The sequence below is a fragment of the Manduca sexta genome, chromosome 26, assembly GCF_014839805.1.
Source record: "Manduca sexta isolate Smith_Timp_Sample1 chromosome 26, JHU_Msex_v1.0, whole genome shotgun sequence".
Taxonomy (NCBI): domain Eukaryota; kingdom Metazoa; phylum Arthropoda; class Insecta; order Lepidoptera; family Sphingidae; genus Manduca; species Manduca sexta.
Window position 1 is genome coordinate 4449519 of NC_051140.1, and position 144179 is coordinate 4593697.

General features: G+C 36.2%; 6 protein-coding genes across 10 annotated transcripts; 3 read left to right on the forward strand and 3 right to left on the reverse strand.

The window, feature by feature from the left end:
* Positions 1 to 5645: 5645 nt before the first annotated feature.
* On the forward strand, positions 5646 to 21895 carry LOC115454235 (insulin-degrading enzyme). 3 transcript variants are annotated; one of them, XM_037443414.1, is made up of 26 exons: positions 5646 to 5836; positions 7434 to 7607; positions 7793 to 7881; positions 8329 to 8414; positions 8832 to 8953; positions 9478 to 9647; positions 9913 to 10035; positions 10661 to 10863; positions 11121 to 11206; positions 11661 to 11775; positions 12230 to 12367; positions 13226 to 13347; positions 13784 to 13868; positions 13949 to 14077; positions 14354 to 14436; positions 14719 to 14863; positions 15215 to 15370; positions 15698 to 15773; positions 17295 to 17421; positions 17636 to 17706; positions 17946 to 18103; positions 18399 to 18533; positions 18760 to 18888; positions 19197 to 19277; positions 19445 to 19576; positions 19796 to 21895. In XM_037443414.1, exons 2-26 carry the CDS (start codon positions 7468 to 7470, stop codon positions 19901 to 19903), a joined length of 3009 nt encoding a protein of 1002 aa, XP_037299311.1. In that variant the 5' UTR covers positions 5646 to 5836; positions 7434 to 7467; the 3' UTR covers positions 19904 to 21895. The 3 variants fall into 3 exon arrangements, with proteins under 3 accessions (XP_037299311.1, XP_037299309.1, XP_037299310.1); XM_037443412.1 differs by having other exon boundaries at positions 5647 to 5889; XM_037443413.1 differs by lacking the exon at positions 5646 to 5836 and adding an exon at positions 5971 to 5993.
* Positions 21896 to 22275: 380 nt separating this feature from the next.
* Positions 22276 to 26671, reverse strand: LOC115450997 (venom protease). Its single transcript, XM_030179181.2, has 10 exons — positions 26530 to 26671; positions 25825 to 25922; positions 25525 to 25592; positions 25271 to 25332; positions 24847 to 25019; positions 24442 to 24554; positions 24103 to 24255; positions 23639 to 23771; positions 23009 to 23143; positions 22276 to 22503 (listed from the first exon to the last, which is right to left on the reverse strand). Exons 1-10 carry the CDS (start codon positions 26624 to 26626, stop codon positions 22336 to 22338), a joined length of 1200 nt encoding a protein of 399 aa, XP_030035041.1. The 5' UTR covers positions 26627 to 26671; the 3' UTR covers positions 22276 to 22335.
* Positions 26672 to 30372: 3701 nt separating this feature from the next.
* On the reverse strand, positions 30373 to 36500 carry LOC115450998 (granzyme B(G,H)). Of its 2 annotated transcripts, XM_030179183.2 has the most exons (10): positions 36403 to 36500; positions 35052 to 35149; positions 34554 to 34627; positions 34217 to 34278; positions 33880 to 34043; positions 32402 to 32514; positions 31936 to 32088; positions 31329 to 31458; positions 30929 to 31061; positions 30373 to 30687 (listed from the first exon to the last, which is right to left on the reverse strand). In XM_030179183.2, exons 1-9 carry the CDS (start codon positions 36479 to 36481, stop codon positions 30954 to 30956), a joined length of 981 nt encoding a protein of 326 aa, XP_030035043.1. In that variant the 5' UTR covers positions 36482 to 36500; the 3' UTR covers positions 30373 to 30687; positions 30929 to 30953. The 2 variants fall into 2 exon arrangements, 1 of the variants encoding a protein (XP_030035043.1); XR_005113110.1 differs by lacking the exon at positions 31329 to 31458.
* A 5212-nt stretch (positions 36501 to 41712) lies between these two features.
* Positions 41713 to 117772, forward strand: LOC115450985 (protein slit). 2 transcript variants are annotated; one of them, XM_030179166.2, is made up of 38 exons: positions 41713 to 41860; positions 69112 to 69362; positions 82632 to 82703; positions 82888 to 82959; positions 83114 to 83185; positions 97246 to 97389; positions 97654 to 97815; positions 98160 to 98230; positions 98589 to 98733; positions 99139 to 99282; positions 99382 to 99453; positions 99534 to 99605; positions 99895 to 99966; positions 100076 to 100239; positions 100472 to 100637; positions 100997 to 101088; positions 101338 to 101464; positions 102065 to 102136; positions 102447 to 102607; positions 103212 to 103341; positions 103608 to 103785; positions 104002 to 104111; positions 104320 to 104489; positions 104882 to 105095; positions 105372 to 105511; positions 105687 to 105856; positions 106363 to 106530; positions 106860 to 106935; positions 107054 to 107155; positions 107531 to 107663; positions 108085 to 108194; positions 108504 to 108617; positions 112196 to 112350; positions 113192 to 113321; positions 113538 to 113612; positions 113823 to 113896; positions 114135 to 114299; positions 114577 to 117772. In XM_030179166.2, exons 2-38 carry the CDS (start codon positions 69187 to 69189, stop codon positions 114679 to 114681), a joined length of 4575 nt encoding a protein of 1524 aa, XP_030035026.1. In that variant the 5' UTR covers positions 41713 to 41860; positions 69112 to 69186; the 3' UTR covers positions 114682 to 117772. The 2 variants fall into 2 exon arrangements, with proteins under 2 accessions (XP_030035026.1, XP_030035027.1); XM_030179167.2 differs by lacking the exon at positions 83114 to 83185.
* A 1399-nt stretch (positions 117773 to 119171) lies between these two features.
* LOC115450984 (suppressor of cytokine signaling 1) lies at positions 119172 to 133826 on the reverse strand. The gene is made up of 12 exons (XM_030179165.2): positions 133532 to 133826; positions 126017 to 126098; positions 125634 to 125733; positions 125297 to 125398; positions 124689 to 124759; positions 124331 to 124400; positions 124035 to 124122; positions 123403 to 123498; positions 122939 to 123053; positions 122502 to 122680; positions 122226 to 122343; positions 119172 to 121344 (listed from the first exon to the last, which is right to left on the reverse strand). The coding sequence occupies exons 2-12, from the start codon at positions 126039 to 126041 to the stop codon at positions 121223 to 121225; spliced, it is 1086 nt and encodes a 361-aa protein (XP_030035025.1). The 5' UTR covers positions 126042 to 126098; positions 133532 to 133826; the 3' UTR covers positions 119172 to 121222.
* Positions 133827 to 134574: 748 nt separating this feature from the next.
* On the forward strand, positions 134575 to 141940 carry LOC115450994 (putative pre-mRNA-splicing factor ATP-dependent RNA helicase PRP1). The gene is made up of 10 exons (XM_030179179.2): positions 134575 to 134763; positions 136622 to 136749; positions 136820 to 137972; positions 138639 to 138775; positions 139063 to 139200; positions 139477 to 139599; positions 139814 to 139913; positions 140139 to 140229; positions 141413 to 141575; positions 141775 to 141940. Exons 1-10 carry the CDS (start codon positions 134714 to 134716, stop codon positions 141900 to 141902), a joined length of 2211 nt encoding a protein of 736 aa, XP_030035039.1. The 5' UTR covers positions 134575 to 134713; the 3' UTR covers positions 141903 to 141940.
* Positions 141941 to 144179: the final 2239 nt, after the last annotated feature.

Here is a 144179-nt window from a genome sequence, read left to right on the forward strand (position 1 = left end):
TACTTAGAGCATGTAATGGAAGCTCTCAAAAATAATTATTTTGCGTTTTTGAATATTTTTTCATTGATGCGCTACTCCTTCTTGTCTTAGTCTAGTCTAGTCTTCGGATTCTCTGTCATTAGTTAGCTTAATCATTTTATGTGCATTATAATTGCCATTTACACCATACAATTTAAAGGAATATGTTAAGAGTTATCGTAAAATTAAACCATGTCCCGGATACCTACTGTTACTAAAAAGCCGAGCGATGACTCGCGCTAAGACGGACACAACGACAAAAAATATACTAAATAATATTAAGTATAATATACTATATATATACTATAATTATCTACATCGTTTTCACAATAAACACAATTATGTTTAAAAGAAACTTACCGAAAATTAAACAATAAAAAACAAGCTCATAACATAAATTTACTAACTTTTCCTTCGTAGAAATAACTTCTTCTTCTTTTATATTATTATGGCGTAGAAATAACAAATAGCCACTACGTTAAATTATCAACAACTTGCCGCCTGATCAGCTGTCATTTGTCACAGTGTTTTTTTTTTGGTTTGATTTACTCCTTAAGGAGAAGGCAAAGGCTCTTAGCCATACAGCCTAGATTTTGTCACAGTGTTTGTCACAATGATAAAGAGTATAGAGGATGAGTGATATGGTCACGTGACATGCGGCACATTTAATGCATAAAATGGCGTCGACTCCGCCCTTTACAATAGTGATATACTAGTACCGAAAATTTTGTATCGACATCGAAGAATTAAAAGAGAGACATAAAAGATCAAATACGAAAGAGGTTGGGTTCTACCATAATATAAATATAACAAAGCATAATATAAACAAACAAACTGAAACTGATTTATAAGTAACAATTGTTAAAGAAAGCAGTACCTGCTGTGACAAACATCCAGTTGTGTTTGATCTATATATGTATGTTGCACTATTCCTTGCTAAAATTTAAGTTACAGATTAACATATTTACTTAATACATGATAAATGGAATAAGATAGCGTAGCCAGCAATTATTTGGTTGGTTTTATTTTATTTTATTATTATGCTCTTTGATCGAGAAACATAACTACGTTTCAGCAAACTAAAATCAATGAGCGTAAAGATGGTGGTTAAGATAATCAATTATAATAATAATTATTTGCAATAACAACAATATGATTATGTATCTATTTCCGTGCATGCAAGGTTGCTCGAAACATAAGACCGCCAACTGTAAAATATATCTTACATTTCATCTTTATGTTGTTTCTTTTATGTTTATCTTTTATGTTTATCTATTCTTTTATGTAACAATTTAATTGTATTCATAGCAATATATTAAAAAGTAATATTACTATTAGGTGAGTATAATAATCATTACTATTTTACTTATCGGGAATATTGTTGGAAAACAGTTATCTTTTACTCGCGTTAATTAAACGTGTGGTTTATGCATTTCTTCTCAAAATGTAAAAAACGAATATATGTATTTGGTGTAGGATTCCAATCACGTCGCCCAATATTCTCAATTCATTTTGCCTTAGATTTTAATTTTTTTGGTAATCAAAAAAAATATTCTAATTTCACTTAGTTTGTCGTTAAAAATAAAAAAAATAAAAAATAAAATACTTTATTTATCACGTAGGCGAACAAAGTTGCACTTATGATACGTCAAAACAAAGAATAAGAATAATTATTATTTCTAAACAACTATTAAAATCACTTATATAACTATGGAGATTTTAAATTAGGGATAAAGTTTATACAAAAGACTAGGTACAAACCGAAGTAACCAGCTCGGGCTGGCAAGTAGGGGGAAATAGAAGGTAACGCGTCGGGATCCTCACCGGCGAGGACATGAGCCTAACCTAGCTAACCTACCAGCCTTTTTAGCTACCTAAGTGATGACTACCCGAAGAAGAAAGGCAGAAAGAAACTCCGGGCTTTTCTTTTTTTGTCATCCAATTGTTCGATACTTCTTTTGTATTTTTTCCAAGTCTTTCTTGTACATAGTCACAATAGTTATATAAGCTAATGCACGCACATCACCGTTAACATGGGATAAGATGAAATCCAATCGACTAAACCTGGAGCGGCATAAAATAAAATTAGCGATAGCAAATAAAAGAGAACATAGATTCATACTTAAATAACGGCGTACAGCGTGCATTCGCCTACATTTACAATCATAGTTTTCAATCATGAGAAAAGAAAAAAAATAGTGATATTGAACAGGCAAACACAACATGATCGGGTGGTCGTCTTTCAAAAATTACATTTCATTAAGATATGATATGATTATGTCAAATTAGAACTATAGAAATGTCATTATTATAAAAAAATAGCATGTGAGACATGTAACAAAGACATTTTAGGCAGTTAATTAATTACTAATGTGTGCTAACATGGTGGGTCATTGTGTGCAGGACAAACTTTCCAAACCGTCTTATCATTAAGGTAATCAGATACAGTATAGTATCCTTTACACATTAATTCACGCTTAACATAACACTTGAATTTTTGTTCGGTCAAATTGGTAATTTCGAAGGGAAGTTTATTATAGAACTTAATGCTATTAACTAAGAAAGATTTATTGGTTTTACAGAGCCTATGATTAGGGACAACCAATTTATTTTTATTTCTGGTATTTAGACTATGCAAGTCACTGTTTTTAATAAAAGTACTAAGTTTTTACGTACGTACATTATATTCTGAAAAATATACTCGGCCGGCAAAGTCAGTATATTCACCTCCTTAAACATTTGCCTAAGGGAATCATGAGAGCGAAGGTTGTAAATAGCTCTAATCGCTCGTTTCTGCAAGATAAAAATGGTCTGCAGATCTGCAGCAGACCCCCACAGAAGAATACAATAGGACATAATGCTGTGGAAGTATGCAAAATACACTAGCCTTGCCGTAGCCACGTCAGTTAATTGTCTAATCTTCCTAATAGCAAACACGGCAGAGCTCAGTTTACTAGAAATTTTTAGAATATGGGGCCCCATTGCAATTTACTATCGATTGAAACCCCGAGGAAGACCGTTAAGGGAACTAATTCTAATTTATCCCCAACTAAATCAATATTTAGTTCCTTTTTATTCAGTAACGAAAATCTGACACATTTCGTTTTTGCGGCATTTAAAAGTAAATTATTAGAAGAGAGACACCAGTCAGAAATCAAACTAAGTACTTTATGTGGCTCACCGAGATTCTCATCCCTTCTATTTAACTTAAAAATAATCGAAGTGTCGTCAGCGAACAATACTACATCTGCCATATTATCAACCATGTAAGGCAGGTCATTTATGTAAACTAAGAATAGGAATGGACCCAATATGGAACCCTGGGGAACCCCAATTCTAACTGCGGACCCGGCAGAGGAGACGTTGTCGATAAATACTTTTTGATTTCGACCTGATAAATATGAAGATATTAGTTTAAGTCCAATTCCTCTAATACCATAATAATGAAGCTTTAAAATGAGGGTTTTGTGATCGACGCAATCGAATGCCTTGGAAAGATCACAAAAGACCCCCAGTGCATCCTGGGATCCCTCCCAAGCATCTAACACAGCTTTGACTAAAGCACGTCCAGCATCTTGCGTGGATCTGCCTTTGTAAAGCCGAATTGTCTATTATGTAAGATCCCATTTTTATTAAAAACACCAGCATTTGGTTAAGCATTAGTTTTTCAAATACCTTACTTAAGGCTGGTAAAATAGAAATAGGTCTGAAATGAGAGGGGGTGTTAGAACAACCTGCTTTAAAAATTGGTACTACTTTACTAACCTTCATAAGATCAGGAAATATGCCGTCTCTGACGCAGCAGTTAAAGATTTCCGCAAGAATTGGGGCAATGTTGTCTATTACTGACTGCAACGCTTTAACAGATAAACCCCATAGGTCTTCAGTGCTTTTATGTTTAAGCTCTTAAATACTTTTTATTATATCAGAGTGCGTGACAAACTCAAATTCGAAATTTGGAATCGACAGATCAACATTTTGTTTTAAGAACGACTCAGCTGCCCCTGGTGAGGATGGCAGACATTTTGTCGTTTCAAAAGGTATGTTAGTAAAAAAATGTTCAAAGTAATTAGCTATTCTATATTTATCTGAAACTAGCTCGTCATTAATGTTCAATAAAATCTTGTCATTAGTTTTATTTTTGCCAGTTTCAGTATTAATAATTTTCCAAGTAGTTTGAATTCTATTATCTGAGTTTTTAATATGACTACTGATATAGGCAGCTTTAGCATACCTACATACACGTTTAAAAATTTGAGAGTATGTTCTCACATAATTATTAAATTCGACATTGGGTGTAAAGGACCTTCTGTCATATAATTCATGGAGAACATCTCTACTACGTCTAATACCGTTTGTTGCCCAAGCACTGAATGATATTTTATTTTTTAGTGGCACTCATTTTACAATACGTTCTGGATAATACAATATTGATGTGTGCTCTAACATTCTTTCAAAGACAAAATCCGTAACTGATAAACGGGCGTCTGTTAAAATATCGATATCAATAATTTCTAAACAAATCCACCCATCCCTAAGCTCGTGTGTAAACAAACATAATGATTTTAATGGATATAAATCACGCCTAAAAGGGTTCTAAGCTTATCAATCAAGATCCACATATAATTTTAATTGATAAAAACACATCCTAAAAGTAAATATACAAAGATATTTACTAATTTTCGGTAAAAACAGTTACTAACCTATGAAAAGATATTTCTGGGTCTTTCTTGCGTGAATTCGATTTGCATCCTTTCATACAACACTGAGTCACTTTCGAAATTTAACAAATACACTAATAAACAAACCAAACAATTGAGAATATGATTATATTACTTTAAATTCAATATTTATGAAGATTTGTTTACATCGACTGACACTACATGTACTAGCTGACTGGGCTGCAATAAATGGCGTTTCTGCCGCAAGGCGATCCCAGTGTGTTGAAGTAAACGAAATAGTGCCATATTCGAAGAAAGCAATTATTTTTGTCTTTGTTTCTTGCGTTCCAAATAAGCTTTGAGTAAAAGAGATAGACATATATATTGACAATTCTGCGTCGATTTCCCTAACATAAATATAACTTATTCATATAGCTTACTTTTGAGGCCTGTCCTCTTTATATTTAGTCATTGGTTTGTCACCTTTGCAGTATTGCCAGTATTACAGTAAATCCAAAGAAGTACATAATATGAGTCACATGCTATTATTATTACCTATGTATTTTTCTCAGAACAATGACAAGCTTGTTCTTGTTCTGAGGTATTTTTGTTGAGTAGATATTTTTAATGTATTTTTTTATTTGTCCCAAAACTACCTCTTTGCGAAGGTATACCAAGGAAATTTGCAGAAGTTATTTTTCGCAAGCGATTTTTACCGTTTTATACCGTCACGGCAAACTGACATGCAGCTAGTCGTATGTGTACAATATTATCAAAATATTATCGTAACTGTAAACGCATTTGGAAATTCCTGCGCAATAAATTGCTGAAAGATCTAAACATAGCTTTAGGCAGCTGCCTCTTTATCCTCTACCTACTTCGTACTGTCATGTTGCTGCATACCTACCTACTTTGAATTTCAGAACGAGAATGTATAACTCAAATAAAATACGAAGTCTTGTATTCACTTGGGGTTTCATACCGATCAATAACTTTTTAATACAATCGGTATTTTGTGATGTCAACGTCAACGTCAAGAGTACGAGGAAAAATTTTAATAAAATATCTAAATTTGACACTATCACGCACTTGTTGTAACAATTAATTACAATAAATTTATTTGTTCTTTCAAGCTGGCATCAAAGAGGATTTTACTCGTGGGTTTCCACAATTTTTCACCTACTCTATCATATCGGGCCAGTTTCAATAGGTTAGGATTTTATTGTATTGTAACTATTACTTTGTTATTTATTAATAGGTACTAAGTATTTGAATAATTCGGGCAATTTGTTCAGTGTTTTTGGGATATCAAAGGTTTGAATATAAATATATGTAACAAATAAGTAATACGTATTTTTCGCTACAGTTTAACGAATATTGATGGAAAGTATTCAATAATAATTTTATACCTTGGTATGTTCATATTTCCCCATCCTTGAGTGATAGTGTTCTGTGATATATCCTTACACTACAGTATGCGCAGTGTACTCATGTTAATTGCTTTGTATAAGTGTTTGGATCTGAATTTCTATTTTATTATCATATTCCCAATAATTAATGCATATTTCTAGCACCATTAAATATCTCTTCATTTAATAGCTAACAGATATAAAAAATAATATTCCAAATTCCTTTAATATTGTTTTATTTTTGTTGTGTTACCAACAATGTCATTGTAAATACAAAGTTAAAACTGAATAATTTCATTCTTACTAAAATTATTAACCAACCACAACCGAAAATTATATTGTACAGAGCATTAGTGCACAGTCACCTAAAATTTGCAACTGCAGTTTGGAGCCCCTTTTACAATGTGCACTTACAATGCTTAGAGAATATATAGAGAGTGTTTACACAACACCTGGCTTTTGTCACTCCTGGTTTTTCACATAGATGTTCATATAATCTATGGTTGACTAAATTTAAAATGTCTCTCACTAGTCGCCGTAAACTCCAGAACATGTGTCAGCTTCATAAGATTTTAAACAGTAAACTAATTGTAACCATATACTCAAATGTTTTAGCTTTGCAATTCGGTGAAATCACCCATAAACTCCAGTTTGCAACATTCTTTATACAAGCTTTTCTAAAACTAACTTGGGTCTTCAATCACCCTGTATTAGAATCTACAACCAGTATAATCAGTTTTTAAAAACTTGTAAAGAATGAGGTGTGTTCCATGACTCTTATCCAATCTTTAAACACAAGATTTACAAATTACTTTCATAACCCTCACAATTACAAGGTTTATTTCAGCTTATTCATGTTTTTGTTGTCATAGAAGTTAAGTTGTTGTTTTTTAAATTGTATCTGCCATCAAAAAATTGTTCATTATTATTAATATAATGTGTACCGTCTTGAGGTCCCATAAAAATGTGCTACTCGCTGAGTGATGTTATGTACGCCGTACTTGTTGTACATATCAGTGACTATAATAATTGTTGAACTGTTATATGTACAATATGGCAGTGCTAATAAATAAATAAATAAATTCTTCTTTATCCAATAATATCAACAAAAAATATGTATGTTTGTATGTTGAAACATAAATGTAATGTTAATTAAGGGGTATTAATCATTTTTTCTTTATTTAATATTTTATAATAATTTTAACAACATTATATAAAAAAAACATTTGTTTCAAACTTCTTTTTAAAAGCTTGCATAGTTAGCTAGCGCACACTAGAAAAGGAATTTAGGATCTAGAAAATTTACAGGCTTAGGTATTAAATAATTTTGAATTCATTATTTCAGTTACATTTACTGTCAACGTCGCAGTCATTCAGGAATGACTTCCCCACAATTTTCACCACGGCATGCTCCGCCACGTGTCGATCACGCCGGGCCTGGCGGGACAGTCACCGCTGGCGGTGTCACCAAACGCTACGATGACATTATCAAGTCACAGGAGGATAAAAGAAATTACAGGTACACAAGTTTTCTATAACAAATAACAATTTGGAAAGCTAAGAACTCTATGGAATAGATGATCTGTTAATAACAAAAGCTATTATTCCTCTTATTTTATGGTATTTTCATAGAGGTGGTCACATTATCATGTGGACTTCTTGTTGCCTCATTTAGTTGAATACTTCTATTGTGAATGTTTCCAGGGGTCTGGTGTTGTCAAATCGGCTCAAGGTATTACTTGTGAGTGATCCTACGACAGATAAATCGGCAGCTGCGCTCGATGTGAATGTTGGTGAGTTTATTAATTCATTTTGTTTAAGACATGATTTTGGTGTCGTAAGTTAGAAAAAAAAAAATTCTTTGCCTAGATGAGACTCGAGTTCCTTGTATACTAGCAAAATTTTACTATACATTTCCAAATGACTGGTTGTTTTATCGATGTAGAAATTGTTTCCTACAATACAAAAACTTGGTATAGAGAACAAAAAAATGCAGTCTTGATATTATGTTAATCTAGGACACTCCGTATCTGTGTACCAAATTCTTTAGATGTCTGTTCTACATTTTATGCTTATTTCTTTACAAAGTCTAAACACATTTACAAAATTGCACATTTTAAATAATTCAAACTGGATCAACTTTTGGATCTTAAATGTCTCTTAATTAAATAAAGAAAAAAAAAACTTCAATGTTACCCTTATTTGTTTTCTAAGCACCTTATCATTGCATATGATTTTAGGGTACCTGAGTGATCCCGAGGAACTGCCTGGCTTGGCACACTTCTGTGAACATATGTTATTTTTGGGCACTGAGAAATATCCAGAGGTATATAAACTTATATAAAATAATTGTTTTTACGGTTTGTAAAACTTTTTGTTCAAATCTCATGGCTTATTTGATTTTATACAAATAAAATTCAGAATATAAAAATATTGTTTATGATCAGGGGTCTGTAGTAAAATATATTATGCATCTCTACTGCTACATCATCAGTCTGCCTTTCATAAATAATAATAATAAACAGGTCTATCTTATGAACCACAAATAACCCATTAGGTTAAATTTATACCCAATATATGCTATTCAGCAGATATTGTAACAAATAATAATAATGTAAAAAAAATCTTATCCTTTGTTTGTTAGGTTTTCACTGGAAGGGAAAGAGAAGTTGGGGGATACCTTACTTATGCTTTGTGGGAATAATATATTACTATCTAAAATGTTCATTGTGTAATTTGGCAGGAGAATGAGTACAACAAGTTCCTGTCAGAGCATGGCGGGTCTTCGAATGCCTCCACTTCCTCTGACCACACTACATTCTATTTCGATGTGTTACCTGCACATCTGGCGAAGTCTCTCGACATGTGAGTCTAAACGCTTTTATCACTTTTATTTAAACACCAGTTATGAATATAGCTTGATTACTTGTATCTTGCTAGGGCTTTAATTAATGCAATATTTTGTTTTCAAAATAACTACTGATCCTTTCTTATTCTTTACTTTGACTATTTCTATGATCGTCCTCCTCCTTGCGTCGATGTCCTCAACGCTGAGAGTCGTGGCCCCCTCCATGGATCACTTTATTCTGGTCACTATACTGCGCCAATGGTGCCGGTTCTCTGCAACGTGGATAGCTCTGCCATATCATGATAGATGATAGTAGATTATAATTAAGCCATAGGTGGTAAACTTGATAACTCATTTTCTGCCACTGAGCAGCGGCTTGCTGTGTGCAAGTACTAAGCATTATCAGGATTGTCGTTTAACATTTCAAAGGGCAGTGCGGTGTCTCAGTCAACCTAATTTAAAGTCTTGGTGCATATCGCCATGGGAGGTGTACTCGTATATTAGATACGTCATTCCGTTGTTTGATTGTGTGTTGGTTTAGTTTCGCGCAGTTCTTCATAAGTCCGCTGTTCACGGAGTCGGCGACGGGGCGCGAGCTGAGCGCCGTCAACTCGGAGCACGAGAAGAACGCGTCGTCGGACACCTGGCGGCTCGACCAGCTGTACAAGAGCACCGCCGAGCCCACGCACCCTTTCCACAAGTTCGGCACCGGTAAGCAACGTGTCAAACAAGCAGTCTAAAGCCGCGTCTCCATTACATAACTAGCTCTTAAAGCTTAGTGCAGTTTGCGGAGTGAGTAGAGCGTACATTAGCACTGTCTAATATACATATAAAACTTATAGGTCATGTTTTTATTTCATTTATTAATGTATTAACTTCAGTTTAATGATTTTATTTTTAATATTTGAAGGGTTTGACAGCCTTGTTGAAACAATCTAAGGCAAATTAAATTTATCAAATGTGTTTTCTGTTACAGGAAATAAGGAGACCTTAGAGACAATACCTAAAGCAAAGGGCATAGACGTAAGGAAAGAGCTGCTTAGCTTCCATAACAAATGGTACTCTGCCAACATCATGACCCTGGTTGTAATGGGGAAAGGTACAAAAGTTCTTTACAAATACTTATTAATTATGTTAATATTATAATCATTATTTAACTCTGGCGGAGATACAATTCATTTTATTCGCTTTTAACCCGTGAGGTAGCTGAATGTTTGCCGGCAAACATTGACAGCTACGCGTGTGACGGAAAAATAACCTTATTATGTAGTATATATGTAGTATATAAGGTTATAATCCCGTGACACACGCAAATGTCATGTAGCTGTCTTGGCTCGCCGGCGATTCACGAGAGACCAAGAGTTAAGGATGTGCAGTGAACGCGATGCAGTTGATACTGTGTTCTCTTACATATAAATGTGCGTGTTGACAATGCGCAGATAGCCTGCGTACCTAAAACGCGTTTTTGCTCGTTTAAAAGACGTCCTTTGCATAAGTCTTTTTACGGCCAGGTTGCCAGCCGCCAATTTTTGTAATTATTCTATAATAAATATAAAATATTAGTATAAATTGCCCGAAGTTTGGGGAAAAGCCATTCCAATATCCGTTCATGAATCGTGATCCTGCGCTATATGCAACTAAAATAAGGTTCTAATTTCTATTAACCAACTTTTAAAAAAAGAGGTGGTCCTCAATGCGAATTCCGTATGTTTGTATTTTTGTAGAATCTTTAGACGAGTTGGAGGCGATGGTGGTGCCGCTGTTCTCGGCGGTGGAGGACCGGTCGGTGACGGCGCCGTGGTGGGCGGAGCACCCCGTGCCGCCGGCGCTGCGCCGCAAGCGGTTCTACTGCTTGCCCGTCAAGGACCTCCGCTCTCTCTCCATAGACTTCCCCATACCGGACACACGGAAACACTACAAGAGTGGGGTGAGAACTATATACTACAATATAACCTGATCAATATGGTTTATTTTTAGTACAATATGAGATTTTTTTTTATTTCATTTAATTTTTTTGTTCATTGTAATGTACAGGGTGTTCAATAGCTTTATTGTATACATATAAGAAAAAAAAATATATTATAAAAAATATAGTCAACATATTTATTTATATCAACGAAATAATCGGAAGCTTCATATTAGCAGTGTATATAAGTAGTGTAAGTAACGTGTGTTTGTTTATAGCCAGGCCACTACCTGTCGCATCTGCTCGGACATGAGGGCCCCGGCAGTCTGCTGTCGGCTCTGAAAGCCAGGGGCTGGTGTAACAGGTACTTATTATGATTTCTTATGTTTACGCGAATGTTAGACATTGAAATTAAACTAATTTTCGGATTCTATCGCGGTGTTAGTATTTTACCCCGTGACCATGAAGGCTGCAAAGTCTTCGAAACGTCGGGAGAAAATAAAATACTAACACCGCGATAGAATCCGAAAATTAGTTTAATTTCAAGGTACTTATTATCTAAACGGAATAATATATCTATGGTACATTAGAACGCTATACATAATTTGTGTTAATCTATATTAATATATAAAGTTGATGAGTTTGTTTGAACGAGCAAATCTCAGGACTTAATAAACCGATATTGAAAAAAATGACACTAATACGAAACTGTATTAGTCCTGTGTGCAGTTAGGCTATTTTTTATCCAAGAAAAACTAATGCACGCCGGTGGAGGCGCAGGTAAAAGCTATGTATAAATTACTTGTTCTGTGTTACAGCTTGGTTGGCGGCACGCAGATCGGGGCGCGCGGTTTTGGGTTCTTCGGTGTGCAGGTGGACTTGACGGAAGACGGCTTGAAGCATATTGACGATATCATTTCATTAGTTTTCCAGGTACTGTATTGATACTTTAATCTTTATTCCACTTATTATTAAGCTGTATTCTGCAATACCTATTCAAACAATTATTAATAATGTTAATAAACTACACATTTCTAGAAACTTAAGAATTATTTTCCAGTATTTTTATGTGATTTTTGGTGTAGAATACAGCACCCCTATCCCTGGATACAATGTGCCTGCACGTTTTTGTTTATATCCATAAATATATATATGTATTATGTAGTAGATCTGGCGTTCCGAACACTCACTGTGCTCAACTGCAATCCAGTATTAGTTGCCATTTTACTTATATTCTATTTAACGATTAAGCACTGCATTTTTAAAAAGTTTGGTTAGACGACGATTGATGTTTAAGCGCTGCAGCGAACTTTAGTCCTAAGTCTATATTTTGACGGACGTTCGTGTCTATAGAATACTGTAAATGTTTATACGTGTATGTATGCAGTACATCTCGATGGTGCGCGCGGAGGGCCCGCAGCGCTGGGTGTGGGAGGAGCAGCGCGACCTCATGGCGCTGGAGTTCCGCTTCAAGGACACGCAGGAGCCGCGCACGCTCGTCGCCGGACACGTGCATCTGCTGCAGGTCAGATAGCGTACCTTCGGTACAAGTACAATTGGATGTTTTGTAAATTTTCATTTGAGACAATTCAAGCTTTTTGTTGATATCGTGTTATTCTGCCTGTATAAATTTTAAATAAATATTTTACATAAAATACGCCTTACAAATCCAAAGGTTAAAAGAATGCTTTTGAGGCGCATTGGTATACTTAACTCTTTAAGAACAAGGGGACAAGGGCACAATTGTTAAAAATAACAATTGTGCCCTTGTCCCACCGAAGGTACTATATAATATCTGTTATTCATTTAGCATCCTTTAGACCATCATCGCTACGATCTTATGTCAATTATATGCGATATCACTGATACAGAGCTACAGATCACAACCCCCCTTTTTACTAAAGGTGTTTAACTCTTTCTTACATTAAACTGATCTAATACGGCTTTGCACACTTCATAAATGATCGAATCACATACGTAGCAGAAAAGTTTGATGTCCAAGAACCAAAATAATGAGTATCTACAGTTAGTTTCGTTGCACATTTATCATCGCTGCCTGATATCACTCACATTATGTTAAAGAAATTTGCAAGTAGATGTTGGCTACTAAAATAGCTGAATAATTTCAAAATTTTAAAACTATTCTACACATTTACTTCTATCAAAATATTTGTTTTTCTTTGTCTGTATTTTAGATTCTAAAATAAAGTAAAATCTTTGGAGATTGTCTTTGTGAAGGAGAATCGATGGTTGACATAAAATTAAAAGCAATTTGTAATTTTAAATTTGATCTGATTTGAATAATTTTGAGGCTGACTCTATACATAGATATCGTCACAGGTTCAAAAATGCTTTTATTAATGTCATATTCGTATATGCGCAGGAGTTCCCAATGGAGGATGTGCTGAGCGCGTACCACCTGGTGACGGAGTGGCGACCCGACCTCATCGAGGAGTTGCTCGCGATGCTCACGCCGGAGAACGTACGCGTCGGCGTCGTCGCCAAGTTAGTTACAACCGTTACCATCTGCTTGAACTACCTTTCTTAAACACCTTCACCAGCAGCACCAACTGCCGTGACATTACAGTTTTAGTGTCCTCGGTCTACTCGCTCGCTAATCACTAGTGTGGTAGCAGCCTTACGTCCATCTCATTTTGCCTTCCTTACCTATAAAGTTTAAAGCCTTATCAACCAATACACCACTATGACCATCTTCGACGCATTAAGGACGGCTCTGAGTGCTGGCAAGTGACTAGTTAATCAACGCCATCTTTTCTGCCTGCCGTCATTGTCAACGGGAATATGAAGTCTTCCTGGCCATACCTGATTTCGTTTATACTAATTGTTAAATAAAAGCTTCACGGAATCTTGCAAACCTATACGCATAACCTCTTTAGTATGCTGTTTATTCTGAAATGTTATAAAAATGCAAACTATACAGATGTTTCGAAGAGAAATGCACGCAGACGGAAGCTTGGTACGGGACTAAGTACCTCCAAGAAGACATTGATGAAGCTAAGCTTAAGGTATGATGTGTTGTCATTTGTTATTGTTTGGCTGTAAGTACTTGAATAACATTTCCACATGTTCTGTGCGTTATCGTCAGGAGTGGAAGTCGGTGGAGCCCATTCCAGAGCTGCACTTGCCGCCGCCCAACGAGTTCATCCCGGCGCGGCTCGACCTGGAGACCAGCGAGGATCCTACGGCAGATGCCATCGCACCCGCTATCATCAAGGTATTATATTCAGCCTAGTACTGGCTAACGAGATTAGGAGATTGCAAACCCCACCAAAATCTGGTAGATTTTATACTGTGCGCAAGCGCACAGTCCGCGCACTCTTAGCCCTTCAAATACTGCGTAATAAATAATTATTTGAGGACTAAACATGCCCCCATTTAAAATAATTATAAAAAAGCTATAAAAGATTTTCAGCTTAGAGCGCGTGGTTTCTAATCATCTAGAATACAGTTCCGGCTCGGATATAATGTTTGTGTGTTTATATTATTTAAGGACACGCCGTTAATGAGGTTGTGGTACAAGAGAGACAACGAATTCCATCTCCCGAAGGCGGTTATGACTTTCGATCTTGTCAGGTTAGTATAGTCTATAAATATACAGAATGCATTGTGACTTTATATCCAACTCTCAAGTGTCAAATGAATATTAGAAAAAAATGTTATAGATGAATGGATCGTGTGGCCAACACTGGTACGTTTTTCTAGAATTCTTCTTTACATCAGACGCATAGAAACGAGACAAGTATTGGGTACACAGTCGCTTTGTCTCTTTTTACCTAGTGAGGCTTTGTTGACCATGTCGTAAAATGACTTTACATTGCAGTACGTTCTATGTTGACTCGTACTACGTGTCCGCAGTCCCCTGGCGTACGCGGACCCGCTGAGCTGCAGCCTGACGTCGGTGTGGGTGATGCTGCTGCGGGACGCGCTGCAGCAGTGCGGGTACGCCGCCGAGCTCGCCGGCCTGCGCTGGACCATCAGCAGCGCCAGGCACGGACTCAGCGTGAGACCATACATACATATTTATATCTACATATTCTTGCAAGGCAAAGAGACCAACAAGTAGATTATTAGATATTTAGATATCTCCAAAATCGTGTTCATGTACGTTTCATAATGGTCAAATATAAAATATCACACAACATGCCAATGTTTTTACAATAATCTCTAAATAATATTATGAACTACATGAAAATAGATTAATCAATTAACGAAAAACATTTTTTTTATGTACGGGAGTAGAGCTTCAAAACATTCAGGGTATATTGTTTGAATAAAATTTCCTCTTTCTATAAGTTTCTATACCTACTTCTTTCATACAATACAACCTTCATTACATGACCACCTCCTCCAGGTGACCATCGAAGGGTACGACGACAAACAGCACGTGCTGCTAGAGAAGATTCTCGACGAGATGGTGGACTTCACGGCGAATCCGCAGCGGTTCGCGATCATGAAGGAAAATCACATCAGGGCAATCAAGAACTTTGAGGCGGAACAACCTTACCAGGTATGGGATTTACAAAGCTAGAAGATGTGGTGTAGTTCTCGATTTTTAGGAGCATTGGCTACTGATAGTATATTAAATTTACTTGTCTTATATACTGGTTAACTGCAACACCGTAGAATGGATTGAGGTCCATTAATAACGTAAAAACCAAAAAATTCAAGATTCCGTAGACTCAGGATATTAGAACGTGTGCGTTTGCGTGCGGCTCGCAAGCACGCGCCCGCGCGACTTTTAGCGACGTGTAACATATTTGGTGCGCATTTATTATAATATGGCGAAAGTTCCTCCATATTTGTACCGCTTAATGAATATTGTTTCTTTTTATAGCACGCAGTGTTCCAACAAGCTCTCTGTCTGTCCGATGTCGTATGGACGCGAAGCCAACTTCTTGACGCGGCTACAGGTATGCATGCAACCATAATCATTACATTATTATAGAATAAACTAGTTCTCGCTATAAAGGAATCATTCCATTTAGATTTTTTTATGTTTATCCAAATAGGGGACAGGTATTACCAAAAAATCTGAAATTCAGTTTAAAATAAAGTTTGTAATATTAAAAATATTATCTCATATTTGTTTTTGTGAAAGAGTTGTGATTTGTATTTTTAAATCAAAATACAATAATTATAATATTTTTAGTCTATTCTTTACGGCAAATGAAGCACCAATCACGGCGCATGACGTCACACGTGGGTAAAATGTAAACAATCAGACGTCATCTGGATGTCATACCGCGTTGTGTTATTTTAATGCTTTAAAATAAATCGATGAATATTTCAATAAATTAAATCATTTGTATGTTATGGTTATGAGATGTATTTATTTATGTTTTAGCTGCCACATGGTATGGAATAGAATATTTATTTATATAAAATTCTGGTTGTTACACAGTAACCTGAGATTGCCTGAGATTAACACGGTCTATGCAGTGTTGCCAGATCATAATTTCTCTTTAACCCAGGATTATTTGGAATTTAAAATTTTACCCCTAAACCAATCATAAAAAATTCGGTACTTTTATTTTCTATATCCTTATCTATGCAGACGCCACTTCTTTCTTCACTTCCACTTCAATAATTATTAATTTAATTATCTCATTTTATTAGGAACAACTAGCTGTACACGAAAATTGTATTGAATAAAAAATTATAATTGTTTCACGGCCTACAATTTTTGTAGGAAACATCTTTCTCTAAGCTCAATATTTATTACAATACCGTGAAACAATAGCTTTAATACCTTAACTTGTAGAATTTCCCCAAAAATTACCATAAAAAAAAATACCCTGCTGATTCAGTTTTACCCTAAATCTAGGGTAAATAACCCTAATCTGGCATTATTGAATCACTGTTCAAATGACAACACTTGTCAAGTTGCTTTATCCACGTATGACGTCACACGAGACGAAATGACATAATGTAGCGTTTGCGCGGGAATTATAGCTATTTAACATTTAGGCATGGTTTTATGTACTTTTTAAGCTTTATTTGTGCAAAATACTATTTTTCTTGGCTATTTATATCCACAATGATCAATTTAAAACACCTTCGGAAAATTTGTCCGGTCCCCTATTGTTTGATTGGAGATATTAGTGTGTATGTTTCATGTTTATTAAAGTTGGGAGCAAAGACCAAAAACTATAAATACATACGCTTAAACATTAAATATTCTTACATATTATAAAACAAAGTTCCCCGCGTCTGTCTGAACGCGATTAACTCGAAATTTACCCAGCGAATTTAATCTCAGAAAAATATATAGAGGGATTTTTATCCCGAAAGAACTTTTTTCTGGGTTAAATCCTTAAGCAATTTCTTATGGATATAGTTTTAAGCCCTGATATTCTGCTGCCGAGACTAAGCCGGGACGGGTCGCTAGTACATAATAAATAATTCACTATATGTGCTACATTACTCGTCAGGTATGTCGGTGGATCAGCTGGACGACTTCGCGCAACGTTACATGAAGAAAGTCCACGTGGAGAGTTTGATGTTCGGCAACCTCACTCGCGAGAGAGCTACACAGATCGCGGACACTTTTGAGAGCAAGTAAGTTATTAGTAAACTATATAATAAAAATACCAGCTATATCGTATACTGCTACTGATGAGCACGAGTCTTCTCTTCTATTGACAGGGTTCAAACTTTAGTCTACCATGTTATCTTAGAGCAGGTTGGCATTATATGTTGAACTACAGTTTTACTAATGAATGCAATATTCTCATTGTGTATTATTATTAAAAGATCTTTTTTTTCTTTTTAGATTACCAAAAGATGCCACACCGCTCCTCGCTCAACAATTACTATTGTACCGTGAAGTCGAGATGGAAAAAGGTAATCATTTATTGTTGGGTCGTATTTGATTTTTAATTTGTTTTAAAGATGCAAATAAATTACCAGGGTCAAATTATAGGTGGGAGTATAGCTTCCCGAGTCAGGTTTTTTCTATAGCATTGTATCGTACATGTGCTTGTTTGACTTAATGTCGTCGGCATCGAGGACTCTCGTGCGCACATTATGATCACTCTTGAGCAGCGTATACGATGTAATGCGTGGTGTGCGTTGTGTGTCAGGCGCGTGGTACCTGCGCGAGACGCAGAACAAGGTGCACAAGTCGTCGTGCGCATGCGTGTACGTGTCGTGCGGCGCGCGCGCCTCGCGCCGTAACGCCGCGCTCGAGCTGCTCGCGCAGACGCTCGCCGAGCCCTGCTTCAGCGTGCTCAGGACCAAGGTGCGCACCACTACACACCCACTCTTCACAGCCCACCATTTAATAATACTAATAATCTGCTCTTCAACCTTCTCTGGAAATCCCATTCAATATTATTTTATACTGTGAGCAAATATATTTTTAAACAAATTAATAACGATACGGGCAATCTGCTTGCTTGATGATAAGCGACACGACTGCCCAAGTACAGGATTTACACCGCCCACATATTGAATTAAAAAGTACTGCATGGCACGACACCACGTTAACGCGCTGTTATATTATTTCCCTTTTTAATATTAGATTAATTTTCCAGGAACAATTAGGATATATAGTGTTCAGTGGAGTTCGAAGGTCCAACGGTGACCAAGGACTGCGCATCATAGTCCAGAGTGATCGGCATCCCGCTTACCTTGAAGAAAGAATAGAAGCCTTCATCGAAAATGCTTTGGTGAGGCTTTGTTCAAGCTGATATAAATGTTCATAGTTTGAAATTGAGACTTCATAAGATATGTAATTAATTATTTGTACTCAGATTTTATATTATATCTCTTACAAAATGTATTACTTAATTAGTATATAAGTTCAGCTACAATTTATATTCAAAATAAAATATCACAAATTGGTGTATAATTCACTATTGTTCCTATATGGTATAAAGCATACAAATACTGTAGGACTATTTGGAGAAGATGAGCGAGGAGGAGTTCCTGAAGCACCGCGCGGCGCTCGCGGCGCACAAGCTCGAGCGCCCCAAGCGCATGGGCAGCAAGGCCTCGCAGCTCTGGGCCGAGATCACCGTGCAGGTACGCACAACCCTTGGACTACACTGTCTCATCACTGGCCAAGATACTCTCTACTTCTGAGAGAGTGTAAGCGTTAGTCCACTACGGTGGCCTAGTGCCGATTGCCTAGGAAATAATATGTATCGTTACGCTGCTTATTTTAAATTTCGAAATCAAAGCAACATATTTATGAAAAGGTATGGTCAAGGAAAAAAAGATATAAATAAGGATGCGCTTAAGGTATTAATATCGATAAGAAAAAGATTTTTTTACAATTCAATGCAAAGTTTTCGGAGCGAATATCTAGTAAATTATTGATATATCCACAGGTGTACAACTTCGACCGACCTCGCGTAGAAGTAGAACAGCTGAATACAATCGATAAAGCGGAACTCATCGAGTTTTACAAGGTTGGTGCCATCACTATTTATTGCTGAGGAGCGATATTAAAACCGCGTCCCGATAAAGACGTTGCCCAATTCCGCTACAAAATAAAGAATTGGAATTGAATACATTTCCACTTTCTGGTATATTTTTTTGTGCGTATTAATTGTGTATATCGAAATTTATCGAACAGAAATACATAAGTCCAGAGTCTCCGGAGAGACGGAAGCTGTCGGTGCACGTGATCTCCGTCGCCGAGGGCGGCGCGGGCAGGGACGACGGCGACCGACAAGCCGACCCACACACCTGCGACACCAAACCACAGGTACGTAGCGAGTGTGAAGCCAATCCACGTAACTTACTTAATACTTACCTCTAACACATCTCACGTTCCTGTCTACGTAAACTAGCTATTATCTTGATTAATAAAACTAAGTTTGTAGCGATTGCAATCTCAAGCTAATGTTGATGGATTACTCTAAACTTTCATGAGACAGTCTACGATATATCTAGCCGTTACTGATAAACAAAATGTTTGTTACAGCCCGTTAAGATCACAGACCTGGTAGAGTTCAAGGCCAGGAGGCGGCTGTACCCTCAGCCGGCGCCATTCATCAATATTCCCAGAAAGGGAGCTCACTGCAAGTTGTGACTGTAAACTAGCGGTTGTCTGATCGGCCTATCGAAACTCAAGATTCTGATATAAACACGTGGACAGGGTCATTTTGACATTGCGTTACTAAATGAAACCACCTACTCGTCTTGATCTTTGCTGACATTGTGGCAAAAATCATCCATTAATAACTAATATTTCCACCAAAAATCCTGGTTTTAGTTTTCTGATTTTTTGATCATTTTATAGTTTACTGCGAATATGGCGTATGCGTTTTTCTGATTGAACATATGATATTGCGGCTGCGACGATTTCTCTCAGAGTAGTAGTACTGACATTAGGGCGTGTAAAATTTTTATTGTAAAACTTTATTATATATTTATTTTGTTCGAAACTTACACTTTTTTATTTTACATCTACGGCTCAAGTAACTTATTATACAATATTATTTCCAGGCAGATAAGTATGTGGTTTCATTTAGTAACGTAATGACAAAAGGACCCTGTATAAGTGTCCAAATGTTTTGGAGCCGACAATGAGCAACTGGTTAATATCATCTCTTAGGTCATTTATATACTATTGTGTTGTATATTAGGTAACTAAATTGATGTATATATATGTACGGACGGACTTATAATTAGCGGCGCGGAGTAGGCCTTCGCCCAGTATTATTCTATCATGAAAAACGTGACGGAAGTGTTGACAACATCAGATGAATCCATACTATTTTTTTAGAGTGCGTTGAGCCATCGCGTCGATGCCTGTAGTATGGGCGCCGCCGAAATTAGTTTTAGGGAGGTGCATCTGCGCGTACGCACTATACTACATAATATCATTAAGTGCTTTTTTCAAATTCAAATCGCGCGGGTTTTTTAACATGCTTTAACATAAAAAACCTCTGTGGTCGATAGCTTCCACTGTTGCAGAATTACTCAGTGACAAAGTTTTTGTGATTTATTACTGGACAGGAAGTCGTAAGTGCACCTACTTGCACTCTCTTCCCGGCGCCCATGCCTATAGTAAAATATGAGCCATCCACGATAGACTGGCCAAACGAGTCGTGTCACAGAAATATGACGGCAAATTCAAGAACATTTACGTGTTTATAATCCTGTGAAGATTAGAGATGAGTTTACCTTACAGTTATATTTTTATTTAAAAAATGAATATAATTTCAACGCTCTTAAAAACATTTATTTCATGTTTACTTGGGGTTATGAGGAATATTTTTTTGAATTTGCCGCCATACTTTCTGTGTCACGACTCGCAGGCCAGACTTGTAATCTTTAGACGCTGGGTAGCGGGCAATCGTATTTTCGAAAACTCTTGTGACTAATAGATCAAGCGTAACTTACTGATTAATATTATTTTGTCAGTTACAACAATAACTATGAGATGTTAATACTCCGATAGGCGATTGAATATAATCTTAATAGCTCCTAGCACAAAACAGTGTTGTGGTAAATCAGGTAGACTTTGGGTTTTCAGAATGGCATTACATTTAATATACCAATAATTTGCCTTGATCGTATTACATTTATAAATTATTGGAATTCATCTTACATCTTAGCATCGAGGCTTATACCGTCTTACATCTCTTTCTGAAGGAATTACATTTTACACTGTTTATCGCTTAGTTGTTTAGCATTACATGAGTAGTGAGTGATGCATTTAATAAAAATGGTGTTTCTATGGAAAATAACGCAGAGATTTTGGCAGGGCCAATAGTAATGCAGTACCCTCAGGTAGTACACAATTTGAAGAGTAGATAATATCGGACATTAGACGTCAATGATAGTAGTAATAAGTCAATTCAAATTAGTTTGACAATCCCGGCACTAGAGGCCGCTAGTCTTACGTTTCCGTCCACCAACCCACTTTGGGACCCCGTGGTGGATCACAGCTTTTATTATCCTTTTTTTACACTCAAATGTTAATTGTTGGTGTTGCCATGCAAATATATATTTATATTTTAATGTGTTTTTAATTAATAATTTAAGAATAATAGTTGAATAAATTCATGGAGATCAATTTTGTTTTATTATCGAATATTATGGTTATATCATTATGTAAGTTTTTGTGTTATTGCACTACTTACAATTAAAAGAACTTTGATATATTTATATGTAACCTGTCAGAATTCACTGAAATGGCTCATAGATGTGTTGAAGTAGATTGTTAAAATTAAATCTGTATAACATCGCATTGGTTAAAACTGTTATGGTGTTATAATAGATGTATAAATAAATGGATTTAAAATTAAATAAATAAAAATAAAAAGCGATTTGTAAAAAAATAAGTTCTAAGTATTGGAGATTTTAAAATCCTTGTCGAGCTATTCTTTGACGTAACATTATTTTTTAATCTATACCCACTCAGTTTTAAAACGGTAAAAAATGCACTAATGCGGGGAAATTTCCAAAAGAAAATTATTTTATTAATAAAAATATAAATAATGCTATTATTCATAATCACGGCCATACAACGCTCTCGATCCAGGGTATATAGTGCGAGACTCGTGTGTACATCCCGGCGCCGCCCGCAAACCCGCACGCGTCGCCGAATGACGTCACACCCGCTACTATGTGTATGCAGTGGAGCGAGGAGTTCTGGAACTGTAGAGGACCGCCGCTGTCGCCCTGTGTAGTGTACATATACAAGAATTGTAAACGCATAATACATTCAAATCTCGCAGAGGAGTAACTATAGGGGGCCGTGAGGGCGAAATATCACGTGTGTCTGATCCAAGAGGATCAGGACCGACTTGCCTCAAGGTCCTGGTGCACAGGCTTGATGGTCAGGCTAAACTTCGAAACGTAGGGAGAAATAATTAAAACCGCGATAAATTCCGAAATATAGCTTTATTTTATTGTCTAACATTCGCGTAAACATAAGAAATTATTAGGGCAGGCTATTCTACTGATAGTTTCTGCAAACAGAAATAGTCTTAATTGACCTACAAAAATGTTGCCGGATTTTGCACTGGCGAGGGATCCCAACCCATGAATTTGTCACAAGCCTTCACGAGCGTAGTTATGCCACTGATATAGATCGTATTCGAAACGGGTTGATGCGGTGGATTTTTTATCGTGCTTACGATAGAAACCCTTAAACAGATGTGAGTCAAGTTATAGGAGTGATTACCTCACAGGTGTCCATGTTCAGTTTTCCCTTGTCGCCGTAGCACATCTGCGTGGCGCTGTCGTAGCCTTGAGGCAAATGCCGGTAAGGACGGTAGGTACTTCCGCACTCTTCGTCACTGAACTTTTGAAGGTCCACCTTAAAAGGCAACATAATATTCTTCGAATGTCTTCATGATAGTTTACAAGATAGTTAATAATAACTTAACGTCGGCATAGAAGTGGGATTCGTGATAGCCGCCACCATCAGACACCTACCAGAAGTAATGTGGGTCAGTCGCCGGCCAAATGGGATAAGAGAAGAAAACTAGTGGTAGGTCTCTCATATGTGATAGTCCGCTTGGGTACGTACTACCGCAATGTCTATTTCTGCCGCCGAGCAACAGCGTTTAGTCACTTTTGTGTTCCGATTTGAAGGATATTATAGCTAGTGTAACTACAGGACATAGTAAGACTTAACATTTCGTGTCTCAGGATGGCGAGCGCAATGGAATACCAAACAGTACTTTGTAATTCAAGGTGATGGATGGTGTTTCTACTATTTATGGGCGGTCGTATCGCTTACTATCAGGCGAACGGAAAACTCGTATCGTCATTCAAAGCAATAAAAAAAAAGTCTTAGACCCTCACTTACCACTTGCAGAACGTCAGCTGCAGTCTGTTTATGTCCGAGCGCGCCCCACCCGGTCGCTTTAGCCTGCTCACTCCCACCCACCCTGCCCTCTATGAACAAACACGCTGGCAGCACGTTCTCATTAAACTTTATTCTGAAATATCACATGATAATTCGTCAAATGTTAGCTCTTATAGGAAAAGTCCTGGTCATCTTATAGATGAGAGATTGTATTCGTCGTTGCAAATCCCCTTCATCTCCAATTGCGTTCTTGTTACGGCAATACTATATAAAGATACCTACAAACATTTTTAATTGTATTCCTTTCAAGATTAGGGTATCCAAGGTCTATCATAGACAATGCTGCTTGGACTCAGCAGTTACCTAAACGACCGGATTGTCGCGTATGAGAGTTCTAACCATGTAAACAATTTTACTTATGAATATTTATATAAATTTGTTAATATAAACAATTATAAACTCACTTGTTTTCAGTCTTCAGGAGAGCAATGTCGTGGTACTTGATAGGTGACTTATACTGCGGATGGGGAACTATGCCGCCGATCTTGTAAACTTGCCATAACTCTACTGGATCCGATCGCTGCAGTATTCCTAGCGCTGCGAAACGTACTGGACCCCTGGAATTGATACATATACACATTTATAATGAATTCATTTATAGTTTAAAACTAAAAGGCCATTGTCTCTCGTTGGCAATGCTATTAGGTATAACCTTATCAAAACTATGGCTACGTATTTTTGTTTTTAAAACCAGGTGGCAGCATATTTAGGTAGCAAAGAATTCAAAATGTGAGGATTCTTACAAGAGATTTGTAGAGATGCAGTGTGCGGCCGTGAGGATGAATTGATCACTGATCACTGAGCCGCCGCAGAGCCACTGCGCCGTCTCCTGGTCGTCGCCGTAGCCGAGCAGAGCCTACAGTAAAGAAAAGTAATCGCTTAATAGGATCATTAAACACATCATCGATGGGTCCTTTCTCAACTTATAAAATATCAATTATCACTAATGATCTGTAGACTAGTCCACAAGTAAGCGATTTGGAGGATTTTGCAGTTCATTGTAAGCGCTTACGTTTATTTACTTGCCATACTTTTACTGCCCATGCCCAGTAGTTATGAGTCTAGTTATCCCGGGAATGGAAAACAAAAATTAGGAAAGTACGAATCGTCAATTGCCATGTATTAACATGATGTCTATTGTGACTTACCATGTGAGGGTACTCGTTCCGTTTAGCCGGTTGTCCATTGTACGAGGCAAATCGCCTCACGCCAACAAACTGAACCATACTGCACTCCTTATCTTTCTCCCAAACGGAGCTGAGGTAGTGGGAGTAGGTTGAAGCGCATGGGTACGACAGCTTGTCAACGTATTCCAGACACTCTGCGATCAAATATAGCATAATGAACTCCTGATTACAATTGTCAATTTAATCAAAACCTTATGATTATACGCTGTTGCGTAAATTAACTCACAATTACACTAACAAAATAAAGTAAAATTATTAATTTTTATAAAAAAAAACGAAAGTAACACGCTTTACCTCAAAAATAAATATTAGACAAAGACTCTCTAGTAAGCTAATACAGTCAGAATGAACCCATTATTTACTCTGGTGAAATGTGGATACTTACTGTCCCACGCTTTCTGACCATCCTTCCACAGGTACCCGGATATGGAACTTACAACCAAATTACTGGAATAAAGATATTAAATAATTACACTACACTTATTACATTCGATTTGCTTATTGTGCTAGCGATAGCATTGTGATAGCAACACTTTACAGCATATTTAAATATATCTATAATATGCAACGTTTTATATTAAGTACAGTACATGTTCTCCAAGTGGAACTTGATAGATACCCACACATAAACATACTCACCTAATATTATCAACCAGAGTACAGTCTGTACAACACACCATTGGTTCCGTGCCTTGGTAGCCACATATCTATAAAAATAATTACCAATTATTAATCTTTTATACCTAGTATAGTAGAACAAGGTTCGTAAAAATATAGATCCCGCGACGTCCTAGGCTTTTATAAAATTCGGCAATCCCATTATTTTTACAAGCGAAGCGTTATCTAGGATATAATATAAGATTTATTTTTAAAGTAATGGTAAATATTTTCAGGATTAAAAAAGTAATTAATAAAATATTCATGGTAATTCCGTCTTACCGTGGGTTTCTCTCCGTCTTTAAGTTTTCTAACTACATCAAGGCATCTGTGAGCACTAACACAGGTGCCCTTTTTATTTGCATCAAAACATTCCGGCCCTGAATAAAAGGGTTTTTAATGTGAGAATATGAAATTATCCAAAGTATAAATGAACTATTTATCCTTCAATCTTATTTATATAACCTAATTTTCTTAATTATTAAGAAAAATAGGTTAAGTAAGTAAGGGGTATAATGGCACTGTGAACTGGAATCTAGGGCTGAGTGTGCAAAACCGCTAACCGTTAACACCTATTTAATTCGTATCTAGGCTCCAAAGTTATACTGCCAGGTGCTCACTCGTCACTAGCAGGTGCAAATAATGTTATAACTAATAATAACTTTATATTAAGTATTTTACTTCGAAAATATTGTCAGAACATGGAAAGGGAAATAACCGTTAATCATAGGCGTACATACAGGGGGGCTGCGTCAACACCAGAATGACGAATGACCAACCCTAAGTATTTTAAAGCAGCTTACTACTACTTTATTTTTTTAAAAACAAATAATTTTTAAAATCTTTAAGTACACATTTTTTTTGTCTAGAACACTGCCTCTCCTCCTGGGACGTCTTTAAATACGCCCATACCGTTCAGGGTGTCAAAAAGAAAAAATACAGTATTTATTAATTATTGTTAATAATTATTAGCTATATCATATGTACCTTCATCTTTAAAATGAATCCTGCTTTCCACTGTCCCGGACTGACAACTAATACAACTAAAATTGCAAATCACTAAAATTATTAAAATATAAACCATAGTTCGAAACAAACTGAAACGTCTGGCAACACGCGATATTCTAATACTACTGAGCTGGTTCGATTTTCCTCGTATATGTTTTAACTAAAACCTGTATTAATAACGTATTGCTCATCTGGCCTTCATGTTTTTACGAATAGGTAATTAAAGCCATATTTTGTAAGATTTGAGTTTAGAGCCCTGACGAGCTTATAGGCGGTTTTAGTTTTGTACTTTATAAGTTACTAGCTTTTAACCACGGCTCCGTGCGCGTAATAAATAAAACGCACGGAAAAAATAAAATCCCGCTTTTTTTCCGTGGCAAAAGTAACGTAGGTTCCTAATAGTGAAAGAATTTTCAAAATAGGATTAGTAGTTCCAGATATTAGACCTTACAGGCCTACAAACACACTCAGTAACTTTAGCTCTTTATAATATTAGTAAAAATGAACATAATAAGCTCTAATTGCTATCTCGTCGGTACTGTAGACGCTCAGTTTCATAATGGCATATAAAATTATGTAATTAGAAAATAAAATATTTTCGTAAAGTGATTGATTGATTCCATTCTAGCCGCATTTCGGCCACAGCGGTCAAAAAACCACCTTCGACAAAACTATAAACCAATATGGGCCGAATAGGCAGGGTTTTCTCACAAGCGCCAAAATCAAAGTAAATAAATAAATAAATGTCATAATTCACATTTTTTCAAGGTGTTATAATTTTTAACAAATAACAAGGTAATTTTATCATTTCTAAATTAACTTCTAGTGATAAAATTTTCCTTTCTATATTATACAGTCAATGAAAACATTAAAATAATCACAATTTGTCAGTCGACACTCTATGGTGACTCTTCGCTTACTATCAAGTGTAGTGGGGTCGCTATGCCGTCCCCGTATAATAAATAAGTGAATTTTCAGTCAATGTGAACTGATTCATTCACATATAGCACTGCCACCCCGACTATCTTGAAAGCAAGTTGTATACTTGTAATACATATTGAATATACTTAACTGTAGTCTTTCTGATAAAAAAAACCTGTTAATTGTCTTGTTTACATCCGCAATCTAGTAGTTTAATAACAGCCTCCATAATCGTGGCGTAGAGGACATTGAGCCGAACACACAACAAGGGGTCTCCTCTCAATATGATACCTACTGACGAAAACACATGTTTTGTATTATAATTCTGTTTGGGTCTGTGCTATAACCTCATAACCTCAAAGGCCGAAGATCTGCGCTGTTTATGATATCCACGAAAGAACGCTTCGTATTATGATGGAAGACCATGGCTGACCATGGCATGGCATGGCCAAGACCACGGTTAAAGTCACCTGAAAATAGTAATTTTGTCAAGTGGTAAGTATTTCTAAAAACATGGTCATCCATGGCATGGCAAGTGTCTATTTATTTATTTTAAGATACCATACCTACAACATACTTCGTTCAAATAAGTCTGAACAAGTAAAGATTTATATTATACTAGATGACCCGGTGAACTTCGTATCACCTACGTACATTTATTATTATTATTCATTGTGGAACGCAATTTTGCCATACCAATACGTACGTTATCATTATGTGTCTCTCGCTATTCGAGAGAACGGTTTGCACGTGAAGTAGCTCGTCGCACATTTTATTAACTTCGACGATCTAAGTCATCTTCTCAAATAAAGTTCTCGCGCACTGAACAATTGATAATAGATTTTAATTATAGTCTTGAAATTTATTTATTTATTTTCTATTTTTGAGAACCAACTGACACTTTTACACTTTATAAATATTTCTGAAATGTTTTGTATTTGAACAAAATAAACCAAAGAAATCGGACCTCATATTACAACTATGAAACAGACTTATTTCTGAATGCACCTATATATATGTTACAGTTCTTTATTTCTAAAAAGAGAAAAGACATGAAATGTTTCACTGGTAGGAACATTTTGTATTGAAAACTTATATTGTCGTTTTTAGTATTTTCCGTTATTTATTATTTATGTTCGTCACCGTTTAATCCATCCCTGGACTTCCACAAATAATTCAAAACCAAAATTAGCCCAATCGGTTCAGCCATTCTCGAGTTTTAGCGAGACTAACGAACAGCAATTGATTTTTATATATATAGACTAGATGACCCGGTGAACTTCGTATCACCTACATACATTTATTATTATTATTCATTGTGGAACGCAATTTTGCCATACCAATACGTATGTTATCATTATCTCTCTCCCGTTAATCAGCAGTAAGGTTTGCACGTGAGGTAGCTCGTCGCACATTTCATTAACTTCGACGATCTAAGTCATCTTCTCCGTGGCAATTTGCGACAATAACATTAAATAAAGTTCTCGTGCACTGAACAATTGATGATAGATTTTAATTATAGTCTTGAAATTTCTTTATTTGTTTTCTATTTTTGAGAACCAACTGACACTTTTACACTTTATTTATTTCTGAAATGTTTTGTATTTGAACAAAATAAACCAAAGAAATCGGACCTCATATTACAACTATGAAACAGACAAATTTCTTAACGCACCTACATATATGTGATAGCCAGACAAAAGACATCAAATGTTTCATAGCTAGGAACATTTTGTATTGAAAACTTAAATTGTCATTTTTAGTATTTTCCGTTATTTATTATTTATTTTCTTCATCGTTTAATCCATCCCTGGACTTCCACAAATAATTCAAAACCAAAATTAGCCAAATCGGTTCAGCCGTTCTCGAGTTTTAGCGAGACTAACGAACAGCAATTGATTTTTATATATATAGACTAGATGACCCGGTGAACTTCGTATCACCTACATACATTTATTATTGTTATTTATTGTGAAACACAATTTTGCCATACAATACGTATGTTATCATTATCTGTCTCTCGCTAGTCGAGAATACGGTTTGCACGTGAAGTAGCTCGTCGTACATTTGATTAACTTCGACTATCTAAGTCATCTTCTCCGTGGCATTTTGCGACAATAACGATAAATAAAGTTCTCACGCACTGACAAATTGATGATAGATTTTAATAATAGTCTTGAAATTTATTTATTTATTTTCTATTTTTAAGAACCCACTGACACTTTTACACTTTATTTATTTCTGAAATGTTTTGTATTTGAACAAAATAAACCAAAGAAATCGGACCTCATAATACAACTATGAAACAGACTTATTTCTGAATACATCTATATATATGTTACAGTTCTTTATTTCTAAAAAGAGAAAAGACATGAAATGTTTGACAGGTAGGAACATTTTGTATTGAAAACTTATATTGTCGTTTTTAGTATTTTCCGTTATTTATTATTTATGTTCGTCACCGTTTAATCCATCCCTGGACTTCCACAAATAATTCAAAACCAAAATTAGCCAAATCGGTTCAGCCGTTCTCGAGTTTTAGCGAGACTAACGAACAGCAATTGATTTTTATATATATAGATATCATTCAAAATATTACATGCAAGTATGGTGTCAAAATTTAAAATAATTATTATAACGCTTTTACTGTTACAAAATTATTAAATCCCAAGTAGAGGTAACTGTAAAAATTCTACCAAGTCATAACTCTACAAACTCTTCACCTTATTCGAGAAGTATGGCCGCTCGCGGGTAATAAACTTACGGTAAGAATTAAGCCACTATTCATTAATGCTGCGCAACAGATATATAATAGCAAGGCCGAACAAAATAACGAATCACGTTTTGATTGATTAGTAGGTACATTAAAAAAAAAAAAGTTTATTTTGTAATAATCTTTATTTCGTTTTTAATTTTGAAATTGCTACTTTCATACTAGCGTTTACAATCTTCAAATCTTGCTTAACATATTATTCAGTCTTCTTCTGAGTCGATATGGACAGCCAGCATACTTGTGCCATATATATTTTTTTTAACTTTGGATGTTCACGGCCATACTATGCTCTCGATCCAAGGCAGGTAGAACGAGACTCGCGTGTAGATCCCAGCACTACCTTTGTGTCCACACGGGACCCCGAATGACGTCACGCCCATGATGGTATACGCACAGTAGGATATTTCCCCGCCAGGCCTGTTGAGAGGACCTCCGCTGTCACCCTGGAGAAAAGCGTGCAGGTTAATTAATATTAGATGATAATAATTTGGCTTTTGGAGTTAATAATAATAGGTTTGTTAATTCATTTATTGCTTTTTTAATTTTATGATTTCTCTATATGTACGATTCTGGGGGTGTAAAAGCTAAGTGTATTACAACACACCTAGCCCACTGCATTAACGGCTTTCGATTCATTTTTAGCTTAATCTGGTCTTAATATATATAATTTAAGTAAACTCGTACCTCACACGTATCGACAATTTTTTCCTTATCCCCAAAAGCACATCTGAGTGGTATGGTTGTACCCATGCCTAAGGTGCCGGTGGACACGGTACCTTAGAGCACACTCCTTTTCAGTGAACTCGGTTAAAGTCACCTGAAAATAGTAATTTTGTCAAGTGGTAAGTATTTCTAAAAACTTTAAAATGCGACCCCCATCGTTTTAGATGATTTCGTGTGTCGTGTCTATTTGATAAATTTGTTGAGGCAGTTAATGAACGAACAAGTTGACAGCGTCTGCATGGAGCCTTACGTGCGGTGGCTGAAGCAAAAGCAACAGAAATTACAGCCTTTTTAAGTGGATCGTAAATAAAGCCAGGCAGGAGGTAATGTATCCAAATAATACTAGATTTATACTCTTTACCTTTTGCAGTATATTTGCTAAAGGTTTATTAGGACCCAGATATCCCCATCCATAGGCTTCCCCGCTACGGTAAGGGTTATATTCGCCTGAGTGAAGACAGGCTGGCAATAACGTTGGAGTGAACTCGACCCTGCGACATGCCGTTTAACACATGATTATTTTGATATAAAAATGATATCATCTGCCCAGTCAAATAAAAACCCAATGAAAGTGTATCGAATTTAGTAACATGAAGAAATATTTAGCATTTCTTATGAATAATATGATAATACCACTGAATTGTATACCAAGTCCCCCAGTGGTGGCCCTAAACGACGTGAGACCCCGGGTGGAACAAAAATAAAGTTCCCTGATTTAAACAGTTCCTTAATAAGATAATAAAAAAAGGGCCTCCAAGGCACCGCTCGAGGCCGCCTCCATGCCGCCTCTGGGTATCCCACTGTTGGGTATGGCCATCTTACGAGCAGGGATAGTCCAATAGAACTCTATATACTAGAACCTACTGTCAAGAAAATCGTCGGAGGTTGGAATACAACTCTCAAACCACACTTAGTAATGATTTTTCTATCAATAGTGTAACGTTTGATGTGTATACACCTATACTCACCGTTTTTCAGTCTTCAGCAGCGCGATATCATTGTACTTATGGGGCGGGCGATACTCCGGGTGAGGGATGATTTTCTGGATTATATGCTGTTGCCACAATTCTTTGGGCTCGTCTCGTTTCCATACACCCAGAGCCGCGAATCTTACTGGGCCTCTGAGGAAAGGAAGTCAAGATTATGTAAGATAAAGGCAAATAACGATCAAAAACTATTGCCGAAAGTGTCTTCTTTACGACAAACTAGCTTTTCTCGCGGGTCTACGGACATTTCAGTCCCGTTCCCGGATGATGGTTCGTACCTACCACGGAGAAATACTGGCGTAAAGCACTTAAGGATAATGCAGCTTGTACTTGAATCAATTTAATATAGGTGCCTATTTTCAAGGTTTAACTACTACAACCAACAGAACTACGATATTCACACCCAAATAAATCGGATACACAAGTCATTTGGAGAAGTCGTTCTTACAGAGATGTTGCAGCGACGCAGTGGCCAGCTGTGAGGATAAAGCGGTCGCTGATGAGGGAGCCGCCGCACAGCCACTGCGCGGAATCTACATTCGGGCCGTAACCTAGAAGCACCTATAAATCAAATAAATAGTGCTTAAGATTATCGAATTCAAACATAAGCCATGCTCACTGCCCCTCGTCACGACGTTTAATATTATAGGTACTTAAGGGCATAGCTAGATAACCAAAGGCTAATTTTTTGTAACACGACATTGGCAGCCAATGCGAGGGGCAGGAGCAGTAGTTTGGTAAGATAAGATTTTACAGAACGGTGACAAAAAAAACGTGCTAGTAGCCAGGCGAGGCGCGAGTAGGGTATACATTATTAGGAGGTATTTAGTTCCCGAGCTGATTTGCTGTTTTCAAAACCTAGCTTCGGAATTATAAAATATAACATAACATATAGATATAAGAAACTAGGTTTTGTTCGCAGCTTCGCCCGTGTGAAAAGCTTTTTCCGTTACGAAAGACCCTAAAAAAGTACGACATCAAACCCATCTCTTTAAAAATCTGATTAAAGTTTTCAGTCATTTCCCATGGAAGCAAATATACGGTTTAAAGTGCACATATGTTACAAAGTGCCTATGTGTTAATTCAGGACATGGTCTACCTATTTGCCAAATTTTATCACAATCCATTTAGTTGTTTCTGCGTTTACTTTTAATAAACATACAATAATCCAAACACCTAAATATCCTTTCAAAATTTCGCAATTACAATATTCGTAATATTGCTGAATATGAACTCTTCCTCTAACGAAATGTTAGACAAAGAATTCGAAGATTATTTTAATTATCTCAGTATATTTCTAAATAGCTATACTTTGTTGTCAATTACTTTGTAATAGATTTCTTATGTTTAAGCGAATGTTAGACATTAATATTAAACTATTTTGCGGATATTATTACGGTTTTTTATATTATAATTTTCTCCCGACGTTTCGAAGAATTTGCAAATTATAATTTTGACTTTTCGGATGACCAACACCTTACTCCGTTTCGGACCAGGAATGCTGCAAAGTTTTATTAACGTCGGAAGAAAATTATTATATAAAAAAGGCGATAAAATCGCCAAAATAGATTTACTTTGTAATTTCCAAATAGAAATAAATTATGTTATAAACATATCGAAATTAAAAATAGATAATGGATGGCTGATTCGCCATCCGACGAATGTAAATGTACTATTAGAAATAGATTTTCTTTGTATGTATTACTGTTATTTACTACATGAAGTTATCTAACTTAGCGTCGCGCAGACACTGTCGACTAATTGATGCAGCGTGACACTTGGCTCTTATAAAACTGTCAGGTGCTTCAACAACATTAACAGGAAAAATTATTGTAAGTTTTAAAACAAGTTTTCTGTAAATTGAGAATTCTGCAACAAGTACCTAGTACCTACTTTTCAAGTTATATCTACCTACGTATTTCTTACCATGAAAGGCTTTTCGCCTCTCTTAGTGTCCTCCCCACCGGCGGGCGCGCGCGGCAATAATACGATGTGGTAACATTTCTCTTCTGCAAACCATTTCTTTTTGACGTCGCTGGTTACATGCAGCTTGCATTCATAGGGAAGAGTATGGATGTAATCCACGCATACTAGAATATTACAAAAGAAAATCATTATACAACCAAAACTTAGCTTACAATTTCTAGTTTCTTATTATCCTGACCGCAAATAACCCTGGCGCAAATACTAGGTACGCGTATGGTAAAATATGTCCCGTTTGCCTCCCTTAATGATTCCTAGGATAAGATGCACTGTATCTTACCGTCCCAAAACTTCTTGTCTCTTTTCCATAACAGTCCCGCAGCTTTGTCTATTACGGCATAACTGAAACAAACTCTCATGTCATTTAATGGAAAAATACTCACATTTTATATGCGGTTGGTACTTTAAATATGTAAAGGGATCGAATAACAAAGTTAAGTTTGAACTTATATATACCTAGATACTTAAGCTACATGTTTGTACTCAATGCGCGAGTCCAACTCGCACTTCTCCGGTTTTTTCAATAGGTGATATTTATTTTTTCCTGCTCGCTCCATTTCTCCTAGTCTATATTTGATGTTAAATGTTTTTGTCAACCAAAATAGTATTTATCATACCTGATATTTGCCACGCGATCTTCAATACAGTCGGTGCAACAGACAAGAGGATTATTTCCTTGAAAGCCGCAAGTCTGGGGAGAGAAAGTTTGTTTTATGACAAAATAAAACACCAGTCAAGGTCATTTAATACTTTTGATATGAGACCTACGTAAATACATTTAAAATATTACTATTTTCAAAAATGTTATTAGTGTTCATCAGACGAGGAGCAGCTAGGGAAGGGAAATGGTTACGAGCCCGCAATATATTGGTGACGGTATTACAGCAAGGTATTTTTTTATCAAATTATTCGAATTGGTACATATAATATTTAATAACATATAATATATCGAAATGGGTGTAAAATTAATGTCGCACATAGGGTGAGGGGGAGCTTCTGCTATTTCATACGTAATTCGTCCCCCCCCCCTAAAAGCAAGGTGTGTAATTAGGTAATGCGTCTTCTTTCTATTCCTTTGAATCGTTCAGTCCTAAATATATTGTTTTACAACTCACCGGCGGAGGCTTCTTGTCTCTGATGTCTAAGATCACCGATTGACATTTGTAGATGCTGATACAAGTGCCCTCGACACCATCTCTTTCGCATCGAGAACCTGCGCCCATTGAAATATGTAGTCTACAGCGTTTTTTAATTAATAAAATACCTTTTTTTTTACTGGAATAACGGGTTTAGAAAATTATCCAAAATAATCTAAATATTTTTGTCATTTGTTTAAGCAGGTACAGTTAATGCCATAAATCGATTCAAAAGTTCAGTTTTTGCAAACCTCAATAATAATAGCGCCAATAATAGATGAGCATGGTGAAAAATCTGGACATATTTTCACAGTTCTTAGCTATGCACCACATCTAGTCACAAGTTAGTTAAGAATGTATTTCTTCGTTTTTATTAGATATAAATATATCATAAGAAACTCAGTAGGTAGTGCACCAATACTCTGACGCTCTGACCTCCTTTATACTAGTTTTTGACAGATATTAATAATATTTTGGATTGGCTAATACTTCAAAATATTGCAGACTGTTTAATGGTACCTACACTGCACAATACTTATTTATATTTTTTTTATTTAAGAGTGTTCGCTACAATAATGGTTGTGGCAAGTTTCAATAAAAAAATATGTCTGCAGTTTGCACCTTGCTGTCATGTATCGTAAAGGCTATCCCAGGTCAATCGCTCTTTACCGCTACTTTAGATATCGCGGTAACCGTACGAAGCCACTGCTTAAACTAGTCAGATCACCTTTATGTATATACCTAACATACCCCATAAGTACTTACAACAAATCGTGGTAATGCTGACATGAAATTAGTAACGCGCGAAATCTGCGCTACCTATTCCAATAAATTTTGATGTCACTAGTAGTCTGTTTTCTACGCAAATACATACGTTTACAATACAAGTTGTCATCATGCTGTAGTTAGTTCTCTATAGAATACGTTAATAAGTAAATTAAATAAACAATACATTTGTTCTTACATGGTACATACTTGATTAACACCAGATAAGAGAGATTTTAAAAAATAAATAAAACAGAGCGTACACGTTTTCGAATTTTAAATAATATTTCATAGTTTATCATTGACTTAATTTACTTTAGGTATAAAATTTTAATCCAATAAGTAAGTGAATTGTCTAAGAAGATAACCGCTTAGAAAATGCATGATAACATAATTTGAACATGTTACTAGAAAACATGCTGATGACTTGATTATGAGGGGACAATGATACAAATTAATACTTTAAGATTTTTTATCCCCTTTTAAGATAGCCGTACAATATAAGTAAATCTTAGTAAGCCAGAATATGTATAACATACGTTACTATATTACAATTGTATATTACCTTCAGTAAGCTGATTTGCTTCTGAAGCATCGGCCACAAATAGCTTCAGTAACAGAGTCACTACCACCGACACTTGCATGTCTGAACCGTGTGCGAGCTCAGCGCACTCTGACACCTCAGTGAAACCTTGAACACTCTCATGTCAGAATACAAGTTTGTTGAACGGGGATAATCAGTAAGTACACTTTATAGCAATTGACTATTTATTTTACTTCTGAGGGCTATGATGATTCAATAAACATTTCAGCGTCAACTAATTCCTATTATATTCCTTTTGCGTACTTAAAAAACATGCATGTACAAGGCACGTGGCTACTTGCCATATTATAATCATTGATTATACAGTTTTATACAGGGCAGGGCAATCATTTATGAATGAGTAATAGGTAACAGGGGGTTTCCTTATAACACAATAAGCGTGGTGACTAACAAAATCTAGTTCTATAGCGGAAGTTTACGGTACGGGCGGTCACTGGGAATATGCAGGTAAGGTGCAAAATGTTCATAATTGTAGGAATAGAATAATTTTGTGCAAGTTCATCCAGGTGGTAAGCAAGATTAGTAAACCTTTTTAAATGTACATTGTGATTGCAATGTAGATACGTAATTATTTAGAATTACTTACTTTAGTACCTACCTATGTAATAAATGACAGATGGTAAATTTTAATATTTATTTTACCACCTTAAACTTAAAATAAATTATTAAAAAGTGGTTTAGTTTAGTTTAGTAAACCACTTTTTAAAATCCCGACTGTGTAGAATATATTTAAATAACAAAAAAGTGAAAGAGACTAAATAAGTAATGTAGACACTATTGCGCATTAAGTTGCGTTTACACCAGCGGGAATATTGGAATAGCTCTGAACGCATGCGACTTGCCGTAAGTCCTGCAAACTTAAGATTTTTTAGAAGTTAGATTACTATGATTCTTTACACGGTAAAAATTACCGGCCTTAACCCTAGCGCCCTGGTCGGAAAGACCGACAACTCCATTGCAGACTTTCTTCTTGAAATGTTAGCAATGCTGTCACGATTCTTCTGATGTTGACTATTGTGATGACCATCAGGTAGATAGTTGATTAGCCTCTTTGTTTGCTTTTGCTGTTACAATACTGACGTTGATCATGTAAAAAGAGATGCTCATAAGGTGTTAATAAAGGTGGGAATCAATCTTGGACTAAGGCCTTTTCAATCCACAGGCCATTCGTAAATATTCATGTAACGCCTTTACTAAAATATGTACGCTTTTTGTTGAACGCCACTGTCAAAATATAATTTTTAACAAATAACATTTATTTAGGCAGTTTATACCGGATGTTCATAATGCCCATACGTTTTTCTGCCAAAAGCACCCCCCATTGTGGTGGGAATACATCAAAGTCGCCAGCACGCAGTATTATTCAAATTTTATTATCGTCCCGTCGGAAAAACAGCAAGGAAAATGTGGCGCAGTTTTCGCATGGAAAACCAATGATTTACTGAACATCCGCATCGTTGCCGAAAGTTAAATGACGTTATTTATTAGCATTTAATAGTTTAGTCAATAGTTATAACTCTGATAGTGACACCAAACTTACTTACACATAAATACACAGATGGTGATTAGAAATCCTAGGTAAGCTAGTTAAAAGAAAATACAAATGTATTGCGATAATTTTTCATTTTAATAAGTCATCAACTCCAAAATTGGTAACCAGTATACCTATACATATCTGTCATATTAAATAATTTTTTGGTTTTCAGTGGTTTTTGAAGGTTTAATTGTTTGTTATAAAGTATTTGTTAACTAATAATTTAATGCAAATACCAATATTCACATTTAATTATTACAATTACTACCAATTCTACACTACTAAAAAATAAAGAAATTTACGCAATAAGAAGTTCATTATTGTTGAATAAATATATAATTAATATTGTTAGCATCCTATCGGTCAAAATCATCTAAACACTCGTTTGTCACATAATAAATAATTCTAAACAAATGTGTCTTCATAATGAACTGATCAACTGAAGTTATCAAATGTAAGTACTACCCAAAGTGTTAAACATACTATCAATCATATTGATATGCAAAAATTTCGTCGCTCTTTTTACTCTACATACAGACTCGCATGTGTCCGCAAAGGTGTAGGCAGCAGGACAACTAGCACACCCTTACCTTGCAGACCTAATCTCCGTCATTATAAGTGATAATTTATGATTTTTTGCCATCAAAACTAGGGCAACTCTGTAATATTTTTCATTTTAAAAACTGGTTGACAAACTGCGCTAGTATTAAATTTAAATCAAAGACCAGCTAGAAGCCGCTACCACTAGTCTGTAAGCGGTACGTTTTCTTTCTAACGTGGTTTTTTAAATAAAAACTACCCGTGTATAGGTAGGTAGTAGTAGGTAGTAGGCGCACTATGTGCGCATACTTTTTTTCAATAATAAAATAATATCACATCTCGGTTTTTTTAAAATGATTTTACCACTGGGACGCCGGGGCTTCTTTATAAGCTTTTGTTTATTGGTTTACTTAGCTTCCTTTTAACTCGCAATTTTTATGTATATACACCTATGTATGTATGTACTATGTGCGGGAAAAATCTAGCAACTGAATTTTAAAGTAGTTTTCCTCAACCGATTGAGTTTAAATATTGCATACACGTTGAGTTCGAATGACAATGCATTATTAAGTGACGTCATTATAACTCCAATGTAGCGAATTGCCCAAGATGGTGAGTATGGGTATGAAATTAATTAATTTATTTACTTTATTTATTTGACTTAATTAAAAAGGTTATTTTTAAAATTCAAAAATGAACACAGAATCTGATATTATTATGTACATATTATATAAATAATTTGCTGAGAAAAGTATGAAAAATAAACTATCATCTTCCTTCAACTCTTCGAAGAGACGGTACACTGGCCCGGCTAAACTTTAAAACATGCCCGACGAAAATTCTAGCATTGGTAAAAAAAACCGAATGGTGGAAAACAAGATGACTGCCACACCAATTTTAGAGTCATAACTAAGCAAAGTTATTAAGTCCACGTACCGACAAGCGCGGCGTTGGACATCCACCTGCAAGGTAGACAGACGAATTGATAAAAGTCGCAGGAACACGCTGGATGCAGGCCGCTTTCCACAGGTCCGTCTTAAAATCTTTGGGGGAGGCTTACGAGCAGCAGTGGACTTTATGTGGCTGATGATAATGATGAACTTGGTATAGGTAAGAAATAGTTTGTTGTTGCTGAAATAAATGTTGTAGGGACCCATAACAACCAACTATTGGCAATTAAAAATTCAAGATAGCGGATCCAAGATGGTATTTAGAGTCGCGGTTAATGGTTTTACGGTCGAATTGATAGGCTCAAATCTTGCTATTAAATTTTAATAATTAAAAAAAAAATTAACAGTAAAACATCTTTTTTAAAAGCGGTTTTATTTAAATGCTCTAAAAAGTAAAAGAAACCTTTAATTTGAATCAAACCTTGATTTACACTTTGCGGAGAAAAAAGCTTATGGCGAGATTTACTCTTGTTAAGATTAAGTTACATAATAATTTTATTCTTACACAAGTAAGTAACAATATCTGAAGACTTTAAATCATAAAGCACTGAACTGTGCGTACCCGGAGAACCTCAGATGCTGCATACTAGGTGTTGCTCGTGTCTCTGTTCGCGCCAATATTATGCGAAACTTCAATCAAATCAAAAAATTCGGCCATTACTTCTGACATCCAAACCTCCAAACATTATCGAAAATTTCCGAATTTATAATAAATAAGGTGTTATATCACATATTGAATATAACGTCTTACAATCCTCAGCAGTAGTGGTTGCATATTGCTGTTGACGACAACAGTGGACCTTGCGGTTGCACGTACCCAACCGGGCCCTCACATACAAAAGATACCATTTATATAAATTGAATTAATAGAAACCACCCAATTAAATTGTCCCTATGTGGTTAGTACAAGAAATAAACGTCAGCACCTTCCAAAACTAATTTCTGGATCGGAAACTAAATACCAACGTTTATAGAGCAGTATTAGTACTTAGTACGTACGTAACATTACATAGATACACACCAGCCATCTTATATATTTATGGTGTTAAACACCAAAGAGCTTATTCGGAAAGCGTCGAAACCGCAGGCAAAATTTAGTATTCTTTATACCTTTCTCTGTCTAACACGGGCTGTGGGTGTGTGTCACCCTTTCGTGTAACACGACTCCCTGTGAAAGCTTTGCATGCACGTGTGTGTGCGTGGACAGGTATCATTTTTAGGGATACCATAGTGAAATAAAAATCTGTATTTTATAGTATTTATTTAAGATAAATGATTTCACAAAATAGCATTACTTTTTAAATTGATTAATAAAAGTCAAGAGTATATAAGTGCATATTATATATACACTTACATAGTTTCAAGCCATTCCATTTTCAGGGTTAAATATACTGTAAGAGATGTATTGTAGCTAATAATATTTTTTGGAATATTTTATGTTTTTGCTTAGACTGGTAATCGGTAAATGAAGCACTTGATGGTAAGTGGTCTCCACTTTATTAACACCAGCAGTAGCATAAGAATTATTGGTGCGCTGTTGACTTCAAAGTAAAAGAATGGTACATGTGACAAGGAGGAGGGCGTTTTGGCCACTGGAAACCTTAGTCATCATTCAACAGGCAATAATTCCCACTACTGAGGTTTTTTGAAACAGTGGTAATACATCAGTTGAGCAGGCGAATCTATGCTGTAGACAGATATGTCAGTTGGTCACAACCTATTTTCATGATTATGTTAATGTAAAAATACTTTATACTTGTTCTTACGTGCTAAAACTAATCAGAGTAAATGTTATATTGTGTAATGAATATTTATTTGTGTATCATTATGAAAACAAAGCTTTTCTGGATGCTACCAGGGTGGTACGTATAACTGACATATAACTAAAAGGAAATATGGGGTTTTAATACTTAAATAAAATCAAATTTAGGTTTTTTGAAAACTTATATTATTATTTTTTTAAATATATTTTTTACGAATCAGGTATGTGTAAAATAAACGGCCGCTTAATAAAGAATACAATTTACGGACGATGAATAATAAGGATCCTTATCTATATAAAAAAAAACATGGAACATACCATTATGAAATTAGTTAATATTCTCCTAAAACGTTACTCGAAAAAGTCTTCGAATATATTTCTAGGAAAAAATACGGAAATATTTCGTGTAAAATATTTTTATTTTGTAGCAACACCGAAACAGAACGAACAAGCTTTAAAACAAAATTCTTTGGCCAGTCCCGCTTTTCCCTTCGCTGTGTGAGGGTGCGTCCGTTGCGCGTGTGATTGTGCTATACTAAAAATTACGTACAAAAAACCATTTTTGTGTATTGTTTACTGTGCTTTGTGATTAATAAGTTATTATTGTGTGTTTTGGAAGATTTTGCGCCATAGGTAAGCTCACCTAACTATGTTTTACCTTCAGTAAGCATTTCAAAGCTTGTATGAAGGGACCCTTTCGTTTATTGTAAGCCAATTGAGTATTGATGGTTGACCACACGAAATTCTATATTTTCGTCGATGTTTTAATGTTCAGATATTTCTCACGCAATGGGTTGCTTATATATTACTAATAATACTTTGTAATTTATTCGAAACTTCATAAATTACATATATTTAACTACCTATCTACTATGTAAGTTCCTAGTATTTTATTTAAATTATTATAAAAAAATTGTGGGTACCCACTATATTATAATGATTATTTCGTTTATATTTTGTATAATCACTAACAAGTAAGTACTCAAGTTACGATTAAAGATATTTAAATAAAATGTGTAAATCGAAAGAGAACATACCTACCTACCTCCCTACCTATTTTAAAATTGTACCTACCATATTTTTCTAAATTATAAGTAATTACAGAAACTTATAATGAAACTAGGTATGTAAGTGCAGGTACATAGACTTTTATGTGCTCATTCCTCTGGGAATATTTTTTCCGACCTCTTATAGGTATAATAACCAAATATAAATAAAAAAAACTATAATTTATTTATCTATTTATTTTTAAATAATACTGTATACCGATAATAAATATTGTACTTAGTTTTTATGTTATCATATCATAAAAATGTATACGTTTTTAGTGATTTTTTCACATTGATATATTTAAAATTTAAATTCCTATTACAATAATTCAATTTACTATGTCTTGATATGGTATGTTACGGACGCGTTCCCGATTATTCAAGATTTCCCAACTCTACATACCCGTGATGTGGCAATCTAAATTTCCCCGGATTACATGAGAATGGAAACGCGGAAGGCTTGAGTACCTACTAACCAGGTACTAGAAAGGTACTTAATTCCTAAAAATATATTTTTGGGTCATTTTTCAGCTCTGGAATGTCATTTATTTTCTTGTGAGTACAATTCTATAGGCATTTCAATTATTTTCCAAACTAATACAGATAATAGTATCTACTTAGAAAAATAAAATTATTTTATACCTAAATGTAGAACAGAAGCAATCGCCGATAGTGATAAGAGCCCCTTTAGATATATCTACTTAATTTTTTTAGTTACTATCAATATTAGGCATCCGTTCTTTTGTTCTTACTTAACTCATTAGGTAGGTTTATTCATAAAAAACCGGGTTATATTTTTGTGCTTCTGTATAATTACAAATGATATGATGCATAGTTAACATTGAATTTAAAAGGTAGATAACTACCTATTGGGTATGTTCGTAAGAAGGTAGGTACCCATTAAATATCCGTTGCATTTATTATGGACACCTTTTTAATATTTTGTCGTAATTTTTTCAACCTTTCATCAACATTTGACAGCCATGCGGTTCCTAACAATCGAATAAAAGCCATTGTTAATAATGGATCATCGACACTATGACACTGTGGCTACTAGCTAGCTATCGTTAACTATAAAAAATAAATGAAATACTCATCCTTGAGGAGGACCCCTACTAATGAATTGACGCTCGGACTTACTTCTTAACACCCTATCTCCACTCGTCACGACCTTATGGCCACCATATTTATAACAACCAGATTATTCACCAAGTCAAATTCCGTGTCTTCTCAATACAACTTCAAGTACAGCTATTGTCAATATTGTCTTTGGCGTAATTACTTCAAAATATATCAATTGAATCTAAATTCAGGAGGATCTTAAAGATTTACGATAGCTGTTTTTGATTTTCATTTTAATAGAATTCGCCTAACATAACAAACTGATACTATTTTCATGAAGTATTAACTAGATGAAAATAGTATTATTTACGGCGCCTAAAGCGGACCTAGTATACGCTAGGTTTTATTGTAGTAGAAAATATCGATAGTAAAACTTAAAATATTATTGTTATTGGACTGTAGTCTTATAAGCAGAACGAACAGGAAATAATCCAAAAGTTAATAAAAAAAACTTGCACAAATGACTTCGTCGAAACCCAAGCACCCACAGTTTAATAGCGGACGCATGATGATTGCTGCTATAACTTGAAGAAAGCGATGAAATTGGTCGATGGTCTTTTTTCGTACACGGTTAACAAAGCAGGTGTCACGTTCGTATACATGAGGAATCACGGGTCACAAAACATGGCGTATCATAACATAAATCTCGTCCCATCAAGCCATGAAGTTGAAGTATATATTTAAAAAAGCAGACGATCGTAATACTAAGTAAACCAGTAGTTTATTGTAATGTTTTTTAAACGAAATTTGTATTTAATAATTGGATAACGTCATTACTTATGTATGTCGTCAACGCATTAACTAATTATGGTCGGTTAAGTGAATATGTCACTAAGAACACTTGAATGTAGGCGTGTGTAGCAACTAAGTGTTATTTCTAGTGGACTCTGTCCACTAAAAACTGGATAATACATACTGGCACGTAGCTCCATGTCTAATAAGCTTAAAATAATTCCAAGCGATATAATCCTCTTATGTACCCAAGGACGTCTTCAAGAAAACCTCCTAACTATCTCATTTCGTTTTACCAGTATTTTGAGAGTCGATAAAGGCTTCAGCAAACCCGATCTCATACTTTATATATACTAAGCAGTCTTTTTTCCATTACCAATGTCCCAGCTTAAGTGAGCTGCGTAACCAAAGAAATTCCTGAGTGTTACAGAAAAATGCCGTGAAATGGTAGCTTTACTCTGGCATTTTATACGCGCAATGAGATTGCCGGAGGTCGTAAATCCCCTCTCCCTTCCCATCTCATTCCTCTTTTTAAAGGCAGGCAACAAGTCCTTAATTCCTTTTGCCAGTCGATTTTTTTAGGCGGCGGTGACCACTTATCATCACATGCCTTTCATTCTCGTTTGTAGTATTTTATTCTAATATAGGTTAGTTTGTAAACTGCATTGCACCAAATAGACTCAGATTATTGCCATATGACTGAAGTCGTTAAGATAATTCAGAAAGAAATCATGTAAGAAAAACTAATACTATAACATTTTTTTTATTTCTAAGAATTCCTATTTACCTGGTTATTCGAAGGAAATTGATGACCAATAGCTGAAGCGTTAACGGACGCAATCAAAAACCCTAAAGGATTGATAAGAGCTTTATCAAATTTATCTAAAAGTTTGATTTTAATGTTTATCTTCCCACGTTTCCAATATCTACTAAATTTTTTCGAGGTCCCGACAAACATTCCACGGGTAACTAATGACGACACTTAAAAACAATAATAATATATGTACAACGCAATCCGACCAACAATCTTTTTAGGGTGGGGTGTGCACTCATCTGGATATATGACTTTAGGAAGAAAAAACTTGGTCTGTATTAAAAGCAGCGAGGATTCTCTGTGATTTGGATATATACGAAAACTCTAATATAGTGTTAAACATTTAGTTCTTGGGTCTGAATTTATTTGGAACACGTTTTCTTAGTGGCTTATTGTTTGGGTAATTATTTATGATGACATGTATTGCGAAGTATGGAAACGACTGTGGGAAATCTAAATTGTCAAAATATTGATGAAATCGATGAATATCAGCGGAAAATTATTGAATCTGTTATTTTTACGTAAAAGGGAGTATCCAATAAATAAGTTAACCTGTCTAGACGGGAAATTGATTTTTATTCACCAATTTTTTCTCTCACGAACTAAGATTGGTTGAGATGTTTGATATTCGTACTTTATGGATATTTTTTCTTGGTTTTTACAATAGATTAGGTATTATTAGTCAAATTCTAGTTATATTATATCTTTGATATTTTGTCGGATTATATTGCTAGGGTCACACTTACGTCTACTAATTAATCGTAATTCATTATTTATCGCATTAATCAAAACGACGCGTAGGTGGAGCCATGACTTGTCGAAATATTTCGACAATGGCAATTAAGTATTTGACATTTGATTTTGATTTAATGCATCTTTGGATTATAAGTACTATTTTATTTTGATAACTAGCATTGATTTAATCTTAAAATGCACTAGCATAACTAATCAACCTGTGAATCTAGTAAGTTATCGATGGAAGTAAATCTAGGGATGTAATACTTTTTATTTGCTAAGACTAAACGATGTTAATAAGAAAAAGAAAGAAATATTTACTAGTCCCTATATTCCCAAGTCCTGGCATTCTTCGTTTAGCTAGCAGTTTCTCATAAGCAACGCCGCGGGCGTGTGCTATTGTATCATGTATGCTCACGACTTGCCTTCTACAGTTCTCTATAGTTATGCATAAATTACACGGACAGACAAACAAACAGCTCTACAAGACAGGGCCTAATTATCCACTCGCTAACTATGCTAGTGATGGGATAATATTATCGACATGTTTGTTGTTTATATTGATTTTTTTCTACTTACTTATATGTTTTCCTGTTTTAACTATACTATTGATTAGATTTGTAAAGGATATTTATTAATAATGAAAAAATCTGTTAGGATTGTGCCTTTTCTATAACTCGGAGGTCTTTGTCCACCAAGTAGGCCAACAGGCGAATTGGTAGACTTCACATGCATTCGAAATTTTTTAGAGAATATTTAGACATGGGAAATTTCTCACAATCGTTTCCTTCGTAATTAAAGCGAATGATAATTAAAATATTTAACGAATGAACAAGTCACTTCGAGTAATCATGAGTACCGATTGGTTGGAACCCGCGATTGTTCATCTCAACAGCCCGTTCCATTCGTTACAAAACTATCGCCGCTTCGATTTTGATATTCGTTGCTTTAGCATTCGATTAATTATAATTTTAAATTCAATATAGCGCGTCCAACGATTTGTAAACCAAACAGGTATCGTAATAAATTACATAAAACATTCTTAACGTATGAAATGTGTGATTAATTTGTATGTCGTAATTCCAGTGAAATATAAATTATTTTTGAATTATGCTGAATATTGGAACGGTAAAGGGGCTTTGTGGAGTCTCTACAATGTTTATGTAAAGACTATAAATGTATATCTTTTTGGCTTTTGGCTAGTGTAACAAACGCTCATATCTTTTGCGACCAAAAGATTGTAAAAAATATATAGACTCAATAACTCAAAGTGACACTGAAAAATCTAAAATGAAGCAGTATTTTAATCCAACATTTCGCACGTATTCAGCATTTTTTGGAGTATTTGCATTCGCGGGGGACACTGTCCAGCAGCTTCTGTCACTTGTCATTGCGTGATAAGTTTATTTCTCCTTGAACGCTGTTAATGTTCAAATGTTTTGCAACAAAACCTACTTAAAATACGACTGGGACATCCATTAAATTGCTTTACAATGATTGGTTTCTTTCCCGCTGAGTGTAATGGGCTGTTTAATAGAGCTATTATAATATATTTGTTTTGGGTTAAAATTTGATTTCGAGTGCCCTTCGCTGCAGGTGGTCCTGGGTTTTAGATTGGTCTTTACAACCTCAATAAAATTTTAGAACCAAATTGTAGGTGAGGAACGGGAGGTCTACGTCTTGATTCTTGCAGCGGAACAAATTTGTGGAAATATTGGGAAGTATATTTGAATAGTCCACATGTTTCCGATACTAGAACAAATATATAACATTTCCTGACATACGAGTAGGTGCGCGATTTTTTTGTGATGTTTTAAGTACATAAACATTATGATATTTTAAAATTTAAAATAAAACTTCAACTACGACTTGTTAACTATTCGCTAATCGCACTAGCTTAATAAAATATAGTATTGTCGATATTTTGCACGACACATCTCTATAGTGTTGCAAAATGTATTCTGCTGCGACTCGCCGATAACGTGTTCAAATAGTGATGCGCTTGCATACAATTTACATATCGATTTATGACACTCCCCCCTCCATCTCGCTCGCATTGTGATTTACATATAAATGCGGCGCGCTGAGTGTATTTGTCGTAGCTTAATGGTAATTACAGCCACCGTGCGGAAGTATATCTCACCAGATGTCCGTTGAACTTCTCTCGGGATATGACACCTCACGAGGATAAGCAATCTTTTAAGTCTATGTACCCCGGAGTTTGCAAGCAAAAATTATCAGGAGAATTGGAATATAATTCACTAAAAAAATATCAATAAGCCGCTATGGACCAAACGTCTTAACTACATATTAATATTGCAGAGATCTCTTATGTTTCAACTTATGAATTATGATTAATTGCAAAAAACTTTTACAATATGTTTGTCGCTATGTTATAAATTCTGGTGTGAGCCTCATAATACATATTTGATACAGCGAATCAGAAATATTTATGCGATCGTGCGCTGTATTTATTAAAATTTTAAACCACCCGTAGAGCTTGTGACTTTGCTTAACGACTGGTGCAATTTTCCAACGATTTATTCTTAACATTAGTTCTAGTTTAAATGTTTAACGTGTATTTAATTATGTTTTTCACATCGTAAGAAGTAAACAAGTTTCCGAACGAATTCTTTGAGTAATTTGCACTAATGAAATGATTTCTAAGCTCACTAGTCAGCTGCATGTTAACAAATTACGACTTGCTATCGAATAGATTTCTGCTCCAGCCTTCATATCTAGCTCAAGTTATTGTTATTATTATCAAAGAAAAAAAATTAATATTATATTTATTTATTTATTGCAACAACGTAAACAAACAGGACTATATATTGTAACATTCAATGCAATAAAACATTAAGATACTGCATCTGATACGTGTGCTACTAATAGGTGTACGCAGCATTTACCATTGACAACATAAATAATTAAAAACTAAATGATTATATTTATTATATAACATTTTTCGTTTTCAGCCCTATCGATTTGCATTTTGCATATTTTTCGCCTTCGCTTAACATATTAAACAAGTTCTTCGCGTACAAATCGTATTATTATTCATTGCAAGGATATAATCCAAACGTATGTGAAAATACATTTTTGAAATAGCTATAATTTTAAACGAAAATTATTATATTGTATTTAAGGGCAGGAATTAGGTAAACATTTATTGCTTATTAAGAGGCGCATAACATTTTTTCAGTTTAACAGTTTCACAAGTTCCGAAAATTGTATAATAAATATAGATCTTATTTACAGGTACCGCAATGAAAAATAAAAGCCAATTTCATACAGGCGTCGGCCGCCATCTTTAATAGGCCATATTTCGTAATAAACGTCAGACTGACGATCGTTTGTGGTATTAATTGAAATTGCGGAAAAATATCGTGTAGATAAGGGATATTTTATATATTTTACAAAATCCCATACGTAGCAGTACTGAAACTTTGCTGTATTTTACAGGATGCAGAATTTAAGTTAATGTAGTTAAATAAAGTCATAATCGTTCAATTGTTACGCTGAGTTCTTCGATTTATCATAGAATTAAGATTAAATCAAAATAACAGTCTCGTAAACTCACTCGAACTTACATGTTATTGTTTAAAGATTTGAGACAGGTTTGCGGACAAATGGTTGAGTTTCCTAAAAAACTTGAACCTTCTAAAAGCTGTTTCTATCTGATAATTTTAATTAAGCATAGTATAATTAACATAAATACCATAGGAGAGTGGAAAAAGAAAAAATCTAAGTGTGGGCCGCTTGTCGCGCGGTGTTAATGCGTGTGTCACGGACAGTGTTGGCTCTTCTCACATAGTGAAGGGATGTCAGCAAACTCATCGATAAACAAATCATTAATTTATTATGGTCGATCTAAATTTGGTACTTTCGGTCATCAATAGTTTTATGAGAGTTTCTAATGCCACCGTTTACATTTCTTTGGTTGCGACTGTGAGCTTAGACTGTTATATCTAGATGTGAAAAGAAATATTATTAAGTAGGTATTATAAACACAAAGTTGTTATTTTGTTACACGGAATTTGGTTAGTTCTCAAATAACATACAATATTTTTTCTTAAATATATAGGTATAACTTAGACTATTTTAAATATTAATAGTATCATTTAAAACTAAACCTCGATAAAAGTGCGTCGATATCGACATCACTCCATCCCTAGCGGTAAATATTGACGTATCGAGCGAGGACTCGCGCCTCGTCAACAGACTCACAATTTGGTTCTGTGTGAACTGTTACTTCACATTCTCTTATTACAACTAGCTTTTACTAATAAGTTTTTCTGCATCCAGTTCGAGCCTTGCGTCATTTGCGACAAGGTAAATGTATTGTAATACTTAATTTACTAGAATATGTGTGGTGTGTAAATTATTTGGGACTAGGTATTTTTTAATGCCACCTCCATAAAGTTTTAATATCACTTAACGACTGCTGCAACTTAGGAATGCAACCAATTAAGTTCTGAGATCAAAGATACATACATCATCTATTTTTTAATTTGTAATTTACTAGGTGTTGCTTGCGTCTTCGCTCGCGTGAATAGTCTTTCCTTCTTCAAAACTCCTTAAGCTACTGTAACGATTCAAAGAACCACCTACATGACGTCACTGTCATAATAAATATGAAATATGATTATAAAATTCCATTATTTCCAATGGGAGCAAATTAACCCAGGACAGCCTATCCGTGTGCCAAATATCATCCAAATCTGTGTTTTAGCTATTTCTACGTTTACTTCTAACAAAGATCCAAATGTTAGTGAGAGTAAAATAGTCAGAAATAAAACGTTGCGTTTTTTAAGTGAAATTGTTAATTTTGTTTCTGAAATAAAACATGAGTCACGCATTTAACAATAAAATAGTAATGAGTAAAATAAACAAAAAAAAACTGTCCCATTCCCAATCATTCATCGATGAATAAACATCGATAACATATGTGTATCGACATGTGTCTGTCACTAGGCTAATATTGACTGTCTGTCCTTCGTGTCAGATCTGTCAACAAAACTACTTTTTGTCATTCCTTATTAGCCTTTTTATGGTTCAAAAATGACTGCACTGATCATAAGTGCAGTAGAGACTAAACACTCAACGAGAGGTCATCAAGCGTCAGTAGTCAATGTTATGCAGTTTCGTTATTAATAAAACGATTGTAATCAGTTTGAGTTGTAGTTACCAGTTTAACTGTTGATGTTTGAGCAACACAATCCCCATAACGTTACAGACTCTTTCATCTTGCATTCCATGGTCAGCGCACTGGCACCTTATCTTTTAACAATAATAATAAATAGTAAGTCATAAAATAAATCATGCATCCCATTCAATTAAGATAACGATCTTTAAACTGACATAAATCATAAGCCAGTTAAAATGGCTTTGCGGGCTCCACACCCTTTTAATTTTCTTAACGCCAGAGAAGTTTAAATTTAATAGATTAAGTAAAGGGGTCAGATTTGTAAGAATGCAGAATTAAATGTGCTGAATTTTATTTATACTGGTGGTAGGTCTCTCATATGTGAAAGTCCGCCAGGGTAGGTACTACCGCAATGTCTATTCTGCCGCCAAGCAACCGTGTGTAGTCACTGTTGTGTTCCGGTTTGAACATTGTAATCAGTGTAACTACTGAACATAATTAGTCTTAACATCTCATGTCTCAGGATGGCGAGCGCAGTGGAATAACAAAGAATACTTTGTAATTCAAGGTGTTGGATGGTGTTTCTACTGTTATAGGCGGTCGTATCGCTTACCATCAGGCGAACGGCAAGCTTAGTGGAGACAAAAGCTTTATACCTTTAGCGTATGCAGCAGCTATTAGTGAAGCATTGGAATCCAACAAAACGTCGAAATATGTTTGTTGGTAATGTCACGTTTCTGAAAAAATGAATCTTTTGGGTTTTTAAAGATTTATATGGAAGTTGCAGCGTGTCAGTTCTTGCTCCAGCAACCTGTCTTATCTCCGAAGTGTCCGACGAAACTAGCTTTTCCGTCCCAAGACGAGGGTACCGGCCGCCCCTTTAATTGATAGCATTTATTGCGGGTTTGGCTCAAGACCTCGCTTTATATAACCCAATCAATGAATTATAGTAATTAATTAAATCTAAGCGTTTAGTAACACATTTATTTCCAACTATTTAACAATAATATAGGCGTCCACCTGTAATCTAAGTTAAGTGCAATAAACCTGGACCTTCGATATTTGAGGGGTTAATGTGTCAAGAGGAGGTATCCCTACGAGCAATGTGTCGATGGATATAAGAAACTTGTTTACACTCTAATTCTTTTAACATATCCATTAGAGAGGGCGACTGAACGGTCTCAAGCAAGATCTGTTTTTAGATGTAGTAGTTAGTCCAAATTTCAATTGGACTTAGAAAATCGAATGTCTTGGTTGAAGTTCCGCTTTTCAAGCTTTAATGAGTTTGGTTTAAAGCAACAATCGTTTAGCCAATTTTTTTGCTATCTAAAATATTTCAATTGCTCATTTATAGTTCTAAAAGTTATAAGTAAATTCCAGAGATTTAATTTAAAAGATTTGACAAACTCTCTTTGACATCAAATGCAATCACGTGTAGAGATTAGTGTCAGTATTTTTTGTTAGAGTATCCTAAATATGTCAGAATTGTATGTAATGACAAATTCCCTAAAGAATTGAGCAGGTAGATTTTACAACTGTTCTCATGCTCCTTTCTGATGAAATCAGATTTAATCAAGTAAGGAACAATGAGATTTCAAAGCTTTGTTAGAATATATAGAGTGTTTCATTAAACAATATTTTATGGGAATATGCATGTAACACGCGGTTTGTAAAACTGGGGCCTTATTCTCTATCCCGCACGTTATTTTGAAGTGCGTAACTTGTTACGCACTTCAATGTGTTAAGTGCTTGCACTTAACACAACGCATCATGTTTAGGACTATAGAAATTTGGCTTACAGAATACCATTCCACGCACATTTCTCGAAGATAACATAACACGGCCGCATTACGCGTTTACACTATCTTACAGAATAAGGGCCCAGCTGTGAGTCTTGAAATTACATTAAAATAAAAATATTTTTCGGATTTTATCGCGGATTTTATTTTTTATGTTATAATTTCTCCTGACGAATACTTTTACCCTTTATGGTCACAGAGCAGACTGAGGTGCTGGAATTTACATTTTTAATTGAAATTGACCACGATTAAGTTTCTAAGAATCTGTATACTAAATCCCCTCGAGCACCTTAAATATATCCTTTTTTGAACTAATCCCATAATGTTTTCTCCATGTTTAGTTGCTGGGAACCCGATATATTTAGTGCCCTAAATAGAGACCAACGCGTACACGATGAAAAAATGCTATAGGTACTAGATTCGGTAAATGCTCCGGGGTCAATTGGTATCAAATAAGCCGACATAATTTTAAGGAGAGCTGACCAACGCAACAGCTAGTTACCAGTCCATCAGGGCCTCTTTGCCGTATCGAGATTACAAAACAAATAAGTGTCAATTGTAGTAACCAGATCAGGTTATAAAACGCCAGCACAGTAAAACGATACCAAAGTATTTTCTATATTAATTCGACATCATATATTTTGGTTCTTCTAACTCGATTAGCACATGCTAATTCAATTATCAATTCAGAATGAACAAGTTCCCGTGGGAAATCATATTGTCTCATTTTGTTATCGGTTTGTTAATCCCAGTTGAGAAATGAGTGATCACTAGTTCGATATCCCCATCGGACGGAACTCAAAACCTGTAGGATCTTTATTCGTGTCAAATATGGTTGTAATGGGAAGCATAAACAACGGATTTGTGTAAAGATTTCGTAAGTGAAAAACGTGTGCTCGTAGATCAATTGAATAATATGGTTATTCTAACATTAAATACTTACTAACAATGGTAGCTAATATCAGGTTTGTGAAATGCAAATATAAACGTCTAAATTACGGGCATGAACAAGGGATTTATGTACAGATTTCGTAAGTGAAAAACGTGTGCTCTTGGATAAATTGAAAAACATGAAAATTCAAACATTAATAAATACTTACTAAAAAAGTAGCTGATTATAAAAATCAGACTTGTGGAACGCAAATATAAACATTTAAATCACGAAAAAACATTGCTCAATAGCCTAAAGCCGACATAATTTTTTACTTACGTAATCCGTACACATAGTAAATCCTGACAAACGTATGGGCTAAGTGCAGCTAACACTTTAATCTCGTACCCCGTTAGTGTTTGATGTTTGGTAGGGGGTTGTCGCGACCCTTCGAGGGGGAGAATAAGGTCCGCTAATTGCATTACCCACAATAAGGAATTGCCCCGCGGCACGACGTGCTTTCAGCTAATCTTTGAAATTTCCGCTTTGGTTTCAGCACCGATTTTCCAATTTAACTTTAGTTTCTTCTTCGCAAAATTAATCAATTTTAACCTTTTTGAGAACAAAAGGGAAAGATAGTGAGCGCATACAGCCAAAGTATTGCGTTCGAATTTGGTTTATAGTGTATTTTATATGAAGTTTCATGTCGCTATTTGTTAAGTACTAAATCTCAGAAATCATCTATTTCCACCTAGTAAACATAAAACCGTTTAAAAACGTTAATTCTTTTTCGTGTTAGACGCAATTAACGAAAGGTACCTTGCACGATTTATATAAAGAGGAGTGTTTAGATTTGCGTAATAATGTTATGATTATGACTACATTATAAATAAGTATTATGAAAACATTAACATATGGTAGGGTATTGTAAGGGGTGGTCATCTTTGTGCAAATTCCGTCACTGTTGATGGATAATTGTGCTACCCCCGCTGTGGGGTTAGCGCGAACTTTCCACGTGTCGCTAGGATGACTATGGTTTGTAATAAATGTGGATTTTAATTACTACCTCAATGCTATGGAATTCGCAAATATCATTATAGCGACAGGTTTTTCTTTACCGAGGCTTCTCGTATGTGTCGAAGAAGGCCATTGCGAGTTTTGGTTGGTATGCCAGTGTAGGGTATAAATTGGGGAAGGGACTTAGTCCAATCCTCGTTCAGATGATTTTATATACCCGAGTGTCTACAATTGGTAGTAAGACTTGTCAAAGCAACATATCTATTCCAGTCACAACCCATTTTCACAAAAGGCCAGTGAAAGCAACAAAACTGTTCCACTCACCCCCTCCCCCCACTTCCAGTGGTGGTAGCGATAATGCGTTTTTGCCCAAAAAAACGAAAGTTATGTAACTTATCCGGCCCATTTGGGTAACACAACATTGACTTTTTCTGTCACAAGGCAAGATAATGCTCGTGCATCCTTATTTGAAGGACATTGTAGCCAACGTAATTACTTGCCATTACGATACTTAATATCCAATATATCAAAGTGACGTGCACATTGCAGTACCATTAAAAGCTTTGTAACTCGAAGTTTTGTAGTATTGATACTGTTTATAAATCTTCGTGACGTTCACCTTAATGCGAGCATGCTTCTTTGTTCTTCATTTCGTTTTATAAAAAAAGAAATATAGTTTTTTTCCCCTTTTCGAGTACATTATCAACTCTGCTTACATTTTTACTCTTGTAATATTATCAAGGCAGACTCAGTTTGGTTAAAATCTCCAATTTGGCAAATATATGTTTATTTTTTTTTTGCAGTGGTATATAGACTTTTGTATGCTATTTGATAGACACCCTACATCGAGCTCCGGCCCTTATTATAGGGGTTGTTAAATAAAGGGCGCAAAATTGAATGCACCCGGTTCTGTCCGTTCCGTTGTTATTTAAATTGTTGAAGATTTTAGTTCAATGGAAAAAAAAACAATATTGGTAAAATTAAGATTTACCAGAAAAGCCTTTGAAGTATTCTTTCGCGGAGGATATCGCTGAAATACTACACCATTCAGGCCGATATTACCCTCGGCCCCTCCATTTTTGGGGCTATATCTTTTGCTGTGTCATAAAATACATGCTAAAATAGGCCTAATGAGAAAAGTTCTTATGTAAATATTATAAGTTTCGTGTGCACTCTTGTACGCACCTATTGCTAATAGCAGATATTCTCGGAATCTTCCAATCAACTGTTTGCAATCTCGTGAAGTAAGAAACCGGCAAGGGCGGGTGGGATACGTACCTGGAGAAGGACGAATATGATTTTGAAGTACATGGAAATTTTTGGTACATTTCAAATTGGATTCATTGATAAATTATTACTCCGTCAGACCTTGCATAGTATACAGTGTTGCATAATAGTGTGATTCCGCGAAGAAATTACGAATTCCTAAAAGACCTTTTCTTGTACGTTAATCATAGTTAAGTTATTTATTTCTCAAAACGAACAACCACTTACATGAGAAATATGTTTAACTTCTAAAAAAGTAAATTGCATCATAGTTAATTCTTTGCAATGTAACTTTTTACTCTATTAAAATCGACACCTGTTTTTTCGACTGTAGTATGAGAGAATACTCGTATAATAATTATGTACCATGCATAGAGTCTGAAGGTTAGTAATCAGTTTCATGCAACTAATACTTCAAGCTTCTTCGGGGAAAAGGTCCCGGGCAAGATTGAAATTAGCAAGCATGCAAAGGTTACCCAGTAATCAATTTAATCTGTAGTGTTATATAAAGCTATATATAATAGTATAGATTATTTTATAATAGTATAGTCTTTAGCTGAAGATTTTGTTTGCACGCGCTAATCTCAGAAGCTACTGATTCTTATTGAAAATATCTTTTAGTATTGGATAGCCCATTAATCGAGGTAGGCTATAGGCTATATAACATCCCGATATGACCAATAGGAGCGGAGCATCAATGAAAAATGTTGTAAAAACGGAGAATACTTATTCCTTTTGAGTCTCCGTTGCGTGTTTTGTTGTAACTGTTTAAGTTTACGCAACAATCTTGTATGACGGTAATGTTCCTCATAAAAAGATCTACAAAATATATTTTAAAACAAAGTCCCTCGTCTGTCTGCCTGTCTTAATGCGATGAACTCAAAAAGGCCCCCACAGATTTCGTTGAAATTTGGTATGGAGATAGTTTGAGACTGAAAAGGATATGGGCTACTTTCTACCCCGAGAAAATATATAGCGGGACTTTTATCCCGGAAAACTCTTTAACGTGGCCCATCAGTGTGCTAAAACTAGTGTAAAATGTGTGTCCTTTGCAGAGAACAGTCACTATCACTATACCACACTTCATATTGTAAAATTAAACACACCGGCACTGCATCACGGAGACAATTTCAATCCCATTGTCGATTCAGAGAATGGATTTTTATTAATACTGTTAGCTCAATTGCGAGGTCATTGCTCCCGTTTTAATAAATTTAATCAGATGGATGGGGTCTCTGTACAATGGGTGTCCCATGGGGCCCGCCCGTGTGGAACGTTCCACTCTGTTTTCGGTAACAAACATGGGTTTTATAGGTGCAAAATAAAATTACAACGAATGAGTGCACTTCATACTTTTATTGATGATTTATTTTGCATGATAAACAATATCCTGAATCTTGGTTCCTGAATGTTCTTGCTCCATTTATTTGAGTTAAATCCGATTATACCAAAACATAATATTACTCTATCTTTTTCTTATTCAAATAAACTGACGTCGAACGGCAAGTCGACGAGAGATGTTCGGCTTTAAATTTATATAAACCGACCGCTTCCAAAAACAATAACATTTCGGATAAATATGGATAAATCCACCAGGTCATAAAAGCATCATCTGCTCTTGCACATCAATGGTACTGGTGACTGATTTACGGCGAGAGGAGTCACGTGCGCGCGTTATGTGTGACATTGTCGGCCAAACACTGCTCAGTGGTATGGCGTACGGGAAATGATCGCGGAAGGAGCGGGAGGGACGGGAAGTTAGGGAATATAGGCGAAAGCTAGATTATTGGCCATGTTAACGCCTGCTAGATAAGTGAGGCAGTCAGCTTTGGCCTCCAAATTAAAAAGACACTAAAACGGTACGTACGCATATTGATACTTGTAGATTATTATTCGATATTCAAAATATTCCTGGTTGGTTTGTTCGTGTTTTAAGAGATCCAGATAATGCAAGAAGATTTAATGTGTCATGATTTCCTGCAGGATGATGACTAAAACTCTACGGTCACTTATTCAAATGATATACCTTTCTTCAGAATACTGCATTAATTTTGTTTTGCGATAGCTGTAAACCACGATTATGTAACATCATTAGTCGACATCGAGAACTTTCTATCGACACTTTCCCTTCACTATAAATGTAATATGATTGAAATCAACGGCGCGTGCGCTGGAATTCCTCGGGATGAACATTTCCCTCTTGTTTATTTTGTTCTGATCTTTTGTGTTTAAACCCGATACGTTTATATGTAATATATGATATGTGTTTACATCAAATATTTAAGTAGGTTGGTAAACATAGTCTTAGAAATATTAAATAGTCCACATATAGGTATACTTTTCATACTTAACTAGCAAATCACGTGTGATTTTTGTAATGGCTCTATTTTTATTAATTGTTCCGCGTGTTAGGCGCCAAGCTACTGAAAAATGGCATTCTGTTGGCCAAATTTACTAGTATATATTTAAGTATATAAAGTTCAACTTGCATTTAATTAGGTATCAGTTTTTTATAAACCCATAGTCTTTTTTACGTTCAAACTTTAAACACTTCGATAAAATCTATAATAATTTCTTAGAAATACCATAAACAAGCCACAAATACAAAAAAATTAACAAAAAATATTAGAAAAAATTACTTATCTGTCCCATGTATTGGATGTCGTCCATCAAAGGCGCCCAAGGCCCTTGGGATCGGTGCTATCCTTTTTCAATTTCATATGTGAGAAAGTGACGACAAATAGGATGGTAGAAATGCTTTTCGCGTATCATATTTCATAACCACCTCCCAAGAACAAAAACCGACCGAATGCACCACACATCACAAAACCAGAAGATTCCTTTTATAAAGTAAGGAGGAATTACGATATTTAATTAAATCTATTTAAAATAAAAACCGCAATAATAACCCCCACAGGAGTCACGAGTATCGTTGAAGTCTAGATTCTATATCTTTCGGTAATGCAAGAAGCAATTTCAAAAGAAATTTGCCATGATCATACAAATACTTATATTATTTGCTGAGAAAGAGTTGAAGTGGCCTCGCATTTCACTACAGACTCCTGCGCAATCGTCTACCTAACGTCCTGGATATCCTATTGTACACTATAATGTTTGTATGATTGCTGTATATCGGGTAGTCTGACTATACTACCGTCTTCTTAGATCTGTTCAACATGTTTATTGCGTGAACCTAGTCTGCTACCATGGGGACAGATCTAATATATAGCACCATGACAGTTATAGTACTAATGTGATGTTATACAGACAAAGAAGTTAATTATTAATTTTAACAACTGGTTTCAATACACTAGGGTTATTCCTGTGAATTCCCGCAGGTTGCATATAAATATATGCAAGTTCTGGAATTTTATGTTGAGCAATCGTATAACAAGATCTACCTGTACATCCTAAAACTATAGTTATGTATGTATTATGTAAGGAGTATATTGTGTAACAAGACAGACTATGTTTATAAGTAATTCCAACTGATATTAATTATTCATTCACATAGCGCCGCTAAATAATAATGTTATGTTGAGTGTTTCGTGAGAATATTATGTTAGCATATTATTACTGTATATCACTATATTTCGCGATGCTCTGAATTATAATAGGTCATCGAGAGTTCACGTCAGTATCAATGAGGCTCGACCGGATTGTCACTTGCAAATCATCCGTTGTCAGACATAATGGTCATTAGATAAATGATCTATTAAGATAATTGGACAAAGGTCCGTCTGTGACAGGTCTGTACAAACGCATTTGATATATGAATAAGAGGTAACGCTGTTGAGTTCACTTACATGATGCTATCGCACGGGTCGGGTTACGGGTCGGAGTTAGTAACTTTTGGTTTAGGAGCAATTATAATCATCCGTTAGTTTCGCATACCAGTTTTAATCTTATGTAGGTCTCTTTATAATATAAAACCTATAAAGGCTTAGAAATACTTGTATTTAATGTTTGAAGTTTTAATAATTCATTAAATTAACAGCGAAAGAAAACAATATTCCAAATATTTTCTCTTTCAGATACCAGTAGTTTATATCATCGACTACCCTTGCTTCATTGCTTGAGCATTAAAATGGTACCAAATGTTTCTCATTCCTTCCTTCCGTCGATCAGATAGCTCTGTTTAGACTCCCCGAGATCTCGGCCGCTCGCAGCAGTAAACATGTTTGACTCCATCTGCACTGAGCTCGGGGATTACGCCGTGACAGGTCCTTAACTGAAAATAAACTACACTCAATTGTTAATTGCGGTCAGTCTATGAGATTTTGTAACCTTAAATGTAGTTAACCTCTCCACAGATGGGAGACGTTAATGGATATTCCAAAATTAATACTGGACATAATAAGACTTAACATCTCATGTCTTAGGATGGCGAGCAGAGTAAAATATCAAACAATACCTTGTAATTCAAGGTGTTGGATGGTGTTTCTACTGTTTATGGGCGGTCGTATCGCTTACCATCAGGCGAACGGCAAGCTCGTCTCGTCATATAAAAAAAATAAAAAAAAACATAGCAGTAGAATTTTTATGGGTTCAAATAAATTATTTCATTTCAGTTTTAATCACTGCTGGACAGTAGCAATTCCATCAAACATCGCGATACGTCGCTGAGATCGTAAAATCGCAGGTGTCAGCAAATCTGTGCCGGACACTGGTGTTACCGTGATAAGAACATAATCTTTTGATACAGGAAATTACAACGAAAGAGAAAGGCCATAAGAGCAGAATATGATAGCCTATACTTTCAAGTCGGTGTGTTTATTAAATTGAAATATTTAAAAAGATTTCCTTACAAATGGACTGTTTTATCATTACCTGAATATTCGGGAATGTGCAATAATATGCGATGAATAAACAACAAACACAATAAATATGTAAGTTAAGTAAACAAACTAAACAAAAACTAATTGATGAACATTTTTAATTGCCCTTATTGTTGATATGTTGGTCAGCATCTTATCAAGAACAAATAATTACTAATTGACCAATATGTCTGGGACAGTGGTACTCAATATTGTACCATTTTCCCCCCTCCCACTAACCGCTCATACACAATCAAAAATGCACTGTGCGCCAAGGGGCGTTAGCGTTAATTGGGTCGTCAAAAATTAAGTTTTTTGACGTGTGTTGATTTATACGGATTTTAAGAGGGGAAGGCGAGGTTATTTGTCATAATAATATCACAGTAATAAGATCTGGACGTGCCGGGAACGGAACGGGAGCGGGAGCGGAATGATTGATGTGCAGTTTCGTAAGGACGCAATTCCTGTGCCCGGAGATATGCTTATCAGATCGAGGTGCTGTGGAGATTATTTTAATTACCTTGTACGTGGCGTTTTAAGATGTTGTATTTTTGTTACGAAAATGTGCTTTTGTGTGTAATGATAATTAAACTTTCCGGTTCTTGTAATTTGGTCGCACATTATTTACTTATTTATACTGAAGTATAACGAGCTAAGTATTATATTATAAAGTGAGAGTACGGCTTTTAAAAACACGTGGACTTTAATTATTCCGCTCTTTGTATAATTATAAGTATTATACTTTTCATTGGAATAACAATTTGCGTTTTAAGTTTAAAATTAACAGTTTCGAACGGTATTCGAATTAAGAACAAAGAGCATTTCTCTTCTGTGCTATACAGGCGTGACTGTAGAGATTAAAGAAAAATAAATAATGAGTGAAATATATCTCAATGGGATGTGGTAGGTGGTCGCGATGGATCCTGCGGGGTGGTTAACTGAGATGGACGGACAACACGCGCGCCCGCTCAGCCGTACCGTCGCACCCATAATATGGATAAATTACATCCTGACTTTCCGCCATTCACTCGAGTGAATGGTGTGAAATGGAACTGTTGAAAACATGCCAAATTTACTTACAGATCTAAAAGACAACACGAAGTTTAATTTGTGATTGAAAGCGTTTAGCGTCATCACCGGACTACGCTGGTAAAATAGCATTATTTTTTATCTCTGGTCGAGGATCCAGAGACATACAGAGTATAAAGAGTGTCAGATCGGTAAAGATTCAAGATTCAGTAATCGGGACAGAAAAAAAACGAGATGAAGACAAAGAAAGTTGACACTACTAAGTTGACTGTCTCGGTGGCGTAGTTGTAATTGTACACGGTATAAGTACGACTATCGCGCTGAGGTCCTGAGTTGGAATCCCGGGTCGGGCCAAAATAATTGTGACTGGTTTTTTCCGTCTTAAAAATTACTCAGTCGCAGCTCGGAGTCAAGAAGATGGCGGCGTGATACCTCCGTGCCTCGGAAAGCACGCAAAAGCCGTTGGTCCTGCGCCTGATCACTCTACGGTCATGTGGGATCGTAGTCTCAGAGAGTGAAGCAACAGAGAGTGCACTTGTATATTGCGCACTCACTTGTGCACTACATATAATATTTCCTACGTACCTGGCTGATCTTCGTTAAGATTGACCGCTGTGGCCGAAATTCGGCTAGAAGGGATTCATTCATGTTTTAAGTCAATAGTAATGTTACTAAAAATAAAACCTAACATTGAAACCCACACTATAGTACAAATGAATGGCATTGTGACTTGTCCGCCCGCCAGTCCGCGTCTCGTAATGCTATTTGTCGTCAGAGCTGATTGACAGCGTGTTGGCTAATTGAGTTTCGCTTGTGTGTTACGTTGTACTGGACACTACACTGTTGTCAATTATGAGGCTCGGCTTAGTAACAGGCTGCATAATCTGAACTAGATATGGTTAAAAGCCTAGTTCGAGGTGCTATAGTTAGCTGAAATGTACGATATCAGCAGCAATAGACCACATATTGGTTATTCGTGTTTACAAAAACAATGAGTAACAAAAGAGCCGTAAGGAAGGCGTTATCGCAAAAATACTAGCAAGGCAACACGTGATCCCTTGATGAAGATTATTGCTGCTACTTTAATATAGGTATTGAAAGACTGGGTACGTAGTTAACTTTTGAATAAGTTATTATCACTATGTTTGATGTTATGAGATCTCACAACGTTGAGAATCACACTGGCAACACAAAATGTAACAGCAAAAGTGTATATTCAAATATTGAAGTAGAGATACTAAGTTAAACGAGAAACTTGCTATAGCGTGGCTCAACTGATTCTGATTCTGTGGCAAAAAGGCCTTAGCGGAGTAAATTTAGGCTTCCAAATCGCATAGCAAACTTTATCGTCGACTGTACTGTTCGACGTGCGAGTTTGATATTTCCTTCTCAATTCTCACGGCCGGAGTGACGCGCCAATTACATTCCACTTGTGTGTATCGTAGTTACTGATTGAAAATCTACTCTACAAACAAGCTGTGGTTTACGAACTATTGGCCGCGATTGTTCCCACAGTTGTGCCTAGCGTTTGCACGAAATACAACAGTTGTAAATATAATTAATCTATGTCCACAGCATGTCAAAGCTCTATTAAAATCACTATTCCCTATCTGTTGTATATTTTCGTAATCAGAGACTTTCAAGTCGCTAGCCTGATTTTAAATGCCTCCACTGCAGCAACGCTAATCACTTTAAATTCAAAGCGTTTAAATACAAATAGCGTTGTAGTATGATGCGCTCTTAAGATTTGTCTTAAGTCTTGCTATATCTGTCTGGACTGGCTACAATGTCCTTTAAACATGACGCAATTGTTCGTGACCACTGGAAAAAGTCAGCTTCAAAATTTCTTAAAATATGTCTATACTAATATATAAAACAACAGAATTTGTTTCAACGCGCTAATGTCGGGAACGACTAAACGGATTTTGTTTTCTTTTTCACTAATTGGAAGCTACATTACTTTAGAGGCTATAGGCTATTGTTATCCCGGGAAAATATTTATCCCGAAAAAACATATCGCGTGGCCAGAGCTGGTGTATTATACATATTATGTAAAATTAGAAAAAACTACATCCATCATACGAGATAGACGGCGCTATACCGGCGGCTTCCTTTTTTGTGAACCTCGACAAAGGGGCTCGTGATCCTTCACGCGACGTGCCCATATTAAAATCTTAACCAACAATCAAAGTAATAACGGTTTTTACAAAATGGCGGTAGTGTTAAATCTCGATAAATTGTTTTCTAAGTGTTTTCAAGAGGTCGTCGAAGGGTGACAGCGAGGGTAGTTATTAAAGGGCGTATTGTGGAATGGAGTGTCTCGCAATTTAGTCGGTAGATGTGGGTTCGATTCTCGTGTGAGTTAGCCGTGTCAAAATCCAAAACAAAGTGCTTACTGTCTGGAAAATCAGATTATTAGCTCAACCAGAAGACGACAATGGCAATTGTTTTGCCAGGCTAATAAAAGCAAATACACTAAATGTTAACTACATTATGTGTATGTAGTCGTCATAATATTAAAATGATTTAAAACCAATTATAGCATAACAAGCCAGCTATGCGTCAATTAAAAGTTTTACGGTGAATGATTGTCGTTTTTTGTACAGCAAAAACTGGACGGAGTAAATACGCTATTAAAATAAAATACGTGAGAAATATTGTGTGAGGTTTATAAAAAGTGCTTGTTTCGACTTAGCAAAGAAAAGGAGTTAGTTTTTTCACATCCGTCTTTGCTATTAATCTATACTTACTATTATATAAAGCTGAAGAGTTTGTTTGTTTGTTTGTTTGTTTGTTTGAACGCGCTAATCTCAGGAACTACCGGTCCAATCTGAAAAAATATTTTTGCGTTGGATAGTACTTGGTTCGTGGAATGCTATAGGCTATATATCATCACGCTATATCCAATAGGAGCGGAGCAGTAATGGCTAATCTCAGGAACTACCAGTCCAAACTGAAAAATTCTTTTTGCGTTGGATATCCCTTTGTTCGTGGAGTGCTATAGGCTATATATCATCACGCTATACCCAATAGGAGCGGAGCAGTAATGGCTAATCTCAGGAACTACCGGTCCAAACTGAAAAATTATTTTTGCGTTGGATAGCCCTTTGTTCGTGGAGTGCTATAGGCTATATATCATCACGCTATACCCAATAGGAGCGGAGCAGTAATGGCTAATCTCACGAACTACCGGTCCAAACTGAAAAATTCTTTTTGTGTTGGATAGCCCTTTGTTCGTGGAGTGCTATAGGCTATATATCATCACGCTATACCCAATAGGAGCGGAGCAGTAATGGCTAATCTCAGGAACTACCAGTCCAAACTGAAAAATTCTTTTTGCGTTGGATATCCCTTTGTTCGTGGAGTGCTATAGGCTATATATCATCACGCTATACCCAATAGGAGCGGAGCAGTAATGGCTAATCTCAGGAACTACCGGTCCAAACTGAAAAATTCTTTTTGCATTGGATAGCCCTTTATTCGTAGAGTGCTATAGGCTGTATATCATCACGCTATGACCAATAGGAGCGGAGCAGTAATGAAACATGTTGCAAAAACGGGGACAATTTATTAATTTTGAGAGCTTCCGTTGCGTGCGCTGCGTAAACGGTTAGAGTTATGCAACAATAATGTATGACGGGATTGTTCCTCTTAAAAAGTTCTAAAAAATATATTATAAAACAAAGTCCTCCACTGCATCTGCCTGCCTGAACGTGTTAAACTCAAAAACTACCCAACGTATTAAGATGAAATTTGGTATGGAGACAGTTTGAGACCCTGGGAAGAACATAGGCTCCCGGGAAACTACTACTTTTATAACGGAAAACTTTAGCCTGAAAAACTTTATAACGCGGGCGGAGCTGCGGGCAAAAGCTAGTTACCTATATAATGTATCTGGCAAAGAAGGAAATTGGACTCGATAAGTATAAATAAGAATAGAATAAGTATGAAAATATTTTATTATTGCAATGGTGAATATTAGGCGGTTACTTAATGGTGTGCTATTACCGCTCATGAACAGTTGCTCTGCCAGAGAAAGCCGTCTTGCGTTGCGGCCTATAACAGAGAAAAGAGAGTAGAGATTAATTGGGTCTCCAGCAATACCGATAAATGTCACAGTTGCCACTCTACGTCGATTTCCCACTAACTTCATAACGTGGCAACAACATAATATTGTGCTGTTGTATTCAACTACTTACAGTTATTAAATTAAGAAAACATAGAATTACAAGAAGTAGACCTTTCCTTGTCCTACATCATCTTGTGTTACTTGATCGTCTTAGTTCAGATACTTGTGGCTATTCGTTATCATTTTATTTCAAATATTTTTGAACCTAATAGATGTATCCCCTTCGTATTTTTGGCGGTTTTTAATAAGTTCCTTATAGGAATTATATTTTATATATTAATTTGTACTTTTTGTACTATGACAAATGAACACCAATATATGATGTTCATTGAGGCAGAAATTAAGATAAATACTATATCCTGACTAGTTCAGAAGTTCCCTAAGTCTCGATTATAAAAAACCCCCTTAACCCTTTTAAAAATTTACTCTACTTTACCTGTCATCTTTAATTATTTTTTTAATCTATTATTTTTCAAATTTCCCATTTTATTCGGCAATTATATTTTTATTTACATTAATCGCATGTGCAAATGTTTTCAACTTTTCCATTCTGCATTAAAAAGACAAATTTTACGGTTTTGTAAGGTTCAGGCAGGCGGAGTCACGGTGGACCGCTAGGAAAACATGCAAACTAAACAATAGATTTTTTGCACTTGTTCCGTTTCCAGTAGCTTTCTACATTTACAACCCTTGACCAACAAACAGACAGACAAAACGTATTGTGGAGAATTCAATTTGATTTTGTATTCAAAGAAACCCCGGAGAGCAGCCAGAAATGAATATAAAAAGCGTTACTGTAGGGATGTGGCAGTTTAAAACTATCGATTTTAATTCTATCGACTTTTAATACGTGCATGTTATTCAAAATTTTACTAATTTTATTTTTATGTCTTCGTCATTGGCTATAAAAATTGTATTTAACTTGGTTCATTCAAAAACTAGAATTTAGTGTCGAGAGATAAATAGTTAAATTTTTAGCAACACTAAATTTATTATTATTAAAACCAAATACCATATTTAATGCCACGAAAAACATATGCAGCAAAACATAAACTGATATTTTATTTAAAAGCATTGCATCATGTTTAATAAATATCGATACATATCGACCTCTGCCCACCACTAACGCTAGGTGTAAACGCGAGTTTGAAACTGGTACAATGGCGTTTGACGGCTCAATTCATATTTTTTCTTTGAAACGACTCGGCAAGTGGTTTTTGTTCGCCATCACAATGATTTATGGACTCGCGACAGCTTCGTTATGATTGAGTCAAGTTTTACATTTAATTAGCCCGCGACTGCGTTTGCCTTGTACCAATATAACTTGTGAGAATATAGTTAAAATATAGAATAATAAACATTTATAACTACTGGGCATAATGAGACTTCTCATGTCTCAGGATGGCGAGCGCAGTGGAATACCAAACTATACTTTGCGATTCAAGGTGTTGAATGGTGTTTCTACTGTTTATGGGCGGTCGTATCGCTTACCATCAGGCGAACGGCACGCTGGTCTCGTCATTCAAAACAATAAAAAAATAAAAAACATAATAATATAGAGGCATTTAAATTATAACACTTTTCCGCTTTTTTAATTATGAAAGTTGAATATTATGTTTCCCATGTTCCAGCAAATACTTTATTGACAATCTCACATCTTTATTGATATATATTTAAGGCGTATATGTATATGCTCAAACTAGATTTTCGTAAAACGTTAAACATGATATTTGAATTATTGATTTTAATGTAAGCATTATACGCACGTATAAGCTAAAACGAATTTCCCTGAAAATAGATTTAAACATTAATTAAAGTCTCAACAAGTTCCCTTTATTGATATCAGCTCGGCGCCATATTACAATAAATCTATTCATGGAATACCTAGTTAAATCTAATATGTCATAACATTATAGTATTTCGCCACGTCGTAGTATCAGGAACAATTGCAAATCGTGCTTCCAACACCTACGTCCGCAACTAATATTTAGAGCCGCTTTAACTTTTGCCCTGACATTTGGATTGATGCTGCGACCCGTATTTCTTAGTCAGCGATAACAGCTGCACCTTGGATGTCTTTCAAACAATATTATTATAATAAAAATTAAATAATTCTCGCAACTCTAACTTATATGTAATTCAGCACATGGTCTACCAGTCTACTAAATTTTATTCAAAACAGCTTTACAAACGTTCACACTAGCATTAAAATATTATTTACAGGGTCTTAAACTATCTCCTTACGAAACTTCACAAAAATCCGTTCAGTAGATTTTGAGAAAAATCTATAACATACAGACAGTAAAGTGGACTTTGTTTTTAATATGTATAGATATTATATTTTAGGTCTGTTACCTATAAGAGCACTTTATAATCGCGAATGTCACGTGTCGACCACACACAAATCCCTTTCCTTAAAACTTCAGCGCGTCCTATTTTCATAAAAAAAGATAATAAACCATTAAAATATTTTAATACGGTTTTAATGCGTGTCCATCGCATTACCGATGATAAGCGCACTCACAGCGAGATAACGCGGGAATCGAACCCGCACTCAACGCTAATGGACCGACGCTTTTAGCTGCGCACATGCGCTCTATATTTAGTTATTAACCCTGGATAGCCTTGGACCTGATTCAGTTCTTTTGATGAGTTGGGTATATCACTTCCTAGTTCCTTATTAGGTTAATGTCTTATTTATGTAAGGGGAATTTATATGGGCTTTAAAAATACATTGTCTATCTATATTCTATAATAAGTATGTAATAATAATAATAACTTTTAGCTCACTGATCCACTCAAGTAGCTCGTCGGTAAACAAACGAGTCAAGGTTTTAAAAATCGTTTTATCCTGTCGGGTGTGGTACTATAGAATGCAAGGATGACATAAGTCTGAATGAATCCTAACATGCTCTCAGACACAAACTGTATGTTTGAACGTCGAATCCAAAGACAAACCCAGCATTTAACATTGTGATCAAAGACAATGCTCGTCTCCAATTAACCGCGACCGGGCATCGAACCCGTAAATTCAATTCCAATGACTAACAATTGAACCGACGCGACCTCCGGCGCCTCGCAATTGAGTTTTTTATATCCCTCATTGAACAAACTACAAACATACGGCAATGATGATTTATATCGGGTGCAGTGAGTTCTGACACAGTAACCAAATAATTTAGTGTTCCGTTCATGAACATAAACCATTTAATAAACCAATTTTACCTTTCTTGGTTCGTCGCAAAAGTATATATAAGATACAAAGGATTGAGACAATTTTTATTACGAAAAATTAAACTATTATTTTCATGACTGAATTTCAATGTCATAGATCTCACGATGATTTACTTGTCGACAGATAAAATGACTTAACTCCACCATAATCCAGCAAGTGGTTGTGGTAGCGCGCTTCGTGCGTGCGTTCGTCGGCAACATGGGTGCGCGGGCGCTGGTCCGCGCGGCGTTGCTGGCAGCGGTGCTGGCGTGCGCGGCGAGCGGCGCGCGCGGCTCCTGTCCCTGGGCGTGCTCGTGCCGCGCGCAGGCCGCGGACTGTGCGCACCGGGGACTCTTGCATGTGCCCAAGAGGCTGCCCACTGATTCACACAGGCTGTAAGTTTTTAAAGCAAACCTCGAGTTAAATCATCCCGTCAGCACACCGCATACGGCCTCATTTTGAGTGATAGAGTTTTGATAATTTAAAATAGACCGTATGCGATATTGGCGTAAGGGTCCTTTTTCAACATGTGTGCTAGATTGGTATCACCACTAGTTACAAATACCCAGTAAATGCTAGAGGAATCGTTTCGTATCATTATGGAAAACAATTTCTGAGTGATTATTGCCTAACTTATCATTTGGCGAGTAGTTTGTTCACCTTGTCATTAAATTTCATTAAGGTAGGTTAATAAAGATTAGTTATGTATGTACAACATTAAAGTTCCTTTGGAAAAATAACATTTTCATTCCGAGTCATTAATTCGTTCATAATAATTTAGTATTTAGAGTATTACTTTTATACGTAAAAAAACAATACACTGCAAAAAAAGTTACAGAATAGAAAAACTAGTCCAGATTCTAGAACCAGATAAAACTGTGTTTAGGACAAAAAATTAAAGACTAACTCGAAAAAAAATTAAAACAAACAAATGAGAGGAAAACATATTAAGTGGCGCGCAGAAACAATGCACATGCAATCTACATCTTCTCGGTATTGTGTGCCGTTTCTCACACGCCTGCACGATTGACGCAATCTCGAGACTTGTGTAAACTGCATATATATCTCTGTATGTATCTATATGTATAAATGTTGGTGGATATACGCAGCGATATCCACCAACATTTACATAGCAATTTCTGCATTACATCTCTACTTACATCAATCTGTCTATACTATTATAATAAGCTGAAAGGTTTGTTTGTTTGAACGCGCTAATCTCAAGAACTGGTTCGAATTGAAAATTGTTTTTATGTTGGATAGCCCATTTATCGAGGAAGGCTATATAGGATAGAATAGGAGCGGTGCATCAATGAAAAATGTTGTATAAATGAGGAAAATTTATTCTTTTGAGAGTTTCCGTTGCTTGCGCTGCGTAAACGGTTAACGTTACGCAATAAATATGTGTGACCCGGACCGCTCATTGATATTTTCCACTTTTATTCCGGGTCGTCCCGTATTTGAGTCACATTTTAAAATGTCCCGGTGGGACAGACTCTGTCCCGTAAATCGATTATCGTTCGATGTACGATTAACAAGCACTCACGCACGCAACGTTCGTATTTTCGCATACATATCAATGCGACTCGGTTTTGTAGTAAATTTTATAAAAAACGTGTTGATACCTGCTTTTAATTATGATTGTATTTATTGTTACAAATATGTTCAAACGAATAAGAAAATCTTAAAACTGATTCGATACTCGGAAAAATATTAAAAAAACATTTAAAATGTCACAAAATAATTTTGTTTTTTATTTGTCCCGGGTAAAAAACTGAAGTCCCGTATTTTTTGCCCAGCATATGCCCCGTATAGACTGAAAAAAAATTTGGCAACCCTTAATTCGTCCCACGTCAAACCCGCAGTGCGCTCCGCATAAAAGTTTACACACACCACCCAATAGATGGCGCCACTTTAAAAATAGATCGCGCTATGGTTTACTCGATGGTAAGAATCTAATAGGAAAACGACTTCTGAGATGTACGAAGAGTGGCGAAGCTTAGCATAAGTTCGCAGATCTGTGATAATATGAGTCAATTATATTATTGTTAGGTTGTACGTCGATAGTAGTACAATTTTATGGATAAACGTGTTATTTTTGAAAGAACCCCCCCAGTGGGGTCCTTGTTATACTTAGTTCACGTGTGTTAATGTATACGAATATCATTGGATTTGCGAAACTAGCTGGAATTACACCCTATAGAGTGTCTTCATATGTAAATTAAGAATGACCGTCTTGTCAAGATAAAAATACCGTAGTTTCAGAAAAATAACTAGAATCTGTAAAATCAAAATGATATGTGAAATGTTAAAGTAGAATATGACATTATTATACAGGTATAGAATACCACTGTTAAATAATATTTTTTTAAAATCATGATACTGACTGCCCTTAAATATTAACTAATCAAAACTAACCCTTACATGCTTCGTCATAGTAAAATAAAATACGTAAAACAAACCCTATAATTATTATATCTATTGCATAAAGCAAGCAGGGCCAATTAACAAAACATATTTCTTTGTAATTTAAACGTTCCAATCAAGTCCTCGAGCAATCTTCAGCATTTATACCTTAACAACGCATGAGTTACGGACGGGAATGTGCCGATTTACGAATAATTTCTTAAAAAAAGTAATTTTAGGTCTTTTTAAAAAATTGGGTACTTATTTCATGTCATTGTGGTATTTACAGCTAGTTTTCCCTATAACCTGTAAAGTTAAAGCCAAACAGTAGCCAAAAAAAATTGTCTTTAAAACAAACAAACACACATCACGCATTTATCCCCAAAGGGGTATGCAAAGGCGCAATGAGGACACCCACTTTTCGCCAAGTGTGTTCCGTCCCATGATGTGATAGAGAGCGAGCCTATCGCCATATCGGGCACAAATTCCAGACTCTGGGATACTAAGCAGAAAACCCCAATATCACTTTGCCCGGGATTGGAACCCAGGACTTCAGAGCACTGCCGTACCACGCATGCAGTACAACTACGCAACCGAGGCAGTCAAAAATCGTCTTTATTTTGGTAAAAATTACTGTAAATTTAACTGATAATTTTCAATGTAGAACCCAACCGTTAATGGCTTATGTCACTGGTGAGGAACGCAATGAACTGCCACTTAAGGTTATAGCTTAAGATCCATTTTCATACATTTTGTTTCACCTTTAATCTGGGTAACTAAACAAGTATTGACAAGTAAAGAATTTAAATTCACGTCTAGTTAGTGATTAGTTCTCGCAGTTGAAAGAAAAACGTAAAAATAATTAATATGCATGGATATTTCGGCCTTTAAAATTTAATATGACGAATTTTTATTTTATTTTATTTTAATCAAGATAATTTATATATATATATATATATATATATATATATATATATATATATATATATATATATATAAATTATCTTGATTAAAATATTTGTTGAATAAAATACCTAATTTGGACATTTTTAAAAACGGATTTCGATGAGTTTTCGTATTATGACCACACTCCGTCCGTTATGCGACCTTTGTATTCGCTGTGGTTGCACGGTTTGTATGTTACCATTCAGTTGCTTTCGGGCTTTTTCTTCATATAAAAGGAGGGGAGAAGTATCCGTAAACTGACACTACTTTACGGCCGCAATAAGGCACAACCGCCGAACGCAATACCGTGGTACAGATAGGTGCAGTGTTCTTTTTTTAAATAATTACACATAATTCAAATTCGGTCCGACAATATCTTGAAAATTACTGGAACTTGTGCTAAACATTTTTGCTATAAAGTGGGGTAATTAGGTGCGTCCCACGTCGATCTCTCTATCTTCATCATCGGTCATAGGACGTCTGCTGTAGAACATAAGCATCCTACAAAGATTTCCAGACTGACCTGTTAGAAATGGTTTGCATTATTTTCTGCTACCTTTATAAGTTCGACTGTCGACCTTAGATATTGATCTCCCATTATCGTATATTTATTATTTTAAAAATGTGCAATTTTTCAAATGAGTGCACAAAAAATAAGTTTTCGGTCTTTTAAAAAATATAGTTTTCATACAGCCCTCGCTTTAAATATCTAAACTACGATTACTAAATATTCGCTATTGCTTCATTAATTTTCTAAATTTCAGTATATTTCGATTCAGTATTTTCAACTACCAGAACCGTAACGTGCGCATTATCAAAACATTTAATTAGTCGTTTTACCATATCATGCCCGCAACCCTCATTGGTAACCCATCCAAGACATAATAACAGTATCGATCAAACTAAAATACAAATTACCATGATCCCCGATCACCGCTGCACACGACGGTACCTCGGCGTGTGTTCATATTAGCATGATATTGCAGGGGTGGCGCCAACCCTCGCCAATATGTCTTCATGATACAGTTTACTTACACGGACAATAGCCGCCAAGATACACAGGAAGTCTACACTATACGGTATATAAATACACCCTGATGTCGCAATGCAATAGTTTAGTACCAAATAATAGATATGGCGATATATAAGCGGCGATAGCCTAGTTGGGTGTGGAACGGACTGCCAAGACGAATGTCCGCAGGTTCAAATCCCAAGGGCACACACCTCTGACTTTTCTAAAAAATCATGTGTGTATTCTTTGTTAATTTATCGTTCGCTTTAACGGTGAAGGAAAACATCGTGAGGAAACCTGCACATCTGAGAAGTTCTCTATAGGAATTTCGAAGGTGTGTGAAGTCTACCAATCCGCACTAGGCCAGCGTGGTGGACTAAGGCCTAATCCCTCTCAGTAGTAGAGGAGGCCCGTGCTCAGCAGTGGGCAAGTATATAATACAGGGCTGATATTATTATTATTATTATTATAATAGATATGGATACTTTGATAATAAAATTAACAGGTGATATGTTCGTAATCATAAAATGTGTTGACTGTTGACATGTGCCATCCTGGGACTTATCTGATGGTACATACACAGACCCACATTATTCCTTTTTCCCGAAGAGGTGCAACCAGGGCACCCACTTTTCGCCTGTGTGTTCCGTCTCATGACATGATAAGGGGCGAGCTTATCGGCATTTAGCTCACAAATTCCAGGCTCCTGGTTGATCTTTAGTACAAAAATGTAATATCACTGCCCGACCTGGGATTCGAGCCCCGGGTCTTCAGAAGAGTCGTAGTGAACACGCCATACTACGCCACCACGCAAATTACACTCTGTGAATCATTATTCATTTTTGTGCTCTAACAAATATGTATACTCGTCTCAATCAGACGATTACACATTAGTGTGTAGAAAATGGCAATATGCATACAATAATAGAATTTCCAAATTAATCCCAAATAAACGCTTAGCTAGGTTCCAGGCCACAGCGCTGCAGCCATACGTCACCGTGACCAATGACACACGGACGGACGCTGCAGTATGCGGGAAATATAGTGAAATAACTGATTCAGATTAATATTTGGATTTGTTGAGATATGACACAAGAAAAATTTCTAATGATAATAGGAGACCTCAGGATAATATTCATAAAATGTTTAGTTAGATTCAAAAAAATAACCATGTATTTAGAATGAGTTGGATGAAGACTTACATCGATAATACATTAAAAATAAATTAGGGATTTTGTTATAGTATACTTGTGTTTTACCTATTACTAATCAAATAATCCAGGTGTATTCTAAATTAAAGTCTAATAATACACCGTTATTTTTGTAACAAATTTAATCATATTTCAATTTATTGCGTACTGCATATGCTGTTTTGTTTAGTAGTCGTTACTAAAGTAACATCGGCTGTTAACTATATTTGTTTGAATGCACAAAACGATGAATAAATCTAGTATTTAGATGGTGATTGGAGAGACGAGTCGCTAACTAGTTGTGGGTAGTTGTAGATAACTATTAAGCGCGTTTAAAAAGTTAGCCACCGCCGAGAGCCGCCGTTGATTAATTTCTGTCTAGAAATGTACTGACGCTGGCAGAAAAGATAAACACAGAATAAATGTACATTAAATACTTTTTATTAATATTGCGAATTTTAATTATTGTTGCTAGTTTTTATAGTTCGTTTTCGTTTTAGAGTAATTTAGACCAGGGAAAAATATAAATAATTATAACTACATAAGTACACCGCTGATAAAATCATGGTAGTATTGTTAATTATAAAAGGTCAAGTTACTTCCATGATAAAAAAAATATTCTTTTGCATTCCTTTGCAATACGACTGGAAGCCATGTTATAAAACAGAACATATCATGTGTTTAACGGGTACATTTCTCTGATTTCAACCAAAGCGTACGAAAGCCTATAATTATGTGTAAATCGTGATGTGTCAAATGATTTTATAAAACAAATTTTAAATACCGTCCTATCAACAGACCGCTCTTAGCTACTATGCCGACTCATAGCTTACTTTTTTGTACATTATACAAAATAGAATCGAAAACACCACTGCTGAAAGGTCCATATAACCCAATTCCTGCCGGCTTTCCTTTAGTAATTTATATCTAATTATCAGTATCTATGCAGACTGCATTTATGCATATTAGTACCTACATGTTACGTCGCGTTCCCTTGCGAAAAATTTAACTCTTCACCATTGGAAACAAATTTATACACTGATACAACCTTCATCTTATCGTCTGTTAAAACAGCATAATACAACTGTGACTTAAATAGACTAAGAAGCAGAAATAAAACCCGCAAACTTTCCAGTCTCGGATATCAGATCCGCCACGCTTTGCTAATGAAACAATTGTAGGTTTTGAACTTGTATAATAAGCACGTTCAATATCCTAATAGCGGAACATGTTATGGTCTGCTGAAGTTGTTATGACTAGATTTAAATACGGCAAGTTTGTTTAGAATACATTTAACTTGTATACGTTACATCTTGCCGCAGTACAAAAGGTTTTCTTGAAGAGTTAAAGAGGAAAGAAAAGTAACTCCTATTAGTGTATGAATTGTCATCTTTTTAGTTTCTTAACAGCCTGTCTATGATCAAGAGATCTAAGTTTCGATTAGATCGGGGAACACTTTGTGTGAGTGTTTTTAAAACATTTCTCCCGGGGTTTGATCTCTCAAAGGGTTGTTTTTTGCACTATCGCACCCCGCAAGGGGATACTGGAATTCCCGGCGACTGCAGGGCCCTGGAGGAAAGTTGGGAGAGGATATCTGGGGATGTAATTTTGGGGAAAGAAGAAGGAACTCTCTTAGGATCAGAGGAGAGAAGGCCAGAAAATGTTTCTGAGATCTCATAGACCTCAATGTGAATTTGGCAACCATGAGGTGTACACACTTAACTGTGTGTCTAGGGCCGCGACAAATGTCCCCTCGTGCATGGGCGTGCATTCATTGTGGAGACCGAGCGCACAAAAATTGCCTCGGAGGGAAATATCAAAGGGCTTGTCGTCATACAGGTGGCCACACGTTAAAATGAAATGAAATTAACCTAAAAAGTGTGTTTCATAGACCTTACATTAAGTGGCATAAGTACAGGTATAATGGAATAACGATATACGCTACAGCTGTGTAGACCAATTAAATTTTGCTGTGAAATACTTACAAAATGTTTGCTGTTTTTTGTCATAGACACAATTTTATTTGCAACTCAATTAACACAGGACTGTCCAGTGCAACGACTGTGATGCATAGAATTATGTTATAATCATCGTACTTAACGGCCCTTAGGGTTATCATAAAGTATTAGTAGTAACTGCACACGTTGATCTCCGCGACGGCAAACAACGTTGCGGGAGCGAAGTCCTCGTTGTTTTACCCGCGGCCAATTCTAGAAAGGAAACTGGATTGTGTTGTGACTAGTACTAAGTATTAAATATTTTGTTATTATTAATAATATTTTTTTCGCTACAATCTACCTAAAACGGCTATCCTACATTTTAAGTTTTTAAGATTTATGCTTTCAAAGATTTGTCCATACATGGAATAAGAATGATATATCGCTCCTTATTACGTCTTACAGCTCGACAATGATCGCTTAATAGTTCATCTTTAGGAGTTCTCGTCTTGGCATTTAACATCACTTGTCTGTCCAACAGTACGGCGCGTTCCTCAAAGCCAGCAGTGAAAGTTTTAACGAGTTGGGAACTCCCCAATAGACCGTGGAGCGCTTGGTATCACTAGAAAATTGAAAATTAATAGCTAAGAATGGTTTTCAAGACAGAAGACGTCTCAAAGGAATAATTCTACATTTTAGTTACGTCAGAATTCGTTCTTATAGTTCATGTTTTGTTATGATGCATAGTATTTGTACGATCAAAGGAAAATCTAGTTTCATCTCACCCAGGTTACCTGGATCTTTTCCGACAGTAATCCATAACAATAACTTTTTGACGATCCTAACCACAATGCAAATTTCAATAACTTATTTTGATATTTTACAGTCTTGACATTTTGCTGACATTTTATCAATGTCGAGGGACCGAATCATTAAAGCACACGGTTCCAACACGGCCCTACATTCCTCGTAGTAGATACTATAGGAATAGATCGTAATTTAACCAAGGGTACCATTTGCAAAATTGATATTACGGGACCACACAGATTACCGCCATCAATATACACCCACAAAACCAATGAAATGTTGGGTGCGGTATCTTTAGTTCCGTTGTTTACACGTGTTTTTTGCGCTTAAAATTTACAATTTATTGCTGCGCGTAGGCAAGTTATAAGCCTTGTATACATTACTATGGAACTTGTGCCGCGCGGTTGAGCGATAACAAAAGGCCCTAAGATGTATACACATTGCACATTAACGGTGTTCAACCGGCAGTACAACCACGCTCTTTGGTTGGATTGAATGCGCCGGGAAGGAGAGTGAGGTGTGGTTTTAGACCCCCGATAACCTCACAGACCGCTAAAAACAGCAACACTGTAAATTCACATTAGGTTTGTAAGAGTAAGTTTCCTCGACCAAACAGGTTCAATCTGTATATAACACTGACAATTTTTTCTATAAAGTATTAGCTATTACATACCTCATCCCAGAATTATGATCCTGTTGCATTTTTTCGGGAATAAAAATATCTAGCCTATAGTGTAAAACTTTTTTCGATATCTGTGTGTTAAATTCCACAAATATTCATTCAACGGTTAACGCCTTAAGTTTTATTTATCTACTTAACAAAATGAAAAACCTTTACAATACACACTTTCATATATTTAATTTTGTTAGATTGATTATTGTTTACCACATACCTACCCATTTTCCCTTATTTAGCGACTTTTGGGCGGGAAAACGAGCAGAAAGATCGGAATCGCACAAATTGGTGCTTTCGTCCAATAGTCCCCCTACATTGAAAGGGCACATTCGTTTTTTCAAAGAAAATGCGACATCCCCCGGGATAAATATAATAGTGTTTGGTCCGTGAAATGGAATTATTGAGTTTTGCCACGCCACACATCCGCGGTTGTTTTGTCGGTCCAACAAAACTGATTTATTGGGCGCCATGACGCGCATCGCTAGTATATAGTAGACAGTAATCCTGATCAACGAAACAATAATGTGTTACTCCTTTGTTTCACTATTATTTGTATGTGTCTATGCAATAAATCATTGACGAACTGCAAAATACGCCTACACAAGCTTAAAAGAATCCTTGCGTGTTGCTTGCTTGCGAGAATTAAAAAAAAAGAAAAATAAAGTCGCAAATAATAAATGCTCTGAAATAAACTTCACAGTGAACTTAAACAGTCTAGGTACGTTCTACGGCAAAATTATTGCCGATCGTAGGCGGCGTTTTAGGTTCGACTCCCGCGCAATACCGTATGTTACTTGAATTTACTATCGATTGAATTCAAATGCAAAGAAGTGAAGGGCTTGCTTTGTAAATAAATGAATACATGCAACGGTACATAGTTCCTATCACACACTAGGGTTTCCTTAGCAACGGATATGAAAAACTAACATTTTGGGTGCAATAATTGCATGTGGTAAAAGAAAGCCACGTTATACGTGTAGGTATATTATCTATATCTACATCATGTATGAACCGGATAAACTGCAATACAACTCGCAAAACATCAACAAGAAGTGACAGCTTACCGTTGCTATCGCCTTTCGTGTGATACAAATTCGCCACAATAGTAACAGGGTCCATACCGGCATAATGTAATTTCCTTTGTATTGTTTCTGTCTGAACGAATATTTAAAATTAAAATAAAAAAAACGCAATAAAATCCGAATAATTATTAATTTCGATGTCTTAAATTTGCTTAAACATAAGAAATTGTTATAAACGGATGTTGTTTTGCCCGCCGCATAGAGGTGATTTTTTTTTAATATAATAATTACAGATGGTTACATAAATAGTATCGCATAAACGAATCTATTTCCACAAAAATATCGTTAACAACCCAATTTCAATTTTAAAGTCAGCCTTATTTGTCTATAAAGTGATATAGTTGTTAAGAATCCGACATAAAATTTCTATGTTCGACCATCTGTTGTAACATTAACATAGGTAGACAAAGCACAGTAAAATGAGACACAGAACTGCGGGACGCACATCAATTGAAACATTGCAAGTTTCAATTGATTGCGCAATATTTATTTTTGTACTGTTGCACATTATTTTACAAGCGCGTTATTTCGTAATATTTGGAGACATGTCCTTGCGTATTATAATAAACACGCTGAATAGTGGTTCTGTCTACTCTTTCGGGGATAAAGGGCATGACATGAGCATAATATGTTTATTATGTAAAAATAAATTGAAGTATCAAAACAATTATTAGGTAAACATTTAATACTTAATTAATTTTAAAATATAGTGAGACTTACAATTACACTATTACCTACTTAGTTTCTTCTGAAAATGAAGAGAGTTTTTTTGCATATTGCATATCCTACTAATGTACATTTTAGAACCCTATTATTTACCAGCCTTCTCTTTACCTCTTTAATCCAGTAGGTAATGAAAAGAAAACAGTAAACTTCAGAAACCAGGCATTAAGTATGTAGGTCTAGAATTATCTCTCATTATAAATAAATATCTCTCTCTCTCTCTTTCATTTGAGGCTACGAAGTCCAAACTATAATTAACCAAAATATATATCAACGAAAACCAATTACTGAGAACGTCCAGAACCGAATACCACCATGTCTTTTATTACGTTGCGTAGTGCTGTGAAATAACGATATCGATGATCGTAAAATATCAATTTAGTGCGAGTGGCGCGCCGTGTGAATATTCGCGATGGTAGTGATGCGAGTGTAGTTGACAGCTGAAGTCTATCGATTTAGTAAATTGGATATTTAATGTGTAGTATGGAAAACAGGTTGCTAAATTTCGTTGATGATCTCTGTAGTTATTACCAGATATGAATACATTTGATCATCATATTTTAATGGTAACATACTTCTACCAACTCTTTGGTTAACCTGGCATTTGATTCTCAGATATCAAAGTGTTTTACAATTTGAAAAACGCACTCTATTTTACACACCGCAAGTCCTTGTTTGAACCTTTGGAAAGTTACTATTTCGAGATTTAGATTGACATTTTCAAAAAATAACTTATTAAAAATGCTTTTGCTGCAATATTTAATATAACAATTTAATCTTATTACAGTGCAGAGTAAATAACAATGTTATAATCATGCCGAGACTAATTTATTTATTTATTTATTTTAAGGACAAACAGTGGTAATTACATTAAAACAACTGAACCTTACAAACGACTAACAATATTTTAAATGCATTACCTTTAGTTGCCACGGCATGCATTGATATGTTGGAAAAAATAATTATAAAATATAAAATAAGTTACGTTAACAATCATAAAATTAAAGAACAAAAATTAAACTGTACTTAATGTTAATAGCTTATATTTAATAGGAACATAATGACATTTACCTTTAAGTAAAGTATCTGTAAACTTAGTGTCATTTCTTGCCTAGCGATTAAATTTACCATTTTTGTTTACATAAGCTTGAATAAAGAATTATCAGTCACTTAACAAAGAAATCATTGCACTTATATTCAGAGTGATGATACAAACGCATCGGGTGCACGCCCTCTATATACCTAATGCTATAAATATAAAAAAAATATTTAAATTCACTGCGGACGCAAAATTCATTACCCAGTACATATATATCTCAGTGCTACATAAATCTTCCTTTAACGCTGTGATCTGGAGCCCAGCCAAATGTAGACAATTGAATTTAATTCAGGGCATTCCGTCGGAAAGTTTCTTAATTTTCTTCAAGAACGTAAAGTACTTATTTTCACTCGCTTTTCAGTGTAATTAATTCACTAATATAAGGCTCCTGCTTCGTATAAGGTTTTTATGCCTTTGATCAAAAATAAAGTCTTTTTAGAAATAGATACCTACGATAAAAAAGGTATATTTTGAAAACTTATAGTTCTCGATTAATTTTAAACTAAAACCTTTATAATAATAACATGCAGGTTTTTGGAGAATTGCGAATTGTGCTTATAATTTTTGGACCTAAAACATAGTAAATTTACGAATAATTAAATAAAGTAATTGCAGGAGTATTCCTTTAAAATAACATTGATATTACGCATAAATTTAATAACAATTTGTTCAGAAATTAAACATATAATATCATATAAAAATGTTTAAATATCGACATTGATCATCGATATCGTCCCCGCACTACGTCGCAATGTTTGTTAATCGAATAATTAAAAGACGTCAATTAAGTCTTGGAAATTCGATAACCGGCCATCACTGGCGCAATTGAGTACGTGTGAAACGAATGTATGAATACAGCCACAGCGTGCGCAATTCTGATCACCGCTAGTTAGATATCACATGTTCACTACTCAGTTATCTGAAACCAGCAACATGGCTATCCTACACATACGAAAAATGGACTCGCAGTCGTCTTGATAGCTCCTAGTGGAATTTTATATATTAATTCTAAAACAGTGTAATTGGGAATAGAACCTGGATCCCGTGGATTTGTAGGTAGTGTACCGAGCTACGTGGCGCTAGTTCTACGTAAACTCCGACCTACTTTCCCCGCTTCGATTGCTCCATTAATTTTACGTCGTACTGTTTTATTATTCATTTAGTTTTATGGACCGCTGTATTCCTGCGACGTGGCCTACAAAATTGTTTAAGAAAAATCATTTGTGGGGTTCGTAACTCAGTTGGTAGCACGCTAGATTGCCAATATCGCTGCATGGCACTCGGGCGTAATCCACCACGACGGCCCCAGTTTGCTTCACGCAAGGAATTTATTAAATCTACTAGATCAGCTTTTTCTTTTGATGACAGAGTGGTTATATTTGGTTATTTGGCATCGACAGGGTCAGTAGATTAGAATATGTTAAATGCACAAACTTATTTGGTAGTTATAATACTTGTATTACATTCGAGTTGAACTGATAATAGAAATTGTCGCCGCTTGTTTCATCTACACTCTACAACGTAACTTGATTCGACTTCATGAAGTTGTCGTACAGCACATACTTGGTAGAGAAAACATTATTCATAGAATTTATCTGAAGGCATAACCAAAGATTTCCGAAGGCCTAACAAACGTTTCCTCTACCATGCATGGCACTGCTGGTGTTATTGGGCGATGGTGGTTCTTCTATTCGCTGAGCAACTTGCCGATTACTTTTTCATTGTTACTTCTAAACCAGATAGTAATAGTATTATTTAAAACTGATTAAGAAATATGTTTGTTTCAGAGACCTTCAAGGGAACAACGTTAGCATCATATTCCAGAGCGATTTCCAGAACTTAAAAGAGCTGAAAGTTCTGTAAGTCTTTTTAAATTAATTTTCCTTTTTAAATAACAAATAGCGTCATTCAGAATTAGATAGGTTTTTGACAAAATGACAGCGATCCATTCATGTGTGACGATTTATATTACTCTTATTCAATGTTGAAAACATTAAGTTAATTAATTCATGAGATATATTAAATGTTGGCTATTATTTTTAGACAACTGTCAGAAAACCAGATACATACGATAGAAAGAGACGCGTTTTTGGAGCTCAACGCCTTGGAGAGACTGTAAGTAACGAACCTCATTACAAATTAATTCCATCGGGCACATTGTGACGTCACATTCCCTAATTGACCAATCACACCACTCCATTTAAAACAATCCCCACGTGCTCACCTTGCAGCGAAGTCCGAGAGTATTTTTTAATTTTTATTTTTACAGGAAGTTGAACAATAACCGCCTCGGAAACTTGCCCGACGGTCTTTTTCTCAGATTGAGGCACCTACAAAGACTGTGAGTAGTCGGTATGGGGTCGAACCCTAACCAATGGTGTGGTCCCCGCGTACTGACCCCCTGGCTTACTTTGCTGTGTTTTTAAGCTATATACATAAAACACAGCGTATAACTCCCTCATTGGTACCTCTTGGTGGTGCTTCTTAATGCGAAACTAAGCTTGATGTTCTGTATTTGTGACGTCATTGTATTCGAGTATGGAGCCATAATATTGTGCTGCTTAAAATCATTGTCGTCCAGAAATTAATAGTCCAGTGCGTTTTCATTGAATGTCTTTACTTATTCAACTGACCTTAATTTCTTCTAATTCAGTAGACTACTAAAATTAATTCGTATAATTATTATTAGTAAATTATTGATACAGATAACTTCAGCTATAATAATATATTTTTTCCAGTTAGCGTCATTTGATTCCTCATTTATCTCTACATCTCAGTACATAGAATCTTCTACAAAACAAAAATTTCATTACGAATTTTGGTTTCACCTAAAATGTATGACGTTATAAAATACAGAATATTACGAAAATATTGTAAAAAGTATTTTTTACAATATTACCTCACATCCCTATAGACCCCGAAACGACCGCTTATGTGCCTAAAAATGGTTATCTTTATTTTAATTTTCCGACGTAATACCCTAAAATATGAACACAGAATGACGCAATTTTGGTTTTAAATGTTTCAAATCTGGGTTGATAAATTTTTCCGTTGGTAAATTTCATATCTTACGTGTAACCTATTGTATTACTAAACTGACCAAAAATGGCCCTCTCATACCACGTTCCGCGTCTGTCACTTTGTGGAAAAATAATAATCAGTGATTGTTGCTTCCATAAAAATAATCACGTATTTCCAAATATTGGCACACCGGCGATTTTGATAAACGATGCTACTTCCTACCCATACATCGACAGCGAAAATGGTTCAATCAGAATATAGTTTGACATGCTTACAGGTGCCTATTAGAGGGGTTTATTCTGGGGATTGCTTCAAAGTTACCTATTAATATCGTTTATTGAAATCGGTTGACAGACGACTTTTACAAAATAAAACCAAAACTGACGTCATAACATTTAAAAAACCTAACCTTACTTTTTCTTGAACTCCCGATTTGGGCTTTTTGGTGTGGCCAGGTTGGACCCTTGCTAAACCCTTTAAACATGCTTGTACAATCGCTAAGGCCATTTATTCTCATTCATAAATGCAGGGTGTCCTATAGTTGTAGTTTGTATATAGTCAAATTTTAAAACAGGAAGAATTTTTAAAAGGGTCGTTGTTTTCAATTGCTAATATTTTTTCATATTTCTACACGCCAGTTGATTTATACAGTTAATTTTAAGACTTGGTTAGGAACTGAGGAAGGGTTGTGAATATCAAGGTTCAAGACGCAGTGTTTTTAAACAAATTATTTAAAGCAGCGAGACTTACAATGTTAAGACAATGAGAGTCAACATCACAAGTCTCTCGAGAGATTTGACATCAAAAGACGAGCTGTGCTTTCTAACTCAAAGTGTTGGTGCAAGCATGATCTTTATCATCTGCCCTATGATACGCTCGTCTCATCTTTTATTTACGTAAAAGAAATTCAATAATTGGCCAATCAAATTGGGCATAATTGCAGTGTCAACAATTTACATGAATATGAAAAACATGACAATTAGAAATTTGGCAGTTTGGAAAGTGAACCTTTGTGAGTTTCACGAGAAAATTTTCTGCTTAAAATTGTCCTGACGAGGGCAAGGACCCTGCGATCAAGCCGAGCTTCACGGAGCTTATCATTTAATACTATCTCCGCAGGATTAGTAAAACGTGTGTTGCTGTTCGTAGGTCGTCGCTCCACGAAAAACTCAACATTTTTCTTTGTAAGTCTAGACTGGACCATTTCGTGAAGCACTGTTTTATAGTTCAAATAAAATCCAACTTGAACGTTTCCATCCAATTTTTAAGGTGCGTGCGAAGGCCTTTTGGGCACTAAAATATATTTATCTAACAATATAACATGTTAAAGTCAAATAACGCTAGTTAAACGATATATTTATTGTATGTTTTATGTTGTCATACTTATAACACACGACGCGGCGCCACGGGTGGTGTTTTGAATCCTTAAAAACTAAATCCATAAATAAGTCATTATTATATAATCTGGAAAAACGAAATAATTTTGCGTTTTAAAAATGGAACGCTTAGCAACTAGCAATATCAAATACCTAAAAAATCGTGAATACCTTCGAAATTTAAGGTGGCCTAGAAGTATATATATTAGCGTATATAGGGAGATGGTAATGATGATTTATTATATAAAGAAGTAGAAATACCCATTATATAAAGCGCGAAATCGACTCAATGAACCTGGAATTTTTATTTTTCGGAAATATAATTCGCTTTATAAGGTCCTTGACATAATCGACGTCCGTGTACCTACGGACGCAACCACTTATCAATTAATAGGCTTTCAGCTCGTTTGTCCCCATAGGCAATTAATGTAGTATCTCATACAGGGTAATTATGCGTGTTTATGCGTTTAAGAGGAATATCGGTGAAATGACAGAGTGCGTCAGCCACGCGACGTGGCGTAGCGTCTCGTATCCCGACGCTTCCCGAACAGGATGTCCACATTTCATAATCGTATTAGCAGCACAATACATCGCTACGTGCCTCGGTGGCTAGTGGTGCGGATTACTCGATAGTTTTATTGTCGATGTCCCATTGCCGATAGGAGCCGAGCGTGACTTCTGTTTGGGGATTAGTGTTGTATTCATTCTTGTATGGGAAAGGAAATGTAACGATTGAAACGGAATTAAATATATCTTATATAAGAATGGTTCTTATGTTGTAGGAATAAAATCTATATTTGGATACAATTTCGGCTGTGTATACAAAAATTTAAGAACAGATGTTTTTATGTTTGCTATTTAAATTGCTGTGCTTTTTAATGTTGCGTAGAATCAATATAACCGTTCAACCCAATTTAGATAAGTATAAACAAAAATCCGGCCTTTTAATACATGCCATATTGTATTCCGTATAATACGTTTGACTTATTAAAATCTTTTTATAAAAAATATACGTAACTCTGTTTGAACCACATATTTTGTTTAATTCTTTTTCTTAATTATTTTGCTCCACTAAAGACAAGGTTACTATCAGACATTGGTCAATCTATCGATAATACATGCTTGATCGCGTCCCTACAGTAATGCGTACGCGCCGAATCTTGGCCCTAGCACCTAGATGACAGCGCATGATTAATGCCCATGTGAACATGGCTACGCAACGTGATGCATCCTCTACACTCTATAGTACTTTATAGGACACCGTAATAGACGTTTCTCGACCTTAAAATACCTTTCTACTTCCTTGTGGCGACGCCTTTTAGGCTCGAAAAATTATAACAGTATGAAAATCTTACTTTTAAACGAATAAACGTCCTATTAGTATTCTTTTAAACAAGAAATCCAACCTTACAAGTCAGACCCATTATAGAATTTCATTGGAATGGCCATTACCACCCTCAGATGTCGAAATAAAACTAGTTTTCGTTTTTGTACGAAGTCTGCAGTTGCTGAACATTCAGAAGAAGGCTCCAAACATTACCTTTTATTAGACAAGCCACAAAACCTTGACCAAGAACGCCCATTTCTTGGAGGATCCGCGAAGCTAATGAAATTACAAACATCCAAATTGCAATAGAGAATATGTTTGCACAAACCTGCGATCCTGTTATACATTTATTTCATTCGAAATCCAAAAGACTGGCCAGACTTGAAGTCTGGTCAGACTGTAAGCCTATTCTGCATAGAAACGTAACCAGCTATTTTAATTTTTAAAATTTTGTATAATTTTGATAAAATGTAAGATATTTTATCGTTGACTTTTTGGATCACCTACTTCATTCCGTCTCATAACTATGAACGCGGTAATTTCTTCGAAATTTTAGAACCAATATGATAATATAAAAAACCGTGATAAAATCCGAAATCTACTTTTAGTACGATATCTAACATTCGCGTAAACATAAGAAATCACTACACCTCAATTGTCTAACTCGATTCTGACTGACGCAGTTATTGTATACCTGGCCCGCTCAAAAAAATTGCTTATTAATTCACCTTTGCAAGACACTCGTAACCTTTTAAACCTTAGCCACAGAGAAGAACATTCAAAGTAATATTTGACTTATTAGGAAAATTCGTGAAATTACACCGTAACGGAGACCCGCTGAAACTAACACTTTGAGATTCAACCGAGCGTTCTTAAGTCGAGGATAAAAGTCTTGTGATTACACCTCCGGCCAAAACTGTGGTTCATATAGAAATATTTGAATGATGAAATTCAGGTTGCCAGTAGTACATAATACATAGCTGACACTTTTGTGATATTATGTGATAATTGACTTAGCTATTGTGTTAATTTCGGCCTATATTTGTTGTTTATTAATAGCTATGAACCACCCAAATAAAATAAAAAATAAATTAAAATGATTATAATATCCATGCCGTATTACCGTATTGCTACAAGTTATATCATATTTTAAAATCATACTTGCAGGTATGTAGTGAAATTTAGATACGTTTATATTTAAAGCATTTGATTAAGGATATACATTCTTAAGCGTTCGAATTCCCTTGAAACCAATTTATATTTAATTTTGTTTTACAAAACTGAAACCAGATCCACAGCTGCCACTCAAAATTTCCTTGTACACGATACTCTTATACAACAAAATATAACATACCAAATATGAGGATACACGTATAATTTTGTCTGCGAGTGCAACATCACAAAAGACTCCTTTGAGACGCGCTCGTGCGTGCTCCGTAAAGCTTTCCCGCATGCCTCAGCCTCCAAAAGCGAGGAGAGACCTCCCTCCACACAATTACAGTTGATAGCGTACTCAACATACAAAACACTGCTTTCGTAAGAAAGCTAATTAAAATTTTAGTGGCTTGGCGGTGAGAAAATGTATGAGCGATACTGGAATGTAGGTATTTTATATTGTTGTTTAATTGTATTCAATGTAATAATAATAAACGAGAAACTGTTTATAGCTTAGTAGTGTTAAACAAACATGTCTGAAATATCCAAGAATACAACCTATGAATAGATAAAATATATCATTATTTCTGAATTCGCGAAATTAAGAAAAACCAAACGAAAATATGTTTAAGATTTATAGTTCAAGAGTGATTTATATTATGCGACATACTTTGTAGGTAATCCCACAGCTCAACATTGCAGACACTAAACAAACTACTTCGATCTTGATTAGTTTCTTAAACAAGGTCAAAACAGCAAAATCTCTAAGTAAAGCACACCGCCATATAATCGGGAGGTCAACAGAAAATGGACGGATCTAGAATGTTAAACTTGCCGTGCTATCGAAAATTCAACGTGAACGGAGTTGCTACACAACTACATTAATCTCTCAGAGTAAACGTTGAGCTCTGAATATATATACTTAAAATAATATTATAAAACATTTTCAAATCTTTCCAAAACATAGGTATTATTGCAGTGCTTTAGATAATACTGTCAATTTTGGCGTGGTTAATCAATTGTTACTAGACTTACGTCATAACACTTCCATTAGAATACATTATAAGTATTTTAGGCATCACCCATTTACTCCGCATTAAGTGGCAATGTAGCAAATTAATTTAACGAAATAGGTCGACAGTACCTTCGCTAATTGCACTGGAAGTGGCGCCATCTTGCGGAACGCCACGAAATGGCGGACGGAAGTGACGTCTCATGCTCATAAGGTAATTAATTGCGAAATGATATTAGGGACATGGAGTTATAGCTCAGTTGATACGCAAGCCAATGTGCATGTTTTAAGTTCAAAATATAATGTCGACATTTGAATAACGAAAACACCCTACATTTTGCTGCGGAAGTTATAAAAAAAATTAAGTAGGAGTGGACAGGTGCTACTATTTCATTTAATAAAATGTCTAGATAAAATCAACAAATAGAATACACTATCATCATATGCAATGATAAAATATATAATCCAGAAGTACAAAGGATTGTTAGAGCAATTTTTATTGTAAATAAAATTTTAACCATCGATGTGCCAACTGTAATCAAACTAAAATGAAACCTTCACTCATAGGTTACAATTATTATACCATTATGTAATAAACATAGAACATAATCAACGATTTTATCTGTATAAGACACTCCGGAAGATACCGAGACGTCTCCGGAATCTTCTCCGCCATGTTGAATCCACCGGAACTAATCTCAAGTTAATGAGCTCCTTTGATATTAATTGCTTTCAAAAAACAAGTTCAATTTGGAGGGCCGACGCATTGGATATTGGAAATCTCAGATAGTTTACCTGGGAAAGTAAACGCGGGAAATATTCTCCTTTGATGCGGATAGCTTTTTTGCTTCTTCAAATTGATGGCCGCAATAACGTTAATGATTTAAAGAAGTGGCACAAAATTCTCTTTAACATTAGAGGCAAGCATCGGTCTCTGTCAATCTAATGGTATTAGTATCTTCTGAAGCATGGCGTGAAAAATATTTTCGGCTGCATATGTCTTAGACTATACACTTGAACGCGTATTTTTTCCACGTGGCTTGTAAACCTGCTATGTTAATATACCATATCGTATCCGTAGTTTACATCGTTGCTGCAAAGTAGCGGTCACCTTGCACGTTGGAAGTAATGATTAACGATATGGATAGCAACACAATCCGTGCGAGCTTCTGTATTTATTTCTTTATATTAACTCACTTTAAATTCAGTTGTTGCGATATTATAATACCTTTTTTAATGAGACAAATATTTTGAAAATTTTAGAGGGCTTATCAATTAAAATTAAAAGCATAATGTATACTAGGTTATACAATTCTGAGTTCATATGCTTTAATTTGGAGACAATATAAATCCTCAAAGAGATGAAGCTGAAAAAGAACGATTCTCATTTGCTTATATATCTCAAGTAAATGGGACGAGACAAAAGCTTTTCGTTGTCATGAAAACAATAAAACTTTATAGGGGTGGTTTTGGGCGCTTTTCTACGGATAGCGTGACAGTTATATTATCTCGACAAAATTATTGAAATTGCTATGTGAAGTGAGTTTTAAAAGTTTAGCTTCTTTTGCAATCTGTACTAAAGAAAATGTCGCTTGGAGCAACAGCAAGTAGAGTGGTAAAAAAATATAATGGAATTTTATGAAACACTTTTAACTTCATCGAATATTTTTTGTATTCTAAATGACATACAAGTTACAGATCAATAGGTATCCTCATTATTAATATAAAAACGACATGACTGGAACATATAATATACTTATTTGTATAAAAAAAATATAACAATGTAGTAAAACATATTCTAAAGTTTTTATAAATATAAGACATAAACAAAACAGGTGTTGTACGGGTGTAGGTGAAGATTTTTATTAAATTATTCAAATATCCATCTTCCGTACGTTTGTTTGAACGCTGCGCCGTATTCTCATGCTAATAGATTCCCGCAGGGCCGGACGATCCTTCGGGAACTCACGGATGTCGAGGGTTGACAGATGTCAAAATATATTTTGTGCTGAGTCTGTGAAAGGTTGAATAGGCATTCATAAGACGAGACTTCGAGGTCTATTATGTATGTATTTAATCAGTATGTTATCAGATTTCTCACAATAAAATTGCATACTTAAAAATAATAACTGTTAAAAAAGTATTACTGTGAGTATGCTTTATAACGATATTATGTTTCATATCTATTCCGCTTCGTCATCCTCGCTCTTGCATTATAGTTAACTCTCACTCAGTGAGACAATCCGTCTACTTGTCATTAGTAACATGATTTGTACATACAAGCACCGTTTCTTCGCACATTATCTGCAAATTTATGCAACTTAGAAAGTATGTGCGTTCTTCATTAAGAACTGTTAACTGGTGACATAGATATCAAACCATATTTTACTGTGCTGAATACGATAAGGGTATTTGTTTTCAGAAGTATAAATAGATATCGAAACAGGATCTTTTATTAAATTTACCCTTGTGTAAACTGCAAAGATCGATCCTCCCCTGGGATTGAAAATTGATCGGTCCTCACTTAAAGGTCTACACATTTATATGCTGTTGTGTTTGTATGGAAGTCATTGTGTTTTTAATTTAAATAAATTGTATGCTATAGATTGCATTCAATGGGATAGAAAAAAAATAACAATGTCACCAATACCATGCATTTAGTAAATGAACGTTGACCGCATTCACTATTCTAATGTTGGCAATTATTTCTCTTCCTTTGCCTTATCAAATCGAATATAATGTCTCAAAGTTTGCAGCCAACACATGCCGATCTAAATGAATGAGATATTTACCAAGTACCCAAAATAATATAACAGTACCTCCTCCTTTTAGAAGCCAGGAAACATCTCGATTTTTTTAGCGTCACTGCGCTTACAATTTGAGGGTGTTATGGCCGCTACCCTACCAGGACCGTCGCACCAATCAGAGTACTCACTCGGAATTAATTTCCCCATAAAGTCGCGTGCAGAAGCTAGTGTTCCCCGAATATTTCTTGCTACATTTCCGTAGAGCTCCCTAACGCGCGGTCGTCTTTCCTGTCCGTACGTCATTTAATACACCTCGGGGAATTCGCGCCCTCATCAAACATTCCTTTTTGTATCCGACATTTTGGATGTTTGCCTCTACAACCTATTGTTATGGAAATTATAGTTGTGAATTTTTTATTCGAAAATGGTCTTTTTTTATTAAGGCGACAATTTCTTTTTCAATTAGGTAGATACTGGAAAGAAACTCTTAAATGTACCTAACAAATAATTAACTAATATACCTAGTCTTGCCATAAATATTGTAATAAAGAAAAAAGAAAATTGTTAACTGCAAATAACATTTATTACTTTTACAGTGTGTCAGTTTAATACATAAATATAAAACAATTAAAAATATAAAAAGCTTATTCGAAGTGGTCTCCATTGGCTGCAATACAGTCCTTTAAACGATGAGGCCAGTTATCAATAGAAGCACGCACTCTTTCCATGGGAAAATTCTTCACTGCCAATCGTATAGATTGTTTTAGGGACTCCAAATTATCATGGCGTTTAGAGCAAGCTGTACTCTCTAAAACTGACCACAAATCATAATCCAGCGGATTAAGATCGGGACTAGACGACGGCCAGTCTTCAGCTCTGATGAAGTCCGAAACGTTCGATTCCAACCAAGACTGCGTGGACCGAGCTTTATGACCCGGCGCCGAGTCTTGCTGGAAGGACCATACTTGGTTATTGAACATGGTGATGTTAAGGGGCTTAACTACCTTCTCAAGAATGGTATCTTGATACACTTGTGCCGATGTTTTGATACCTTTTCACAAAAATATGGCTCAGTCACTCCTTCATAGCTAACACCCCACCAAACCATCACTGAAGTCGGATAATGTCCACGTTGCACTCTGTCGACTAATTGGGAAGCTTCCTTAGAGCTTTGAGCATAAATACGGTCATTTTGTTTGTTAAAATGTTGCTCAATTGTAAAAATTTTCTCATCCGTAAACAAAATTTTTCTGTGACCTCCCTTTGCGTACCGCTTCAGTAGTTGTTTCGATTTTACCACCCTATTCTTCTTTAAATTATCAGTTAAGAAATGGCCAGTGCGTCTCTTATAGGCTGCAAGTCCTAAGTCATCTTTTAAAATACGCGACATGGTTCTAGGTGCTATCTTCATTTCCCGAGATAAAATCTTTTGCTTTCGGACAGGATTTCTTCGAATTCTTTCCCTTACTGCTTTGACCACCTTTTTCGTACGAACACTACGTGGACGGCCAGATCTTTTTCTGTCACAAACAGAGGAGGTCTCATTGTACCTATTAATAGCCCGGTACACAAACATTTTACTAATACCAAGTGTATGGAGAGTTTTAAAAATTGCATTTGGCTCCATACCTACTTTGTGTAATGCTATCACAGCGATTCGGTTCTCTTTATCACCCCACACCATTTTAATATCGCAAAATATTTTACAATGTATTGGCGCCAAAATGAGAAAACACAATGAACAATCGTATAAAAATGACAGATTCGAAATTCAAATGTAATATTTTTTTATAATTAAGTGTAACAGTATTTATGGCCAGACTAAGTATAATAAATTGATTTTTAAAAAGGAACTTTGCATGTAAATTTATAATTATTCAGTTACAAAGTTCTACTGAAGTCTAAAACGTACTAAGTAAACGGGATGCTGTCTACCACATTGAATTCCACGTCTCCGTCTTCGCCATTTTAATGGAACATCCTCCGAAATGCGTTTTCGTGACATGGGCTAATAAAGTTTTTTATGACAGTTCCGCGTACTTATTTTGTATGTTTAGTAAGGTAATGTAATGACTTGAGGGTTGCGGACTTGAGGTACCTACCATCCCAATGGGGTCGCATTACGCATACAAAAACAATGTAGTGTTACCAGAACTTTTTTTGTTGCCAGTTTAAAAGAAGCCGCCTCCGTACATAAAATGGTTTGCCAAAAACTTAATTAAGGAATAACGTGAATGTTATGAAGGTTACGGTTGTAATATAGTTACTAAATATACTAGCTTGTTAATCGCTGTGCTATCTATGGGACAGTTTTTTTTTACCTATCATAATTCATACCACAGTTTTACTATCGGTGCACTACGTGTTATCTTAGAACATTGTTACATAATAAAGAAAACATGAATTTAAGTCATTAAACTTTGATGCATAATTAATTACCATAATCCGCAATTAAATCCACTTACAATAAGAAAAAATACACTACGTCTATCGCCCTGCGGCAACAGAAAGCCTTTTAAACCCCCAATCCACCATTTGGCGGATTTCCCGCGCTCTTGAAAAACAAAATGGCGTACTCTTAACCACAACATGGCGCCGGTAATGGACGCCTGAGAGTCGAAAGTGGAAAAACAAAGGGCTTACAATGACCTAAGCCCTAAGAAAAGCTCAATCGTATGCCATTAACATAGGAGACAAATATTTTTTGATTGAGGATATATTGGCACAGGAAACAAGAGATGACAATCTTTATTTACACATGACGTACAAACGTTTATTCCACATTATGGGGGGATGTAGAAATAAAATATTACATATCTTTATATCACAATCAGACAGGCACTACTAATGTTTCTTTACATGAAACGGCCCTTCATTTATTAAAAAGCTAATATTGCCCAAGGTACTAGCAAGACGCACGCTAACAGCACTATAAAACGGAACATCAACTTACTGCGAAATATCTGGCAACACGAATCACAGAGGCATAACAATGTTATATTAAAGTTGTGTCTACCTCTACTCTTCCGTTAAATCAAACATCTAGTCACCAGAGAATATTGTTAATCCTTTATGCTGGTCATCCATAACATTAATTAATTGTCTTTTAATTAATGACCGAGCGATCCCATAAGAAATCTAGAGGCTATATACCTTCGACAACTACATTCAATATACAGCATCTGGCACGCGGAGGAATGCATTCAATTCCGCAGAGACATTTATTATGCAAGCTTATGGATCGTTTTCAAGAATCCACGATGGTTTAGGAGTAATATGGATGTGACTGTAGAGTGTCGAGCGAAGGGAAGCCGTAGTTGTAGACGGGGCGCAAAGACGGGCGAAGTATATTAATACGTGACGTAGTGGACTCTATATATAGGAACGGTGCTATATGTGCTATATATCGCTATAGGCTAAAAGATCTACATTCACTAGCCCTAATGCATGTAATAGATTAGTCAAGAACATAAAACTTTAAATGTCCTCTAAGCAAAACATTTTTCAACAACGCATTGGACTATATGTAAATCTTCTCCCGAGCCATTGCAATAGCAGCTACAGATAAAATTCAGGGCTGATATTTTAAACTATTTTAATATTTTTAACCTTAATATGATCTATAATTAAAAATATATTATTTTCAAATCCAGTTTGCCAATATCTGTTTTAGACCTTCCACATTATTCTTTAGAGCTAAAAAGAGGGGTTCGGAATCATTAAAGATTAAAATTTAATAAGGTGAAAATGGGGTGCAAAATGATCCGCTTGTTCAACTCGTAAAGAACCTCAATAGAACGAGTCCTTTGCGGTTACGTCGCGAACTATTGATATTTGAATGAATTTTAGGTGATGAACATCTTTTTCTCCATTGTATGATATAATTTTGAAAATTGTAAAGAAGGTTGTACGTTTTTATATTTCTTAAAATTCTGTGCATTGATTTGAGTGAAGTTTTTCATACAGATAGAATAAATCTTAGATAACGTAGGCTCATTTTTATCCGCTAAAAGGGCGCCATGGATTTTTTTCATACAAAGCGGAGAACACGATAATATTATATACTTTTTTATAATGCTCGAAATATTTACGCCGGTGATAGCCACACTGCGTATCTAACATTAGATTTGTATGACGATTAGTAATAACTGATAACTTACATACCATTGAGTTAGCCATCAACTCCTTTCGAAATACAAAAGGATAACCAACTATAGAGTTATCTATGACGAAGCCCAAACTGATAATAAAACTCATTGTTAAAACATTATTATATTATTTGGGAAGCCCTAGTGCAGTGAGACCGGAATGCCCATTGTAGATCTGATTGAGAGAAGCCTTGTATCATACCGGGGTCTTGGTAATGGCGGATCCAGCTGAGGGTCATTGGCGCCTTCCCCACTAGGCTGGGTCTAGATGACAACTGATTTTTTTTAATGACTTTCATTGAGATATTTAAGAAAGAATAATAATATTTTGAATGATAGCAAATACACGCGAATGACACGCATAATACTAGGTACTACATTCCGTTATTTTATTAATATTAATTAAAATTATTTGGCCGTTTAATGATAGTTTACTATTTTTACTTTTGTTATTAGGTTTAATATTATAATCGATTTGAAGACTGTTACTAGACCTTGACTATATGATCGCTCCCTGACCGAAAGCTGATTTCCTCCATGGGTTTTTGCCGAGTATTTAGTATAGAAAACGATCGACGAAGTTAAAAACGCATTAGTGTGATCATAGTAGAGTTCGGCCCATAGATCATGTTCGAATATCATTGCACCTGCAGGGACATAACTGTTTACCGTGTGGACATGATAAGCTGCTACGTTATTCAATACATTTGAATTTAATTCTTATGGCGGATCCAACACAATATTAAACATGATACTATTGAATATGATTATATGGAACATTGTGTTCAGAAATTAAAAAGAGCTGTTAATACAACTATTTGAAACTAACAATAAACTTTAATGATGAAGGACCTTTGCCTCAAGTCATGCTCGAATTTTTAGCGTAATCGGCTGAGCTATATGTAAGAAGAGAAAAAATACGTTCTTCTCTCACAATCAAGACTACATTGATTCCTCTTGTTAAATATTTAAAATTTTACATATATTGACTATGCACTATTGTAAACATTTTCTGTAAGATACAATAATTATAATATAATATATTGCGCTCAGGAGCACTGCAATGAGCGCAAGGCCGGCCTGTTGGAGCTGGATATACACAGGTTGATCCCGGAACGCGACACACGTGGGCCACTATGGCGGGTTTTACCATCTTGTGAATGGTGATCGCTATCCGGGCGGATATAAAATAAATTTTACCACTAGCTCTGTTACACCTTGTGCTCTACCATATTTTTCTTATCATATCGGCTACTGGCAAACAGGGTTTGATTCCTAGGGTTCAATAAGTATGGGCCACTTGTCAAATAACTACTAAGCAAAGATTTACGAATGCCAATTAGTATTTCATAACTTATTTACTATTTATGACCAAAATGTCTCCGAATCGCTTTACCAAATTTTCTCACTTTTAACAAAAATAAAACCTTAACAAAGCTATGTGTCTCAATAATATCTACAAGCCCTAGCTTACCTTCATGGGAATTAAAACTCGGAATAAGTCGCCTACATAATATTATTAAAAACTAATTACAATGCTAAATACCTTTGTAATCAATCTGTGTTATAAACAAATGTTTTTTAGAACATTTCTCACGAATAAATTGCTTTTCAGGGACCTCAGTAGGAATGAACTGACGGCCATAAGCAGGAGGACGTTCCGAGGTCTAACAGCGCTAAAGAACTTACATTTGGACGGGAACCAACTAAAGTGTATCGATGAAAAATCCCTCGAGAATTTGAAGAGTTTAGAAGTATTGTAAGTCAATTCGCATTTTAATTAAGTATTTTATTATGGGGTTAAAGTCATTTTTAATCAAATTAATGGTTAGGCGCTTTTATGAAGTTTACCAAGAATTCAATTTTTTGGAAAAGCTGTGAAAAAACCTTACAACGAATACCTTTATGAGTGAAAGTAGAAATAGCCAAAATTAAACCTTGTCACACCACTGAATTAAACAGGATCTCTAAACTAATAAATTAATGTAATACCTACGCATTGCTAAAAGAGGATTTCTTCCAGGACTCTAAATAACAACAACCTAACATATCTGTCGCTGGAACCGGCGGCAGTGACTCGGTTGAACGCGCTGCGTCTGAGCGACAACCCAGTGGTGTGCGACTGCAGAGTCACGCGGCTCGCGACGGCCATACGAGCTGCAGGAATCCTGGGCGTCGGGGCACGGTACGTACCATTACCTCATAGATATAATGTAGATAGAGCATTTCATCAGGCCTAGCTTCTGTTAACTGACGGAGAATTTTGCTCGACAAATAAAAGACGTTCAAATACTAACACTGTTAACTCAGTTTCTAAATAGATACCGATAAAATAAGTACTATTTACCTCAGTCGTACAATACATAAACTGTTGGATAAAAATTTACTTGAATATTTTGAAGCAAGCGTATCACTAGATCTTCCCTAAAATCAGGATGTTCATGGTTTTTTAGTAGCCCATGCCGCTGGCCGTGGTACTTACAATATTTCACATCACTGTATGGTCATTTATAATCTTCCACTTTTCAGATGCCAAGCTCCAGCAGCATTGAGGGGAGCGTTGCTCACTGATCTAGAAGTCCATGAACTAATATGCAGTGGTGAGTGCACTTTGTTTATGCACAAGAATATGGAGACGGAAAAAAAAACGATTATTATTGGTACATACCTGTAGCATAGGGAAATAACATCAATTTTTCCTAATCCAAAGTTCAGTTAGTGTTGCTATTCCAAACGGGTAGTCATTTCGCTGATCATCAAGTGAGCGTTGCTCGTTTCGACATTCACTTGCATGAGAAAATGAAAGTGGAATAGATTACATGATTTTCTTAGAAACATAGAGCGAAGACGAAGCGTAAAAGTAAGAAGGCCCTGGCATTAGACCTTAATAATAAGCAGAAGAAGATGCTTCAACTCTTTAATAAGTGAAAGGGTCTTCAAAGTGTCAATGTATTTTAGGTCCCACCACAGCATCGACGGGCGAGTGTTCAGCGGAGCCGCGTTGCCCGCCGCCCTGCCGTTGCACGCCCGAGGGGATCGTAGACTGTCGGGAGAAGATGCTGTCAGAGCTACCCACTACTATCCCACACAGAGCAACCGAGATGTGAGTGTCAACATTTTTTCATTATATAATGCTGTCTCCAAGTTTTTTAACAATGAAAGATACTAGGTCCTCTAGAAATTCTGTTCGGATAAAAAAATAATTGGTTAGCACATAAATAGAGTGGTGAAATACAGACCAATCAGAAAAAAATATTAATAATTTGTGCAGCTTCCAGGTTAGGTTTTGCTCGAAGTTTCGTTCGCTTTAAAATATTTTGCTGGAATAAAAGCGCCTATGCATTTTTTTCAGAATAAAATATTAGCAGTAACTAATCTTTACGCCTACCTGCGTGCTATTATACATTCGCAGGTTTTGCGTTAACCACTAACATCTGTACACGTTCTTTAACAATAAGTAATAATAAGACGTATTTTATTATTCTACTAATTTTCCCTCTCATTCCAGTCGGTTGGAACAGAACGAGATAACGGAAGTGGGTCCTGGCGCGTTCTCGGCGGTGAAGAGAGTCACCCGCATCGATCTGTCCAACAACAAGATCACCAAACTCGCGGCCGACGCGTTCACTGGACTCGTGCACCTGACGTCGCTGTAAGTAGGCGTCTCATTAGATAGTTGAATTCGGATCAGTAGTTTACTAGAGGCAGTAATTTAGTAAGCCCCATCATTACGATATTATATCTCTTCCAGAGTGCTGTACGGAAACAAAATCAAGGATCTGCCGTCAGGAATATTTCACGGTTTAGTCTCCTTACAGTTGTTGTAAGTAGATATATTTATTCTTACTTGAGAACTACAAATACGAACATACTTTACTTAAATAATGGTTTTAATTCTTTCAGGTTATTGAATTCAAACGAAATAGCATGCGTAAGAAAAGACACATTTCGAGACTTGGAAAACCTTAAATTATTGTAAGTATTGGTTACAACATATAAGTATTATGAACATGTATCTGTAGAAGGCATTTTTGACATTTCCGAAATCTCAAAACTCCCTTAATGGTTATCCATCCTTAGCGTGCCGTATAGTTCTCTAAACATGAAGGGCGTAGGAATAGTTTTTTGAATTGGTTACGACTAATATTCGTTATTTTATCCAAGAGTATCTTACTTCTTACTCTTAAAGTCTTACTAAATAAATCAATCTCATCCCGAGCCAATACTAAACTGCAGACTAATTATTCATTTTCTTTTATTCCAGATCTTTATACGACAACAATATAAGGTCTCTGCCGAATGGAACATTTGATGCTCTAACAAGCATACAAACTTTGTAAGTAAATTGTCTTTACACTTTCTGATAAGGAATTCATGTTTACCGCCATTTTTTCAACCTTATTCCCTGTACAGTAATTATAATTTGTTTGTAAATTGTAATGCAGACATCTAGGCCGCAATCCTTTTGCCTGCGATTGCTCCTTGCGCTGGCTCGCAGCGTATCTACGGAAGAACCCGATTGAAACTTCTGGAGCAAAGTGTGATTCACCGAAGAGAATGAGTAAGAAGAGAATTGATGCTCTAAGAGAAGAGAACTTTAAATGCAAGCGTGAGTACATTCAACAATGCAATCATATTACTTTTCTCTCAATTTCATTATATTACTGTGTTCCTAATTGATTTTATATTATTTAATAACAATTTGGCTTTTCATTTCACCAAATATATTTTTTCTCGTCTTTCTGAGGGGCTTACATATGTGGATGAACTAAGAATAGTAATAGATTATTTTACATAGTGAAGGCCATTTTAATGGTCACTTATGTGTAATGTGTATGTAGCGGGTGAGGAGCGGGCGGCGTACGTGGGGTGTGGGTCGTGGGAGGGCGGCGGCGCGTGTCCGGCGCACTGCGAGTGCGCGGGCGCGGCGCGTGTGCTGTCCGTCACGTGCGCGCGCGCCGCGTTGCGCGAGGTCCCGCGCGACTTACCGCTCAACACCGACGTGCTGTAAGTTATTTAATTATAGTTCAAATGCATATTGTTCGCGGATTTGCTCTGCCTGAAACCTTTTATCGAAACAAAAGTCCCAATGTGGTTTTCGAGGTAAAAGTAGCCTATCTTATAAATAATAACTTTTTTAATAATACATACATATTATCAAACTAAAAACATAACGGAAGAGTAGACCCGCTATATACTCTCGAATAAAAAAGTACCCTATGTCCTTCCCAGGGTTCAAACTATCTCTATATCAAATTTCATCGAAGTCTGCTCGGTAGTTTTTGAATTTTTTTCGTTCAGAGACACGACGGGGGACTTTTAATAATATGTAACAATATAAGTAAAGTTCTAAATATTTGTTATAGAATCATGTCAGACAACAATTTGGGACAAATAAAATCTGACGGGCTGTTCGGGCGGCTGCCTGATCTCACCAAACTCGATTTACGAAACAACGGTAAGATAAAAAATGACCCTTCATTTTCGCATGCATTAACAATTAAAATGTAAAACCTAAAATAGTCTGGCCACATAACCAGGTCTTACTAAAACCGTGTTATGGACGTGTCATGCATTTAAATACATTTTTATATTGAAAAATCTAAATAAAAAAAAACTTATGGACTCTACTATCCAATTTTTGTACCATAGAGACGCGACATATTACTGGTTATTGTAATTTTTGTTATAAAAAAAACACCTTCAGGTATAGCGGTTATAGAAGACAACGCGTTCGACGGCGCCGCCAACATACAGGAGTTGATTCTCGACGGGAACCTGCTTCAGACCGTCACCGACAAGATGTTCTACGGCCTTCACAGCTTGAGTGTTCTGTGAGTATCAACTTCTGTTTAATTTAACCCCTATTTTTTCCAAATGATTTTATAATATATCACATACAATTAAAAAAAAGTAATAATTATAATGTCTTACGTGTTGTCAATTTAAGTGACTGAGGGGGGCAAGATGCCACTATTTGATAGGTAATATGTCCCCCCCCTATTATCTTATATATTTCTTCTTTTTTACTTTCAAATTATCCCTTTTTTATTATTTTACAGTGTCAAAATAAAACTTAAAATTACAATTGATTAACTAATAATTATAATATTTTATGTGTTGTCAATTTAAGTGACGGAGGGGGGCGAAGTTCTGCTATTTTATACGTAATCCCCCCTATTTTCTTATTTTTTTATTCCTAGATATAGAGTATTGTAATCGAATAGTGAATCTTGAGTATTATTCGGGGACTGAGGATACTAAACAATCTTTATCGAGTTCTTTAGGCTATACTACTAGGAATTAGAATGGAATGCTGAATTTCATTATGTCACAATATTCTCAAATATAATTTTTTGAAACCTTGTTGCTGTTGTTCTTTATTTTTCCTTTTTAAACTGTACATTAGATGATATCTTGGTTTATCTGTACAGGTCTCTAACGGATAACCAAATCAAATGCATCACGCCGGGAGCTTTCGACCATCTTGCCATGCTGTCCACACTGTAAGTTAATTAACTCTGATTGTGATGCTAACATTTGAAACTTACGTAATATCTATAATAGAATAGTCACAACAGTGCATCTTATAATATTTCATATGTACTTTGTTTACTGTTACTTTTGAATAACGAAACAAAAAATTACAACATAATATTTTCCTGATGACCTATAATGTATCTTGTAATATATGACTTTCCTGGAAGATGCCGAAATCTATATCAACTTAATCCATGCGCGAATTTCAACCTTACGGCATTTATGCAGCTAGTAACAAAACTTTAGCTTGGTTAACATTTCCCTTTCCACTGGCAGTAACCTAGATACAAATCCCCTGGACTGCACGTGTCACATCGCGTGGCTGCCGAATTGGTTGCGGTCGCGACGGCTCGCCCCCTCCGCGACGTGCCGCACGCCGCCGCCGCTGCGGGACGCCAACCTGCACCACCTGGAGGTGGCTGACTTCAAATGCACGCGTAAGTGTTCTGGATATCTTAAAACAATTATTTTTTGCAGTTATTGGGCATTATGAGACTTAATATCTTATGTCTCAGAGTTACGAACGCAGTGGTGTGCCACAAAGCACTTTGTAATTTAAAGTTCTACATAGGGTTGCTACTGTTTTATGAGCGGTCGCTGCTTACCATAAGGCGAGCGGTATTACGTACCTATGCATTCTGCTGAACATTGTGCGCTCTTTGACATTGGAATTTGTTGTTCTCTTAGTCATAGTTTGTCATCTTAACTTTTGAAGATTATTTGTCATATAAATGAGGCACGAGTCGTGAGCACACTTATGATTGGTCAGTTTGACGTCCAGCGGTGCGATTCCTTAGTCGATGCTTTTTATCTATTGGCATATACTTTCGTCCAATTCGTACATACGCGAGTTATTATCCTCCACTCACCACCACCACACCCACACACGCAACACGTTCATCTGTGCTCATGACTTGTGCCGTTTACTGTACAAGTGTATGACTTTTGCTTTAAATCTTGATTATTGTCTGTTTTTTATCATTATTAAAAGAAATGTTTTTAACATTTAATAATTTTATCTAAAATAACTTTATCTTACAGCAGAAGACAAGGGTTGCCTGGCGGCGGAGTACTGCCCGGCGCAGTGCTCGTGCACGGGCACGGTGGTGCGGTGCTCGCGCGCACACCTCGCGCTGCTGCCCGCCAACATACCCAAGCAGACCACTGAATTGTAAGTACGTTTGTTTATAAAAAATGGAAATTGAATCCTGGGTCTAGTGTCTCTTCAAAGATCAGTATTCAAATGTTCGAAATGTAATAAGTTTTTCTTGTCTATATGTACTTGTATTAAATCCAGAGGGGCAGCATCCCTTAATCTGTCTACGCCCATAGTTTCATAACAGCTTGTCGACAAGTTCATTCCCGTACAAATATCTAAAGTTTTGCGTCTTCAACGTTGATGTAACAATTTTTTCCATATAAACCATTACATTCCAGGTACTTAGAGTCTAATGAGATCACGAGCATCCTGCCGGAACAGATCCGGCACCTGACGCAGCTGACGCGGCTCGACCTCTCCAACAACAAGATCACCGTGCTCAGCAACAACACCTTCGAGGGACTCACCAAGCTCTCCACGCTTATCGTCAGCTACAATAGACTCAGATGCGTTCAGGTAACCACTTTATTTCATAATGTTCAAGTAAATGTATCCTCTACTATGTTAATGCATATAGAGACTCTTATTTAGCATTTATTACGGGGTTTGATTTTTATATTTGGTTATCCTATATAATATTTGACAATTAGCGAGCATTTCAGCATCGCGAAACAGGCCTAGGTTAAAAATGTATTAAATATTTTAAAGAAAATAAAAATACATCGTCCACAGAGAGACGCGTTGAAAGGGCTTACGCAACTCCGCGTACTGTCCCTCCATGGTAACAACATATCGATGCTCGCTGACGGTGTCTTCAGAGATCTGGAATCGATCTCTCACGTGTGAGTATAATTACGAATTACTGATAACTATATTATTTTTGTCTAAGTATTCCCTCACTGCTAAACAAGATTGTCTGTAAACATACCAGAAAATTCTAAATATGTCTAAATTCAGTTGCTTTCTCTTCTTTATCCAACAAACACGAGAAGACACAATTTAAATATGCTCCAGTGTTCCTTCATTCGTAAGGTTAATGTCTGCCTTCAGTGCCCTAGGTTCAAACCCGTTGTACTGCGACTGCAACGCGCGCTGGCTGTCGGAGTGGGTGCAGAGCGCGGGCGAGTACGTGGAGCCGGGCATCGCGCGCTGCGTCGAGCCTGCGCCCATGAAGGACAAGCTGCTGCTCAGCACCGCCTCGCAGGCCTTCGTCTGCACTGGTAAAAACGCTTTCATATATGACGGAGGAATAGATCTCGAGCATTTTAATAAGGGTACGTCATCGCTGCCCTCATGACAAGGTTTTACGTCGTCATCAGTTTCGTGAGAGTAAAACTCCATCTTGCCCCTCACTTTTTATTACAGAATGCTTCAAACTTATTTCCGGAGCCTCGGACAGTTTGATAGCTCGCAAGAAGCTAACTACTTCAATTCCGACGCGTCCTGTTCTACTAATAAAAGATTTATCATCTCAATTTGCCCACGCTCCGAATATAATTTACTAGTATTCGGTCTATGCTTGCTTTATTCAAAATGTTAATGAGGTAAAAGTAAAAAAATATTACCTTCTTTACTTACACATTTAGCTTTAAAACCAGCTTTACTTGTGCAGGTCCGGTGCCGGCAGAGATAATGTCTAAGTGCGACCGGTGCTACAACAACCCGTGCCAGCACGGCGGCACGTGCCGCGCGGGCGCGGGCGGCGGCGCGGAGTGCGCGTGCGCGCGCGGGTACCACGGCGCGTGGTGTCAGCACCACATCGACGCCTGCTACGGCTCGCCCTGCGCGCACGGACACTGCCATCTGCTCGAGGAGGGACGCTTCCAGTCAGTATCAATTTACATACATAATATAAACTCACGCTTACATCCTGTCGGGATATGCAAAGGATTTTTAACACCATAAGTTATAATGTTTAGAAACTGCGATCACAAACTATAAATATTAATTATTGGTCTCTTTTGTCATATTTAACGATAAATATAACAGACTAGAAAACTAAGCACGAATTACCACAAAATGTGTCATAAAGAAAACCAAAGGAATCTGGAGCATGCAGTTAGCGAACCTGATGAATTAATTATAAATATCTTGCATTTCAGCTGTTCTTGTCAGGCGGGATACACAGGCGTACGCTGCGAGGTGAATATAGACGACTGCGCCGGCCATCGCTGCCAGAATAACGCCACGTGCGTCGACCACCTCGAAGGGTACTCGTGCAAGTGTGCACCTGGCTTCATGGGTAAGTATCCATGCATGAATTTTGAAGCACAAAAATAATCTAAGAATTTTGATGCTACACCATCTTAAGTCTACATTCTTATGGTATATGTGGAGTTGCAAATTTTAGTGTCCATGGGTATTAAATTTAGAATTAAATGCTATTACAAGTTGTATTAATAATTCATTATTTCTAGGTGAATTCTGCGAAAAGAAAATTCCCTTCTGCACGACTGAGTTTAATCCTTGCGCTAACGGAGCTGTATGCACTGACCACTATAGTCACTACACTTGCGCATGTCCGAAGGGTTACTCCGGCCAGAACTGCACGATAAATGCAGACGACTGTATCAACCATATGTGTCAGGTAATTCACTGGATAATTTTTCTAGTTCAAAATAAATTGGATATTGATTAGAAATAAACAGTTGAACCTACCTATATAATGACATGTTTGAAATTACAAATCGGGTATCATACTATTGTAAATATACCCTTCGAGTGATGTGCCAACTCGAGATAAACAAAACTCGAACTAACTCGAGTTGAAATTCACGTAACTCGAGTTAAGTAACTCGAATTAACTGGGTAAAACGAAACTGAGTAATGATTTGTTTTAGGTTATTTTTACAAATGTAGTGACTCACCAATAAAAAAGGAATTTATTTATTCATCATGTATTTATGTTTTATGTATTTAAGATTAAATCTTCGTAACAAAAATAAATTAAGTATTTAACTCGAGTTAAAGAGAATTCAACTCGAGTTGACTCGATCTAAACCCAACTCGAGTTAACTCGAGTTAGTAACTCGAGCTGACACATCTATACCACTTTCCTTATAAAAATGTGTACGTTTGTGTGGTGCGTTGTAGAACGGCGCGACGTGCGTGGACGGGCTGGAGGAGTACCGGTGCGCGTGCGCAGCGGGGTACGCGGGGCGGTACTGCGAGGCGGCGCCGCACGCCGCGCTCGGCACGTCGCCGTGCGCGCACCACGACTGCCTGCACGGCGTCTGCTACCTGCCGCCCGCGCGACTCCAGGTATCAACACACCTTTTTATTTTTAATCATGGCTTCTTATCCACAGCCAAGTATAATGTGAAGTTACTTACCTACCTCACCTCTATCCTTCGTCTCCTCCTTAATCATTAAGAACAAAATATATCGGACGATTTAACTATTGGCATACGGTAATCTGATGTCTATAAATTTTCTACGCCGTGAATACAGTCGTTAGAACGTTGACAATAGACACGCCCTATAGCACTGATGCTAAAAGGTTACGACGATCAAATACCTAGATTGAACGTGTCGGGTTCTCAATAAAGGCTTAGTTTTCCTTTACAGCAATATTTTCTTATATATTCCAGGACGATATCATTATGGAAAGGTCACTTCTTGCCCCGGCCAACGACTACCTCTGTAAATGCGCTCCGGGATACTCTGGTACGTTACTATTAACATATACTTATATATTATTTATATTATATACATATATATTTTCAGTATAAAAGGTCTAAGACCAAGGGCTAAAGTATTGTAAATACATATCTTTTTATCGTAGGTCGTCTCTGCGAGTACCTCACTTCGTTGACATTCAGCCACAATGACTCGCTGGTCGAGTTGGAGCCGTTAAGGACTGTGCCACAAGCGAACGTCACTCTGGGTAAGTTCGATAATATTCATGAAAACAATAAGGGTTTTAAAGTAAGTCAAGCTCCTTATAAACTTCAGGTTATTGTATACCCACCAATAGAGTACCGGATAGACAGTCAACTTTTACATTCAACTATAATAGGTATATTAAACGAGAAACTTCATAATTTTTTAAAATGTTACTATACTGTCTCCAGTAAACGCTACATTGCACATTGACAAAAAGAGAATCCTAACATATAAAACGCATTTACAAATACAACCATATCTAAACGAAAAGCAGAATTACATTTTTTATATTTTTAAATATCTTTGTGTTGGAACACTTTATACCGATGTGCGATATGTATAAATACAACATCTCCATAGTACATATCTGTTCCAGTGTTCAGCACGAAGCAGCACCACGGCGTGTTGATGTACTTCGGCGAGAACGAACACCTTGCCGTGGAACTGTTCAACGGGCGCGTGCGCGTCAGCTACGACGTCGGCAACCTGCCCACCTCCACCATGTACAGGTATCTGCAATACGCTATGTGTAATATCGATAATTATATATTTATATTAATTCCGTTCAGTAATATAATTATATATTTATATAATAGTGAGGTGGAAATTATATCGATATACAGTCCGCGCGCGAGCTCCGATAATTTATCAAAAAATATTTTTGTGCTGATTTAAGGATAACAAATTATCTATGATATTAAAATCATTTTAATTTATGAATAAAATTTATAAATCTTGGTACATTTAGTGTCTTGCTACGACCAATGGCCATTTAACCAACTTAATAAGTTAATTATGCTAAAAATTATTATTAATTAACAAAATAATATATATGTACACCACATCATAATAAATAAAAGTGTGGCATTAATTCAGAGGCTGTACCCTACACCAATACACGTAAAATATGAACAAAATATTTACTTTCAGTTTTGAGATGGTTTCGGACGGTAACTACCATAAAGCGGAGCTGATCGCGATCAAAAAGAATTTCACACTACGAGTCGACGACGGGCCCGCGCGCTCCATCATCAACGAGGGTGAGCGCATACTAAAGTATATATTAACAACGTAGCAAATTGTAGCTGGTTAAAATGACATTACAACACAAAAATAAATAATATAAAAATACGACATTTTTGTGCATACATCGCAGCCAGCTAGCCTTTTTCTAAACACAATAGCATTAGTTAGTTGAATGTTACTGGAAGGCAAAATTGAGAAAACGTTAATATTCCCGTCTTACAATCCCTTGGGATCAAAATGCGTAATGCGTAAAGCGCAATGAGGTACTTACATGAGCCCATTACGTATGTCCATAGACTACATGTAATAGTGTATATGTGCAGGTAGCAAAGAGTACTTGCGGTTGGAGAGGCCGATGTACCTCGGCGGGGTGCCGGAGGACGTCGCCAAGGAGGCGTTCAGCAAATGGCATCTCAGGAATATCACCAGCTTCAAAGGTACATCATTATATTCTTATAATACTAGGCCTAATATAATTTACAGGAGTTGTAGTGGTGGTTGTGAGGGCGGGAAAGACTCGTAGTCCTAATATCAGCCCTGTATTATATACTGTCCTACTGTTGGGCACGGGCCTCCTCTACTACTGAGAGGGATTAGGCCTTAGTCCACCACGCTGGCCTAGTTCGGATTGGTAGACATCACACACCCTAGAAAATTCCTATAGAGAATTTCTCAGGTATACAGGTTTCCTCACGACATTTTCCTTCACCGTTAAAGCAAGATATATAGACATAGATATATATTAGCCCTGATTCATATTAATTCTCACGGCTGAGAACGAGCCTCCTCTATTACGGAGAGAATTTTAGACATCAGTCGACCACGCTGGCCTATTGCTGGTTGGCAGATTTCACATACTTTCGAGATTATTTTCTCAATTTGTCGTGAATCGTAAATATGTACACTAACATGTAAGTACTATAAATATCAATTAGTTTATAGAATTCATCTCCACTGTCTCTACTCTTATAATTCGTTAGAACCGCTAATACCACCTAGGTAGGAAATATAGAAGGATATCAATCAGCCAGGGCCTTCCTACTTATTTAATTTAGAATAGTCCCTAAGTCCTCCTTCTGCTGGCAATGCCTGTTTTGGACCAGACCTAAAAGCAAGGATCCCTCTAATGTTACAAAGTAGCGGTTTCTTACACCGGGCGGTACGCCTACCAACAAACTTATTCTAATTCTTTCTACTAATTATAACATATAATTTGAACACTATTAGTAACACAATAAAGTTAAATTTAAAACTTACTATTTTTTATACTTGAAAGAACAATGATTATGGTTCTAGAAAGTTCCGGGATACACATTATATTTAAACAACTTTGATTGATGTATTTGACAATAACATTGATTGTCCTTCAACTTTTGAACTTCCTTTCTTATCATCTGTTATTAGGTATGACACAATCCCTAAACTATAAAACCCGTTAGTGACATTTGTTACGCAAAAATAATTCAAAACGCTTAGGTTCTGTTCGAAGGAATATCAGTAGCTATGGATTTGATAGTTATGATAACGTGTATAATATTATCGTAGCGTTATATTAAAAACTTATGTCGTAGTGAGTTTTTCATAGTAACATGCCATAATAGCAATTTAGCACATGTTTTTTTTTTATGTTTCGCGGAGAAAGTCCCTTATTACTACCGCCCAACCTTCGTGGAGAGCGACTGAGCGGTTATGCTGGGGTAACCGTGCCTTACGGCCCGGCGTTGAGCCGCCCGGATTTGATGATGACCTTCGGGCCGGCCGGCCGGGCTGAGTCCCTAACCCTATATACAACTTAACCTATGCACGGTCTCCAGCTAAAATTCCGCGGTGGCCCTCTTCGACGGATTAGGGACGGCCGCGGGCTTCCTCTGACGTTGAAGTGTCTAGTCTGCGACTGCAGCCGCCCCTGCGCGGTGCCGCCTTGCGGCCCGTCTCCTATGGGGGGGGTGGGGCTCAGAAGCTCCCGCGCACCGAAGGACGCCCTCGGCGTCTACGGCAGCGTGAAGCCAACTACACACACTGCCGTCCAACCCGGGGGTTAACCGACAAATGTGCAAACATGCACAAAATGCACTAGGGCTGACAGCCCCCAGCTGCCCGCCGACGACCCCCTTCGTGGCCCCTATTAGTCGCCTCTTACGACAGGCAGGGGATACCGTGGTGGAATTCTCCAAACGCCCCCATTCCACAGGGCGGGAGACGCCGGTCAGTCGTCCACCCGGCGCCTCCTTCGTCTCCTCTGACGGCGGGAGGGATCGGCCCGTTCCCGATCCCTCTCGGCACTCTCCTTCTGCGAGAGGACCACCTCGCAGAAGTGGGCCACCGCACACCAGGCCTCCCGACTGCCGACCATGGAAGCGACCACGGCCGGCAGCGAGAGATCTCCTCCGACGACTGAAACGAGAGCGCTGCGCTCCTCGTCCCAGGCTGGGCAGGACTCCAACATATGTTGGGCCGTATCCTGCGGGCAGTTGTCACAATGGTGACACACGGCGCCTACTTACTTACTTACTTTCCTTTCGTACTATTTGACACAGGTACTCACCGAAGCAACCATGCCCGGTGGGCACCTGTGTCAGGCGAAATGTCGCCATGCCATGGCGCCTGTCCAGCCACTGTGCAAAGACAGGACGCACTGCCGCGACGGCCCGAAGCCCCGCTGACGGGGCCTCCAGCCTGAAAGGCACTCCTCCACGACGGCTCGCCGTAAGGAGGCCCTTTTGGCCTCCACCCCCTTCGGGGCCGGACGCTGTCCGTTCCTGAATGCCTCCTCCCTCTAGTGAAAAGTGTCGGAGAGAGATTTGGCGTCCAGATCCCAGAGAGCAGGAATCCGGCCAAAACACAAGCCGCCTCGTACGAGACCGTGCGGTACGCCCGTATGGCCCGCTGCGCAACGATCCGCTGCGGGCCCCGCAGGAGGGCGACAGAACACCGCCCCAGGGCGTCAGCCTAGACCGGGCTGCCGTATAGTGCCATGGACCGCACGACCCCGTGGTACAACAACCACCGACCTTCGGCAAGGAGCTATCAGCTAACTTAACTTATTTCATAAACTTCATGTTTTATTGTTTACATTAATGATATTTGAATAATTGCATAAACATTGTGTGCGAATAAACAAAGTCCTCGCGTATGAGGCGATAAGACTCACAAAAAATGAAGCCATTATACTAATAATGACTTAATTGCCCGGGATTGGAATTACATAAAACAATGCATTTCGGGCTTAAGTATATTCTACATCATGTAAACCATATCGCGATGTAATTTTCAAGTGGCGCCATCTATTGCCAAAGTTCGTAATATTTAAGCCATAATCTATCGTTGAAATTCAGAAATGTAAAAAAATTACTGCAAAGTAGAAGAACGTCATGTTACTAAATCCAAATTAAATTTTTCACAGGTATTCATTATTTTAATTTATGCTATAAGTCTATCTGAATAAATTTTTAAAGAAAAACTACTGCCAAACTTCAATATCTGTTCCAAGTAGAATATGTAATAAACCCATTGACGTATATAATTCTACCGAGATAAACCTATTAAATGTACAAATAAAATCCAAAGCTAACCAAGCTGACATGTGACATATCACATAAAGTAAATCAAAATCACGCATATTTCTGTAACAAGATCAGGCAATTATTGAAATAGGAACCTCCCGTCTCTCACTCCAACTACTTATACGCTACAATATAATTATTTTCTCTGGTTAGTAGTGTATCACACATTGTTATACCGTTTCTTTGGCAAAAAAAGCTTGCCAGCGAAATAGCATTATGACACCGCAATCATGTTATGTGAGGTGTTTATAACATTATAAAATGTAGGTATATATTGTAACTTTGACTTTGCGGATGAACAACACCTCAGTTTTTTCCGAGACCATGAAGGTTGCAAAGTCTTCGAAATGTCGGGAGGAAACTAAAATATTAAAACCGCGATAAATTCCGAAAAATAGTTTAATTTTAATGTCTAACATTCGCGTAAACATACGAAATCATTATGTTTATAGGATGTTTAAAAGAGGCGTGGATCAACCACAAGCGCGTGGACTTCGTGAACGCGGCGCGCGTGCAGCGCACGGCGGCGGGCTGCGGCGACGACGAGCCGCCTGCCGTGCCCGTCGGCTCCGGCTCCGTGCAGGAGGACGCTGGCAAGCATAACCAGGTGAGACTAGCAACCGATAGACGGAAACTAAACTGACGGGCAAGGATTCACAGGACCCACAGTCAAAAATTCAAAACATAAACCCAAGCTACAGATCAAATTTGAAACTCACAATCACATATGGTAATCACAATGTTATTTTTTTTATCTAAAATGAACTGAAACCTTATTTAATATATTTCTTGTAACAATGAAAAAATGTGTAACTACAAACCCACCTAGGTTTGAAGTTTTGAATTTTTGTGTCTGACTGTACAACTAAACTAAAGGATGAATCGCATGACATAGGGTAGTTCTGACGCATACGTGACCAAATCGGTACTAGTACTTGGAATCTACCAGCATTAATAGAGACAACGAATAAATAGCGTAAAACCTTACAGTTTTGATTTTTCGAATTCCACTACTAGAAGATCATTTATAATTTTTTTTTATTTTAGTTAATTTTGTTGTATTAATTTAGATCTTGTCCATGATAAACAATAACAGATAGAGGACTACACGTGGTAAAAACTGGCGGCCTCGGTAGTGTGGTTATATTGGATGCGTAGTACGACATTCTGCGGTCCCGGGTTCAAATCCCGGGCGGGCAAAGTAATATTAGATTTTACTCCTCATCATCAGCCATGAATCTGATATTTAAGTCGATATGGCGATAGGAACACTCCTTACCTGGTCATAGGAAAAAACACTGGCGAAAAGTGGTTGTCCTGGTTGCACCTCTGCCTACCCCGTCGGGGATACAGGCGTGATGAGTATGTGTGTAAATATATTAAAAAAAATATTATGATTCCATATAAAGGTTTATATGCATAGTTACGTAATTACTGTGTGTCCCCAGGACCCGTGCGTGCCGAACCCGTGCGCGCGCGGCGGGCGCTGCGTGCGCGAGGAGGGCTCGGCGTCGGACTACACGTGCCGCTGTCCGCCCGGCACCGCCGGCGCGCAGTGCGAGCTCAGGGCCTCTATAGGTATACACAATACACATATTAAACTCGGTCCAAATTACATAAACAAAAGTTTGTTAAAATTTCTCAATTGGAAAATTCAATTAAAAAACACAAAACTTTCAATTTCCTTCTTCATAAGTAGTAAATCATATAACAGTCTATCCTGCCTCAAATACCTGTTACTATTAAAGACTCGTGCTAATAGCAGTATCTTAAGTAAAATTATTATTTTGCCAGGTGGCGCCCCAGTAATCACACAAGCTAAGAACAGTGCGAGGAAACCAGTTTTCAGCAATGTACAAGCATCGCCTGGTAAATTTATATACATACTATTTTTGGGTATAGTCCTCTACAACTATGTTCTACAGATAATTATTTAAGAAGAAAATATTGGAAACGCGGTCAATGTAAGGCGGCCGCTGCAAGACTTTTCGTGGGCTGTGTTAAAGTTACCATATAATAATTAGTGTAGGACATAAATGCGTTGTACAGGAACTGTGGCACATGAGTTTATTTTTGCAGCTGCGCCGGCATACAAACAGGAGTTCCCAGCCGAGCCGGCGTCACCTGCGACGCCCGCAGGTGCTTGTAGGAAGGTACGTTAACCTAATACTACTAATAGTTAACCTAATTACTAACCAACAATTGTTTACATAAAAGAATTTTATCAGTCAAAAAATGTTTTGTACTTTAGGGCAACAATTCCTTGGCGGCCAATTGCACACACAACTTAAATTAACATTATTTATTTATATATTACAAATTACAATAAAATAAAGTATAAAAAATGCCTTTTATTCAATGTTTTAACCATCTATGATCTGGGCCTTGCAGGAGCCAACCCGAGAGTTCATTACAGAAGGGTTGTGCAAATCGCGCAGGGCTGTACGCGGCGCCAAGTGCGTGACCCGCGCGGACCGGCAGACGGCCGCGGGGCCCGGGGGCGGGGGGTGCGCCCGCGGGCACTGCTGCGCGCCGCGCAAGACCAAGAAGAGAAAGGTATACGCTCTACATTAATAATGGAAGGTACACAAAGAAAAAGCGACAATGTTACCATATATTTAATGCCAAAGGAACCATAGGTACCGACAATTTAATGAAAGCAATTACTATTGGAAAAATGAATTATTTCGTAACTTTAAACATGGCTTATAGTGCAGCTATACTACGTCAATTATTTGTTCGTGTATTTCGAATAAAAAAATTGTTTGTCGCAATGCTTGCATCAAATAACATAAATAAAGCATTTTTTAAATAATTTATTTTTTTGTTTAAGGTCCGCCTCATCTGTTCAAACGGCACACGATACACCAAAGACATAGAGATCGTAAGAAAATGCGCCTGCGGCAAGAAATGCCCGAGGAATAATACTTTTCACTGAACACAAACAGATATAACGCATTATTAATAGTGACAGAAACGTAAAATCCTTCAAACAATTAATCCAAGTTTTTGGGTGGACGTACTCAGGAAGGTGCATGGGGGCAGATGCCCCCATATTAAGTTTGGGAAATAATATAAACCAACGTGAACCAAGATTTAGTCAGAATATTTTATGAAAGGTCCGTCACGCCTTTAGATTTATTTTAAAATCTGGACTGTACAATTTATTCACTACTTCATATTATACACAAAACATGTAGTTTGTGCCGAGTTATGCGTACTTAACTATAACGTTGAATTGTGTCACTTAGAGTCGATTTTAACGTGAACTATTTTTTATTGTATTAATATGGCATTATTATTGTTGACCTAAAATAACCATGTATTGAAGTTCCATACTAGGCAAGACCCAGAAGGGCATTTGCCCAGAAAGACTTAAATAAGTTAACTTTAATGTACATTTCATTTTAAAGTCCACGAAAATACTCGCAAATGTTTTAAGTCAATAATAATAGTAGCACCTTTTCAAATACAACAAATAAATATAAACGTAGCAGATTTACGTTACACTCGTATTTCTTGTTAAACAGACTATTCTGTAATTAATTGTAGATTTTAATAATGTACTAAGTAACATCATTATAACCATTATCATGACTTAACTAGACCAACAGTTGACATGCGCGGAAGAAAAAATATTTTGGGGCTCAATACAATTTTGGCTGCCTTCGGTTAATATAATCACGAAAATTATGACAAGTTAAAGGATTCACAAGCGTTCCAGATCATGAAATCTGTAGATTTAGGAACACGAATACTACAGTGTAGTAGCAGAGTATGTTCATGCAGTACATTATGATGTATCATAATGAGAAAGCCATGTTGTAAGTTTCTCACTACTCGTAAACCGGGACGGCGCGCGAATGCCCAGATTAAATTTGCTGAATATAATATAAATTTTTAATCTACCGTAATTACACCCAAATTTTACCCACCTAATAAACTACTGGAGCCGCGCCACACAAACCCACTCACCGCCATTATAAAATACTCAATATTGTAGACAATAAGAAATACCATTTTGTAGTAAATAGTATTTTACGTCGCTTCAAATGAGTATTTTGACTTTATTTTGGAAGGGACTGTTGTCCAATAAATATAATAAATAAATTATTCATCCTTCATAGAGATTAATAGTTGGAAAACAAATTTATAACTACTAGTATAGAAAAAAAATACATTGTATAAGAATATGTTTTCTTAAGGACAACAGTTACCTTCCAAGCGGATTATGAAAACTAACATAAGTGAAATATTCTTACATAATGTAAAACCAGAGGTTCTCAACTATTTAAGGGAAAGTAACACCTCTGACTATACAGATAAGAAAATACCGACTCGGGCATTTGATCGATGTTTTAGAAGTTTTAAAAAAGGAACATTATGTGGATGCATTTTTTTTGCCAAGTACATATTTTATTTAGATTACCTCATAGACTATGGTCTATGACCAGCCATTATTTTCCATAATATTTATTATGCTAAGTAAAATCATTAACAGTTTCTCTAGGCAATTGTGATGTCTAAAATTCCATTTACACATGAATCTATTACATTATCATCGCTGTGTTTCTAATATTTAGTTCAATATAGAATTCTAATAGCTTTTTAATTGTGATGGTAGTTTCCATGACTACCCTCTTATCAAGTTAATTACTCTTCGTCAAACGTCAAGAACGATTTTTGTAGGAAAATCGACATGTTGACTCGATGGAGTATTTGCGCAAAGAATTACTACATCATAATTTTTTGTATGCTCTTACATCATCAAACTATAAAACGTCGAAATATCGCTCTTATGCTTCAAGAATCACTGTTTTTAATATAAATATAACGAATTTACATGACTAGAAACATAAGGAAAGTAGTGGCGGCCTAAATGAGTATTCTTACCGATGTAGTTAGGAAGGAGGTATTTTGAACCTAAAGAACATTTAAAGTATTTAATATTGTTAAGTTTGCTTCGCTTGATTTTGTACAACTGCCGGTCAATATGAATTATACAACCGGCATAGAAAAAACACGCAAACGCTTTCGTAACCACAATATCCTATAACCTCAATTTATATAATAGACTTTTGCCCATTTCTCATAACTCAAAATTGTATTTTGCAAATGAAATAAGAAATTTAATCTAAGTCATATAGGTTGAAACGCTTCATATCAGAAGTACTAGTGCTCGTGTAGCTGCCCATTTCAGCTACTGATGTTTTAATAATTTATGTTCAATTAAAAAAATATATATTATTCTACTGTATTCAAATGAGTTTAAATTAGTCAACGACAAATTATTGTGTTCATATAAATATTTATTTTATTTTTTAACTGTTAAAGTTGTATCTTGCCTTTGTTTAATGTACAAATGAAGCCATTATTCCGTTAGTACCATTTGACGTATCTACATGATAATAAAGGATCTAAGATGAAATAAATATCGAGTAATTAGTTGCATACAGTCTGAATATAATCCAGGCAAATTATTTTAAATTACATAAAACAATAGGGTAGTTTCCGATGTTTGATTTAGTATTTTCTATGTAACAAAAATAATATGAAAAAAAAAATACTTCTGTAAAATCAGCATCAAAATTGGTTGAAAAATAAACCAGTTAATCAAATTTGAAATATTGTTGTGAGCAAAAGGAGGGATATCGCGCTATCTTTCTTACTCACGCAGCGTTATGGCCGGTGGCACTACGTGACGTCACATTTCACTATTATTGAATTTTGACAGCTTCCCTTTCCACCAAATTTCAAAGCTTTACAACTTATTCATTATTGCGTGGATTTTGAAATATCTTTTCCGATAGATTTTGGATGAAATACATTTTTATAAATATATTTAAAAATAAGTGGTCCACTACCCTATTTGCAATATGAGCTACTGTTAACATGACAACTGTAAGTGTGATTAGTTGATTGAATGTGGGTAATATATCACGTTAACCTATCTTGCATTTAATAATCATATAACCATCCTGTATAGTGTACACCTATGTCGCTATGATATTAACAATATAAATGTAATATGCTACAACAATCAGATTAACTAAACTGATAATTTACTAATCATCATTATTTTAAAAATGATGGATTTTTAAATAAGACTTATACCGGACAGTAATTTTTTTATATTATGATCCGAACTCATAGTGCACAGAAAATAAATGAAATAAATCAGACGTTGTTTAAAATACATATTTATACGTTATAATAAACAGTAGGTAGTAGGTACCTATGACTAACTTAGGATAGTTTAAGATTTTATTTGAATAATTATTATTAAATGTGTATCATATCCCACACTATTGTATAAGTAAAATGTAGGAAGAATACGAATTGAAACTCACGTAGGAGACTTGTTTATCATCTCGGCACATCCACTAGAAATTCATAAAAAGAATTGTTCGAGAACTCGACTACTATTATCATGTTTTATTTTAAAAATATTATTTAGTGTAAAACAAAATACTTTAATCTCGATGGTGAATTCATAATTGATAACTATTTATTCCTTCAAAGCCCTAAGCAAGACTTCACAGGGGCAACACTGTAGCGAAACACTGTCGTGTTAAATTAAAACGTGTAGGTTTCTACAGGTTGCCTCTATTGAAGTCTTACTGTGGCCCCGCTATGTGGGTATGGGTTTTCTCTTCTCATACATAAGATCACATGAAATCAATATCTTTGACTGTAAAAATATCTTACTTGTTATAGATTTGTTGCGAATCGCTTCAGGCTTGTATATTGAATTAAGTGTAAATGTATAGACTTATAATTTAGATTTTTAATGCATTCCCTATTTATTTTTCTACCATTCTGGTAGGATTTTTAGTATGGTAACACTGTAAACAACGCATTTATCGACCTAACTTATTGTCAGTATTAAAGGCGTAAGAATCTACCAAGAGAACGTCAGCCCACTGCCATACATACAAGTCCTAGCATTGCCATAGTTTTAAAACTCTTGTAATTTTATAAAATAAGTACGTTTTTTTGGTAGATTTTTAATTTAGTGTAAAAGTAAGCTTTATATTTAAAAGTACCTTAGTAGAAACGTATTTACGATTTACGAAAAAATTGGGAAATTTTTGGAAATCATAAAAACGTTTTTTTCTAGTTTAGTGTAATATATGAATCGGTAAGTAATCAAGATCGATTCAAACAATAGTCGATGTGTTGCAAATAAAGGGGTGCTCTCGAGAGCATTGCATGCGCTTTTTTTATTAAAAATAAAAAATATGGACTTTATAATTTATTTGATGTAATAAAAATGATGTTAGAATATTAATATTTTTCATTTCATTCGAAATTCTGACGTTAACACCTACCCAGTGGCGTAAGCCATAACTAGCACGTGTGGTGCCAAGCGAGATGGAAAACCAACAAAAAAAAACATATTTGATTAAAATGAATAATACATCCAAAATCATTAAAATATAATTTTTATTATATATTTTCCTCAATAAATTTGTACGTTAACACTGTGTACAATTGTTTTCAAAATGAAATAATTCATATAACCCATTAAAAGGCGATCAGATTACCCAACTTCATTAAAAAATAGCAACTTTTCAAATGGCGTAATAAATGAAACGTGTCGACATTCACCATGACTGTGCTGACAAGTGTATCGATAAAACTGTCGCCTTTCAATCGATTTGACGCAATATGGAACATATTTTTACACAAAATATTTGTTACAATAAGTAGTTAGAAGAGTACACCGGGGCTGAGTGTCACAACAGTCGGCTAAGCCGTCACTTGCTGTGACTAAACGTGTATTTTACATGACGGTTCTCACAAATAGGAAACGCGTTGAAGTCACGCCTGTGTTGCAGCTTGTTCGCTCCTTACAACTACATTTTACTTAAATGTATGAATGGAACTCTTTTTGCAGCAGCACACACGTCACCTCAAAACATTTTCACGCTAATTTTTAGCAAGAAGAATGAGCATCCAATGCTGTTTATATTCAGAGTGTTCAGTTTATTTCTGGAAATATTAGATCTCTGGTTAATGAGTTAGTCCATTTGGGTTTTAAAAACCAAAATTAAATGACAAGTATGTATTTGATATATACGACACAGACATATTAGACAGGATTTCCTTAATTATTGTGGCACTACTCTGAAACTGATCCATAAGGTACATACTGTGTGATGTATGATAAGATCACAACTGACCCATTTTTAACATGATTTTTATACAACGATATTAACTCATTGGACGATTGTAAAACTTTACAATACATTTATATCTATAACAATATTTACAAGACAATACTTTTCACCGTACATTCGCAATAACCAGATTTGTTTATACATAATTTCTGAAGACCCTATCATAATTAGCAATCATTATATAAATGCTTGACAAAACTATAACACCTTATTATGGTTAAAGTCAATGCTGTTAAAAAATGGCAACTAATGTGATGTAAAAAATTATGCGCAATAATTTGCTGTCACTGTGATGACTTACGAAGCATTGTTTTTGTCGAATTTCTGTTTTAAATAAACATGGACAAACCTATCCGGTTGTTACAGAATGTATATAGAACTTATAAATTAATTATTAAAAACATAATAATATAATAATAATATGTATAAATTTATTTTTTACAAATTACACATTAAACGTATCATCGCTTAAAACATCAAATAATTATGTATGATCATTAGTATTTCTCTAATAGTTCACTACTTACAACATCTATTATTGCAGAATAAGTATAAGCTACTGGCTGCCTTAGGCGATAATACGTTCCAATGGTTTATGGTTTAAGAATAGAGACACTGAATATTGGCCAAATACAAAAGTAAATTCGCCAGATGCGTACCCACCACTCACAAACCTCGCTACACTTACGAGTGCAGTATTTACACGGTGAAAACAGTATGTTTCGTTGTCTACTTTTATGTACGAAATAATATCACATTGCTAAGTACTTATTGTGTTGTTTATTAGTAGTGTACAGCGGGCAATTTCAACTCGAAATTCGCCTATTTTTATGTCACTATCCTTAAATAATTTTGTTTATCATACTTGATAATAATTATTGTGATTTCATTTAAGTGTTTGAGTTATATTCCTAAAGTACTGCGGGTACTGCTCGATGGAACTGATGTACATTGACATTATTGACATTAACATACACACACCAACTCATAAACCTGTCCAAGACAAACATTCCCGGAAATATAACGAAACAATATATCTAAAAAAATTATAATTCATGCACGAATTTTACTACTATTCTGTACACAAAAATTTATTATCAAAAAGATAAGTGATGCTATCTCATTTTCGAATTAATTATTAACGATCTCGACTTAGCACAATATATTATTGCTCTTAATTAAATATACAATCATACCGAAGTATATCTATTATAATTTGTCATGAGACCAGTGGTGATAATGCGCTGAGGAAAACCCTCAGTTCCAGTGAGCAGTGCGAGGCGTTCGAATGCCGTCTCAGCAGTGGTGGGGCTGGTCGTACAAGTCGGGCTCAAGCCTGCGCACGCGCACCCTTTGCCGGTAGTGATACTCCTTGAGGTACAGCCGCAGGCGCGCCGGCAAAGGCAGTTGTTCCACACCTACGAACACCGTTATAACAACATTTAATTAAATGGATCTCAAAAATAAGTAACTGATATCTATACTATTATATAAAGCTGAAGAGTTTGTTTGTTTGTTTGTTCGTTTGAACGCGCTAATCTCAGGAACTACCGGTTCAAACTGAAAAAATCTTTTTGTGTTGGATAGCCCTTTATTCGTGGACTGCTATAGGCTATATATCATCACGCTATGACCAATAGGAGCGGAGCAGTAATGGCTTATCTTAGGAATTCCCGATTCGAACTGAAAAATTGTTTTAGTGTTGAATAGCTCTTTGTTCGTGGAGTGCTATAGGCTATATATCATCACGCTATGACCAATAGGAGCGGAACAGTAATGGCTAACTCAGGAACTATCGCTTCGAACTGAAAAAATCTTTTTGTGTTGGATAGCCCTTTGTTCCTGGAGTGCTATAGGCTATATATCATTGCGCTATGACCAATAGGAGCGGAGCAGTAATAAAACATGTTGCAAAAACGGGGAAAATTTATTAGTTTTGAGAGCTTCCGTTGCGTGCGCTGCGTAAACAGTTTAAGTTATGCAACAATAATGTATGACGGGATTGTTCCTCTTAAAAAGTTCTACAAAAATATATTATAAAACAAAGTCCCCCGCTGCATCTGTCTGCCTGAACGTATTAAACTCAAAAACTACCCAACGTATTAAGATGAAATTTGGTATGGAGACCGTTTAAGACCCTGGGAAGAACATAGGCTCCCGGGAAAATATATAGCGTGACTTTTATAACGGAAAACTTTAGCCCGAAAAACTTTATAGCGCGGGCGGAGCCGCGGGCAAAAGCTAGTTAATGATAAAATAAATAAACTAAAAATAATGAGTATCTGTACTCTGCACTAACCGTCGTAAGTGGTGTGCGAGACGATGACAGCGCGCGCGAGCTGCTGCAGCGTGAAGGGCTCGGCGCGCGGCAGCGGCGCCGTCAGCATCGGCTCGAAGAACATCACGCACGCCGGGTCCTGACACAATATCCATACATTCACACCTAACAAGCTTTAGCTTGACTTAACGTTAAATAGTCAATAGAATCAATAAATCAACCACTTTAATTGAACACATGTAAATACAAATATTGTAATGTAAGGAAAGTTAAAGTAAAAAGAGGAAACACAGTTACCTTGTAGTGCTCGATGAGTCCGGTGACAGTGGGCGCAGCGAAGACGCCGGGGTCGTGCGAGTCGAAGCTAAAGCGGTGCTGGTAGTGTTCGATGCGTGCGTGCAGCGAGCGTCCGTACTTGCGGAACGACACTGAGAACAGGTGCTCCTCTTGCGCGGAGTCTCGCAACAGGAACGTGCCTGCCACAATATCACCAATGACTTCATAAATAAGCTCATTTATAGTTTTTATACAAAACGCCAAGCAAAAATGCTAGTATGAATTATGCACTTAGGTTTTAAAGTGACATTAAATGAGACTGAGAGTAGCATCTTAGCATTTCAGAGTGAAAAAAAAGTTTGATATGAATAGAATATTGGCAAATTTCAGTTACAACATAGCAAGCTAGTTTCACCCAAATCAACTTCATGATCTTATTCAGAATCAGAAAAGTTTACCTTCAGGTTTATTCTCCAACAGCCTCTCGGCTTCGTATCGATCCATTTTGCCCCAGTAGAACGAGCATGCTGTTATTTTCTGTAGGTCTGGCACTAAGCAGTGTATGTAGTCCACCTGCGATGTTATAATAACAACATAATATAAATAAGATACCATTTACAATTACAAAACATTGCATGGTAGTGTGCTGTTGTGGTTATTGAAAGAATAATACTGTCTTAAATTACTTTAAAACCATAAATAAGCAGTGCTCGCGCACTCTTTCATAGTTGATATAGATAAAACGGCTGTACCGATCGAGATACACTCTCGTGAATTCTACAATCCTATATAAATGACAACACAATATTACCTTGTGTTTCCTCAATATCTCAAGCAGACGAAAAAATATACCAGTAATATTGGTCTAATAAGAAACCTTCATATAGCTACATATCTACAAGTAACAGTGTGTGTGACTGACCTGCGTGTGCACGCGCGCGGGCGGCGGCAGCGGCGGCAGCGCGGGCAGCGGCGGCGCGCGCACCAGCACCGCGCGCACCTCCCCGCCGCACACCACCTGCACATTGGAAACACGCCGGCTAGACAATCACTCGATATTGTTCTGAACTGGCAATGATTCATTTAAATCCATACTTAGATTATAAATGCAGAACTAACTTTGTAACACTTGCACGGTCGAATTACTGAATCAATTTTAATGAAATTTGGTATAGAATAATTAGAGAACCTGGGAAGGAAAAAGGCTACTTTTTATATGAAATTTGTGTTCCTGATTTTGTTTTTTATGTGGGCTAGGCCGCTGATATAAAAGCTGGTAAAACATAATTACACACTTAACTATCTACTAAGAAACAATATCCTGAATAATTCATATTGGTAACATGTTTATTCAAACATGCAACCATCAACAATATGCCAAAATGCCTGAAGAATTATCACATAATAACAATGTCATATAAGTGAATTACTTCTGTACTAATAACATAGATTTTACTTTATGTTTAACATAATCATGTTTCTCTGCATTAAAATTTTTGACAAGATGATTGAAACTCATCCTTTTCACTCATAGACCATGTAATTCATATATACCTGGAAATGTGGGTGCAATCTTATGGAGCCGTCATTTGGCTGCGACAGCTCGTTCCTCCGCCCCTCTTGTGAACTCTCTCCGTCAGCACTGCAACCAAACAGGAAACAACATAAAACTACTTCAGAACGGTACAAGTATGATAAGCAAAAATAAAATACTGGATTAGCAATGTTATATACTTTTATTGTTTTTAATAAATACAGAATATCTATTATGAATGCAATCATAAACATTACCCTACTTATAGGCTCTTAGGAGCAATTTTTAATAATGTATGTGAACAAAATTAGCTCACCTTCTAGGCGCAACAGATAGTACATAGACTTCTGCTGTGGGCTCTCCATTTTCCCTGTTTGTGTCACCTTCTGAAAATTTTAACACCATACATAATTATTATTATTGTTGTATTTATGACACTGCACAATGAGACTACAGTAATTCTAATTTTATACGTAGAGCGTTAGCAATTAATTATTATAAATTGCATAATGGCTGTTAAGCCAGTATGCAATTTATAATAATTAATTTTAAAAAGTTCAATTTTGTACCAAGAAATGTACTCTTTCAATTGAAAGCTTGTGCATTATATACTGTTGTTGTAACAGCTATAAAATAAACGATCAGGACTCTGTCCGTCTGCTTTACATACTGACCTGCATTAATAACGATTGCGTCGAGTTCGCGGCGCAGGTCGCGCGCGCCCAGCGTCAGCACGGCCGCCAGTCTGCAAAACACAATTGTCACATTGTGAAAATTACACAACACATCAGCACCACGAATAAATGTGCACAAATTATTTTATTCATAAGAGTTCGCTGGCATCTGTCAATCGAATCAATACATGTTAGTTAAGCTTAGCTCAATGCAATGTAATCAATTTAATGCAAGGCGAATGCTACCGCCTAGAGTCTAGACGCTCGGCAAGTTTGGAGAAAACCAATGCAAACAGTCCATATAGACAAGTTTTGTGGAGCTGTCTACTCATTCTGTGCTATCATTTTTTATTGTGTATCAGTGAGACATATCGCGAGCAAATGCGAGTTGTAACAAGCTACGCCCATTGAGTTCTACGTTAACGCCTTAACTCAGCCAACCATATTATAATCGAAACCGAATAATGGTAAGGCAAGATAAATATGGATGCTATCTACTCATTGGTATTATAACCTTCACCGAAAAAGTTCGGCCAACATGTATTGCATTAGGTAGGTGGATTAGGATGTTAAAAGTGGATGTAAAGGTGATTTTTAATGTGCCTTGCCTGTCGTCTCTGCAGGCGTCGCTGACCCTCCTGTAGGCCGTGCACACGCACGCGGGGCGGCGCCAGCGACGTCGCCGGCACGCGCACTCGCGCCCGCTCCACCTACAGTTCAAACAAAGTATTTCCAAATGACCACGTAAAAATACAATAATGCTTATAATAGATAAACTTAAGTTTGGCAAAACAGTCCTCAAGTGATACGAGACTAAATCAATATATTAATAGGAACTGACCAAATTATAACCAAACTCAAAGAACGATAATAATGGAATCATGTTTTCGGCAATAGTTTTAAAAATAACTTCATATTCAGGTATTAGCGTACATCTTTACTGACCTGTCGGTCACGGCGCTGACGTATCTATGGACACTGCTGGGCGACTCAGCGTACCTCCGCCTCTCCCACGCACCACAGCCGCACGTGCACTCTCCACCTGCTGTGTTTAAATATATGATTAAATAATCTTGCTGATGAAGTTAACATTTTTCTATTTGAATCCATTTTGGTGACTAAGTAACATAATTTGTTTATAGTAGACATGTTATGTATTATTATACCTACAAAAACTGATCTCATCTAAAAGGTTTGTACGAAAAACCAAATCGTAAAAGAGGATTCCAAACAGTATTGTGTATACTTAATGAAACATAAATCCACAACCTAGCAACTAATATTAAATAATAAGTCCATGTTGTCAATCTCTAAGAATGTCCACTTACTTTTTCTGGAAGTCTGTTGTCCCATTGCATTAAGGTGTGTTTACTACAGGGACAATGAGAGGTTCGCCCAGCGAACTACCATCTGGAAATACAACATTCTTATTTAATTGAAGTTTACAGGTTAAACTTTTAGAATAATATGCAGTATGATTAGCCTATTTCGAAATATTTACAAAAATAAATAACTACACAATGAAGTAAGCCTAACATGCAATGTGTACACTAATAGGTGATTCACATAGAATGTAAGACTCTTCCAACAATATCTGAATCAGTGTAGACTTGAGTCAATAATATATGTTTCACAAAATATAACATATATTTAAAAAAAAAAACATAAACAACCATTAGGGTGGAAATTATATAAAACAAAATAATGAATTAATAATTTAATTATTTTACTTCATCACTCTCTTAACAGCTGTCATCAAATAACTTCTAACAATATACTATGGAGCTTAGTAGATTGAAGATTGAAGTAAATAGTTAATCACCAATCATTCAATTCACATTCACATCTCAGTCATTTAATTACTTTTTCCATTTCTTACCACTAATTAGACTATAACAAAAAAAAAGCTTTTATTTTACAACGAAACATAAAAATGTTGTAAAAAAGAACACATAAGTAATTTTTTGATAAATAAAATTTAAACCAAAAATAATCTTTTTATAAAATAGTACCTGAGTTTTGATATTTTGGGTTAAAATTATTTTTTATAACTTAGCATTCATAACTTTGAGTTTTAAACATATTTATGAATTTTCTATATTTATCTTACATATGAAAAAACTTTATCATGTCTCATGCTAAAATAGAATAACCAACTTAATGATATTATTGATGGAATATGGTAGGTGTCTACACAGAATAAGTCAAAAACATGGAAGATATGGCCTGCAAGCTTCACTTTAGACCAGACAGGACAAAAACCTTATGCGTCACAATTGTTGAGGACAATTGTTAATACTGAAAACCCCGCCAAATATCGACCAATCACTTGTCTCCAAAACATTTATAAAATAATTACAGCTTGTTTAAGCGAAACCATTTACAAATACACACAGGAACAACAAATCTTGGCAGAAGAACAAAAGGGTTGTCGAAAAAATAGTCAGGGATGTAAGGAACAGCTCACCATCGACGCAGTAGTTTCAAAACAAGCAGTTATTCAAAAACTAGACATCCACACCATGTACATAGATTATAAGAAGGCTTTCGACTCAGTACCACACACCTGGCTAATATATATCTTAAAACACTATAAAATTAACCCTGCAATTATAAGTTTTGTGGAAAAAATAATGTTAAACTGGAATACTAAACTAAAAATATGTAATTCTGGCAAAACTACTGAAACCGAATCCATCTCCATAAAAAGAGGCATATTCCAGGGTGACGCCTTAAGCCCCCTTTGGTTCTGTCTAGCCCTTAACCCATTATCTAATATGCTTAATAAAAATAATTTCGGATACAAAATTAAACATGACACACATCAAATTTCACTATCTCATCTCATGTACATGGACGATATAAAGCTTTTCAGTAACACTCTAAAGGACCTACGCACCCTAGCTGACATCGTTCAAACATTTTCACACGATATACACATGGAATTTGGCGTAGATAAATGCAAGATTCAATCAGTCCACAAAGGAACAATAGTACCTGCCTCTTATAAATTGGCAAATCAAGAGGTAATAGATGCTGTAGACCCAGTGGAAGGATATAAGTACCTAGGATATCATCAGTCACAGGAGCTCCACCACAAGAACATTAAACAGCTACTGCAACAAAATTTCAGGACTAGACTACATAAAGTACTACACACCCACCTAAATGCTCGCAACACCATCAAAGCTATAAACACCTTTGCCGTCCCTATTCTAACTTACTCGTTTGGTGTAATACGCTGGACACAAACAGATTTAAAAAACCTTCAAAGAATCATTAACACTGCAATGACTAAACATAGAAAACACCACCCAAGAGCTTGTATACAGAGAATGACCCTACCTAAATGCGAAGGTGGCAGGGGTTTAATAGATATAACAAACTTACACAATAAACAAATCATGTCGCTCAGATCATTTCTTCCACAATCGTTCACTGCATTCCACACTGCACAAAGCTATCTGTGAAGTAGATAAATACACGCCACTATTTCTCGCTGATCACACAAAAGAAATGCCTATAACCACCAAACAACAAAAGATTGACATCTGGACACAAAAATCTCTGCACGGCCGTCATCGTCACGATTTAACTAACCCTAATGTTGACAAAATAGCGTCAAACGCATGGTTAAAGCGTGGCGAGCTGTTTCCCGAAACAGAAGGATTCATGCAGGCCATTCAAGATCAGGTTATAGACACTAAAAACTATAGGAAACACATAATCCGAGACAGTAGTCTAAGTAGTGATCATTGCCGACACTGTCATAAACACCCAGAAACCATCCAACACATCACAGGCGCATGCTCCTCCATCACACAGACACTCGCATACAAGCACAAACTCATCACAGAAAAAACAGCATATTATAAATATACACCTCAAATTATCCTAGAATCACCTGACTACAAACTATACTGGGACAGAACTATACTTACAGACAAGACCGTACATCACAACCGCCCTGATATCACACTACACGATAAACATAGTAAGACAGTTTACCTCATAGACATCGCAATCCCCAACACACACAATCTCACGGCCACACATACTAATAAACTCACAAAATATGCAGACCTGACCATTGAATTGAAAACTCAATGGAGAGTGCAATCTGTGAAGACAGTCCCCATCGTTATATCCAGCACCGGCGTAATCCCTAAAACACTGCACACTAGCCTGAAAACCCTAAACATTCATCCACTCACATTCACGCTAATGCAGAAGGCAGTCATACTAAACACGTGCAGAATCGTCAGAAAGTTTCTAGCAATAGATTAACATATCAACCGCCGAAGTTGTTTGGCCAAAAGCCCGCAGCTCTGGTGAAATACCCCAGAAATGGGAGAAGTTTAAAAACTTAAAATATAATAATAATAATAATAAGTTTTTTTATTAAAAAGTACATAATGTGTTTTACAGTTAAAAAAAAAACAGTGGTATAACAAAACAAATTTCTAAAAACAAAAATAAAGTATTTACCAGTGGTACCCAAACTAGGCCGTGCCTGTACCTTGGGATACCATTACAAATTAAATATCGTATCATTTGTAATTGCTTGGTGAGCATTCATCAAAATTAAGAAAATAAAACTATTGACAAGATAACTTAGAAAATTAAATTAAATACGTTCTTAACATATGAGATCTAATTTTAGACCTATGCATAGGTCATAACATAGCTGTGTTACCTAAATCCAACCTTACGTAATTACTTTAATCTAAACATGTATGACAACAAAGGTAAAACATAATTATAATTTGAGGGAACTTAACAAGTAGCTAATCAGTTCAAGCCCTTATACCTACTTACTATCAGTGATTCTGTTTCATCATAATCGAGATTAGCAAGCCAACTAATAATTATCTTTTTTGATTTAATTAGGCCACAGTTCTTAATGTTGCAGTGTTTTGATATATTGTTGTAAATAGACAAATGTGAGTAGTACGGAAATCTTTTGCGAAACCGAATTAGTAGAAGGGAGATCTAACCTATAAACTCTCCTGGACAGTAAATTATCATAATTTTCGGAGTTAATAATAGTTTTGTGGGTAGAGAGACACGCTTTGAGAATGTATAGTTGACGAACTCTGAGAAGCTTTAATTCACTGTATAAAGCATCAGTGGGGTACCTATAAGGTTTAAAGAGCATTACTTTTAAAACGGTACGTTGCGCTCTTTCAATGAGTAGCATGTGTGATTTGGCTGCACTACCCCATACGCCAATGCAATATCCGATTAGTGACTGACAAAGTGCGTAATAAATAAGTTTAAGGGTGTCTACTCCGACTGATCTCCGTAACAGCTTTATAATCCCAATAACTTTGCGAACTCTATCCGATAAGGTCGTAATATGATTCTCAAAGTTCAAATGCTCATCCAAGATCAGACCCAAGTATTTTAAGGTCCTGGTTCGCTCCATTGAAATACAGTCACAGTGAAATGGGTCGGAGTAGTCGCATGTGTGGATTTTGCAATATGATAAGTCCGGGGCCGTGTTCTGGCTGTTTTGTGGAAGCATATGTATTTTGTCTTATTACTATTGAGAGTAAGAAGATTATACAGTAACCATTTTGATATATGGTGCATGCCCTTTTCAGCAGCAATTCGTGCGCTATCCCAGTCTTCACCATGAAAAATTATGACTGTATCATCCGCGTAACAAACTATGTCAGCGGATATTAGGTTAAGATCATGAATATCGTTCATGTAAATAATGAATAGCAAGGGACCGAGTATGCTGCCTTGGGGGACGCCGAATGTAGTGGGTAGAATAGAGCTAGTAAGCTTATTTAGTTTTACAAGTTGCTTTCTATGGGAGAGGTAACTGCAAAACCAGTCCAGAGCAATCCCTCGAATCCCCATCCTTTCTAATTTACGCAATAAGATAGAAATTGATACTGTATCGAACGCCTTAGCGAGGTCCAGGAAGACACCGTAGCAAAAGCGGCCGTTGTCCAGATGTAACGCTATGGAATTAATTAACATTTCTGCAGCATCTTCTGTGGACTTTCCTCTTCGAAAACCAAATTGATTATTTGCTAGCAGTCCATTATCTTCTAGGAATTGCGACAGACGTTTGTTGGTAATTTTTTCTAATAGTTTTGAAAATACACTAAGAAGTGAAATTGGACGATAGTTACTGGGCGCATCTTTGGGTCCTTCTTTGTGAATCGGCGTTACAGCTGCAATTTTCCAAACTTCAGGGAAGCATCCTGTGCTGAAGCTCAAGTTGAAGATATGAGTAAGTGGAATGATTATGTACGCTCTAACTGCTTTTATCAATGTATTTGAAAAACCATCTAAACCAGGAGCACTATTGTTTTTAAATTACGTATTAAAGCGTCAACCTCATCGTGATCAGTCGGGGAAAGATATAAGGAGTTTGATGGACCATTTGCGGTGTTCAGTTTAGAAGATAAACTGCCTTCGGATTCATTAATATCTCTGAGTATTTTATTTGCCAATTCTTGCCCGATAGAGACAAAAAATTTGTTAAATTCATTGAGCGGCGCAGTAGGGTTCTCTAATTTTGTGAGCAGTCCAGAAGGCAAGTTACTTTTCTGTTTTAAGTTACAAATTTTACTGAGAGTATTCCATAGAGCCTTAATTAACATCAATTAATAGAGCTCGACAGTCTAATTGTTATGTGTGGCGAGGCAATGAATTTGAAGTGAAACAAACAGAAAAATGACAACATGTTATCATAGTGATTTTGTGATAAGGTAATGGCAGCAATTTGAGATGAATGGCATCTACAGACACTGATAGTGATTAGTGATGGACTATATTGTTAACAGAGTAAGGAAAATGCTGCCAATACAAATTATGGCCAGCTTTGCTATACCCATTATCACATTTTTGATAGTATTATACTAGTATTATTGAAAATAAAAATATGTTATAATCGCAACCACACCCAATTGTTTTTTGCACATAAAAGGGAAAAAACTTAAATTTATGACAAATAATCCATCCTGTGTTTAAGGTGATGGAGAGAACCATTTAAATGCTGATAATTTAATAATATTACAGATGTCTTTTAAAAACCCTGAACACTAATGTTTTTCGTGGTTATAAAATTATCAACTATTGATGCAAAATTAACTTATTGTGATAGTCGTAACGTAATACAAAAATGTGTCTGAAATGTATTATCCTTTAATGAGACTTTGTTATTGTAATTTTAGTTTTTCAATTTCTAACATTAGAATGTACAAAGTTTTTGAAACATGTGGTAAAATAAATTAATCTTATATGGCTTAAATACAATAAATATAACAGTGTGGAAAAGGAGCCCATAAGCAATACCAATGTGTATATTATACTCAAAAAGTAAAGTTTGACTATCAAACTTCTCTTTGCGTCAAATTTCATTTTCACTAAGGGTGTTCTCTATCATACATCCTAAAAATTTATGATGTGAAAATGATTATACAAAAACACTGCAGTAACAGATTCATTCTCCTCATCATATATCATATCATCATATCATTCACTCTCCCCATATTTACGTCTATGTGAATGTGTCTGTGTTTAGGTATCACCAGTATATTTTTTTAAACGTAATGTCACAGATATTCTTAATTTGGAACTGTGTACAATCTACAGGGAAGAGGCCGCGGCAGCGGCCGTCGAGCGTCAGAAATAAATATCCCACCGTGAAAACTCTCTTGGTACAAGTTGAGGTTAGAATTTATTGTTTTAGTTTTGTTCAAAAAAGCTACTTCGGCGAAACTCGAGAGTAATTTATTTATATTCAAAGAGTAAAAACTTTCCACTACTTTTGACTTCAAATTCAAGTTTACAAGATAATATTTTTTAACCGAAAATTATCATCATTGACTATGATATGGTTTTCTATCTAACAGTCGTAAAAGGCAACTTTAAAGTGTTAGTAATGTAGTATTTTCAATGAATTGTAAGTGTAATTCGTGGTACTTATACAAATTTTAGATTTTTTAAAAGTTCTAATCACAATTCTAACACTACCAATGAGTTGCAATGAATGCAATGAGTGTGGCAATACTGTGATCCGATCACCATACCATCAACATGATTATTCCATCATTTAGACTTCAGGATAGAGTTGGGTAGGACATGACATAAAAAAGAGTTTGTAAGAGTAGCCTCTTTTAAGCATTGAGCCGGTACAACGTCCTACTTCAAATGAGGCGAGGCGTAGTGAGGCTCGGCGTTTCAATGCGTAGCTTACAGTATTTTGTAATGTTAACCCTCAAAATATTTCCCTCTCGCTCGCGACTCGAAACGCAGTAATGTAATGTCCATTGTAAAATAACGTCCTATTGCAATTTGTAGCATACGGTTCTCTACCTCACTGTCCTCGTCCTACAGTTTACCAGAGACGGAGAAAAAGTAACGCGACTGCCGCGACATAAAATTTGAAGTAGTACAATATATAATTATGAGCCACTCTTACATTTTGACGTCATGTCCCGGACAAATGTACCGCCTCTTGTATGTCCTACTCAACATTACTTCAGGAGTAATTTGCTGTCATTGTACAGCTTTTACTGATCATGCTCACAACAAAAAATTACAGGTCTTAACAGGTTCACTAACCTATGACCTGTTGTTTGTCGTAGTTTGTAGTTTTTCAATGCCAATATAACTTGCGATTATTTTGTGGCATCATAAAAAGAAACTATTATGACCCAGCGACAATGTTTACGGTGTAATAAATTGGAAAAGTAAACAAAAATAGACAAATGAATTTATAATCCGCCATTTTGGATTCTGCGTACTGAAATTTTCAACATGCTCTTATTTTATAAGGGTTTTGATATAGAATACGATATTTTATTAAAATAACTCACGTCTATTGGGAATAAAATTCTTGTTTCTTGTAATACTTTTGTTCGCTGAATGTCGTTTCACATCAAATATACATAGTTCGACTTCGACAGTCGTTCGACACAACACAATTTTACATTCGCTTATTAATTTCGGAAAATATTTTAAAGAAGTAAACACACTGCGATATTTACATAATTACATACACATCTATTTACAAATTTACAAAAGCAATATACAAATTCCCGAAAAAATATTACGCACTCAAAATACGCAGTTCTCGTAGACTGACATTTTGTTAATTGTTACGTTTCATTTCACGATAATATCTAATTATAGGCGGAAAAATATAATTTATTGGTCGTTTGTTTTATTTATTATTTTGAATTTTATCTAGTATCGTTTAAGTGTTACTAATTCATGATTTACTTAGCCTATATGTGTTCAATTTGATATATTTTTTGCGTAATATGAAATACAATAGAAGGAATCATTCTACGAAACAGCATAAGGCTGTGTTTATACAATGTAGCCTGAATGTAAACTGGAAATCTGAAATCTGAAGACACTCAATAATTGTTTCCGTAACAATATATCGACTCTTTTGAAAATTAATAAAACATGATAAGCAAATGATATTGGACACATAAAAAAAACAATAAAATATTTCCAAATACAAGTATTATCTATGTATATTATGGTAATTGTGAAATATAAGAAAAATACATCTACTTACATGCACCTTTTTAAAAACTGAATAGAGCGAAATAAATACTTAATCTTAAATTTAGATTCAGAATGCTAGCCAGCGTCATCCGAAATCAATGTGTGAAATTTAGAAACACATGAGTGTAAGGTACCTAGCGCAAAATTGTGTGGGACGCCAAGTATTCTAGTTCAGAATCTAAATTCCGTGTTTGAATTAAGAAAGCATTCCGAATGTATATACACGGCCTTACAACAACTATAGAAATTCTTTTTATTTATTCCTGCGAAATCGGTCAAAGTCAAAGACTCTGCTGCCAAGCAATAATTTTACCCATAGATATTGTTTATGGACAAATGTCGGGGACAAAACCAATACCTACTTTTAAGTCATTGGTGATTCGCGGAGCAGCCATTTTGTTGGTTGTCGAAATTTTATTGGGAAAGTCGCAGAACTTTCCCATAATTTAATATCTAAGAGTTTTATGTTGTGAACAAAAATGTCTAAACGGAGAATTGAAGTTTTGGATCCCTTTATCAAAAGGAAAAGGTTTGTTGCAAGCTTATAACATTTTTATTGTGTTTAGGACGCCATGCCCCTGCGTTTGTTGCCTCTTTGTTATTTACACAAATCCATTCTTTTACTGCTTTATTCCTTGTACATGATAACAATTTATGTTATACAAATTTTAATCAATGCTATCTTTCCATCGAAACAACACAATATAATAATATGTTAGTTTGAAAGAGTATACCTGGAACCTACATGAATTTTAGTTTTCGGATATCTATATCTATATTTGTTAATGTCTTTAAATTATTCTATTCAAATATGCTTTTATTTATAATTCTGTGCATATACATTATTTTTGCATATCTAATCAAATATGCATCTAAAGTTATCTTAGATGTACCATGGACCCACGGCGACGTGGTCTCATCATACCGGAACATGTCATGTGTTTTTAGGTTAGAAAAATGTTTTTGTTAGTGCGGGATTCTTTCTAGGTACTTAGCATTTTATTGTCGTGATGTGTTTTTTTTACTAACATGAAATTCAAATTGGGTGGTACGACACAAAATTATTTAGCTTCCTAACTTCTTATAGCTTAACAAAAAACGAACTTTTGAAATTTGTATGATTCAGACAATCAAAACAAAACCTAAAAACATAAAACATGACATATTACCCTACTGCAAAATTGGAGATGTATTCATCTCTATTCCATCAAGATCGATCTAGTATTCTGGCTTTGAAAAATTAATAGACAGGCAGAGTTACTTTTGCCTTCATAATATTTATTATATTATTTATTTTTTTACCACATCCAAAAACGGCTTTTATATTTGACTAATATTTTTACCAAGATAATTTGTTGTATATTTGGATAGAACTCTTAAAAACAAGCTTATTGAAGTAAGTAATTTATTTTTGAGACCCCCATATTGAAGATTTTTGCACTTTTATTTAAACTTTAGATGAACACTTTCCAAATATAAATTTGCAACATTGGAACGCACCCCTAAAAAATTAAATTATAAATTAATTGTTTGTCTCTAAGAATAACAATTTTTTTTTGCATTTACGCTTTATGTCCTTGAATGTCTAACTGGCAGTTACTTATGTTACCAAAAAAATTAAAAAGATAGCCAATTATCCATTCCACCTCTTTTGATGAATCAATTAAGTTATTTTCTTATAGAAGGGTCTTCAAATTTTCTTTTAATGAATCTTAAGCTCCACATTTTTGTCCAGGTGTATTATCTAATAAGTTTTAGGTTGATTGGAATTTGTTCAAAATAAAAAACCAGCACTTATGCAAAAAGCATACATTGTTAAAAATATTTAATGTAACACAAAAAATAATGATTTGATGAATATGTATATTATTCTTTATTTTGATAAATTCTTGCTCCTGGGAAGTCCCCTAAGAATTGTACAGTAATGATTTTATGCATTTCAACTGCGAGAACTAATCACTAACTAGACGTGAATTTAAATTCTTTACTTGCCAATACTTGTTTAGTTACCCAGATTAAAGGCGAAACAAAATGTATGAAAATGGACCTTGAGGTATCGCCTTAAGGCATTATTTTTTAGTAAGTAACATAGTCCCAAAGTTAAGCAAACAAACCTGCTTTTATGATGATCATAATACTTGAAAAATTTTCAAGTAGTCTAGTGAGACTACTTAAGTATGGTAGTGGCCAGACCTTTAAGGTCAAAAACAAAATATTATAATCCTACTAAATTTATGGATGCAAATGAATGTTAAGAATTTTTGCAATATAAATATTTGTTAAAATTATTTGTTAGAAACACAGGGCACATATAAACTAATTTTTATTTCCTAAACAAATATCCATTGTATGTAAATAACTTATTGATGCTCTTTCTATGTCATTAGGGAGGAGAAAGCAGCCGCTGCTGCCAAGTCTGGGAGCAGCGGTGAGTCCTCCGATACAACTCTCGCCACTCTCGGCACCAGTATGCCTCCCACGGCGACCAGCACACCCGGAGTTAACCCATTCACAAGTATGTCAAACACTATCTCAATTCAAATGAAGTAATTAGGATACAGACTTAATATGCAACATGTTCACAGGTCTTCCCCTGTCACAACGCTACCATGAACTCCTTCGACGCCGTCTTGGTCTCCCTGTTTGGGAATATAAGAATGATTTTATGAGACTACTAAATACTCACCAATGTGTGGTCCTTGTGGGAGAAACTGGTTCTGGAAAAACCACTCAGATACCGCAGTGGTCTGTGGAATTTGCCGCAGTAACACTTGGCAAGTCGAAAGGCGTTGCTTGCACACAGCCCAGGCGAGTGGCAGCGATGTCTGTGGCACAGCGCGTCGCGGAGGAAATGGATGTGGCATTGGGTCAGCAAGTTGGCTACAGTATACGTTTTGAAGATTGTTCTGGCCCACAAACTGTTCTGAAGTACATGACTGACGGTATGTTGCTTCGCGAGGCCATGTCAGACCCCATGCTAGAACAATACAGAGTCATACTTCTAGATGAGGCCCACGAAAGAACGCTAGCTACGGATATTTTGATGGGTGTGCTTAAAGAAGTTATAAAACAACGATCAGATTTGAAACTTGTTATTATGTCAGCGACACTCGATGCTGGCAAATTCCAGCAGTACTTTGACAATGCACCATTAATGAACATTCCTGGTCGTACGCATCCAGTAGAGATATTCTATACGCCGCAGCCTGAACGCGACTATTTGGAGGCTGCTATACGTACCGTGGTCCAGATACACATGTGTGAAGAGATTGCAGGAGATATATTACTGTTCCTCACGGGACAAGAGGAGATTGAGGATGCCTGCAAAAGAATTAAACGCGAAATAGACAATTTAGCGTCAGATGCTGGCGAGTTAAAGTGTATTCCATTATATTCAACCCTACCACCGAATTTACAACAAAGGATATTTGAGCCAGCGCCGCCAAATAGACCCAATGGTGCCATAGGCCGTAAAGTAGTGGTTTCTACGAACATAGCAGAAACATCGTTGACAATAGATGGTGTAGTCTTCGTGATAGATCCAGGTTTCGCCAAACAAAAAGTGTACAACCCTCGTATAAGAGTAGAGTCCCTGTTGGTCTCGCCCATAAGCAAGGCGTCGGCGCAGCAAAGAGCCGGCCGTGCTGGAAGAACGCGGCCTGGGAAGTGTTTCCGACTCTACACAGAGAAGGCATACAAACATGAAATGCAAGACAACACTTATCCGGAAATTTTGAGGTGACTTTGCGTGTCGGTTTTTCTATTATTATTGTTTTTTTGTTTACAATTACAACTTCTGAGAGTAAGTAGTATAATCTGTAGCTATTACTAAAAAAGATATACTATTGAGCCTTGCCATATTTCATCCCTCAGAATGAATAGACTAGTTGCTCCTGAACCTAGTGTATCATGCTAGTCACTGTATAAATAGTCAATGATTTTCTTCTACTATAAGGCATTGATTTGCTAATGTGACGAAAATGTCCTACTCAAGAGAAATATAAGCTTAATTAGACATTATACTTTAAATAGTCTGTGGCACGCAAGATTAATTTAAACATAGTAGTTAGTGCCGATTGTTACTTCCTTTACGGAAAAACATGAATATTCTTTATTGATAAAAATTGGGAAATGAGTGTAGAAATTGCTACATAATTAAACAAATTTATTCTTAAAATGTTTAGTTCCAAATTCGTAAGTTTTATTTTTGGACATTATATTGATTTCTAAGAAATACATAATATTAACTTTAGGTGTGTGGACATTTTTCCATATTTATGTCTAAAATCATTTCTTTTTTTATGATTTTTTATCATCAACATTTAAGTAAATCATTACCATCTCCAATCACCGCTAATGCACAGACTGGACGCATCTAACGCACGGTCCGCATTGACGTTGCAGATCAAATTTAGGATCTGTAGTTTTGCAGTTGAAAAAGCTGGGTATCGACGACTTGGTGCACTTTGACTTCATGGATCCGCCCGCGCCGGAGACACTCATGCGGGCGCTCGAACTGCTTAACTACCTGGCGGCGCTTGGTGAGTACAATACACAATATAAACATATTAAATATAGACAAGTCCATAGCCAGTAATTAATTCATTTTATATGAACAAAATTACAAAAATCATATGCTGCCTTTAAAATTTATGTTGGTTTTCTATGAGCCACCAATTAAAGTAGTGAAGTAAAAGTTTCCTAATTATGTTAGAAATAATTATAACCTGTCTGTAACACATACTAATACTGCACATTTTAATCTTTGCGATAAGTGTTGTCTTATTATTAACGTAAGGGGGCGAACCCTAACCCCCTCTGTTTGCAGACGACGATGGCAACCTGACGGACCTCGGCGCCGTGATGGCGGAGTTCCCGCTCGATCCACAGCTCGCCAAGATGTTAATCGCGAGCTGCAACCACAACTGCTCCAATGAGATCCTCTCCATCACAGCTATGTTATCTGGTGAGTTGACTATTGGACTTAGAACAAGTAATAAATAACTGTTGTAAAAATTTAGGTGTAAGAGGCTGTGATATTTTTTGTAAACTTTGTAATTTAGAATCATCATACCTACTATGATAATGATTTTTGATTGAAAATGTTCCTTCTTTTAAGACACGACGATAGTAGAATGAGCGGTTATTAACATTTTCCGTGTCAACAGTCAGTAGGATAGAGGTATTTTCGTATGATTCTCCTTCATATGCTGATTAAAATATAATATTTGATCCGGTTTAGTGCCACAGTGTTTCGTGAGGCCGAACGAAGCTAGGAAGGCGGCGGACGAAGCCAAAATGCGTTTTGCACACATTGACGGCGACCACCTCACGTTGCTCAACGTATACCACGCATTCAAACAGAGTAAGTTACTTCAAACATAAATTATATAAATATTCTTCTTTCCACACAACATGGGTGACTAGCAAAGATTTCACCTATTCAGTGCCATATTTTTTTTAATTTGGCGGTAAATGGATCTATTTCTGCGAGTTAACAAATGAATGAATCTCCATTGCTCGATTATTATCAATCCAACAACCAATCCTACAATTAATGATTTATAATTCGCCATCAGATATGGAAGACCCGCACTGGTGTTACGACAACTTTATAAACTACAGATCACTGAAATCAGGCGACAATGTACGACAACAGCTCAGCAGAATCATGGACAGGTAAGAAAACGTCGAAAAACAATTAGCAGGCGATACGGCTCATAAAAGTACTCCGGCGATTATTCTTTCGATAAAATAAAGATTCTGATATCAACACGATATACTCAAAACTGCCCAACGAAAATGAAGGTAGTTTTGACAATGGCGATGATAATTGTGATAACATTATATATTTTCCCATGTTCTATCCTTGTACAATTTTTAATTATTTTTCGGTAATTTCAGGTTCAATTTGAAGAGAACTAGCACAGAGTTTACTAGCAAAGATTATTACATTAACATAAGGAAGGCACTCGTCAATGGATTCTTCATGCAGGTAAGTTTACAAATTAAAAAAAGAAACATACTTTGTACTAGTCCAATAGGTTATTTCGTTGTAACTAGCTAATATACAGGGACATTTGTAATTGCGTTAATAATGAAACCACATACTCCTCTAAAAAAATTATGTAATAATAATAATAATATCAGCCTTGTATATACTTGCCCACTGCTGAGCACGGGCCTCCTCTACTACTGAGAGGGATTAGGCCTTAGTCCACCACGCTGGCCTAGTGCGGATTGGTAGATTTCACACACCTTCGAAATTCCTATAGAGAACTTCTCAGATGTGCAGGTTTCCTCACGATGTTTTCCTTCACCGTTAAAGCGAACGATAAATTCACAAAGAATACACACATGATTTTTTAGAAAAGTCAGAGGTGTGTGCCCTTGGGATTTGAACCTGCGGACATTCGTCTCGGCAGTCCGTTCCACACCCAACTAGGCTATCGCCGCTATAAAAATTTATGTAATTGTGCTGAAATGTATGCAATTTTATTTTTTATATTTTTTGTATCGTTTTACCCCCTTATTCATAGACGTTTTTTATCTAACGACCGAGTAAGGCTGTGATAACAAGTCTGTTTCTCAGTGCTGACGGCATGGCAGTCTTCACAGCGCGTAGACGTAGGGCCGTTGTGATTGGCTAATATTGAAATACAACAATAATAACCAATCACAACGGCCTTATGTCTATTTCGCAGTGCCGTTGGACAATGAGAAACAGGCTTGTTATCACAGCTTTACTTCGTCCTTAGATAAAAAACGTTTATGAATAAGGGGGTTATAGTTTAGTGCGAATATGCCATATGAGTCAATGAATTTCTGAGAGAAAGTGTGATGTATACAACCGTTTTCAATAAACGATCCCAATCGTTTTATTCGGTCTATCTTTAAAATGGACTAATCAGGACAAAGTATATTGTGAGATGCTTTCAAATGAATTATTTTGATTGGTTAATTCTCGGAATCTGATTGAATATTGGTATTGATTATTGAAAGCAGTTGCTAGTGTAGTTGTGATACCATTAGGGCGTGTAAAATTAGAATTACTTTTTATTGATATTTATTTTGTTCGAAACTTATACTTTTGTAGTTTACCCCTACTATTTGAGTAACTTATTGTAGTGTTATGTTCAAGTTTATAAGTACGTAATTAAGTACTTTTTGTTGTTCAGGTGGCACATTTGGAGCGCACTGGCCACTACCTGACAGTTAAAGACAACCAAGTGGTTCAACTGCACCCGTCCACGTGCCTCGACCACAAGCCCGACTGGGTCATATACAACGAGTTCGTGCTCACCACCAAGAATTACATACGCACCGTCACAGATATCAAGCGTGAGTGTAAATCATTAATATAAGGGGCAGCGCAGACGACAGACTATCTGTGACTTACTTTTGTTCTGTGAAAATGGAACAGAACATTCTGTGAAAATGGTCAGCACCGTGGTCTTGCCGTAATACAACTACGCCACAAAGGCAGTTTTAGTGAACTTCTAGCACAATATGTAATAACTTATATAATGCTACTTTTCAGCGGAATGGCTGCTGAAGATTGCACCGCAATACTACGAGCTGAACAACTTCCCGCAGTGCGAGGCGCGACGTCAACTAGAGCTGCTGCAGGCGCGCCTCGATTCTAAGGCCTACCAGGAGGGCTTCTAGCTGCATTGCACCGCCTCAATAAATTATTCATAAGCCAATATGTATTTTGTATTACGTCTACATCCCTATGATATATTCTTACAGCCGAAATTAATAAATCGCAGTGCGTTTCTCCAGATTGCAGGCGAAAATGGACCAACTAGAATAAACTTTGATTGATACGAGTAGTGCTTTGGACCGCGACAGACAGGTCACCAATACAGAAGATATAGAGGGGAGACTGGGATCATTGCTGGACTAGGAATTTGTAGCCTCTTGACACGCATACTTAGCCTAAAAACCAATTTCCTTTCTCTAGCAACATTCAATTTCCTTTCAATCAACCACATCACTACAGTGGACGGCAGAAATCAGAATATAATATAAACACTATGTGCTCACGCGCAACATGTGGAGTGCGCACCAATAGTAACAATTCACAGGCACCAACGCGCGTCAGCGCGATGAAGTGAATGCGCCTAGAGCCGTATGTGTTCACCTGAATCAGATTGTATGCGCCAAATTTAGACCGTGTCTCAAGGGCGTAGCCAAGTTTCAATTCAGAGGTGGACAACATTTCGAATTTTGTTCCATTAACGAAATGAAAATGTCATATACTCGTAGATAGTCCCAATAATTTAACATTAGCATGTACTATAGAGTAAATAATATACTAAGTGCATATAGAAGTATGCGCATGCGTCAAATCTAAAGGGAGCTGCGTAATAAAACTATTAGAATAGACACATCCATACATAGTATTTCACTTACATACGTAGTATGAATTATTAAGCTGTTACTCACCGCCCATGCTTGACTAGTAGGAACTAACAAATGATTGGCATTATTACACTCAGAACGATGACAAGCAGTGTTATCTATTGTTCTATTGCCATTCTCAGGAAGATCGCTACTTCTATGCCTATCGTAAGAATAAAAAAATAGAATTGTGTTCTACAATACCAAATACACAATGTCCTTTTGAGGAGTCCTGATGGAAGATTACCTAACCACAAATAGATTGTTTCTATTTGTAACTCCTTGAATTTTTTATTGAAAAAATCACATTTGTATGCCGAGCCTTTTACTACCTATAAGTTAGCAAATAAATAGCAAAATGATCATGCAAACAAACCTAGTATTTTCAACATGAGAGACAATTTTCCAAAATCATTGGATTTCACTTACCTTACAGAACATGGCATAAATATTTACGTATAATCTAGTAGTTGGTCTGTAAACAGATACCTACATACTATACACAAACCTATACCAGCTATGTCTGATATCTGCATTTGGACAAAATACTTAGAAGCGGTTGCTTCGGGATCTAATAGAAAAATGTTTAATAAAAAACCCACGAAAATTTTTGACTGCCCGTAGGGGCCCATGTTAGTATCATATATATAACTTACCATCAGGTGCAGTGGGGATAATTGGCCGAGGCCGTTAAAAAAAAAGTAGCCCGTTCTCGAATTAGCCTGTTCCAACAGGCCGGCATAATTGCGTTAACTGTCAAAGGGTAATCAACCCTCGTCAGTCGACATTCTATTGGAGCCCACTTCACTTACCATCAGGAGTGCAGTGGAGTCAGTGTGGGCCGTGCCCAAAAAAAATAATTGTGCCAGCGCCCAGCAGCATGTTCAGGTACCAGGCGTGTTTGTTTACTTGAAATGGGACTTTTTTACACGTTGCCTATTGGAAGCATGTTTTGGGTCAGCCAAGTGGTACAACAACTCGCGCTACGCCACTGCATATATTTCCTTCATAGGTGGAGTTAAACAAAGCAAATCTCAGTACTTACCACCTTTGTATATTTACTAAACACAATAAATATTTTCATAGTTACATTTAAGTATAAAAGCAGCTGATAAAGAAATCCAAATGCGATTACAACAAAATTATTATAAATATACAATACCTATTCACCAAAGTTGAAAATTTGAACTACGAGATAACCTCTGGACATAGACTACTTACCTCGGTAATCTTCATTACTCGGTACAATGGTATTATGCATCGTATAAGCCTACCAAAGTTATTCGCTTATTTTGATTTACATTATCATACAAATCGACAGCACTTGTAAATTTACTGGGTAATAGCTTAAGTTGCCGGATAAAGCGCTGCACACAGTATCTATCTGTCTACTGAATATTTTCACATCTACAGCTCAATTATATCGCTTAAAATTTATAAATCAGAAAATTGGATTGAGTATTTACATAAGGGAAATCTGGACAGGGTCCTATTGTGTTCTGTGCTTAGTATCCCTTAACAAGTTCCCATTAAATTGGT

Coding starts and splice junctions, on each gene's coding strand:
- LOC115450998 (XM_030179183.2), bottom strand. CDS start 36,481: ATGCAAGTGTCGGTGGTAGTGACTCTGTTACTGAAGCTATTTGTGGCC. Junction 35,150..36,402: donor AGCAAATCAGCTTACTGAAG/GTAATATACAAT, acceptor CAATGGGCGCAG/GTTCTCGATGCGAAAGAGAT. Junction 32,089..32,401: donor TGCGTCGCTGCAACATCTCT/GTAAGAACGACT, acceptor TCCTTTCCTCAG/AGGCCCAGTAAGATTCGCGG.
- LOC115454235 (XM_037443414.1), top strand. CDS start 7,468: ATGACTTCCCCACAATTTTCACCACGGCATGCTCCGCCACGTGTCGAT. Junction 12,368..13,225: donor GACACGTGCATCTGCTGCAG/GTCAGATAGCGT, acceptor GTATATGCGCAG/GAGTTCCCAATGGAGGATGT. Junction 13,348..13,783: donor CGCGTCGGCGTCGTCGCCAA/GTTAGTTACAAC, acceptor CAAACTATACAG/ATGTTTCGAAGAGAAATGCA.
- LOC115450994 (XM_030179179.2), top strand. CDS start 134,714: ATGTCTAAACGGAGAATTGAAGTTTTGGATCCCTTTATCAAAAGGAAA. Junction 134,764..136,621: donor CCCTTTATCAAAAGGAAAAG/GTTTGTTGCAAG, acceptor CTATGTCATTAG/GGAGGAGAAAGCAGCCGCTG. Junction 139,201..139,476: donor CATCACAGCTATGTTATCTG/GTGAGTTGACTA, acceptor GATCCGGTTTAG/TGCCACAGTGTTTCGTGAGG.
- LOC115450985 (XM_030179166.2), top strand. CDS start 69,187: ATGGGTGCGCGGGCGCTGGTCCGCGCGGCGTTGCTGGCAGCGGTGCTG. Junction 83,186..97,245: donor TTGAGGCACCTACAAAGACT/GTGAGTAGTCGG, acceptor ATTGCTTTTCAG/GGACCTCAGTAGGAATGAAC. Junction 104,112..104,319: donor CTGGAATCGATCTCTCACGT/GTGAGTATAATT, acceptor GTCTGCCTTCAG/TGCCCTAGGTTCAAACCCGT.
- LOC115450984 (XM_030179165.2), bottom strand. CDS start 126,041: ATGGGACAACAGACTTCCAGAAAAA. Junction 123,499..124,034: donor GATTGCACCCACATTTCCAG/GTATATATGAAT, acceptor TCCAATGTGCAG/GTGGTGTGCGGCGGGGAGGT. Junction 123,054..123,402: donor CCGCGCGCGTGCACACGCAG/GTCAGTCACACA, acceptor ATAACATCGCAG/GTGGACTACATACACTGCTT.
- LOC115450997 (XM_030179181.2), bottom strand. CDS start 26,626: ATGGTTTATATTTTAATAATTTTAGTGATTTGCAATTTTAGTTGTATT. Junction 25,020..25,270: donor TGGTCAGAAAGCGTGGGACA/GTAAGTATCCAC, acceptor ATTTGATCGCAG/AGTGTCTGGAATACGTTGAC. Junction 23,144..23,638: donor CAGCTGACGTTCTGCAAGTG/GTAAGTGAGGGT, acceptor TTGCCTTTTAAG/GTGGACCTTCAAAAGTTCAG.